The 144179-nt window shown below is 39.0% G+C and overlaps 1 protein-coding gene and 1 non-coding gene across 2 annotated transcripts; both read right to left on the minus strand.

Moving 5' to 3' along the window:
- Positions 1-41188: 41188 nt before the first annotated feature.
- On the minus strand, positions 41189-108032 carry RCL1 (RNA terminal phosphate cyclase like 1). The gene is made up of 9 exons (XM_001365181.4): positions 107658-108032; positions 90051-90122; positions 78628-78803; positions 75895-75969; positions 71082-71206; positions 59468-59593; positions 54867-55023; positions 50403-50506; positions 41189-42792 (listed from the first exon to the last, which is right to left on the minus strand). The coding sequence occupies exons 1-9, from the start codon at positions 107791-107793 to the stop codon at positions 42642-42644; spliced, it is 1122 nt and encodes a 373-aa protein (XP_001365218.1). The 5' UTR covers positions 107794-108032; the 3' UTR covers positions 41189-42641.
- On the minus strand, positions 49162-49240 carry MIR101-2 (microRNA mir-101-2). Its single transcript, NR_032158.1, has one exon. It is a non-coding gene; the product is annotated as a microRNA mir-101-2 (primary transcript).
- Positions 108033-144179: the final 36147 nt, after the last annotated feature.

Genomic DNA, 144179 nt, shown 5'->3' on the forward strand with positions numbered 1-144179 from the left:
AGCTTAACCTCAGAAAGAAACAAAGTTCAAAGTCTCTCCCCTTTTCTCCTGGTCAGCTCAGCTTTCTTATAGACCACCAACTCAAAGCTTCTCCCTGATCAGCTTCCACTGCTCAGAGCCAGAGACAAAATCCAAAAGCCAAGTTAGCCTCACAGAAGTCTCTCAGCCAGCTTCAAACCTCCAGGGGGAAGAGTGGCTTCCAGTCAGAGACACAGAGACCAAAAGCCAAGTTTCTCTTCCCAGTGTGGCCAGTCCAAGCCCCCAACTGCCCCTCCTGGGGACATTCTGTTGGAATCCGGGCTTTTGCATTCTTGCATCTTGATCCACAAGTCCTGCAAAAACTCTCTCTTTCAAGTCTCTATCATAATTCCCAGCACTTAGCACAATGCCCAACACATAGAATATGCTTAATAATTGTTTATTGATTGATTGCCTGGCTTCTATATCATACAGCCAATTCACATTGAGCTTGCATTTCATTAAAATTCCCCAATACATTTCAGAACTGCTGCCTATTCATGTCTTTCTTTGTGTTCTATTTGTGAAATTGATTTTTTGTACTCACAGGAAGGACTTTACATTTATCCCTATTAAATTTCATCTTCTTAGGTTCTACCCAATGTTCTAGTCTATCAAGATTCTTTTGGTCCTCACTCTATCACTGAGTGTGTTATCTATTTTCCCCATATATGTGTCATTTGCAAATTTAACGAGCATGTATGCATTTGACTAAGCCACTGATAAAAATGTAAAATAGCACATCACCTACCTATCCCTGGGGTCCTCCACTGGAGATCTGCCTATTGTCACTAACAACTATTTGAGTCTTGTGTGTGAATTAAATATTTAGGGGACCCCCAATCCTGGAAGACTCACCCAATAGGGTATCACAGTGTCGTATGTTTGAATTTACCAGCGCATCAGGCAAGATTTCCTGACCAGTCAGGAGTAAAGCAATTTGACATATGGGGACTGAACTGAAACCCTGGGCAATTAGAAAATCTCAGGGGAAGAGTTTAGACTAACCTTAAAAAGCCAGCACATGAAACAGAGGATCTCTCTTTCTCCACCATTTTTGAGCTTGTGGAAGAAGCTCTATCACTGACATGCAGTTTCTAGTGCTTATCTATGTAAGCCAGCAGGAGGCCTGCACAGCACTGGGTCAGCAGGGGACCATCCCAGTCTGGGAATCTGGGATCTAAGACTTGCAACACTTCTGTAATCTTTGGGTAGTTGGGCTGGAAATACCTTCTTTCTCTCTTTTTCTCATTACTAATAAATATTTGTAAATTTGGTATAAAGTCTCTGAGATTAACTTTTATTTATTATACTTGCCATTCAAAACTTTCTGAATCCATCAGATTGAATGATCATCTAATTCACATCTATCTTTTCTACAAGAATAGGATAAGATACTTAATCAAAAGCTTTGCTAAAACACTAGTACACTATACCTACAGAATTCTCCTCATCCATTCGTTTAGTAATCTTGTCCCAAGGAAATGAAATTAGTCTAGCCAGACCTGATCTTGAGAAAGCCATGTAATCATCACTTTTTGTAATCATCACTTACTTTTTAAAATATATTTGCCAATCACATCTGTAGCAAACTGATATAGAATTTTCCTGAGAATTAAAATCAAGTTCATGATCTATAATTTGCACACTGCTCTCTTCCCTTTTTTTGGGGGGGGGGTTGTTAAAAATGGAAACATTTGATCAATTAGGGAATAGCTGAATAAATTGTGGTATATGTTGTAATAGAATGCTATTATACTATAAGAAATTATAAGCAAGATGATTTCAGAAAGAGCGGAAAGACCTACACGAACTGATGCAGAGAGAAATATGCAGAAACAAGAGAACATTGTACACAGTAACAGCAACATTATACAATGATCAATTTGGTTACTCTCTACCATGCAATAATCTGGGACAATCCTGAAATATTTATGATGGGGAATGCTATCCACCTCCATAAAAAGAACTGTTGGAGTTGGATGGATGTGGGCCAAAGCCTTCTATCTTTCACATCAGTCATTTTAATTTTTATTATATATATTATGCGTATAATATATATTTATATCACACAAATAATATTTTATAAAATATGATTTTATTTGGGGGTTTGGGTATTTTATGAGTGTGCTCTTACAACAAAGACCAATATGGAAATGTGTTTTGTACAATAATAAAAAGAAAAGAAAATTGGATATATCCTCTTTTCCAATCTTGTAATACTTTTCACCTTTCCCAAGAGCTTTCAAATAATCTAATATTATTTGGGGAGGGAAGGAAATGAGCATTTATCAGGAACCAAGGAGGCAGTTTATGTATAGTCAGGTGACTTGAATTCATTAAGGGAAACAGGTTCTCTCTCACTACCTCCATTCATCCAGAGTATCTACTCCCTTTTAGTCATTGTATTTTTTCAGTTTCAGGGTAAAAGTCCTTTTCCTTTGCAGAATAAATAAAAACAAAATAAGATTTGAGCAGTTCTAGTTCTTTCTGTTGTTAGCTATCATCATCCAAGCAAATTTGCTTCTTTGGTACTCCTTTTTCTCCTAATATAAATTTAAAAGCCCTTTTGGTCAGTTTTATCTTTTTTCACCAACCTCAGTACAGTCATAGCTTGAGCATTCCTAAAGCTATTTTTTTCAGCATCATGCAACACTCTCATATTCATTTTCCATTGCCTGTCATAGTTTCTATCTTTTGTACATTTTTAAAAACTGAAACTAGTTGATAAATTCTACAAATTGCATTTTCCTCCTCATTGTAATTTTTTTCATTTATGTCTTCAAAATTTCATTCTTAAGTAACTTCCAACCTATTCTTGTAGAAAAGATAGGTATGGATTAGATGACAATTCAATCTGATGGATTCAGAATTTTTTTAATGGCAAGATTCAATTTAGTACTCCTTGAAGTAGTTTAGTTCATTAATCAAATCAATCTTCCTCTTACTCCATTGAAATCTACTAGGTTTCTATATTTTGAAAGATTGTCTTGTAGTTTGCCACTCGTGCTAGCTATTTCTAGGTCAAGGGATAGAGGGAATAAATATGTATTAAGTACCTACTATGTGTAAGGAACTGTACTGTTATTTATATATCATACATATATAATAACTTATTTATATATCATATATATTTAATATGAACATATGTATCTTGATCCTTACAACAGTCCTGTGAGATAGGTGTTATTATTATCTCCCATTTCCAGATGAAGAACCTGAAGCAGGGCTCTGTTTTATTTTGTTATTTTTTATTTGTTATTTACCCAGGGTCACACAGCTGGTATCTATGGTTAGATTTGAACTCAGGTCTTCCTGACTCTAGGTCCAGGACTCTGTCCATTGTGCCCCCTAACTGCCTCAGACTAGCGTCTTGAGATTATGCCTTGTTGGAAATTAAACTTTATAGCCTGCAGGTGCATAATTTCTACTGTTTCCTTGCATAATTTTCATTTATTTCTCTGTCCTCCTTTAGGATAACTTCTGTAATTGCTAATGGAGATGACTTGAAATGATATTATAAACTTCTCCATATCCATAAAAAAATCTCCATGTTCCTTTGTCTCTTCCTTATCAACTTGTACTTATCTGAGTTTATTCACATGTCACCCATGGAAGGTCTTTTGATACAACTCTTAGATCTTGGTGGAGAGACATTATTATTCATTATCTGATTTATCTGATAAGGGAAAGAAGAGGAAGAGAGAAGGATAATTCCTAGGTGAGGAACACTAGTGATATCTGAGATGGGAGTAGGGAAGTCAGAAAGAGAAACTTTTTTTTTTTAATTAAACCCTCACCTTCCATCTTGGAGTTAATGCTCCAAGGCAGAAGAGTGGTAAGGGCTAGGCAATGGGGGTCAAGTGACTTGTCCAGGGTCACACAGCTGGGAAGTGTCTGAGGCTAGATTTGAACCTAGAACCTCCCATCTCTAGGCCTGGCTCTCAATCCACTGAGCCACCCAGCTGCCCCCGAGAAACATTTTTAAGGGGAAAAAACTGGTCTTCTCTAAGTACTTTCTGCAAGGGACTTTGATGAGTTCCAGTCACCAAGTCCAGATAAACTATATCCTAGAAACCTAAAAGAATGAGGAGATGTGATTATTGATCTCTGAAAGACTATGGAAATAGGAAGAGAGATGAGAGGCCCACAGAAGGCAAATATTCTGATCTTCAAAATAAATTAGCAATAGTCTATAACTCTTTTACTGTATATTGCATGTTATGCTCAGCTCTGAATGCTACCTTTGAAAGGTTTTGGTTAAATGGAAGAGTGTTCAGAAGGGATTAACCAAGAAAATGACAGCTATCTATATGGTAAATAGCAAGTCAGCCCTGAAGTTGGGAGGACTTGGGTTCAAATTTGACCTTAGATACTTCCTACCTGTGTGACCCTGGGCAAGTCATTTAACCCCAATTGCCTAGCCCTTGGTGCTCTTCTATCACAGAACTGATATTAAGTCAAATCTGGCCACAGACAATTCCTAGCTGATTGACCCTAGGCAAGCCACTTAACCCAAATTGACTAGCCCTTACTTAATATTGATTCTAATAAAGAAGAGAAGGGGGAAAGAAATGAGAGATTGAGAGAGAGAAAGGGAGAAAAGGATAAAGGGAGGGAGTGAAGAAGGGAGGGAGAGGGAGGAAGGGAGGCAGGAAAGAAGAAATTAAGAAACAAAAAGAAAGAAAACTAATCCATTGCTTTTCAGGGATACCTATTGAGTCCTTATGGGGAAATGTAGCCAGACATACTATGGGAACCTAACTTGCTAGTGTATGTGGCTTGGGATAAGGATCCCCCCCCCCAAAGCTGGTAATTGCTACATATGTAAGGGCTTTGTAAACTTGAAATCATTACATAAAGATTAGTTATTATTATCATCCCCATCTTAATAAAGTTTACGGATGTTGGGCAACTTGCATAGAGTCATATGACTAGTAACTAACAGAATCAAGTCTTAAACTAAAAAATGACTATAAGGTCAGTGTTCTTCCCATCATACTTTATGATGAAATAGTAAAAGCCTCTGATCATCTTACATTCTAGTCTAGTGTATAGCAGGAAGACTGCTGGGAACTGAGCAAGAATGCTGAGTCCAGGAGTCCTTGAACTTCCCTGTGGTTTCCAGTCAAAAGAAAAATCTCTCAGAAGAGCCAAGATGTAACTTTATTCTTAGGGGAAATCCAGAAGGTTGAACATCTGGATGAGAAGCAGACTTTATTGGTGAAAGAAATTCTCAGAGAATCTAAAAATGGAAGATCTTCTGAAAGTTGGGGGGGAAAAAGCATTCTCCCTAAATTTCCATTCTCAGGATCAACATGGAAAGATAAATCAAGATTCTCTTCAGTAGAAAGGCACAGTTTTGGCTCTAGACAAATGAAATAAAACAAAAATATTGAAGGTGTTTTTGAAAGAAATTTAAATAAATTTCTTAGGGGTTGAGTGGGAGTACAATGTTCCCAGCTCCCTGAGGACTGTTTTAAATTTATTTTTCTAGCAACTAACTCAGTGCCTTCTACGTTTTTTAATTGTTTGGTCCAGACTTCTGATTTTATTAGAAGGTAATTCCCATGTGGCAATCCCTTCAGCTGAAACAGATGATAACTCATGTGTAACTTATAGTCATGTAGAATATTTCTTGAGACACTGAGAAGTTGTTACTTGACCATATTCGCACAGGATTGCCAGAGGCAAGACTTCAACAAATATCTTCTGCCCCATTGGGCCACGTCTCTCAAAAATAGCAGTAGGCTACAAGCTGTGTGCTACTTATGTGGTGAGAGACATAACTCCTAATGACAGAGAGAAGGCTAAGTACAATAGTCTGACTCTATACCCAATACCCCATAATCTAGGTAAATTGGTTCTAGATAATCTTCAGGAGAGACAAATGGAGAAAGGAACTCTCAGGGTACAGTGGAGCGAGAAAGTCTTTAGAATAGCAAACATAAATGGGAAGCTTTCCCTATCACAGCCCTGGACTTGGAAATTCTAGAAACTGCTGAGAACAAATATGCTCTAAATGAGGTCCTTCCTTCTCTACATGGTTGAATGCTATTTCACTTCTAGCTAAAGCCCTCATTTGCTCTTATGTACTCTTTGGTATATTCTAATCTGTATAACTTCTGTGGTTTCTATTTGCATATTGCTTAAATGAATGGGCTTTATTCTTTTCATTATTTGTGATGATCTTTTGTATAATTAGTGTTTGGTACGAAGGAGCTAAGCTTAAGAATAATTGGGGATCATATCTCTTTCATCTTAAACCTCTTTTCACCTTAACATGGTGGATGTTTGAGAGTGCTGGAGTTATGTTCCAGGGACCCCTCGGGTAGGTGAAACTCTGCAGAGCAGCAGCGTTATATTTATTTTATTATTTACATATATTTTAAGGTTTTATAAACCCTTCCCACTCTTCTATAAACCTTTTCCACATTCTTATTAATCTTTTCTACACTCTTATAAACACTTCATATACTCTTAAATGCTTTCTACCTTCTTAAATCCACATAATTTTAACTACATACAAAATTCTATATGGGTACTCACCAGTGAAGTACTTTACCACAACTTGAGTGATGAAGTTCACAAATTATGTAGCTGTGAAGTAGTACTGATGGTGATGAAGATGATAACAGTGAGATAAATGTACTGCACAGCCAAGAAGAGCATTACAGCTCTTTTGAAGGCACCACTTTATCAGGTGGTGCAGTATCTTCACCTGGGCCATAACTTCTATTTCCACTAAAGATGTAGACATAACTGATCTCTTTGTCTGAGTGATGAACATCATTATGAGGAATTGCTGCTTTTTCTTCTGAGTGAGAAGGTTTTCATAAACTGACATGCTACTCTTGATTGCATTTATGAAGTACAACCAATGAATAAAGCATCTGGGGGTCCCATTCTTCAGCCACTCGATGAAGTTCTTTGGCCATTCTAACCCTGATTGTAAGACGATCCAGTGTTAGACCGACTTCCTCTTCTCCAACCTATAGTTCATTTTTTTCCTCATCTTCTTCTTCACTTGTTGACTTTGTCATCTCCATCAGGTCTTCATCTGTCAATGGTTGTGAGTAGACATTGATCAGGTCATTCACGTCATCAGGAGTCATATCACCGAAGCCATCTCCTCCCAGTAGTTTTGCCAGTTTTACGGCCATAGCTTATGCAGCGTGATGAACTTCATCAAGAGAGAATCCTTTGTAATCATGGACCACTTCTGGCCACAAATTTTTCCAACTGGCATTTATTGTTTCACTCTTCATCTCCTTTATGGCCTTCTGAATATTTAGAAGACATGATGCAAAATATAGTCACACCAGTATGCCTTTAATGAGAAGTATTTATCTGAGTCTATAATTTCAACCAGGTTTTGAAGAGTTTCATGAGTAGAGCACCTTAAAAGCATGAATAATGCCTTGATTGCTGAATGAGCGATGTGGTGTTTGGAGGCAAGAACTCTATCTGGATGCCATTATACAACAGATTGATGGCATGGCCTCCAGCACTGTCCATGATTAGAAGCACTTTGAACACAACATTTTTCTCTGCCAGATAAAGATTAACATCTGGGATAAAGCACTGGTGAAACCAATCAGCCATGATGAGTTTCATGATCTAGGCCTTGGGGTTGTACATCCAGGATATAGATAACACATTCTTATTTTTTTTCTTAGGGCCCTTGGGGTTTTTGACTTATAAATAAGTCTTGGCTTTATCATAAAGCCTTTAGCATTCCCACACATAATCAGAATTACTTGATCTTTTGGGGTCTTAAAACCAAGGGCTTTGGCTTTGTCCTTCATAATAAAAGTGCAAGACAACATCAGTTTCCAAAATAAGCCCATCTCATCCATGTTAAAATCTTGTTCAAGCTTATAACCCCCTTCCTCGATGATGGATTTGAACATGTAGTTCATCTACTCTTTGGCTCAGCCTTTCTCCACAGAGACAACTTCTCCATGCAGAGAAACATTTTTGAGTCCAAAACATCTCTGAAATTTGTCAAACCAGCCTTTGCTGGCACTGAATGGGGTTGGTTGGGTGGGAGAAGCATACACCAGTCTTGCTTCTGTGTCTTTATCCTCATCTTCATCCTCATCACCTTCGTGAACATTCATGCTTTCTGCAAAACTGTCATAAAGTTTCTTGGCTTTCACCTGGATAGTGTTGGTGTCCAGCAAGATGTTCTTCTTCCTGAAGTCATTTATCCACATGGTCAATGCAGACTCCATTCTCACAATGGCTTTAATGTGGGAAATGACCACCCTCTTTGGAGTCTGGTTAAAAATTATTGTTTCCATAGATATAATATTCTTCTTGTCTTCTTTTATGTAGTGAACAGTTGATTCATTTATCCCCTAATGGTGGCCTACAGCCATGTAGCTTTTGCCTTCCCTTAACATGTCAAGAAGTTCCACTTTTTCATCTTCCTCTGGCGCTTGGGTTCACTGCCAGAAGCCTTAGAAGGTGCAGAACGTTTGGGTGGCACAGGGCTTGAAATAAATTCAGACTTATGAAAACTTCACAAAAACGCAATACCACAGAGCAACACTAAGCACAGAGATCAGACATTGATGTGAAGTGGACATGGAGAGATGCTGAACATATGTTATGGGCACAGTGCGGGAGAGCAAACAGACCAATGCTACAGCCACTGAGCCAATCAATGCCCAGAATACAGAACACAGAACTGTGGTTGGTTGCCTTTCATTCCACCAGTCAATAGTGTGCCATGAACAATCTCACATTGGCAAACTTGCTCAAGCAATAGTGGTCTACTGCATTTCCATTGTGAACAGTATTTTATTCATCCTCAAAATCCCACTATGTGAAAACTCTGCAATACAAAATTAGATATATATTTTAAAAACCCATGATACAATGAAGCCACAATAAATGAACCACAATATAGTGAGGGATGACTGTAGTGTATATATATAATTCTAACCTAATAACTGAGTTGGAGTTAGGCAAGGGAAGGAGTGTCTAATAATAGCACTTTTTCTCATAGTCTTTCTTGAAGAAGAATGGACCAGATTTCAGAGATGCCACAAGCAAGACAGTCACATTATACACACACACACACACACACAGGCATGACTACATGTATACATACATGATGTCTACATGTGTATAAATTTTGGGTGGGTGGGTGTTAGATATCCCACACACGTATCTATCTTATCCTAACTCAAAAGACAGCCTTTTTTTTTTTTAGCATAGCTGTAATTTTGTTAACATAGGGAACTTTCAATGAGAGAATTCCCTCTCTACCAATGCAGATCAGTACCCGCTCTGCAATGTAGTCTTTTGATAGTTGCTTGAAGCGTTGATTGTTGAAATGATTTGGCCATGCTCAGTCAGGCTACACATGGCAAAATTGGAACTTAAATCTAGGTCTCTCTAATTTGGAGACATATCTTCTATATCTCATTGCCTCTTAAATAAAGTATGTTTAGCAAACATTTGAGTCAAGTTGAATCTATACTAATTTAAAATCTAATCACTTGAAATGCCAAGAACTTATTTTGTGAAACAACAGACTTGGGGTAGGTCTGGAATTGTTTTTCCAAACTCTCCCCATACTGTTACGAGAATCCCTCTATAGTCATTGCCTCTGTTCTAGAAAGAGTTCTTCCTAATGGGATTCATACAAAAAGAAACCTTCTTGACTCTATGTTGTTTAATCCAATGCCAATTTGCATTGACAAAGTCTCTTCTCCCTCCCCTTGATGGAACCATTTGCCATTTTTTGAACCTCTACTACTCATCTTAATCGCAATATTCATATTTACATAGCAATTAAGTTTTGCAAAGTGTTTTCTCATAACACTATGAGGTAAATAATATCAACATTATCTCTCTGTTATAGTGAAAGAAACTGAGATTCACCAAGTTTAAGTGACTTGCTAGTAGGATTCAATCAGAACTAAAACCTAGATTTTCTGACTTGAAGTTCATTGTCTATTTCACTCCTCTCCACTGTTATTCTCATAGTATAGCCAAGCCAATAACTTCAGGATTTTAGAAGTGAGCTATCTGGCCTAATTCATACCTATCCCCAATGCTATTTACTTTATACCAGTGGGGGAAGTGCCCAAAAACAACCCTAAAAAAGCATTGTGATTTTTCTTGAGTTGAATGTTGAGTACTAACCTTTGAAATTTCTCACATATTTTTAAAATTAAGATAACAAATTAGCACAAGCCAGTTGGTGCCTACAACTCCTACTCATCCATCCCTGAAGCTTCTTTGTGTTTACTGAATACATTATATCTCTAATTCAAGAATAAACATATTAGAAAGGAAACCCCCAAACTATCCATTCAAAAATTCCGTTGCAATTATCTAAATAAAAATCATGCTACCAAGTTGCTTTTTCCTCTTTTTTAAAAAACAAGTAAGTTTTTATGTATGTCTTTTGTTTGTTTTTTACATCATCAAAATTTCCCTGAGTATTTCTTCTTCCCTTCCCAAAGAGCCATCCTACAAAAACAAATATTTTTAAAGACAAAAAGGAAAAAGAAGAGACAATAATCAGTAAGACTGATTAATTTATTTAAAAAATTGGAAATACATACTACATATATAGGTATAGTTTACTTTTTAAATAATAACCATTACCTAGGTGCAGAATTTTGTCTAATTCCAAGCAATTTACTACTACATTGAAACAACTCTACTACTACATACTACTGTCTCATTGAAACTCCTCTATGAAAGGTCATTAAAATCAAGAACATAAATTATTGGAGTTGGAACTTATTAGATAATGACCAATGATAAAGATGGAAAGTTGTTAAGCAGAAATTAAAGTCAATCCAGTATCTTAGATTAGATGCCACAAGATGCCTCCAAGGAATACGTGACTTGATCCCAACTTTTAGGAAAGAACTCATTATCTGACAAAAACTACTGGGAAAACTAAAAAACAATATGATAGAAACTAGATAGAGATCAACTTCTTTTGCTGTTAGGAGTGGTCAGGATTAGAATCATGGAAAATTAAATCTGAGAGCCTAGAAATTGTCTAATCCAACCCTCTCATTTTAGAAATAAGGAAACTGAGGCCAACAAAGACTTGTACAAAATATTTGTTATTTTTCTTTCATAAACAAAGGACATAAAGGTGGCTTTAGGATAGCATCATATGAGTATTAGCATAACAATAATAAAAGTAATAAAAATCCATCATCATGAGAAACTAGGAATTCTAATAGTACCATACTGGTACAAGCATTTTGGGGAGTAATTTGGCAGTTTGCAGTGAGACACAAAACCGATCATACCTTTCAACCTAGTGATCCTGTTGATAGGACCTTATTACCACCATCATCACCCCACCCTTCCCCCCAAAATCCTACATATACAAAAAGGGAAAAAATGTTTTTGTGCAAAAGTATTTTATAGTTATCTTTTTATTTATTTTTATTTTTAGCATTCATTTAAAAATCTGATTTTCAAATTCTCTCCCTCCCTCCTGAGAAAGCAAACAATATATCAATTACAAATGTGAAATCTTGCAAAACATTTCCACATTAGCCATATAATAAAAAGAAAGCAAGAAAAATAAGATGAAAGAAGTTATGCTTTAATTTGCACCCAGAGTTCATTGATTGTCTTTCTGGTGGTGGACAGTGCTATTCATCACGAGTGCTTTGGAACTGACTTGGATCATTGCAGTGGTCAGAGAAATTAAGTCTTTCACAGTTGATTGTCATTACAATATTACTGTTACTGTGTACAGTGTTTTCCTGGTTCTTGCTCACTACACTTGTGCAAAAATATTCTGAACTACTATTTGTAATAGAAAAAATGTAAACAATGTATTATAAGTTCAAAAATTAATTAAGTTCTAGTAGGGCATATTTGAATATATAGATAGATAAATGTTTATATTCATTCTCCCAGAGCCAAACCTGAAATATCTGCCCCATGAGAGTTCTGGGGTATCCTGAACTGTTTTTGAAATTTTTTTCTCTACTGCCATTGGCTTGAATCCCATACTTGTTGTGTTCCCCACATTTTGTAGTGCCAAATAACTAGCCTTTAGTTGTTTTTAATCACTTACCATCAATTAACTCTTACAAAAGGATATTTATTTTAAAGTTATAGCAAGAACAAAGGTACAAATATTTCCCTCATACCACTAAAACTGCTGGGACACATTCTTAGCTTAATTATTACATAAATTTGTCCCAAGAAGTTAACATCTAGATATAGCATGACTACCAAATGAACCATTGTATAAGCTATCCTAGGGTGGGTCCTAAAGACCACTTCCAAATATTATTTCTTATTTCTCTGGGCTTTGATACTTCATTGACTTTTAAATTCAGGTTTTGGTTTTCAAAATGCCAGCCTGCCCCAATGGCCTTTGGAAACTTACAAGACTGGGATAATCCAACAACTTTACCTATAACGGAAAAGAGCAAACCAGGCTCATTTCTTAGATCCACATGGCTTCAACAGGGAGAAGGTACCAAGACCTATCCCCCTACTTTCCCTGGACCCTATCCACAAAAAGATTCAAACTACCAGAGCCAGTAGAAAACAACATGGAGTACATCAATATTGAAGCGGATCTTTTGGAAGATAGTCCCAAGTCTAGCTAGAAAGCCAGTAGAAAATGGCTTCTCCTAGGTACATGATTAGCAAACCAGAACCAGTTATAGAATGTCTACCTATGTTCCACCATCTCTCCGCTGAACGTCTATTACATGTCATCATGACTTTCCTGGAATAAGACTTCCCAGAGTTTCCACATGGAGAGATACCATTGGAGAAATTCTATGTACATACCAGACTCCATTTCATATCATTGTGCCCTAATTTTTTTTTTCATCCTAGTATGGAAATTTTCTCCACCAATACAATTGGTTAGTAATTTGAAGTCTTAGAGAGTTGTCTAGGGCACCAAAAGGTCAAGTGATTTGTCCATAGTCATAAAGCCAGTATTTGTCAGAGTAGGACTTAGACCCAAATTTTCCTAACTTCTCAATCTACTTATTCCATATCTGCCTCTGTGTGGTATCCTAATGTAACAGAGTATTGTGGTACTATTAAAAATACTGCAAATATAAAAAATATGGGAAATATGTAAATATATGATTCATAGTAAAAATAAGCAGAACTAGAGTTATACAAATACAACTATATAAAAATATGTAATAAGTACAAAAGGAAGGAGACCTGACCTTACTCTAATTTGGTAGAGTAAGATAGATTGCTATACTCTCCTGAGTCTGTATGTTATTCCCTCTTTGAGCCAATTCTAATGAGACTCAGGAGAGTATAGCAATCTATCTTACCCTTCAGGAAAGTAGGAGGGGAAGAGAATAAGAGAAGGTGGGAGTGGGGCTGATAAAAGGGAATGCAGACGGGGGGAGATGAGGATGGACAGAAGGAAAGGAAAGAGGGAGTAGGATAAATAGGGGGAATAGGATGAAGGAAAATACACAGTAATCATAACTGTGAGAAAAAAATTTCAGCAAGTTTCTCTGATAAAGGCCTCGTTTCTCAAATATGTAAAGAACTGAATCAAATGTATAAGAATATAAGTCATTCCTCAGTTGATAAATGGTCAAAGGAGATGAACAGACTGTTCTCAGAGGGAATAAACAAAGCTATCTATAGTCATAAAAAAAAAAAAAACCTCTAAAGCACTATCGATTAGAGAAAGGCAAATTAACACAACTATCAGATTGGTTAATGTGATAGAAAAGGAAAACAACAAATGGAGGGAATGTGGGAAAATTGAAATGTTAATGTGCTATTGGAGATGTTATGATTTGATTCAATCACTCTGGAATGTAATTTGGAACTATGTCTCATCCATACCCTTTGATCCAGTAATATCACTACTGGTAAGTGGTAAATGGTTAAAAAAAAGGGGGGGGGACAACCTATATATTTATAGCAACTCTTTTTGTGGTGGCCAAGAACTGAAAATTGAGGGGATGCCCATCAATTGGGGAATGGCTGAACAAATTGTGGAATATGTTTATGATGGAATACTACTGTGCTGTATAAAACTATGAGCAAGATGCTCTCAGAAAAACCTGGAAATGCTTACATGAACTGATTCAAAGTGAAGTAAACAGGACCAGGAGAACATTGTACACAAAGCAATATTGTATGATGAACAATTATAAATGAGTTAACTATTCTCAGCAATTCAATGATCCAAGATAATTCTAAAGATAAAGATATCATAAGATAAAAAATAGTATATACCACTGGAGAAAAAATTGATGGAGTCTGAATATAGATCAAAGTATAATTTTTAAAAATTTTATTTTTCTTGGGTTTTTGTTTTTATTTTTAGTCTATGTTTTCTTTCATAAGACTAATATGGAAATATGTTTTGCATGACTACACATATATAATCTAAATCAAATTGCTTGCTGTCTCAGGGGTAATGAAGAGAAGGGAGAGAGAATTATTTATATATGTAATTGGGAAAAAATAAAAAAAATTAAATAGATGAAATCATGGGAGTGAGAGGAAAAAGTACAGAGCCAAGAAGACCAAAGGTAGAACCACAGCAAATACCCATTTCAAAGGCTAGAAAGAAAGTTATTTAAGCCGTCTAAGGCACACAATTTGTAAAATGAGCAGGGGGAACTAGCTGGTTTTGAATTTCCTTCTAGCTCTAAATTTTATAATTTTGATGCCTGTAAATAAAAATATTTGGCTGCCTTTACAATGGTCTACTTTGTTTTGTTTATTTAATGTCACTGATCAAAAATAAAAAGGTAGAATGTCTTTACTTCTAGTAATGATCTTCCTTGTTTGGGCATTTTCTTCTCAGTGGTATTGAAGGAAATCAGGTTTTAAGGTTCCTTAGAAAGTATGTAACCTAATGCCTTCATTTTGCAAATGGAGAAACTGAAGCCCAGAAAAGCCAAGTGATTTGTCCAACATCACACAGTTAGTAAGCAATAAGAAAAGAATTGCAAGATCCAGGACAATCCTGAGGTACTCATGAGAAAGAATGCTATCCACATCTGGAGAAAGAACTGTGGGAGTAGAAATACAAAGGAAAACATAATTTCTCACTTGTTTATATGGGTATATAATTTGGGGTTTTGGTTTTAAAAGATTACTCTATTATGAAAAGGTTTTGAGTGTTAACACATGTATAACCCAGTGGAATTGCTTGTCAGCTCTGGGAGGGGAGAGGGAAGAGGGGAGGAGACAGCATGAATCATGTAACCATGGAAAAAATGTTTAGTTAAATTAAAAAACATTTTTAAATGGAATTGCAATCCAGCTCCTCTGACCCCAAACTCAACATTCAATCTACAGTATCACATTGCCTTCCTGTGAGTTTAAAGCTTCAACCCAGAAGTCCTGACCCTGTCTCTTAGTTTGGGAAATCTCCATTTTTTAAAATACCCATTTATACTCCCTTATATCACTTTCAAAGATTAAGTTAACTCTCAAACCATAGAATTTCAGTGATGATCCATTCAGACTCCAACCTGACCAGGAGCATCTATTTTTAATCCAACTGTGAATTTCTATTATCCATGACTTTATAAAAACTTTTCTTAATTCTATTTGTTGGGTGGAATGAATTCCATAAGTTCATTACTCATTTATTATAAGTTAACTTTTCTCTAGCTATAAGGAATGCCTTACATATTCTACTATGCTAGCCTGGGCAAACATGCACATGTTATCAAAAAGCACAGATGGTATTTTGAACAAGTTTGCAGACTTCGTGAAACTCATGTGAATACTCTGGACAAAGAAATAAGAATCTAAAAAGTTCTCAGCTGTATGAAATGATAGGTTGAGTTTGGTGAAAAAAAATAAAACTGAATAGGGAAAAATGCAAAATCCTACCTGAGAGCTTGAAAAATAAATTGCTACCCAAGTTCAGGATAGTAGAGATGTGACTATATGGTCGAGATGTGATGTAGTTCAAGTGAAAAAGAGCCTGGAGGGTTTAGTGGACTGCTAACTATGAATCTACAGTGTGAAAAAGCAGCTAAAAAAAAGTAATGTAATTGGAGGCAGCTGTTGTCAAATCATAGTGGTTAGATCTTGGGAAGCAACAGTATGCAATGAAAAAGTTGATTGAACTTGGACTCAGCAGATGTGTGTTCTAATCTTGGCTTAAACATACACTAGCTGGGAAAACCTGGGACAATTCGTATCACTGAGCATCAATTTCCTTCTCTGAAAAATGGGAGCTAGCCTATTTGAATTACTTACCTTGCTGGGAGGTTATGAGGAAAGTACAGAGCATTGGACATAGAGATGAGTCTCAATCTTGTATCACAAATTTAATATCTATGCAATCCTGTGCAAGTTATTTATTCTCTCCAAACCTCATTTTCTTCAACTCTAAAATGGAGAAAATAATAGCACCTACCTCTCCAGATTATTGTAAGCCTGAAATGAAGTAGTATAGGTGTTCTCCTGGTGGGGCATAGTTCCTCACATTTTTTGTGATTGTTTGACTAAAGTATTTCCTTTAAAATCTTTTACAAATGTAAATTTAAAAATTTAAATTTTTTTTAAAAAATTAAATGTTTAAAAATTTAAATAAAAAAAATTTTTAACAACCCCTATATCAAATTGCTTAATCTCTCAAATAGAGGGTAAGAGAGAGAGGAGAAGGTAGGGATAAAATCTGAAACTCAAAATTTGTAAAAATTAATATTAAAAATGATTTAAAAGTATTTTATATGCTTACATCTATAAAATTTATATCAGATTGCTACCATTTCAAGGAGGGAGGGAGAGAGGGAGAGAATTTGGAACTGAAAAAAATTCTAAATGAATGTTAAAAATTTTTTTTACATATAATTGGGAAAAAATAAAACATTATTAAAGTATCCCCCTGCAAAAAAGGCAATGTGGAGGCAGCTAGACTGCTCAATGGATTGAGAGCCAGGCCTAGAGACAGGGATTCCTGGGTTCAAATCTAGCCCTTTTAATACTTTTAAATTGTTATTGGCCATTATTATAAAATAACTTTTTTTACTAACACCTAGGATTAGGTGTTAGTCCTTTCCCTCACCTCATCTATCCATTTGACCTTAATTTGGGAGAACTCTTGACAAGTCAAAGTCCTTGAGGAAGCCTGAGCAAAATCAGAACTCAGCTGGAAAGGAGAAAAAGCAAAGGGGAGATCATGCTAACAGAACTAACCCAACAAATCGTGCCCCTTCTCAGGACCTCAATTTCTTCATAGCATAAGAAGAACCCAAGAACTTTCTTTTTAACTCAAAAAAGGGACATTTCTTACAAATTGAATGAGGGGACTAGCCCAGATGATCTCTAAGGTCCTGTCAGGTTCTCATAAACTACAAATCTATGAATCATATTCCCTAAGCCTGGTGACAAGGACACTTGTCTGTGGATAAGGCAATCTGGATTCTATTCTTGGTTCTGCTTCTGCCCAGTTGGGTGACTCAGTATTTCCATCTCCAAATAACAGTACCTGAGTTTCTAACTCCCATCCCAGAAGGAGGTAGAAGAACAAACTGAGGGAAGAGATGTCCAAATAGATGTCTCCTAGGATAAGGTATTAATCACCACCAAAAACACTCAGCCAGCCACTTGCTGAGACCTTTCTTTGCCAAATGTGCATTAAATACACTTGTATTCACAGAACCATTTTGAAAGGTGATTCTAGCACCCAGAATTTGCCTGCTCCAGAAGTAAAGCAAGCTCTCTACTCCTCCGCCTTGCCTTGAGTGCTAGAATCCTCTGGGGGAACTGAGTACTCCTGGGAGGTGATCCCGATCCTGACAATGAGGCTCTGTGGACAAAATACAATTATTGAAAACTTGTCTAGGAAATCCATCAGCTCTTTCCCTTAGGGTCAATAGATGCCTAGTTATGGAACAAACTGGCTAGTGTCGTAGAATTTAAAGTCCAGGATTCTCAAGATCGTTCAGCTGGAAGGTGAATTTGAATCCCACAATGGAACTCCTAAAGGGATATACACAGTCCTCACTTTACATAAATGGACTCTTCTACAGATTTCTACACAATTTTTACATAAGGTGAATTTGCTTCTATCACCCATTTTACTTAGCCTAATAATGAAAGGCAAACACAAAGTAAAACCCTTATACAAGTTCTGAAATGTACTAAAAACCAGATGTATTAAAGACCACTCCATGATAATAAACAGAATTATGAAATAAAAGGGAAAGTTAATGATAAAGTATGTGCAGGCCTAAATGATAAAAATTAACATAGCTGTAGAATCTGTTGCTTTTTCCCCACCCATGCTTTAGCCTGTATCAATGGCGGTTGGCCATGCAACATTTTTCTATGAGCTATTAAGGGATGTTTGGACAATGACCCTTGGAATAGAAAGCAATATTATCCTCAATTGTATTTGAACTTTTAAAAATCTTGAAGTATTTGAATCCATCTTTTTCATACAAGGAAAATTCTTTCAAATAATGAAATATGCCTGCCAACTGTTTCACTGTGAACCTTTTTGCTTTAACCTTGGGTTTTGAGGCTTCCCTTTCTTCTTTTACAATTTTTGCAGCTTGCAGCTCAATCAGATCCTCATTGTACAGTTCTCCAAGAGAATCAATCAATTCCTCCAAATTGTTCTTATTCACGTCTAGCTACAATTCTTGTGCTAACTTTACAAACTTGTTACTCATTTCTTCTGATCTTTCATCTTTGTCAAACGCACAAAAATTTGAATGAACTGTGGGCACACTTTTATTTAAAGTCCCTTTATACATGTTTCTTTTATATCTTCCCGCACCTTAGCAATATTTGGGATTGCATAGTAAATATTATAGGACTTCCCCAAATCTCTCAATGTCAAATCCTTACCTATATCCAAAGTGGCAATTGCCTGGACAAATGTAGAGCATAAATAACCTGCTTTGAAATTTGCAATCATCCTTTTTCTATAGATTGTAATAATGAAGTAATATTAGGGGGAATGTAGACCAGTTTTATATTTTCATTAAAATCATCTAGATGGGGAGAATAACTTGATTATCTAAAATAAATAGAGTCTTTAAAGGAAAGCCATCAGTATTACAAAATTTCTTCAGGTATGAAGCAGTGCATATATCATTGTTCAATCTTTTTTTTTTTTTTGAGCAAAGAGATGGCTATACCTATTTATATTGCCTAGAGATCCAATTTGAGGAGCTTTCTAGTTTTCTAGTTTAAGGAACTATTTGTCACTGTAATAGCATAACATTGTCTCAGCACCATTTTAAGACTGATTGTGAATTAAAATTAATCACTTTTTCATGATTTCAAAATTAGAAGAATAGTCATTTTGCTCATTCGGAGAGCAATGATAACCAGAAGGGAAGCAATTATCAGAGAATTGTTTTTTTATGATGCAAATGATTAATAAAGGGACCAAGAATATAAAGGCAGAGAATTCAGAGCTATGACTCCCCCCAACTCCAAAGGTCATACTTATTTGTACATCTATCTGCTAGGATTCTATAAGATAATGCTCATTTCCCTAACAGATACTCTATGAATTTTTGAAAGTGAAAGGCAGACTGATGTATTGATTATTTCTGCATCTAGCTTATATCAGGTATCTGTGATATATTGATCATTATTGCTGCCTTATCATTAAATAAATGTTTTACGTTCAAGAAAAAAAAATCATTTTTCAAAGATGATAAGAGTTATCCATGCCTTAGGGTTTGTGAAATAATGCCCAAAGTAGCATTGCCTTGCTGATTCCTCCCAATGCTCTGGGGTTTTCTGAGTGGTGCACAATAACAGGTTTTCATTTGCAAGAACCAGATGCATTCCATTCAAGCAGAAGAGTAATTATTTTTCAAAGCTTTATGCCAGGGCCTCTTTTTTTCCTCCACCAAGGTGTAGATTCAAGTTGGCATTCTTTAATAAAACAGAACTGTTTCATTTACATTAAAGATTTGCTCCAGAAAGTAGGGACATTTATCTATTATTTTTGCAGAAACTCTATGAACTGCTTTGCTGCTTCAATATCTACACTAATAGACACTTGCACATTTTGAAATTCCACGTGAGTTCTAAATCATGCAAACCAACTACAGCTTGTTGTAAATACCTGTGTTCTTTCAGGATACTTTACCTTCAAATCTTCAAAGGGACTTCAAGTCTTGCCTCAAATTGTCATCAAGCTTAAGGGAATGCTCTTCTGAGCCTGGTCTTCTCCCCATAGAATTTATAATAGTTTCTCCATCTCTAGAAAAGTACCTTCTCTTTGTTTGACAGAGAAATCAACTTCATGAGAGCACAGCCTTTTGTGTACTCCTTTCTTTAGGCAGCATCCTTCACTTTGGGGTTCACAGTCAATATCACAAGACTAAATTCACTTGCTAGCAATGACAATTTTTTTCTCTTTTGTATTTTCTAATTATTTTCATTCCCAAGTCTGTTAGCTTATACTTGTGAGATGGTTTACTTCTGCCCTTAAGACCATGTTTTCCAACAACCATGTGAAAATAAGGGTCCCAAGGGAAGCTAGGAAGCACAGTGGATAGAGTGCCAGCCTTGGAGTTGATCAGACCTGGGTTCAAATCTGCTCTCAGACACTTCTTAGCTGTGAAACCCTGGGCAAATCACTTAACTCCAATTGCCTAGACTTTGGGCTCTTCTGTCTTAGAACTGAAATTTGGTATCTATTCTAAGATAGAAAGTAATGATTTAAAAAAAATGGAAAATATAAGGATCATTATCAAGCAAAGGGAGAGTCACAGTATTCTTCTCTATCTATAGACCAGGGAGAAATGAGTTAGAGATGCTTTTCATCTTCTTAACACCATTTATGCTGCCTGCATTGCATAGTATCTTATCATTCAGCATCTACTTTGTGTAAGGAATTTTAAAATTATTTTTGGAATGTGGATTTTTTTCAGAATTCTTTAAGTAAAGTTGAATTTGCCTAATGCTAATTTTTGCAAAGTAAGAATTGGCTGAACACAGTCTTCATGATGCAGACTGAGAATAAAGAATAGGGACTGAAAGAACTGAAAGAGAAAAAAAGCAACAGCAGCCATGGAGAGACAGAGTCCTTAGCTTTCCTCAGGCCTGGCTTAATTCTTTCTAGTTAAACTGGAGAGAACTGATGGCACAGGTGAAAGTTGAAACCTGTAGAAAAAAATTGAAAGAAGAAAGAAAAAGGAAGTCTGAGTTATGACAAAGAAGAAAAGGATTAAGGGGATCTCATAGCTCCCATAGGTCTGTTGGGCTGCAGCTTAGAGTTGTACCTTCAAGGATTGTAAGAATTTTTTCTTTCCCCAACCTCCTCTCCCAGGGCTACCTAGTAATAAAAATGCTTGCATCTTTTACCCAAATATTCCATGTATCCTGATTTTTGCCTCAAATATAAAGAGACCAATGATAAATACAATTTTAAATTAGGGCAGAAAGTCAATCTCTCTGAAAATTAGTCATTTCTTAATTGGAGTTCTGAGCTATTGTGACTATATTAATAACTTTTCCCCAAAATAAACTCAATAAAGAAGAGAAAAGGACCACCCAGACTTGAGGATTATAATATCCCTTGACTAAAAATCAGGCTAATTGTTGTAAGAAGGTATAACTGATTAAATTTTCAGAAAGACAGGTAATAGGGAGGAAACTGTGGGAACCAAAGGGGAGGGGGGAGAATCACATCCTAAACTATTCTCCAGATAGGACATAGGAAGGGCCTGAGAAAGATTAATTTCTGTCTCTACCAAGGATGGAGGAGGAAGCAGAAAGGACTGAGTACCAGCCAGCCAATTCTATCCTCTATAGCAACATCAACCTTGTTAGGCTTACAATAAAATTCCCTCCCCTCTTCTCTTGTTTGCTGTTCTTTTTCATGTTTCTTAAAATAGCTCAGCTCAGTGGTAGAGCTAGAAAAGCTGTATCCCCCAGGCAAGGATTTCAGAAATGATTTCCTTATTCTTTGTTAATTAAAAAAGAAAACAATCTCTAGCTTCTTGTACTACTCCAACAGTACAGCAGCTGGAAGAATTAGCCTCCCTTATTCTGACTCAGTTTTTTCCCCCCCATTACATTTGCATTTTCCCCCAGACAGACCAGAAGCCCCTGGATAGCTATTTCTGAACAAATGGACAATTTCACCAATTTATTTTGGGGGGGGGAGATAGTTGATTTGGGGGATGTATGCAAATGCTTTGCTTTTTAGAGGTCTAGATGTTTCTGAGAATTCTCCAGATAAAGCTCTAGTTCATGGGATCACAGATTTGGAGCTGCAAGGGATTACTGTAAAGATTATATCCTCTTCTTTTGCCTCATTTAGCCAATGAGGAAACTGAGGTCCATCAAGATTAACTGACTGGCCCTAGGGAACACTGGGAGAAAGATGCAGAAATGGATATGAAGCCCAACCCTGTGTTCTTTCTACTACATTGTCTCTCTGTACCTGGTCAGAAGGATGACATATGATGAGGAAATTCTTGCCTTTGATTAAGAAACTCTCATGTAGATTAGAACTCCACAAGTAATTAAATTCCTAATGGATTAATTCATTGATTTTTAGCTAATCCTTTCCCAAATTTAGAGGATTTAGCTGAAGTGGATGATTTATATAAATGTAGTGTTTTGTGGAGTCTTGGGATCTCTGATTAAGGTCTATTAGCCTTACAGATCCAATGGATAGTCAGTCTTGTGCTCATCAGGGCTTCTGAGTTTAATTTTTAGAAGTCCCTCAGCCTCCAGTCCCCTAAGTCTCTGGAGGAGATTGCTTGAAGTGTCTAGGCACCCTGAAGATACCATCCCAGCTGGCTGACATCTATGTCTTTCACACAGGGCAACTGCCCTTAGAATCTCTTCTCTCCTCTTACAGTTTCTTATTAAGAGAAGCCTTTCCTCTTTGCTCCAAGGAAACTGTAACCCTGGCAACTGAGATGAAAATTCTGATAGGGTAGCCCAGAGTAGGGAAGCCAGGAGGCTGACTTCAGAGCCTCATTCTCCATAGGTGGGTAATCAGAGAGTGTCTGGCCAAAATGGAGATAGTGGCAATCTGGCTGCTAGCAATGGGCGCCCAGGAGTTGAACCACAGGAGCCATGTGCTGGCCCATCGCTGGTCAGAATTAGGAACAGCTGGGCTGTGGATTACAGAAATTGCCTTCTTTTCCCAGCTGCTCTCTCTCCTTCCAGATCCCCACAAGGAATGATCTGGGGCCCAGGGAGGGGAAAGATGGAACAGGCAGAACAGCATAGGAAACTCCAAACTTCTGACTCACTCAGTGGCTCCAGCCTCAGGAGAAGCCCAGAGGAGAGGGGAGCCTCAGCAGAGAGAAGCTCCTAACCAAAGACATCGCCATCAGAGTGGAGGAAAGTGACTTAGCATGTTGACAGAATTAAATATCCACACCTGCAGTTCAAATGGAAACAAGATAATGATCTTCCCAAGAATTGTTGTCAGGGGACCTTAGAAATCGCAAGACTTAGAACTGAAAGGGACCTCAGAGATCATCATTTTCCAGATGAGGAAACACCTCTGGAGAAGTGATTTTGCCCATGACTACAGCTAGAACATGGCCAGCCTGTTATTTAGTCCCAAGGCTTCTGATTCCAAGTTGATTCCGTCCCCTTTTCTCTAGCCCTGCCCCCATCCCCAAAGCTAAAAGTGGAACCAAAACACCCATCTCAAATTCCCTCCAAACAATAAGTGTCCTTCAACTCCTCCCAGTCAGCCTTTACACTTTGGTGCCCTGAGAATCTTTCTCTTTCTCTTCTTTCATCCTCTAAAGTAAATAAAACCCAGCCTCTGGGAGAGGTTAGTCAATATAGATGTCGCAGAAAAAGAGAGAAAAGCTTCACAGAAACAGTAGGTATTCTTCTGAAGCTTAACCACTGGCCTGAAGACAAAAGAGGCTGTCTGGCCTCCTGCTAGAGGTACATACAAATAGTCACCTTGCTCAGGCATGCCCATAGCTGAGTCAGTCCCAACGTGATTGTTGTTTTTTAGCTCCTCTTTAACCCTAGGATTTTTCTTTAGGGAAAAATGAAGTCTTCCCAGCATTCCCTTATTCTAAGGGTTCTTCACATTGTTTTATGCCATGCCTCTTTGAGGTCTGGTGAAGCCTATGGGCTTGCTCTCAGAACAATGTTCTTTAAATCATTGAAAGAAATGCTAAATTTTATTTCGAGGTTAGTGAAAATTTTTTTTTCCTCTTGAAGTTAAAGACCTCCCTGAAATTTCTCCATGGACTCCTTGGAGATGCATTGATTTCAGGGCACCATGACCTTGGCATCCCACCTCCCAACTCAATCAGTATTTCATATTTTGTTTTTGGAAGCAAAGCAGTTTCATAAGGATCTGATGGAAAACATCTGTTCAGCTGAGACTCAGACCTTGAAAAGGAAGAAAAAATTTAAATTTCCATTTGAGGAGCTGGAATAGTATGAACAACCCAGATGATGCCAGTGCAGGTTGATTGCAGGAATTGAGGATATTTAACCTAGGGAAAAGGAGCCTGGGTTTGGGGTGGGTGGGAGGATATAATTTCTGTCATCAAGTGTGTATTTAAAGGGCTTTCATATGGGAAAGGGTTAGGTTTGTTCTTCTTGGACTAAGAAGACAGAAGAAGCAAGAACAATGAATGAGTCCAACTAGCAGAGAAACAGATTCAAACTTGATATTAGGAAAAGTCTCCCCCCCCAAATTAGAATTGACCCAGAAGTAGAATCATTTATATGTGAACCCTAGGACTGTGGGATGTAGAATTGAATGCATAGTTATGGTGGAGCTAATTCATACTAGCTCAGTAGAGCCAATTGTTAAATTTTTCTGTGTGGGTAGTTAAACTTTGGAAATTGGCAAAGGCTACAAATCAAAGCTTGTTTTTATTGTTCTGACAATTGTCTAGACTTTGGAAACTGATTAAGAAAATGTTAATAATGCAGATTAAACTTTAAAGTGTGTAGTGAACTTTGAGGTTCAACCTCACACCCTGTAAACTGGCAAAAATGTCAACAATCAATGTTGGAGAGGTTGTGGAAAGATAGGCATACTAATATATTGTTGGTGGAGCTATACAATGTTATAACCATTTTGGAAAGCAACTTAAAATTATGTAAATAAAATTATTAAAATATCCATACCCTTTGAACCAGAGACTCCATTACTAGGCTTAAATCCCAAGGAAGCTCAATAAGAAGACAGTCCCTATATATTCCAAAATGTTTTTAGCAACACTTTTTGTGAAAACCAAGAAATTAGAAACTAAATAGGGAATGGCTAAACAAGCAGTAGTACATGAATGTAATGGCAAATAATGCTGTAAGAAATGATTCCTGTGATAAACACAGAGAAGCATGGAAAGATCTATATGAACTGATGAAGCATGAAATAAACAGAGCCAAGAAAATAATATACGTGATGAAAATAGAAATGGAAAGAACAATGACACATCCAAAAAATCAAAAGTAAATGTAACAAAATTGTAAAGCTCCAAAGCTCAAATGAAAAGATGTAAGAAGAGCCTCCTAAATCATCCTTTCATGGAAGTGGGAGATACACAAGTGTTTTACATGACACATATTTTCAGACTTTCTCAATGTTTTGATCAATTTTGCTCAATTGCTCAATTTTTTTTTCTCCAAAAAATCATTCTATTCATTATATAGAATGACTCTTAGGGAGAGAGAAAGGGATACGTGGAGTAATATAGTGATATAAGATACAGAAAATATCAATAAAATTTTTTAAAGTATATTGTAAGTACATTTATTTTTCCTGAAAGACAGTTATTAAACATTTACTACTACACATCTAACTTAAATGGGATCTTAAGGAACAAGTGGCCCAATTCTGTCATTTTATGGATGTGTTGAGCTTTAAATCATTGGAGGGCATCAAGTGAAAGCTAGATGGCTAAGATTGTAGGAGACTCTTGGCAAGGCAAGGGTTAGACCTTTGAGTAACAACCCAACTCTGAGATTTTGTGAGATGTGGCTTTTGAAAACACATTACCACAGAAGTGAAGAAGAGGCAGTATAATCAAATGAAAAGTGAACAGGCTCTAGAGTCAAAGGACCTGGGGTCCAAATTCTACCTCTGATACTTACTGTCAAGGTGGTTTGGAGCAAGTCAAACATTTTCCTAAGCCTCCATTTCCTCATTCCTAAAATGAAGAAACTGTCCTCTGAGGTCCTTTTATTAGATCCTCTGATCTATTAGCAGCGTTCTTAACCAGGCAGGGGTCCACAGATTCCCAAGAGATTCATGGATGGTTTCAGAAAGGGGAATAGTCCTGTGGTCCAGGGAATTTCATGGTTTTGAAAGGAAAAGTCTGAGATTTTGCCCTGATTAACAAAGCAAAACTCAGGAAAAGAAAAAAAAGTTTACTAAAATTATCTTAAGGCAAAAAACCACATCGATGGCTGATCACTCAAAATCAGCACAGATTTCAAAATAAACACCACTTTTATTGATGATTTTTGAAACATGATTAAGACAATTCTGATAGACCTACATCAGCAAAGGGGATGGGCCATTGAGTCTCAGCTCCTCCCCAGTTGGGGCATCATAAGGAAATGAGATTAGAGATAAAGAGGATGGGCTGCTCCATGTTTAACTGGTGAGTGATGAACTGCTACATGCTGGATAGCAGGAAATACAAAAGCACATGCAGCAAAGTTTCCTCCAACAGACTGAATAAATTACTCAGAAAATGAGGCAGCTTGGAGACAATGGAGGTTCATACATAAGGTAAGAAAATTCACTCTACCAGGCAATATCAGTGAAGGTCTACTCTGCAACTTATGATCCAACATTTGCCTAGGACATTTGGAGGCCCAGGATCACAAAACCAATATAATTTGGGAGGGAAAAGGGGGAACACGAACGCAGGCTTTTCCTACTTTGATTACAGTTCTCTATCCACTTTGTCGTGTTGCCTCTCAGAATTATGGGAGGACCAAATAAATGGTGGGGCTATCCCTACAGCTTACTACAGGAAGGCAGCTACAGACAGGTGAAAGTGACTCAGATCACAGTAAATGACTCAGGCAACAAGGCTGTGAACCCAATTGCAGTTTACTACCATTGTAAAGAAGGTTGTCTATCTTCCTTATGCTAGATTTGGGGCTGTTCTCTTCCTGGAAGCTATTGATCATTTACTTATCTTTGTTGTTATTGTTCATTGGACTCTTAGTCACTCCATTTGGAATTTTCTTAGCAAAGACACAGCCATTCCTTCTCCAGTTCATTTTACAGATGAGGCAACTAAGGCAAAATGGGTTAAGTGACTTGCCCAGGGTCACAACTAGTAAGTGTTCAAGATCAGATTCAAACTCACAAAGATTAGCTAAAAGAAGGGGGGAGAGGAAGGGAAAAGAAAAAAGAAAGGGAGGGGCAAGGCAAAAATTCTTAATTATTAACCATCTCTGCTTAATCCATTTGACCTTGGGTTGAGGGTAACTTACAGGGCTCAAACTTGTTAGTGAGTCAGGGAGATGTCTGACCCAAGTATGTGAAAAGTTCCCCAGGCAGATGGGGTGGAAGAGAACAATTTGTTCCAGTGGCCCTGAAGGTGGCTGAAGCAGGTGCTATGGAATACTTAGAGCTCAGTCAGACATTGAAGACATCAAGGTCATCCACTGCATTTTGGGCCACTGAAAGTCATCTTGACTTGTCTTGCTACTGGACTTCAATGACTCTGGAAGAGAGAGTGAAGCTGAAGACTTTGTACAACTCTGTCTCACTTAAATCCAATTTACTTGTAAGTTGTCATCACCCTGTGATGTTATTGATCCTCTTCCAAAATGAGGGATGAACAACTATACTTATATACACCAAATTAGTGGGTATTTTCTGGCACATTACTCCCAGGAATATCCTTTGGCTGGTTAGTCCAAACATTCCTACAATGACCTCCTAACATACATATATGCAATTCAACTGTCTGAAAGCCATGATAAAAAAAAAAAAGAGCCTGGACACAATTTTGCAAGAAATTATCAGGGAGAACTGCCCTGATGTTCTCAAACAAGAGATGAATGTTGAAATTGAAAGAATCCACCAATCACCACCTGAAAGAGATTCCCAAATTTAACACTTTCTTGAACTATTATAGCCAAATTCCAGAACTCCAAGGCCAAAGGGAAAATACTACAAGAAATCAGAAAAAAAATTCAAATATCATGGTGCCACAGTCAAGATTACACAGGACTTAGCAGCTTCTACATTAAAAGACTAAAAAGTGTGAAATATGATATTCTACAAGGCAAAGGATCTCGAACTACAACCAAGAATCACCTACCCAGTGAAATTCAGCATAATATTCCAGGGGAACAAATACATATTTAGTAAAATAAAGGACTTCCAGACATTTCTGATGGCATGACCAGAGCTAAAAAGAAAATTTGATGATCAAATTTGACACTCAAAAGAGCATAAAAAGGTAAAAAGAAAAGAAAAAATCAAGGAACTCAATGGAATTAAACTGATTACATTCCTACATAGCAAAGTGTTAACTAGGACACTTAAGATATCTATAATACTCAGATAGAGGTTGCATACCTAAAATATATAGTGAAGTTTGTCAAATTTATAAAAATAAGAGCTATCCCCCAAATTGATAAATGGGCAAAAGATATAAATAGACATTTTCAGGTGAAGATATCAAAGTCATAGATAGGTATATGCAGAAATGCTCTAAATCACTATTGATTAGAGAAATGCAAACCAAAACAATCCTGAGATATTACCTCACACCCACAAAACCAGCTAAAATGACAAAAGCACAAAGTGGCAAATGTTGGAAAGGATGTGAAAAAGTGGGGACACTAATATAATGCACTTTTGATGGAACTGTGAACTGATCCAATCATTTTGGAGAGCACATTGGAATCACACCCAGAGAATTATAAAACTGTGTATACTCTAAGACATCTGTTTCTCAAGGAGATCAGAGAAAAAGAACCCCCATGTTCTAAAATATTTATAGCAGCTCTCTTTGTGGTGGCAAAGAATTAGAAACTGTGGGATGCCCATCAATTGGGGAATGGCTGACCAAACCGTGGTATATGATTGTGATAGAATATTATTGCACCATAAGAAATGATGAGCAAATTATTTTTTTAAAAACATGGAAAGAACTACATTAGATAACGAACAGTGAAATGAGTAGAACCAGGAGAACATTATATCCATCCACAGAACTAATACTAGATGAACAAACTGAGAATGTTATCTCCAGGAAATACCCAGAAAGGTAAAACATGAAAGACTTAATCTATATGAATATGTTGACCTTCATGGCAATATCCCATGTGATACTAGAAGGATGGGGAAAGCTTGGGAATGTAAATATAGGTTCATCTTCAGCCAGATGATAACTAAGATCTTCCCCATGTGGGCCAACATTGGGCATCAACTGTCCATTTGGGACTCATAGACTAATTGTTAAAGACCTCTTCCTCAACTTTTCATTGCTTCTTTCTTCCTATTCACCAAGAGTCTAACTCCTCTACAGGCAATATGGTGACCATTATGTATCATATTTGTAGATTTCTACTTATTCTCTGGGGGACTATTGTAATCTTGCAGTTTATCTTGCCTTTCAACTACTTGGTACAAGGTGGTTTCCCACTGGATACTATCTTGTGTTTCCTTTGGAAATTAGAATTTTGAATCAGGACATTTTCCCCAAATTGGAGTTTTTGTGAGTGAACTCTAGCATCACTTAAAAAAAAAACAACCCTTGTCTTTTGTCTTAGTATCAGTTCTAAGACAGAAGGGTGGCTAGGCAATGGGGTTAAGTGATTTGCCCAGGGTTACACAACTAGGAAGTATCTGAGGCCAGATTTTAACCCAGGTCCTCCTGAATCTAGCTTTGGTCCTCTATCTACTGTGCTATCTAGTTTCCCCCTCTAGCATTACTTTTGATCATTTTCTCTTCCCAAATCATCCCTTTTTTCCAGGTTATTGTAACATAATGTGCTCCTGATTATTTTCCCTATCAGACCAATCTTTTTCAATCTTGTATGCTGGCCCATCATCTAAGAACATCCATTAATCCAGAGTGCCCAACAAGGCTCTGTCCTGGGTCCTCCTCCCTTTTCATTCTATATTACTTCACTTTGTGATCTTATCAGTTTCCATGAGTTCGATTATTATTCTATGTAGACAATTCCACGATCAATATATCCATCCCTAACCTCTCTCCTGAACTAATTTAGCCACTCATTTTTTTTTTATCATTATTGCTCAGTCATTTGTCATGTCTGACTCTTTGTGACCCTGTTTAAGGTTTTCTTGGCAAAAAAAAAAAAAGTGATGCTAGAGTTCACTGGCAAAAACTCTAATTAGGGGAAAATATCCTGATTCAAAATCCTAATGGCCAAAGGAAACACAAGATAGTTTCCAGGGGAAATGATATTTTCTTCTCCGACTCATTTTACAGAGAAGGAAACTGAAGCAAATAGTTAAGTGCTTTGCCCAGAGTCACATACCTAGTAAGGGTCTAAAGTCAGATTTGAATTCAAGAAAATGAATCTTCCTGACTTTAGACTTGGCAGCCCTATCCCTTGCACCACATAAGTGCCCCATTCTACACCTGACCATTTGTTTTTGAATATATTAAACTATCTCAGCAGTATTTCAAACTAACCATGTGCAAAATAGTACTCATCTTTCCTATCCATCTTGCTCCTCTCTCCCACATTTCCTTATTAGTGGTTTTAAAATTAAAATTATTTTTAATCAGCAAAAATCTACCCATCTACCCATCTACCCCTAGGTAATTAGTGCAGTGAATAGACTGCTGAGCCTAGAGTCAGGAGTTTCTGAGTTCAAATCCAGCCTCAGACACTTCCTTGCTGTATCATCTTGGGCTAGTTGTTTAGCCTGCCTCAATTTGCCCTATTATATCTACACGATCCCCTAAAAATGGGGATAATAAAAGCACCTACCTCATAGAATTATATAAGATAATATTTATAAGTATATAGCACATAGTAGGTACTTAATAAATTCTTCTTACCCCTATTACTTCTCTGTCATTGAAAAAGAAATTAAAATGAAACCTTGTTGCAAACTTGTATAATCCAACATAATAATTTCCCCCCATCATGCCCCCTCCTTGGTTATATATATTATTCTATATCCTAAATCCTTTAATGTATTAGAGCTGGATAAGTATGTTTTAACATGAGACTTTTGGAATTGTGGTTGGTCATTATATTTTCTCCAACGTTCATTATTTTAAAAGCCATTAGATAAATTGCTCTGCTTATTTCATACAAAATTTCTCAGGTTTCTGTGAAATCATTTCCTTCATCATTTCTTACAGCTCAGTAGCATTACATGACATTCATATACCACACCTTATTCATTCATTCTCCAATTGCTGGTACCCTCTGAGTTTCTAGTTGTTTGTTTTTTCATCACCAAAAAGAGCTGCTATAAATATTTTTGCACATCCTTAGAGTTTATTTTGCTTAGGATTAATCTTTCCCTTAATTAATCCTTCCTCTTCCTCTCCCTTCTCTCTTTCCCCATCTCATTTAGTGAAATATATTTCTGTACCCAATTGTGTGAGTCTATATTCTCCCTTCCTTTGACTAGTTCAGATGAGAATGAGGTATATTAACACTGCTCCCCCCACTTCCTCCTTATTTATATTCTGTTTGCACACTCCAGTTACACAAGATCATTTTCCTTTACCTTCCTTCTTTTCATCCCTTAGTGTATTCTTCTTCCCTTCTTTTCCATTCTTCTTCTTCTTTTTTAAGCCCTTATCTTTTTAGAATCAATACGAAGTATTGATTCCACGGCAGAAGAGTGGTGAGAGCTAGGCAACTGGGATTAAATGACTTGCCCAAAGTCATACAACTAGGAAGTGTCTGAGACCAGATTTGAACCCAGGACCCCTGTCTCTAGGTCTGGTTTTCTATCCACTTAGCCATTTAGCTGGCCATACTACCATCTTTCTTTTAAGATTATAAAGGCATAACAGAACCACTAACTAGGTAACAGGGTAACCAATTCCCAGGAGCAAGGAGGAACTAAGGTGCATATTTTTATTTTATTTTATTTTTCGAACATAAACTCCTTTATTTGGCATTTAAAGTACTTTATAACCTTATCTCTGGTACATATTTTTAGCACATGACATAAAGATAAGAGTATAAGGGGACTCTTCTCAAGATGTCTGCAATACAATTACTCACTAGTCTTAGGGCCAGATGTCCCATAGTTGAGGCCAAGTGATAAACTCAATCAGAAATAATGAGTGTGGGACCAGACATAGTTTACATAAAAGACTAAGGACTTTTGGCTAGCTCATCTCAGAGAGTTCATGGGAACTAGTATGGAATGAGCCAGTGGCAGGTAGAATTCAGCCAGGATGTAATTTTCAAGGACAGTTAGTTTCTTCTGGTTACTTTGAGTTCCGAAGACAATTAGTTTCTATAAATCACTTTGAGTCAAGATAATTGACACAGTTTTTTGGCCTATTCTCCTATAATTAATTTCTTTTCTAATTCTTTCCTCTAGCACTCTAATTTCTTTCTTTTTTGAAAATTCATCTCTTCTAGGAATTCTAGGTAAACATGTCCAGGCTATGTTTTTCTTTAGGGCTTTGCTTGTAGATAGTTTGGGGGTCTTTCTCTTCTTCTAGGTTTGTGTTTTGGATATCCCTGAGGAGCTTTTATGGTCATTTAAAATTTTTTGCTCATTCTTCCAGCTTACTTCTTAACTTCATTTTTTTTTAAGAGCCTAAGTTCTATACACTTTTTCCTTTTTCTACATACTTCTGAAGGGAAGGCCTGGGCTGGTCTCAATGCTACTTTCATGGGGCTTTAATGTTGTATTATTTGAGGATCTGAGAGATAATTTGTGCTGGGGACCTTCAAGATTTCAATACTTTTAGAATGGTCTGAACCAGAGCAAAGTTTGATTGCTCCCTCACTGCCTTCCCAGTCTTTGATCCACAAATTCCTGATTTGTGTTTGGGTCTAAGGAACATTTGTTCCCTACCCCCCTAGAATTCCAGAGGCAACTAGATGGTGCAGAGGATAGAGTGCTGGACCTAGAGTCAAGAGGACTTGAGGTCAAATCTGACCTGAAACACTAACTAGCCAGGCAATCCTAGGCAAGTCGCTTAATTTTATTTGCCTCAGTTCTTCATCTATAAAAGTAAAAACAAAAGATGAGGATAAGGATAAAGAAAAGACAAAACAGTCCTGTATCTTTGCCAAGAGTACTCAAAATAGGGTCACAGAGTCAGATATTACTGATTGACTCAACAATAACAACAACAAAAATAGAGTTCTAGTAGAACTCTGCTGGTTGCAGTCACTCTCATGCAGCTGGAAATGATAAACTACTCTTTCTGTTGCTTTATGCTGATTTAGACTGGAAAAATTATTCATTATCCCCAATGGGGATTTGGTTTGGTACATTTTCTCCATGTTTGAAGGGTTCTCTTGTGGTGGGGTATGGGGGGAAGATGGAAGAGTTTGGTATACTTTTTCCTACTACTGCACCATGTTGGCTCTGCCTTACTTCCCTATTATTGAGGATATTTTTGTTCCTCAGTCATTCAGTCTTACAAAATTGGTACAATCCTATATTCTTCACTCTTATTTAACTTCCATATCCAATGTATTGCCAAATCTTCTTGTTTTTTCTACCTTCACAACATTTCTTACATCTGCTCTATGGACTTTATCCAAAGTCTCACATCTTACCTGGACTATTGCAATAGCCTTTTGTTTAGACTCTCTGCCTCCAGTCTCTCTTCACTCCAATCCATCCACCACTCAGCTGCGAAGGCAATTCTTCTAAAGCTTGGGCTGGTCATCCCACCCTCTGATCCAGTAGCTCCTGTGGTTCCCCTGTTATCTCCAGAATTAAAGAAAAACTCCTTGATTTGGAATTTAAAAGCTCTTCTTAACCTGGCCCTGGCACACCTTTCCAGGCTTCTGGTACTTTACTCCCCTCTACTTAATCAACACTAGCTCTAGTCAACAAGCTAGCTAATGGCCTCCTTGTTCTTCCTCATGCACAATGCTTCATCTCTCATCTCTTTGCATTGACCCTGGCTATCTCCTGCATCTACAATGTTGTTCCCTCACCTGGACCCCTTAGTTTTTCTTACTTCCTTCAAGACTCAGCCCAAGTTCTAAAGGAAGCTTTTACCAGTCCCACCAGAGAACCCGAATTCTGGAGTCTCAGACTTTCTCATCTATGTTGTATGTATATTGCACGTATTAGTTATTTACATGTTATCTCCTCTATTAGAATGCACGTCTCTCGAAGGACTGGTTTTTGGCTTTCTTTGTATTCCTAACACTTATCATGGTGTCTGGTACAAAACAAACACTGGGACCAGTAGACAGTTCAGTGAGTTGAGCACTGGGCCTGGAGTCAGGAAGACCTGAGTTCAAATCTAGTAACCGAAGACATTATTACAAAAAAAATATACATTTTATTTACATATCTATATTAATAATGCCCTCCCCTATAATCCCACCTGTAAATCTTTTCCTTAAAGTCAATAACCATTCTCGAGTAAGAAAATATATATGGAAGCTAAATGAAAAATACAGTTAGAAGTTATTAGTTATATGATCCCTGGGCAAGTCAGTTAACCTTTTTATCTCCACTCTTTTATTGGTAAAATAGGAATAATAATATCACTTAATTTTTTAGAAAATTATTTTTATTTATTTCATTAAATATTTTCCAATTACCATTTTCATTTCAATTTCATTCCGATTTCCAATTCCAATCCCCAATTTAAAAAACTTAACAATCTTTTTTTTTTTAATTTTGAGTTCCAAATTCCCTTCCTTCTTCCTCTCCTTCCCCTTACTTGAGAAGGCAAACAATTTGATTTTGATTATATATGAGTAGCACCTAATTTCCAGAGTTGTTGTGAGAACCAAATGAGATGATGATAGAGTATTCAACATAGTGCCTAGCACATCGTTAGCACTATGTAAAAATGTTAGCTATTATTATTATTTTAAAAGTCTTGTTGGCTGACATGTATCATTTTTTTTTCTTCCTGAGCTATTCCAAGCTGAAAGCTACAGCTCTGATATTTAACTCTTTACCCATTCTCCATCTTCTGAAGCTCTGAACACAGATCGATGGGCAGCTGTGATAGAACCATTATTTTTTTGACCCAGAATCCCCTGATTTCCTAACTTTCTCGATTTCCTGCCCCTCATGCTATCTGATTGCCCTCAGCTTCCATGTGGAAGTTTCCTAAACTTGGAATATAAAAGGTCCTGGCCACGTGTAGCAAGTGCTTCTCAATCTTCATGGGTGCCCAAGACCAGGAGACTCGCCATATCCTGAAGATGTACTGACCAATTTAGTTTCCAGATGGGCTAACCCCACAGAATCCGAGGGCCATCACATCCTTGCCGTATGTCCTTGCTGGGTCTGTACAAAATAAACCTACTTTGTTCAATAACTCCCAAGTGCCTCATTTTGTTCCAACATGGAGCCTGAACTAAGAAGACACTAGAGAGAGCAGCGCCTACTGCAGAGGCCAGGACTCCTGCTCAAACATGAAGAGGTTCAGGGGAAAACCTTTTTCCTCGTGGCATACCAGACATTCTCCAGAAAGGCCACATGCTGATTCCATCAGCTCCTTGGCTCAGGCCTCAAGGTCGCTGGCATTTTCCATAGTAGGAAGATAAGCACCAAATTAAATAACCTGGAAGATTTTGCTCCAGGGAGAACAAGCAAGGTTAGATACAGGAAAAGGCAAGGTTGATCTTTTGATTCTGTCAATAATTGCTATGTGACCTTGGGCAAGTCTCTTAATCTTTTGGGGCTCAGTTTCTTCATCTACAAAGCTAGAGGGCTGAACCAGATGACCTCAAAGGTCTATTTCATCTCTAAATAAAACATGAATCTATGAACCATGCTCTCCTGCTCTGTTGGCAAAGGCCCTAAACCAGAAGTAGGGAAATCCAGGTTCTAGTTCTAGTTGTTTTTTTTTTATTAACTTAGCCTGACTTTAGAAATATCACTCTGTGACTCAGTCTTTTCATCAAAAAATAATTATCACTTAACCTTCAACTACCTCCAGAAATTGTTTTGAGGACAAAATGAGACAATAGACACAGAAGTGTTTTGGAAAATTTAAGAAGTGCTCTCCTAGTAAAAGTTATTATAAACACCAACAGCACTCAGCTTACAATTTAATCATATTGTGCCTTTTACGTGATTCCTTTTCAAATCCAATTTATAAGTACATTTATTCACAGTGCAATATTTCGTTTTGTCTAACAGCTAGACTCAGTGGTACAGCTACAAAGTTTCAATTGCCAAGTGAAGATTTCAAAAATGGCCTTCCTTCTACTTGAAAAATAATTAATAAAAAATTAATTGAAAAATTCTTAGAGCTAAAGAGGGTACCATATGGCAAGCTGGGATTGTCTATTTTGCTGTAGTGCTTAGTAATTCTCCATTGCCATTTGGATTTTTCCTCTTTAGATTATAGTCCCATGATTAAGTTGATCTTTAGCAAATGGAAGCCCTTTGCATGTTAGAATAAATCAATCTAGCCTTGTATACACTGTTCTGTAGGGTTGGCTGATTTCTAGGTTTTATGAAGAGGGTTCAGGACAGAGCTTTGGGGACACTCATGGTAAGACATGATATGGGTGAAGATCCATCTAATGAGACTGAGCAGGGGTGAGACAGGTTGGAGGAGAACTAGGAAAGCAAGTTCATGAAAACCTAGAGAAAGCCCAGAGTGTCCAGGAGGTGAGGGATCTATTCTGTCAAGGCCACAGAAGAGGCAGGAAAGATGATAACTAAGAAAAGGTCGTTAGATTTGGCAATTAAAGAGACTCTTGGTAGCTTTGGAGAGAAGTTTCAATTGAATGAGACTGCAGAGCATTTAGAAGAAAGTGAGAGAATAGGAAGTGAAGGTCTCTAGTAAAAAGGTCTTTCTCAAGGAGTTTAATCTCAAAGAGAAGAAAAATAACTAGTTGGGTTTGGTTGGATCAAATGAGAATTTTCTAAGGATGATAGCGACATATATGTTTGTAGGCAACAGGGAAGAAATCAGTAGATAAAGGAGAGGACAGGAGGGGAGAGAGAGGGAAAGGGAAATGGAGAGAGGGAGTGAGGGAGAAAGAAAGGAAGGAAGGTAGAGAGGGAAGAATGAAAGAATAGAAAAATGTGTGAGAAAGAAATGAGAGAAGGATCTAAGAATAAGAAAAAAAAGAACACAGGGTGGAGTGATTTTCAAGGATGAGAAAATTGCAGGAATGAAGAAAAAAGTCCAGAGCATCAGGAGCAGGAGCTCAAAGAGGAGTGAATTTCCAATAACTAATCAAATATTTTGCATTTTACTTTTTAAAAAGTTTTAATTGAAGCTTATGACTTTCAATAAACACAAGGAGGAAAGACATAAAGATCATATAATTAGAACTATTTACATTTTAAAAGAGAACATATACTTTAGCAAAAATAAGGTCACTATTTGCTCACTGATCCTTTTCTGCATGTATAAAGTTTTGTCAACCTGCATTTTAAAATGGCCTTCTAGAGACAGTTCTCCTATCTACAGAAGGTCTTAATTCATACTTATTGATCTGAAACCTCTTTTAACTCATTGATGATACCAATGAGAGTAAGGGGAAGCTGGCTTCTTTAGGTGGCTTCCATTGCCCCTAATTCTGATAAGTATTCAAGGAAACATCATTAAGGTCTTAGTATATGCTTTCCCACCACCCCATTCTTTGTGGAGAGAATACTGGATTTGGATCTGAATGGTCTGGGTTCAAGTCTGAAATGTGCCACTACTAAATTACCTTGTGAATTTTATTTAATCTTTCTGATCCCTGGTTTTAGCCAAATGCCCCATAAACCATTAAATGTTATATTAATAGGAGGTATTATTATTTAATTTATAATTATAATATATAATATATAATAACATAAAATTATAATAATAAATAATATATTTAATAATATATAAATTATCTATTAATAGGAGGTATTATTATTATTATTATTAGATATAAGAAGCCATGATCTCCCCCTATTGCCACCAGTGAGACACAAAAACCAGGCCATTTAGGAGGAAAAACAAAAGGAGTCAGCCTTTTGCACAGCTGCAGAATGCCATCATTGAGGGTGAGGGGTTAATCTTTGGGGAATTTCATTTCTTTTCTAGATACTCTTTGTACAGCGCCTTCGAATTCTGGCCAGTTTGCTATAACTGTTCCAGGTTTAAAATATCCTTTGGACACACTGGCTGAGTTAAAATGTTCACTTGGGGCTTGTACATCCCCCTGGCATGGCTGGTATGCTCAATGAGGACAAGCTGAGAACCAGCAGGATACTTAGGATCAAGCTAGAAAGCAGTTTCCCAGCATTGTTAGCAGAGAACTCAGAAGCCCCACTGCCTTAGGGGCAGCCAGGCTACAGGGAAGCTAGACCCTGTTTGGCTATAAAATTATTATGTCTCTCAGAGCCCCAAGAAAAAGATTTGGAAGTCATTTTCTAAAGGAGCAACGGAGGCTGATCCTCATGAAGCAGACCTCTACTCTGCGTCTGAAGCATAGATTAATAGACAAAATCTTTCTCTAAAGAGAAATGAACCCCATTTTGGCTTTAGTCAAGAATCCCCAAAGGACAGCACTGCTTACTGCATACAGAAAAATGGAATGGGCATCGCTCAAATCTCTTACATGGCATTTTCATGTTTCAGTGGGATGGAGCACAGTAGACTATTTGGAGAGGGTTGAGCTTGGGTAAGCCACTCAAGCTGATTCAGTTTTCTCATCTATAAAATGAGAGGATAATACTTGCATGTTGTAAAGTCCTTTTAAATTTTAAAGCATTATAAAAATGTGATTATTATCATTCATTTAGCACATAAATGCCTTGGAGCACAGCATTGTGAATGCTGGGTAGTCTCACTGATGAACCAGACCTTAGAAAGCATCCTGACTGAAAATGAAATGAGGGAATCACTGCTGGCAAGTGGCTGGTGCCATTAAAGACTAAAGATTAAGGAGGGTAATGATGTAGGACGTCCTGCTATTGGTGGAGGTAGAAGAAAGTAGTAGGCGTCTACTTCCATCACTTGTCCTTTGATACCCTGCTGTCTTCAGGCCAGGATGCATTTGCCAGAATGGTCCTTACTGAATCCAACCACCACCATAAAAAAGAAGAGGAGGAGGGAAAAAGATGAGAATGCACAGAAAATTCTCATTCCCCAAGTCGCCTAGGAGACAGTATTCATTTTTATCTTTTAGATCACAGATTTAAGAGCTGGATAGATAAAAATCTAGACCAGGGATCTTTAACCCTTTTTTGGCTTTCTTGTGAAGCTCTTCATGAAGTTGTTTACATATATAATTTTTGTTGTTCTTAAGTCATGTCTGACTCTCTATAAACCCATTTGGAGCTTTCTTGGCAAAGATACTGTTCTGGTTTGCTACTCTCTTTTCCAGTTCATTTTACCAATTTGGAAACTGGTTAACCAGGGATGAGGAATGACAAAGAAACACAAAGCAGGCAGGAGGGATACAGGCAAAACGGGTTCTTTGCCTCCTTAACAAAGCCCTGATAGGAGGGTGAGAAAGGGGGTGGGAAGGGGTCAGATCTAGGCAAATAGGGATCCATATTGAGAAATATGCAAAATGAAAGAAAAATAATCCTTTGTTTGCTTAAACAACTTAGCCCTAAAATTGTTGAGTATTGACTTTGGGTTGGTTTCTGTTGGGAAATAGGTGTGGAAACCCACATATATTTCAACTTACTCCATGAGGTTGACAGACTGAATGGATACTATTCTTTCCTGTTCTGATACCACTGGTTAGGATTTATAATTCAGAAATAGAACGCCTCTAAAGAAAAATCTCTTCTTCATAAACACGGATCATCTCTTTGAAAGATCTCCATTTATCTGGCCATTCTAGACATAGTTGCCCCCCCTCCCCCGAGTCATTTGGGGGCGCAAGATCACTGACCTTTCCAACTTTCCTTGTTTTCTCATCTGTTTCATGAAAGTTGGCCATAGATATTATACTGGAAGACTGCCTTAGGCCAAGGGGAGATGACTGGCTCATCTTTTGCCCTGTCTTCTGAAAACTACTATCAGAGAGGTGGCTCAATGATCTCTTAGGTCAAAATCCCCCCGAAAGCTCAGGAATGGGCAACAGGCAACTAGTATCATCAAGACACTCCTGGAGGGCTCCCCTGACCTTGTTTCCTTCCTTCCTCCCCTCCCCCCCTTTGTTCTTCATTTCCCAAAGTACAAGTCAAATTGTGAAGTGGATGAAATCTGCCCCTTTGTGCCCAAAGCCTACCATTTCTCTGATGTGTCTGCAGAGGATGATCTCCCACACTCACTGACATGAAGGTATCAGGGGCTACAAGAATTGAGCTAGTGACAGAGCTAAGACAACTCAAGTGTTTCCACTGTATCAATTCCCAGGCAAGGGGGGGTGACTCTAGATGGCTCACCTAGATCTTGTATTTGTATTTAGAGGAAAAATAAGTCAGAGTTCAGCTAGTGCTTAAGAGCCACTTTAGTTCTGGGATGATGGAAGCAGAGGGTCCATTCTCTACCCCTGGTTTTCAAAACCAGACCTTCCCGTGGATTTTCTCCCCTTTCCATCCTTCTTGGGAGAGGTATAACGTTTGAGTGAAATGTGGATTGCTGATGTTTGTACGTGTATCATACAGAGGTGATAGGGCAGAAGACTAAAAAAATTTTTCCTGATTATAGCAGTGGGGAACAGACAAACTTCTGTGTCTGGAAAATTCACAGGTATGTTACATGCTGGGGAAACATTGAGAAGTAGAATTCTATCATCAATATCCATTTTTATCTTCCTGTTGCCACTACTGCAACTGAGCCTTCTTTGTGTGCCCTGAGGAAAAGGGAGGGACAGTCCAAGAGCTGGAGAAGAATGTGAGCCATTCAGAATCAGGGGCTGAGGGCTTTCCCCAGACTGCCCAGGGTGGCTGCTGGAAAACCCAAAAAGTAAATAGGATCAGGGTGGGGGAGTGAGTAAGTGTGTATGATTAAGGGGGAAACCCTTCTTCCCAGAAAGGAAAGATATAATATTAAGAAGGGGAAAAAAGCTATAAAAACCTTTCATTTTAGAGTTCTCCTTTTCTTTTTGGCATCCCAAATATGAGTGACTGCGTTTAGATATTGCATTGTGACTGGTGTGAGATGTACCATAAGGATGATTTCTTTTGCTTCATTGTTTTATTCCAAGGGAGGATTTTGTAGAAAGTGGGAGATGAGTGGCAAGTGACAAAGGTGTTATGAAAACAAACAGAGAAAGCATCAATGAAGTATTTTTTAAAAATAAAGATCTGTACACTCTCCTCCTTAGCCAGGTAAGGTCTAGCCTAGGTTTCAGGGCAATGAATAGAAATAAGACCCTTGGGCAGTCTCTGTGACTGAGTATAAAGAGAATGATGGCTACCCTGGGAAAAGTGTTTCTAAACTTTATCATCAGATGCTACCTCTTTCTTTTCATCTTGTCTAGCAGGAAAACCAAGTTCTTGGTTGAAAGAACTATAAACCCGGGCCCCAAGGAATGTAAAGAAGTTCAAGGCACTGTTATCTATGTAACTATGGAGCTCCCACAAGATGTGATGTGGGCCTTCATTGCTCTCTTCCCCAATGCAGAGAAATTGGTTCACCAGATACAGAATCTCAGGGTAGGACCTCAGAAGTCAAAGGCGCAGAGTTCAAAAGCTAGAACTGACCTTCTGGCCATCTAGTTCAACCCCTTTATTTTGATGATGAAACTAAGGCCAAAGCTATTGTTAAAAGATTTGCCCAAGGTCATGCAGGGAGTAAATATTAAAGATGGGATCTGAACTCGGGTCCTCTGATTCCAAAGCATCAGTGCTCTGATCCGAACCATTCCTAAGTTGTAAACCCCTCTAAACCCCCTCCAGATCACCCCAAAACTTTCTAAATCCCAAATTTGGAATGGGCTGCCCAGGGAGGTGGGGAAGGGAGGAGGAAGACTCTTCATTTTGGATCTTTACACAGAGGCTAAAAGTCCTCTTGTTGGGTAGTTTGTAGAAGCGATTCTCATTCAGGTTTGTATGGTTTTGACTAAATGATTAGATTCCTTCCAATCGTGGGGTTCTCTGAAGCAAAGATCTTCCAGTCTCTGCCTCAAGACCAGCCTCAGCAGGGCAAGATGGAGTATAGCAATCTGGGATCAAGATGGTGGCAGATCACTAAGAAAGTCTATAGCGTAGGGTTCCAAGAGGGTCTTGTAAAAGGAGATGCTCATTCACCACCTTTGCCCCTGACAATAGTAACCAAGATGCCAGCCAGGCTAAAAGGCCCCAGACTGAAGCATTCATGGTGAAATGCAGTTGGGACTGGACAGCCTCTCAACCCACTTGGCTAACTTCAAATCCTCCTATTTTTCTGAGGGAATCTCTTACGTTGAACAAACTTGGCTGAAGAGCTAACACTCAGGAGGGGGAAATGGTGGACCACTACATTATTTAAATGTCTTTTTATTTTTAATGTCCTATAAAAAAAAAAAGGGGGGGGGAGTTCTTAATGTATGTGGCTATCCTAATCAAAATGAACAGTATGGTGGTTTTCAGGAGTTTTCGCTCTTCATCTGCTCTGGTCTGGTCTGACTTTAAAGTGAAAGTGATGTTATTTGATGGTCTTGCTGAGGTTTGAGAAGCCAACTCCCACACATGTCATCAGTACCTTCTCTCCTCCCTTGAGTTCTTCGCCACAGGGCTTAGTTTCAATTTTGAACATAATTTGGAAGAAACTCTTCAAATGACGCAAAAATTCTATTCTAAAAAAAGGGAAAAAAAAGGGAGCAAAATTAATTTTTAAAAAAGGTTCTCTCTCAACCCTTCCTTCCCCACCATCCATTTTTGATACTCCAAAAACAGACCTTCCCCATATCCTTTGCTCTTTTTGGTGGTTGTTACAAATTTCAAACCCATTCCCTGGTAGAAACATAACCCAAAAAGGTTACCAGCAAGAAGGCAGGGAGAGAGGAGTGGGGCTTGATAAGCTGCCATCCTTGGAAAACTGGCTCCATTGGAAGGGCTGACAGGCAAAAGGCAGGTGAACCAAAGCAAAGCTCAGTTAGGCAAAAGAAGGCATGAGAGGTTAAGTGAAAGGTTTCACTGAGCATATTTGGTACTAGAAAAGGAGATGGGAAAGTCTCACAAGAGTGAAGGCCAACATACAGACAGGCCAGGCTCCATACTGATATCAGCAAACATTGCAAGAACTAGAGGAAAGCATCCAGGGCAATGGGTTGATTTAAAAAAAAATTTTTTTAAATAAGTTCTTAATCAACAAATATTTATCAAGTGCTTCCTATACGCCAGGCATTGTGCTAAGCTCTAGGGATACAAAGAAAGGACAAAATTCCTGCCCTCAGGGAGAGCTCACACTCTAATGGAAGAGACAAATGGTAACAATATGTACAAACATGATATAAATAGGATAAATTAGAGGGAAGGTACTAATATCCAGAGTGGACTAGGAAAAGCTTCTTGTGGAAGATGGGATTTTGCTGGGATCTGAAAGAAATCAAGAAAATTGAGTGTTGGAGACAAGGAGGTAGAGTAGGCACAGCCATTGAAAACGTGGCTTACTGGGAGAGGGACTATCTTGTGAGAGGAACAGTAAGCATGTGAAATGCCTGAAAAGGCGGGAATGGGCCAATTATGAAAGGCTTTGAAAGCCAGACAGAGGATTTCAAGATCAAGTGGTCCTGAAGGTAATAGGGAGCTTACTGCATGGGGAAGGGAGGGAAGTTACACAGTCAGCCCTGTGCTTTAGGAAAGATCACTTTGATAGCCTAATAGTCTGAACAGAGCTGAGAGACCTGAAGCAGGGAGACCTACCAACAGGCCATTTGTAATAGTCCAGGCATGAGGTGCCAAAAGGGCATCAATGCCAGAGGGAAAGAGAGGCGCTTATCCAAGGAGTGATGCAAAGGTGGAACTGATAGTAATGATTGTGGACTGACCAATAACGGCATGGACAATTGAAACCCTGCTCTCCTCAGCCATCAATGTTTCAACCTCCTGAGTCCTTCTCACTATCCTAGCTCATGCCCTTTCAACTCACGAAAAATGTCCATTCCACCCCCAAACATATTTGTGGGCAAAGCCTCTAGCTAATAGGCTGCCTGTGTAGAAAGAGATAAACCCATCTCATCCCCTCATCTGTATTCTTAGGAGAAAACAAAATTGTTCTGTCTCCCTTCCCTCCCTTCCTCTCTTTTTCTTTCCCTCCCTCTCTCTTTCCCCTCCCCATCTGTCCCTCCTTCCCTTCATCTGTCCCCCTCCCTCCGTCTCTCTCTCTCTGTCCCTCTCTTCCTTTGTCTCTCCCTCTCTTTGTCTTTCCTTCCCTTTCTTCCTCTTTCCCTCCCTTTCTTTGACTCTCCTTCTCTTTCCTTCCTTCCCTTGTCTCTCCTTTCCTTTCCTTCCCTCCTTCTCCCTCCCTCCTTTCTTCTTTGTCTCTCCCTCTCTCCCTTCCTGTCTCTCCTTCCCTCTCTCTCACTCTTTCCCTCCCCCTCTCTCCTTCCTTTCCTCACCATCTCTCTCTCCCTCCTTCTCTCTGTCAGTCTGTCTGTCTTACCCTCTCTCTTCTCTCTTCCCTTACAGCTAAAGAAAGCAATTTCGGAGGGCTCAGCAGGAATACAAACAGCTTGTTGCCTGCACTCTCAGCTTCCCTGATCCTCACCCAATCAAACTATTTAAATCTGATTATACCGCTATGTGTGCTATTTCCAAATGGCCTTAAAAAAACACCCCCTCCTTTCCTTTAAGAGTCTGTGTGTGAGGCGGTAGAGGGAGGCACCAAAGATCTGCAGCCGCCTTCTTCGACTCTTGGCCAGGGAAAGGAGAAATACACGTTCCAGTGTCTACGCCTGGGTAGCCGTCGCTTTTGGAAAAGTCATGAAACCTCCACCAACAAGATGCAGAGCTGAAAGAAAGCCTGTCCCGCTCGGACGGGATGTTCTGCCAAACCCTGGGCTAGCCTTAGGTGGGACTGTTCTGAAACCTTCACTAGGGCACGTTTCACAGAACGCCTTTCTTTCACAGCTCCCCGAAGCCCGGAATCTCCCTTCTGCCTGCATGTGAAAGAGTTAAAAGACTGTTCATCGGAAAGGAAAGCAGAGAAAACATGTAGACGCTCTCCCTCACACACACGCCCAGCCCTCTCCTGTCTGCCTCCCCAAGAAAAAGAAAACCAAGAGATGACTAGAATCCACTCTGCTCCGAGGGGGTTGGGAGGCATAAAACGAGGCATTCTTTGCTGCTGTTTCCGTATCTCCTGGCCAGAAACAGAGCCGCGGGGAGGGGGGAAGCGGAGCCTCAGAGAAGATAGGGCCCCAGAGCAGACCTACAACTGAAACCAAATTCTGAGAACTTCCCCTTCTGCCTTCACACACCCCTCGACACAGACACATGCGAGAGATAGCGAGGCAGAAAAGGAAATCGTGCAGGTCCGTGCCCCTCTCCCGGCCCCTTCTCCCCACATATACTCGGACTTAAAAAAAAAAGGCAAAAAACAAAACAAAAAAAGTTCTTCGCTTCAGTCTTAGAATCGATATTGGTTCCAAGGCAGAAGAGCAGCAAAGGCTGGGCAATGGGGGTTAAGTGACTTGCTCTGGGTCTCCTTTTCCGGTATGTGTCAGAGACAGGCTTTGAACTCCGGGTTTCCTGGGAATCTGTATCAGAGGCTTCTGGCTCTCTCTTATCCACTGCACACCACATTGCCTCGCAGGGGGAAAAGGTCTTGGGAAAATAGAATAAAAGCCTCATTTAGGAAAAGAACCGGTCAGCCTGATAAAACGAGTCACAGACAGGGCACGGGGCAGTGAGGGGCTTCTTCTCCACCGTGTAAGAGGGCGGGATGTTTCCAGACTACATGGCAGGTCAACAGGCACTTGTCCTCTCCCTCGACATGCAAGGAGGCACCATTTAAAACTGGAAACTTTGCAATGAACGCTAGGGGGGAATGGGAGGAGGATGGACGAGAGGAGAGGAGGGAGGAGAAAGACCCAGGCGCTTCCACAGGACCGACATCTATTTTCACAGGAACGCCAGCCTCGACAGCCCCTCCTTTCTCTCACGAACATGTTCTGCCTTGAAAGAGTTGACTGACTTATGAAATAGATGTGCCAAAAAGAGTGAGATCTTCCAGAAAACAAGAGTTGAGTAAATAAAACTACCCATTGCACTTCGCACCAAATCCCAAACTCAATGCTGTATGGAACCCATCACCATTGCCGCTATCATGTCTCGACCTATCTTGCTTGTATGTGGCCCTGAGTCACCTGTAGGGTAGTAGAAAGTGCATTAAATTTGGAGTCAGAAATTTGGAGTCTGAATCCTGGCTCTCCCACTTACTAGTGGTACCTCGGTTTCCCCATCTGTAAAGTGGGGGATAATACCACTGGCTACCTCTGGGGTAATATCATTACCTCCTTCACAGAGCTGCCATGAGGATCCAAATGGAATAATGTATGTAGAGGGATGGAAACCACAAAGCACAATCTCAATTATGTTTAAAAGGAGAAAGTTAGCCTAGAGAACCTCAAAAATTCTTTCTGGCTCTAAATTCAGAATCCTCGAGTTTGAATAAAAAAATCTCCCCTCTAATATACCCAATGAGTAGCTTATGGCTGGTTTCTTTAAGCAATCCCTTCTATTTTTTAGATAGCTAGGGCCTTCCTTCTACCTGAAGACCTTTTGTGTGTTCCCTGTTAGAAGAGAAGCTCCTTGAGGGCAAGGACTGAGTTTTTGCCTTTTTTTTTGTCTTTCTAGAGCTTGGCACAGTATCTTGGCTACATCATAATAGGCTTGCTGACTTTGTTAATAAGTTTTCTCTTCCCTTCAAAAGCTCTTAGTCCTTGACATTGGGGCCAGGAAAAATATCCCCAATTCCTTCCACTGGAGGCCTTTTGCCATTTTGATTGCCATCCTCTATATTCATTCCTGAGTTCCTTCAACAATATTAGGTGTTTATGATGTGCCAGGCACTGTGTGAGGGGCTGGGGTTTCAAAAGGCAAAAAGGCATTTCTTGCCCTCAGGGAGTCTAAGGTGGGAGACAACAGAAAAACAATTATGCACAATCAAGAAAGATATAATATAAATTGAGATCTCAGAGGGAAGGCTCTAGCCTAAATAGGGTAAAAGGAAAATGCTTTTTCTGCAGAAGGTTAGACTTTAACCAAGATTTAGCTGGTGAAAATGCAGAGCTGGGATGGAGGGAGGGGGATTTGGAAGGAAAAAGAAGTGAGGGGGAAGATAAAAAGAATTTTGGTGAATTGAAAAAAATTTTAATTAAAACAAAACTGTGTGCTTTGCTTTAATTGCCCAAGAGTGGAGAAAGAGGAGAGACTGTACTTTGAAAAAGAGGGAATTTATTGGGGGGGGGGGGCGGGGCGGGGAGAAACTACCAGAAGAAGACCAAGTAGGCCAGTGTCACTGGATTGCAGAGGATATGTGGGAAAGAGTAAAGTGTAAGGAGACCAGAAAGGACTCTGAAAGTCAAACAGAGGATTTTATATTTGATCCTGGAGATAATAGGGAGCCACTGGTATTTACAAAGGAAGGAATGTAATGTGGTCAGATCTGGACACTCTCCAACCTATCAATGACCTTCCAAAATATGGTGCCAGGGTCAGAGATAAGATGGTGACTTAGTAGCAGCAAAAGCTGAAACCATTCCATGAATTCACTCAAACCAATATATGGCACCCAGAAGTGAACACAGTTATTTCTATTCCTATACTTCTCTAGGAGGCACTGTGGTATAGTGGGATAAATGGTAGAACTGTGGTCAGAAGACCTTGTTCAAAATCCTGGATCTGTTACCAACAACCTGCATGACCATGGTAAACCCACTTAATCCCTTTAGGCCTCAATTTCATCATCTATAAATTGAACTATATGATAAGATCTTTTCCAGCTCTATGACCCAAGAGCCTGTGATCAACTATTCAATGGGGGCTCCTGTAGTCCTAAAGACCGGTTCCTATTACAAAAGCTTTATCAGAAGAAAATCAGACTTTTAAAAGAGTTTAGAAACTCTCTCAAGTCCTTCATTAACCTAACAGATAAGAGAACTATACTCCAGAGAAATAGGTTTGAAGGCACCTAGCAAGGTACTGGTTAGTAGAGCAAAGCCTCCAACCCAGGTCTCCCGAGCCCCATTCAGTATTACGTCCTATGAATTTGGAAAGGCAACTGTGTATTCCAACACTTTAATCACCCCCCACCAATATAGTTTGCTACTATTTTCTGCAATGCATTATATAGCACTGTCAATATCAAGACCCTGGATGGGAATGATGGCTTGGCTACCTGGTTACCTGTATGATCTTGAGCAAATCACTTGATTTTTCATCAATTTTCTAATTAGGAAAATGGAGGTAGGGTGGGGTCCTATAACTCTACCATCTCATCTAGCCCTTTCATTTTACTTACTACTTAAATCTAATAAGAGGCACAGGCAGGTCAGAAATCTAGGAGTCCCAACTTCCAGGTCTCAGACCTTTTCCATCATATGTTCTCTCTATAGTCAGATTACTATATATCCAGTCTATTTGGCTCAAGCTAAGAGCTAGGACATAATTCTGTACCCTCATTCCATTCTTAAAAATAACTGGAATTTCTAAAGCACTTTAAGGTCTATAAAATGCTTTACAAATATCTCATTTTATTCTCATAACAGCCCTGAGAGTTGAGGTAGATGCTGCTATTATCCTCATTTTATTATTATCTTCCTCATTTTACAGATGAGCAAACAAAGGCAGAGAGAAGTCAGATACCTTGTTCAGGGTGACACAGCTAATAAGTGCCTGAGGACAAATTTGAACTCATCTTCCTGATCCCCTGCCCAGTGCGCCACCTAGCTACCCATCAAACCAGTAACAGACCCCCAAATGTAGACAGCATATTCCAAGTCCCTTTCCCACCTCCCCTTTTCAATTCACCACTTCAAGAGTCCATTCCTAAACAAAGTCAGTAAGTTATAGGTTGCTACATCTGCGGGCACGGGGTCCAACGATCCATTTTCTCCAGGAGGCAGCTCTTCTGCTGGTTCCTTCTCACTTGTTCTTTCTCTTCTTTCCTCTTCTCTCTTCTCTCTCTCTCCTCCCCTCACCTCCCCCCTTCATGTGATGGCACCACCATTCTTCAGTTATCACAGTACTGTACCTTTCACATATACAGCATCGGTACCATGATAACCGAAAAAGGACAGTTCAGTCTTCTTTTTTACCTCCTCCTCCTCCTTCGCTGGCCAGAAATGTGCCCACAAAGGGTGACCGGTGGGGGGAAGATTTACCGACGCAGATTATTTTTGTCAGGCTGGCAGACAAACAATTTTCAGGAACTCTCATGTCTCCATTAGTTTAAAAAAAAGAAGAAAAAGAAAAAGCTTCTTGGGCTGTATTTTTTGCTCAGCTGTTTCAAGACCCAAATGCATACAAATCAGCCATCCAGACACACCTACTATTTAGTTCTCTTCTGGATCCATGGCTAAGACAGTTAGAACTTGAAGAGGCTTCAGAGATCATCTGGTCTAATAACCCTTTGCTTGATGGAGGAGGAAACCAAGGCCCCAAGGGAAGACAAGTAAGAGAGCCAGAATTTAGAGCCTCTGATTCTTGGGTTCTTTCTACTATGCATTTCTCTACCTAGTTAATAATTTCTTTGCACAGCAACCTCTTCTTCCAACTACTTACTACAAGGCTAGGAGCTAGAAGGCTCCATCTCTTCCAAGATATGGAAACCGAGGACTAGAAAGGAGAGGGGGAATGGTTTGTCCAGGTAAGATTCAGGGTCAGAGTCTGCACCCTAATCTCCTTGCTCCAAACTCCCATGTTCTTTTTGATAAATGGTGCTCCGTTTGGCAGCATAATTATAGTTGTCTACTTTATATATACTTTCTACTTCTGGCTTACTTTCTACTTTTCTACTTCTAGCTTATTTTCAACCCACTTTGATAAAAAATAAAGCACTTGATACTTGTCCCTTCTGGTTGCTACAACTGGGTCATCAAAAAGGAAGGGGAAAAAAACCAAACCACAATAAAAACCAAAGATCTATAAGAGACATCAAGTGTTTAACCCCAAAAGGAATAAATAAAATCAAAAGCCAGAGATTAAAGGATCCATACCCAATATGGAAGGCTGCTTTAATTGGTCCCAAATGAAGATTACAGCTGGGAAAAAAAAGGAAGTGAGCTTCCCATAGGTAAAAATAAACACGAGTGAAGAGTTCCCACATTTGGTTCACTTAAGTCTAGAGGTACAAGCAGTTCTGTACGTAGTGATAGGCTACGTTCAGTACAGTAACTTTGTCATTTGGTACAATTAGAAAAATAAACCAGCTCAGCTAGCAGGGCTTAAGAAAACAACTTACGTGTAGGGAGACAGCGGTCCTAGCAGGACTTTGGAAACATCCTGCTGTCCAAGGGTCATGAGGAGCAGAACTAAGCTTTGGTTGGTGGAATCCACACAACCTCCCTGTCAACACAAACATTTTAATTATTAATCTTTGTACAAACCAGAAAATGGAAGCCCCTCCACCCCCAAAGGGAGAGATAAAGAAGGAAAAAGAGAAACATTTACCAGGAACAGGGGAGCCCATACAATGCCAGATTGCATTGGTCAAATGCTAATAAAATATAGTGCCGATTTTGTATGGGGAAAGCTTATGTAATCTAGCTTTAAGGGTACACCCACTATCGAGACCTTTGCAATAACTGGGGACAGGCAAATGGACAATTTAAGTTTACAAAGTAAAAAAGGAGGCCATCATAGTGATTAAAACAGCAGGACATCATTTTACTGAGTACAGAAATAAGCCAAAGACATAATTCAGTACTAGGAAATCTGTAGTTAATTAGTAAAGGTTAAACGACTGCCAAATGATTGCCTCCTTTTATTTGGTCCCTAGCAGAACAAAGTTAGCCCTTTCTGGTAATAGGATGTGACTGTCTATACTTATTCAAACACAGCCATAGAAAATTTGCTGTGATATTTGTATGATTCTTTCCTTCTTCATCTTTCCTTTGCAACTTGGTCTGAACTTGTGATTTCACCTGTGAAGGGGTCCTAGTGTGAAATCTCCCTCCCAAAGTTCTCATTTGTGCAAAAATACTTACAGCAACCATTTAGAAATAGAACTGTGATCTACTTTTTATTGATGTCTTTTCATTGTATGTATTTGTTCTAAACATGCCCTTTTCCCTTATACAAACTATCCCTTGTAACAAAAATGAGAAAAGAAAGTGTATACAATGTACAATACATCAATTGTGTGTATCCAGAGTCCTTAACTTCTACCAGGAAGGAAAAGAAAGGTGTATTTCCTTAGTTCCTCTGGAACCCAAGTCTCGTCATTAGAATTGCAAAGCGTTAGGTTTTATTGTTATGTTTTCCATTTAGATTGCCATAATTACTGCATACAGTTTTCTTAGTCCTGCTTTAGTCTTCCCATGCTTCTCTGAATTCTTCATGTTTTTCATTTCTTATGTTATAGTAATATTGTACATGATTTCGTTATATTCATGTACCAGTTTGTTTAGTCATTTACTAATCAATAGACATCTCTACTCTGTTTCTAATCCTTTACTATCTATTAGGAACTTTAAAGCCTCAAATAATTGGAAGCAAAGTGGACTTTCATCAACTGGGGAATGAATGGATGAAAAAATTTATAGGCAAAATATAAAGGAATATGATTGTGATGAAAGGAATGAGAAAGGTGGACTAGGGAATCCTGGGGAGGCTGCAGAGGAAAATAAACAGAACCAAGAGAAAAAAAATGCATAGGATGTCTACAATAGCAATGCTATTCCACGAAGGGATCCACTGTGACTTCAGAGAACTGAGGCAGAAGATGTGGAGGCATGTATGCTTCTTGCTTCCTGGCAGAGAGGTGGGTGGGCTATAGGAGTAGAATGAAATGTGTATTTGTAGACAATCTCCATTGTCTCAATTTGTTAAAAGATGGAAAGTGTTAGGTGGTGCAGTGGATAGATAATTGGAGTTAGGAAGAACGGAGGTGAAATCTGGCTTTCGACACTTACTAGCTGTGTTACCCTGGACAAGTTGTATAATCCTGTTTGCCTCAGTTTCCTCATCTGTCAAATAATCTGGAGAAGGAAATGACAAACCTTCTAGTATCTTTGCCAAGAATGGGTCACAAATAACACATGTATAACCATTGGAATTGCTTGTCAGCTCCGGGAGGGGGGGTAGGAAGAGGGGAAGGAAAATAAATCATGTAGCCATGCAAAAATATTTTAAGATAAACTAATTAATTTAAAAAAATAATGGTCACAAAGATTTGTATACAATTGAAACAACAACAACCTGTTAGAAGAAAGGATTCTATTTGGAGAGGGAGAGATCACCAGAAACAGATATATAAATGGAGAATTGATGTAAAATCTGAGAAAAAAATGGAACTTGGAAAGAAAGAAAATTTCTCCATGAATGTAGATCAGCAAATTGTCAGTACTTTAAAATCTTAAGAGAAAGATGAAGTGGATTGTCCAGAGTTACACAGCTAGTATGTACTGAGGCAAGACTGGAATCTATATCTTCGTGTAATTATGCCACTCATATAATAATAGCATCTACCTCAAAGTGAGTTAATCTTTTTCAAATCTCAGAGTACTACATAAATATGAGTAATCTATCTGAAAGTTGTCCAGGGTTTTCCTGTCCTACTTAAGTTGCACCCCACTGTGACTTTAAGCACTAGGATTGTTAAGATCTATTCTCTTTCACTTTTTCCCCCATTGATGAATATCATTCTCATTTAAAAAAAATAATTTTTTTTCAAATGTGCATTCTTTTCCTCCCCCAATCTCTCCCTTCTATTAAGAAAACAAGAGGGGTAGCTGGGTGGCTCAGTGAATGGAGAGCCAGGCCTAGAGATGGGAGGTCCTAGGTTCAAATCTGACCTCAGACACTTCCTAGCTGTGTGACCCTGGGCAAATCACTTGACCCCCATTGCCTAGCCCTTACCACTCTTCTGCCTCGGAGCCAATACACAAGTATTAACTCCAAGACAGAAGGTAAGGGCCCAAAATAAATAAATAAATGAATGAATGAATGAATGAATGAATAAATAAATGAATAAATAACTGAATAAGAAAACAAGAAAACAAAACTCCTGTTACAAGGATAATTGAGCAAAACAAATTCCCTGCTCGCTTCCCCCCATGTCTCAATTTTTACTCTGATTCCATCACTTCTCCATCTGGAGGTAGGGAGCATGTTCGATCTTGAGACCTCTGAAATTGTGGTTGGTCATTGTGTTGTTCAGAATTCCTATGTCTTTAAATATTCTTTGTCTTTAGAGTGTTGTTCGTAACATGTAAATTATTCTTCTGGTTCTGATCATTTACTCTGCATCAATTATAAAATTCTGAGGTTTTTTGAAACCACTCCATTATCATTTCTTTTAGCAAAATGGTCTCTTACCACATAAATAAAACTAGTCCAGTCATTCCCTAGTGAATGGCCACATTCTACTTTGCCAAAGAAAGAATTGCTATAAATATTTTTTGCATAGAAGGGATTTTTCCCCCCTCTTTCTTTGATCTCTTTAAAATATAGACCTAGTAGTGGTATCTTTAAACCACGGGGCATGCACAATTTACCAGCTTTTTGTGCATAGTTTCAAACTGCTTTCCAGAATAGCTAGACCAGTTCTTAGTTCCACCAACAGTATAGTAATGTATCTATTTTTCTCAAAGCAACTGTCATTATCCCTTTTTTGTGTCAGTTTTGCCAATCTGATGGGAGTCAATAGAATCTGTTTTAGATTTGGTTTAATGTGCATTATCAGATTATTAGTGATTTAGCTCATCTTTTCATATGGCAATTGATACGACAGCTTGGTTCTCTTCATATTCTTTGACCGTTTATTAATTGGGGCATGGCTCTTATTCTTATAAATCTGAGTCAATTCTCTATATATTTGAGGAATGAGACCTTTATCAGAGAAACGTGCTACAAAAATTTCCCCTCACTTCCTTATTAGTTCCCTTCTAATCTTAGTTATATTGGATTTGTTTGGACAAAACTTTTTAATTTTATGTAACCAAAATGATCCATTTTGCCTTCTGTAATCCTCTTTATCTCTTGTGAGTTATTCATGAGCTTTTCTCCTATCCACAGACATCACTGATAATTTCTTCTTTGTTCCTCTCATTCATTTGAGTTCACTTTGATTATTTAGCAAAAATTTGTGATTGCTGGTCTATACCCAAGTTTCTACCATACTACTTTCAAGCTTTTTGTTGAATAATCAAGTTTTTATAAGAGTTTTTGTTAAATAATGAGTTCTTGCCGCAATAGCTAGGATCTTTGAGTTTTTCAGATACTAGACTATTGTGGTCTGTATCTATTGTTGTTATTCAGTATTTTCACTCATGTCCAACTCTCTATGACCCCATTTGGAGTTTTCTTGGCATAGATGCTAGAGTAGTTTGCCATTTCCCTCTCCAGGTCATTTTATAGATGAGGAAAGTGAGGCAAACAGGGTTAAAGTGACGCTCTCAGAATCAGAGCACCACCAAGCTACCTTTGCTCCTGTACATCATGGAGTCAATCCATGGAGTTATCACTGATCATTCTTCATCAATCCTAAATTGCTTTCATGATTATGGCTTTGTTGTTTCATTTAAGATTAGCGCATGCCATTGTTATCCCTTCCTCCCTCAAGATCTCTGTTAACAGACAGTGACAAGTTAACCTTCTGGACTTGAGCTGTTTCGGAGGAGACAGAAAAGCAGAATGGGAATAAACGTAGCAAGATGTGTCAGCGCTGCCAACCCACTTCCCTCCTTACAGGCCAACAACTTACTCTATAAATCTCTTCAAGCAACAGCTTTGCACAGTTCCTGCCAAGGTCTTCTGGGAGCACCGCCGCTCCCTGACCCTGGGGGTTGGAAGCCAACTCTGCACTGAGGAAGGTACCATTGGTGGTCTCGGCCACGAGTGAGAGCCCAAAGCCCGGAGATCTGGAAACACACACACACACAGAGTGCAATTTTGAGTGAAGCTTAATCAAACAGTTACAGCTGCTCTAGAGCAAAAGGGTGAAGGACCACCAAGGTCAAACTGTGTTACTCAAATTACTTCTCCTCTCTGGGCCTCCGTTTCGTTATCTATAAAAGGAAAGGGAGGCACCAGAGGATCTCCAGAGTTCTTTCTGACTCTAAATGCCACAATCCTGTACGTTTTATATCTTTTCGACAGCACGCCCCATTGCAAAACTACCTGGTGTGACACCAAGTCTCATAATCAGTGCTGATGGTCTACAGGACCATTTTACATAGCTAGATGTGAGGGGTCAATAGACAGATGCCAGACCTGCTCATCCCACCAGAGAAGGCAAAAATAATTCTCTTTCTTCATTTCCCTCCATGAAAAATATCCTATGTTTCCCTCTGTTTACATGGGAGGAAACTGGTTAGCCCACAGTCATATAGCTTGTGAGCCTAGATTCTAACTGATTTACGGTGATACTGGGCTCATGGTACCATTCCATTCCATTCAGTTTGTACAACTCAGTTGTTGTAGTTCTTCTTCTTCTTTTTTTAATTTTTTAAAACCCTTACCTTCCATCTTGGAGTCAATACTGTGTATTGGTCCCAAGGCAAAAGAGTGGTAAGGGCTAGGCAATGGGGGTCAAGTGACTTGCCCAGGGTCAACTGGGAAGTGTCTGAGGCCAGATTTGAACCTAGGACCTTCCATCTCTAGGCCTGGCTCTCAATCCACTGAGCCACCCAGCTGCCCCTGTTGTAGTTCTGACCATTGTCCCTGCAGAAACTACCAGGGCAGAAATCTGTGTCTGAAGAAATGAATTCTACAGAGAAGAAACCTCAATTTGTTCATGATTGCCTTGGCTCCATTAGAGCAGGATATCTGAACAGAGTATTAAAAATGATTCCATTTGCCCAAAGCTTTTCATGAACAATTTTATTATCTAACAAGGTACTGGGGACATAGTAGGGGGCTCCACCAATATCTATTTTCAATGATGTAAATAAAGGTGCTCACTATTTTAAAGTAATCCTTAGAGATGACTTTTCTTCCTTATCTCTGTCAATACACATTTTTTTTTCCATCAATCCATATTTTCACAGTTAAAAAAAGATTTAGAATCCAGCACAATTTTGGGAGAAGAGGTGTTAAAGACCTTGTTAATTTACAGCAGAATAACCTATTAACAATCATGAACTGGTTCCCAAAAATAAATAAGGAGAAATGTTTTTTGGTGGTTTGTTTCATTAAGGGTGGGGAGCAGGAAATTCCCAGTATGGAAACCCCCTCTGGCAATATAAGTTGTCTGTAACTTATAGTCTTAGAGGAATGCTAAACCAGGGCTACTGAGGTCTTGCCTGGGATGACAAAGGCAAGTATGCCTCCAATTTTGTTGCTCAGTTGATTTTTCAGTTGTGTCCAACTCTTTGTGACTCCATTTGGGGTTTTCTTGGCAAGATACTGGAGTGGTTGCCATTTCCTTCTCCGGATCATTTTACAGATGAGGAACTGAGGCAAACAAGATTAAATGACTTCACCAGAGTCAGTGCTAGTACGTGTCTGGGGCCAAATTTGAACTCAGGTCCTCCTGACTTCAGGACTGGTACCATCTATCCACTGTGCCATTTAGCTGCCTAGAGGTGGAATTTAACCATGCACATCCTCCTGACTCCAATTCTGGTACTCACTACTCCATGTTGCCACTTCTAGATTCATAATCGATGTTTTAGAAGTGCATTTGTAAAACTGTAAGGAAAAAGGGGGGGGAGCTTGGGAGGGGGGGATTAGATCAATGATCATAACATAGACTTAGAAAACCCTTTAGAGATCATCCTGGCCAAGAATTCTTAACCTGGAACCTATGAACTTGTTCTTTAAAATATTTTGGTAACTATTTTAATATGTTTCTCTTAGAATTCTACATTTTTTTAAATTTTATGCATTAAAAGCATTATCCTGAGAAGGGGTCTCTACACCAGAATGCCAAAGGGGTCTAGGACATTAAAAAAAGGGCTGGGAATTCCTAAATTTTATCCTCAAAACTTCACTTTATAGAAAAATAACGTGGATGCAGGGTAGTTAAACGCTTTACATAAATATATGTAAGGAACAGCCAAAATTGAAATCCAGGACTAAGAGGACCAAATTCAGCACTCTTCTTTGCTCTAACACACTGATACTCAAGGCAATTTAAAAAAATACCCTTAAAACAAATATTAAACCATGTGGCTAAACAATTATTAAAGGGCATTCACAGAAAAGACGACCACCCAGGACTTAAACAGTCCATGAATCAAATATTTACCCAAGAGCCCACCTACCTACTAACACTAATAAGGATAGATGTGGCTCTGGAGCTATCATCCTGAGGGTTAAGATCATGGATTTAACACCCCAAAAGGGTTTTTCAAGGAGGCTTGGAGCTCAAACAAGGCGGGGCCACCTCCTTCTCAGGTCACCAAGCAAGCCCATTTCCTGTCTACCACAAGCACGTGCATTGCCCGTGAGAGGTCTGAGCCAAATACTTTCAAAAACAAAACTGCAGCTGGTTTGTGGTGGGCCTCCAGCATTTGGTGATGCCAAAGGCCAGACACAGAGGGGCCTTGTTCATTCATCACGAGGTTCCTCCTGCCATCCATCCCCTCTCTAATTCTTTTTCCCTCCCCTTTAAGAGGCAAATCCTTTAACTTCCTTGTTGAGCATCAGTTTCTTCCTCTGTAAAATAGGTAAGACACTGAGGTCCATTCCAGACTTAAAACCAAGATGAATGATCCTTTCTCCTCATATTTGGTGGAGTTTTGGGCAGCAATAACCTCTAGCTTGTCTTTATAAAGGATAGAAGGTATTAGAATGTAAGCAAAAATGCATCTTCTGGGTTGTCTACCTCCCACCTCTCACCAAAGCAATTTCTTTTGGGAAACAATTGGAGTACAGGCTAAGGTACCTCCCAGCTTGGACATTCTACGTTCCAAGGTCTTCTCCACCGTAGTTCTATGTTCTAAGATCCCTTGTTGCCCTGATAGTCTAAGGTTTCTTCCAATGGTAATATTCTAGGCTTTAAGGTGCTTTAGAGTCCTGTATTTCTATGTTCTATGCTGGAAGGTGCCTTCTAAAATTCCTCATCTCCTGCTCCAAAGAGTAGGCTGCCCCAGTTTGGGTGCCTTGTAATACTACAGGGAAGCATAGTGCACAGACCACCAGGCATGGCATTGGGGGGGATTGAGGTTCAAATCTGGCCACAGACTCTTCCTAGCTGGTGATCCTGGGCACCTTAAACCCACTTGCCTAGCCCTTGCCCTCTCTCTTAGAGTTGTTACTAAGGGTTTAAAAAAACAAACAAAAAAGATTGTGGACAAGGATCACAGCTCCTTCCTACTGAAGGCTCCCACTTCCCCCAGTACAGTGCCATGTATACAACAGCCAATAATTATTGTTGGATTATGGGTCCCCTTGTTGAGTAATGGATACATCTGGATTTGGAGGGAAGTGTTTACGATAAAATCCTAGCTCTGCCATCTGTGCGACCTTAGACAAATCAAGTTTCTCTTCTCTTGAACCCTGCTTTCTCCTGTGCAAAATGATGATCTCTAAAGTCTCTTCAAGTCTGAATTCTATCTTCTGATTAGCCAGCAAATATATTATTAATAATATCATTACATTTAGTAGTAGTATCAATAATCATATCACATTTCTGTTATATGTAAGGTTTGCCTCTTACAGAGGGGGAAACCAAGGCATAGATCTGAAGTGACTATTCCTAGTTGGTAAACTGTGTCAACAGGATTTTGATTCGAGTTCTTAGGACTTAACAGCCAATAATCTTTCTGGAGGAGAGATAATTTATCTACCCTGATGGACAATTGATTCCAGTGGGACTCAATATTGTCTCTTTGTGGTAAGAATAGTCTTGGACTTGGAGCCACAATATCTGGGTCAGAGTTCCAGTTCTGAAGCTTAATAATGGTATGGATCAGACCCTCTATGTCCTCTACTTGATTTCAAATTTCTTGAAGTCAGGAACTTCTTTTCTTTCTTTCTCTTTTCTTTCCTTCCTTCTTTCTCACTTTGCCAGCTCTTTGCCATATAATATATATATATACCATATACCGAGACGAGAGCATCTGTCAAGACTTTTCAAACCGATCTGAATTTTGTATAGGTTTTAAGCCTAAAGAATTTACAAGGCAATCTCCTAGCACAACTGAACAGATCGAGGCTATCTTCCTGCTGATCCTGCTAGGAACATCTTAGAAGCTGCTTCTGAGACCAACCTCCACAGTTCATAAGAAAGAGACAAACCCTTCGCACCTGTCCCCAAATTTAGCCATTTAAAATTTCTGATGCAAGGGAAACAAAAGAAAATAATAAAAACTGTTTTCAGATCTTCCCCCACCTTCAAATGGCACCACAGATACTTACTTTCCAGAGTTGACCCCTTTCATATGGTCTGTGTAAATATAGATATCAGGAATGAATTTGTTAAGTATATTCCTACAGGACTCCACGATGCGGTTGGCGATCTGGGGTGATACCCGTACAGAGTAACTGTTACCTGAAGTTAAGGAATTGGTTTGTGTGGTCCCAGAAGACAAAAGGAGAGAAAAAGAGGGGAAAGATGCAGGAAAAAGCTTTGGATATATTCAGAACACCAGGGTTCAAATTCTGTTTCATTTTCTGGGTTCAAATACTGACATATTAGCTGCATTACCCTGGGTAAATTGCTTCCTTAATCTCCTGGTTGGTAAATCTTGGAACTGGTGCAAAGGAAGAAAATGTCTGATCTGGAACCAGAAGACCTTCTGGTATTCAGATTTCCTTCTCCATAAAATTAGCTAGATAACTCTAAGGTCCCTCCAATTCTGTATCCTATGATCAGTTGAGTAGTGGAACTGTACCTGGCAGTTGTGATGTCTAGTCTCATCTTCTCAGCCCAATGTGTCTCAAGGAAATTCTTTAAGGATCTCTAATGAATTACAACCTCTCCTCACTTACCTAATTTATTTCAGGTTGTCTTCTTACTAAAACAATAAATAAAAAGCCAATACCTTATCAAACTACCCAGGCCTTTAAGATCTTCTATTCTCTGTCCAGCAGCCATCTCCACAACCAAAAATAACCTGTACTTTATGTACATAAAGCCAAGCACCAAACAGTATTCTGTGCCAGGCCAGTGGTTCTCTACAAAGATCTCCAAAAAAAAAAAAGTACATGAGGCTCATTCCTGATGATTCTGCGACTGACAATTCCAACTCACTTTACAGATGAGAAAGTGGAGCCTCAGGGAGCATTAAGTCACTTGCCCAAGATCACATAGTATGTAATAAAAATCAGAACAGAATTTGAACCTAGGAAAATTATATATTTTATTGTTCTCCCTTATTACTCAAGGGCTCTAAAATGGTTCAACAGATATTTTAATTTCTTTTTTAAAAATGTATCTTATTTTTAATGCTAACTTTTATATCACATTAATTTCTGATTATATCCCTCCCCCCTCACCAACCACCAATCTGAGAAGGAAAAAAAGCAGAAAAAAAAGATGCATGAGCAAAACTGGCTTATGCTTTGACTAGATCTGACAATTTATGCAATAATCCACATCCTTAATCCCACAGCTCAGTAAATAAAGGAATAAAAATAAAAATAAAGGAATAAATAAAAAATACATTTTCTTCAACTCTTGCAGAGCCAACCCTTGCCATTATAATTGCACAGTGCTCAGTTTCATTCAATAGTTATTTTCTAAAACCCTCAATACCCACATTTAATTTTCATTACAAAAATAAAGATCTCAAAGTTGAGCTGATGGAAAGAGTATTGGATCTGAATTTGGGAACCCTGGGTTCAAATATCAACAGAGCTATTTTCTGGCAGTATCATCTTGGGAGAGCGAGCTACTTCTGTGCCTCAATTCCCCATCTGTAAAGAGGGGATTGGATCACATGTTCTCCAAAGGCTCTCCCAATTCTAAAAAATTCCTAAGATTGCCCCGACCCCCAATAATGTCCAATTCCAAATTTCAATAGCCTTTTAACTGGTCTCCCTCTCTCTTATGCCTCTTCCCCCTCCAATCTGTCTTATACATGACCACAAGTTCAGGCACAGTAAATAGTACAGAAAAATTTAAATATTTCCGTTTTTAATCTAGTTCTGGTGGCATGAGATTATTGTGGGCTACCTACAACCCTCCCCATGTCTGCCACCTCTGGTGTCATGTAGAAGGTGCTGGGCTGGAGTTAGGAAGACATGAGTTCAGATCTAAATTTCCCTTAATAATAGGTGCTACTCGATTCTTTTTTGGTAGCAAAGAATTGGAAATTGAGACGATGCCTATCAATTGGAGAATGACTGAACAATTTGTGGTATGTGACTATGATAGAATACTATTGTACTCTTAGAAATGATACTCAAGGGGATTTCAGAAAAACCTGGAAAGACTTACATGAACTGATGAAGAATGAAGTGAGAAGAACCAGGAGAACATTGGATACAGTAACAGCAACACTGTGTGATGAACAGCTGTGAATGACTTAGCTATTCTCAGCAACATAATGATCCAAAACAACCCCAAAGGACTCACAATGAAAAATGCTATCCAACTCCAAAGAAGGAACTGATGGAGTCTGCAGATCAAAGCAGAGGATTTCTCACTTTTCTTTTTTTTTTATGTGTCCTCTTCCACAATATGACCAATATGGAAATGTTTTTTTAATACAATAGCACATGTATAACCAATATTAAATTACTTACCATCTCAGGGAAGAAAGAGAAAGGAGAAAATCCAGAACTTGAAATGTTATAAAACAAATACCAAAAATTGCCTTTACATCTAATTGTGGAAAAATAAAACACCATTGAAGTGAAGAAAAGAAGAGTAGGTGCTATTTTTATCTGCTCCCTCAGTATCCTCTATATCATTCTGTCTCTTTAGAATGCCTTCCCACTTCTTTCCCCCATCTCAAGGCTATCCATCCTTCAAAGTCCAGACCCAGATATACCTCCTTCAATAAGACTTTCCTAAATTCCTTTTGTATCCATTACCTATGATGTTTGATTTCTGTTCAATTCTATATTGTTTCTCAACTTTTCCCATGTATGGGGGGGGGGGGGAAGAGAGAGAAGAGAAAAAGAGAAAGAGGGAGAAAGAGACAGAGGGAGAGAGAGAGAGAGAGAGGGAAAAAGGAAGAGGGAGAGGAGAGAAAGAGAAGAAGGAGAAAAAGGAGAACAGGGAAGGGGGGAGAGAGAGAGAAGAGAGGGAAAGGGATAAAGGAAGATGGAGAGAGAGGTAGGTAGAGAGAGAAAGAATGACAGATAAAGAGGGAGAGGGGAAAAGAGAGGAAGAGGGAAGGGGGAGAGAGACACCGAGAAAGAGAGGAAGAGGGGGAAAGGAAGGAAAGGAAGGAAGGAAGGAAGGAAGGAAGGAAGGAAGGAAGGAAGGAAGGAAGGAAGGAAGGAAGGAAGGAAGGAAGGAAGGAAGAAGGGGAGGGGGAGAGAAATAAAGGGAGAAAAAAAAGGAGAGGGAGAGAGACAGACAGAAAAGACAGAGCATTTATTAAATGCTTGCTCTGGTACAAACAATAGTTCTTAACATTGGGAGTACAAATACAAGCAAGCCAGTTCCTGCCCTCAAATTGCTTCCATTCCAAGGGATGGGAAGACAATTTGTAAAGGGATACATGAAGAGGGGAGGAGAAGCAACATACTGTGTGGATGCTGAGAAGTACTGTGGGTATCTGACGACCAATTCAGATAAAGAGAAAGCTCACCTATCAGACCCAGGGACAGAGCCGAAGGCTGGGAGGAAGGGGAGATGAGGATGATGGCCAGAGTGTAAGCATCACAGTGAAGTGATTTCATCTTGGATCTTGGATTCATCTTGGAATCAGAGGCCATGGATAAGAAAAGATACCCTGCCCTGACACTTACAATTATATAAACTTTGGCAAGTCACTAGTTCTGAGTCTCAGTTTCTCTTACCTATAAAATGGGAGCAATGACACATTCCCCCTAAGAGTGTTGAAAGTAATTCATTTTGCAAACCTTAAATCATTACAGAAACATGAGCAACTGTTGGGGAAGGGGAGAGGGACAAGACATGATTTTAGTAATATAGGGAAATCTCAGTTGAAGAACCTTCTTCTACGTTATGTCCCATTATCTTTTCCTGTTTCTCTTGGAGACCCTGGCATAGAATCTTGTTAGTAAGTTCTTGATAAATATTTGTTAATTGACTCCAAAGGCCAAGATCCAAAATGAGGAAAGAATTAAGAGGAATTTTTCAAGCCCCACAGAGTGTGGTTAGATCACACCCTCAGCCATAAATAGCTCCAGACTAACAGTCCCAGGCTTCACTCACACCCTTTCCCCAAGGCAGGTATCTTACTTGTAAAAGCCTAATTGAAAAGAAGTTTAAGTTCAAGCTGTCCCCTCAATCCAGTCTCGTGATTCACTGGGGCCATTCACTCTCTTTAGAAAAAACCCAGAGCCAGAAACTCCTTTTCTCAAAATAATTGCCTCCTATTTACATGGTGCCTTTAGCTCTTCCCAAATATTATTCTGGTTTGTTTTCGTGACACTCTTGTGCAATAAAAACAGTACTTTTAGCCTCCTTCTCCAAAGAAGAAAACAGAGAAACAGGTTAAATGTTTTGTTAGAGGTCCTGAAGCTCTGATGTGTCCATCTCTTATAAAAGATAAACTTCCTTGTCTGTCCCACTACAGCAAAGCGTTTCAGGTGATTTTCATTCAAGCCCAGCATCTCCATGAAGCTCTTCCTTGTGCCCCCGCATTTATAACCCCCGTCTCCTCAGATATCACATTACTGAGGCCACTTTGTATAGTGGATATAGTCAAACAGGAAGACTCAAGTTCAATTCCTACCCCAGACACTGAACTATAGCTGTGTAACCCTGGACAGAGCACATAACCTGTTTGCCTCAGTTTCCCCAACCATAAAACAGAGATAATACTAACACGTACCTTTTAGGATTATTGTGTAGATAGAATGTTTAATAAACCTTGAAAGCACACAAGCATTATTGTTACAGTCCTTTGTTTTATAGCTCAAATATTCACAGCTGTACTCTTTGTGGTAGCAAACAACTGGAAACCACTGGTTCCCATTAATCAGAGAATGGCTGAACAAAATGTGGTAGAAGAATGTAATGGAAAATTACTGTACTATGATGAATATGAGGAATTCAAGGGAACATGGGAAGACTTGTATGAAGTGACAAAAAACAAAGAACATAGTGACTCCAATATTATAGATGGAAATACCAAAAAGCAGCTGAACTTAGAATAATTCCAATGGAAGATGTAACATAGCCTCCTCCTCTTGGAAGAGAGGTCACAGCATCCTAGAGGTACAGCCAGAAAGGATCTCCCAGGACACTAAGTCCAACCCCCTCCTTTTCTAGATGGCAGAACCCAAACTGGGTAAGGAACTTACTTTGGGAAACCCAGCTCTCAAGAGTTGGGAGATGGAATCTTAACTCAGTCCTTCTTGACTCTTAGTCTAGGCTCTATCCATTGTCCCCTTTGGTTGCTTTTTGGTTAATTATGCTTAACTGGTTTTGGGGGTTTTTTTGGTTCCAAGGGAGGGTTGGAGAAGGCAGTTAAAAAAGGCATCCTTTTTTTTTTTTAAATGGGAGAAGGAAAGGAGAGAGTAACCTACATCCTGACAACTGCAGGAATCCTTGGCAGCTTCTAAAAATTCCAAAAGTTAAGAGCCAAGAAGCTTCTATCATCTCCCACGATGGTGTCTGAGAGGAGATCTGAGCCAGGAAAGGGAAGCTCTTTATGGAAATCAGTCCTCTGGGAAGCCTAGGGTCAGTCAACAAGGAGAAACATGATCACACCACGAGATCTACCACTGCCCTTGTCAGCCTCCACCCCAGCTTGTTTATCTGACACGCACCGGACCAGAAAGACTTTGTCCCAGTGCTGCTGGTGCAATTCCATGGAACAAAACAAAGTGTCCCATTCTCTCCTCCATCAGGCAGCCAGGAGGGAGCAGCCCAGAATAAGAGGTCACTCAGCCTGCTCAGGCCCTGCCTCTAGCAGAAAACCAGCATCTGTCCTCTCCTGAGCCAGGATAGTTCTTTCTGGGGAAGCTCCTGGGAAGGGCAGAAGTTGAAAGAGGAGAAAATGCAGCATTGAAAAACAGATAAGAAGCAAAAGGTTCATTTCTACCCAAAACAATTCTCCAAACACAGACCTAAATTTAAACCTGCCTTGTAGGTAATTAGCCAAAAGCTGACCAGCTACACAGCCACCAGACCCCAATTCTGGCTCAAATAATAGAGTAAACCCCAGTAAAAAGGAACATTTTGGGGGAGAGAGTGGTTAAACTGAAAGTAGAATAAATATTCAGATGGTGGCTGGCTACAAATTGGCTTTCGTATTTTTAAGAATTTTAGACAGGTTGCAGGATACAAAATAAACCCACATAAATCATCAGCATTTCTATATATATTTCCAACACATCCAGGCAGCAGGCATTAGAAAGAGAAATTCCATTTAAAATTACCCAAACAATATAAAATGTTTAGGAATCTATTTACCAAGACAAACACAGGAATTATATGAACACAACTATAGAACACATTCCACACAATTAAAACTAAATGTAAATAATTGGAAAAACATTAATTGCTCATGGATAGGATGAACTAACATAATAAAAATGACAATCCTACCAAATTAGTTTACTTATTACACCAAACTACCAAAAATCTTTATCGAATTAGAAAAAATTATAACAAAGTTCATTTGAAAGAACAAAAGATCAAGAATAATCATGAAAAAAAAAATGTGAAGGAAGGTGGCCTAGCAGTACCAGATCTTAAACTGTACTATAAAGCAGTGGTCATCAAAACAATATGGTACTGGCTAAGAGACAGAAAGGGAGGGAATCAATGGAACAGACTTGGGGTAAAGGACATCAGCAAGCTAGCGTACAATAAACCAACGATCCTAGGTTTGGGGACAAAAACCCACTATTTGACAAAAACTGCTGGGAAAAATTGGAAAACAGTATGGGAGAGATTAAGTTTAGATCAATATCTCACCACCCTACACCAAGTTAAATTCTCAAGTTTCAATGGAGAATCTGAGTAGATGATCTCTAATTTTACAGAAGAGGAAACTGAGGCCATTCAAGGCAAAAACTCCTAGGTCATGACAAGTAGGAGAAGGGTTTGTTAGTCATCTACTTTGTGCCAGAAACTTTTTATCTTTAGGTGCTATTATAATCTCCACTTTATAATTGGGGCAATGAGGTTGTGACTTGCCCAGGGTCATGCAGCTAATAAGTATATGAGGCTGGATTTGAACTCAGGGATCTCTGCACTATGGCATTCCCACCTGCCTCTAATGAGGAATTAGTTACAAATCAGAGGTAACTTTGGGTCCTGGAATCAAGTGTAGCTGTCCAGGCATTGTATTGTGCTCGGTTTGGCAGGAGATGATAAATCACCTGTTACTGACTGATGAACTATTCCAGCCTTTCACAAATTAGGTATAAGACAGTGAACCTGTGTCTGAGAATCTCAGCAGCATTTTTTTAAATCCAGGATCAGAATATCTGAAATACTAGTGATTTTGATTATAGAAACCTATTAAAGAGAAGTAACCTTAATTTTAAAAAATCAAATTTAAAAATTAAAATTAAATAAATTAAAATGTAAAAATCCCCCCAAATTAAAAAAAAAACAACACCTTGGGATTTTGTAAGGGGCTGTTGAATTCAAGTTTTTGAGGTGTTTAGAAGTGACTTTAAAAACAGGAAAGTCATTCTAAATCATCTAATTAAATAAAATTTAAAAAATTTTTTAAAATAGGAAAATTGCCATCTGCCTGGGATTTTGTTGTTGTTCAAACCTTTACCATCTGTCTTAGTATCCATTCTAAGATAGAAGAGACATAAGGGTTAGGCAATGAGATTAAATGACTTGTCCAAGGTCATACAACTAGAAAGGGTCTGAGACTAGTTTTGAACCCAGGTCCTCCTGACTCCAGGCCTGGCACTCTATCTACTATACTACCAAGCTGTCCATCTTATTTCCACTATCTCCACCCCCACCCCAGGTTGGGTTAAATGTGGTGTTCCCAAGTACTTTAAGTACCTAGGTATTCTAGCTTTCAAAAGCCTATGTACTAAGAATCCTAAAAAAGGTGAGCAACAACAGATGAAATTTAAAGGCCTCAAAGTAATATAATAAGGGGAGTTCAATTTGGAAGGGAGCACAGAGAACATCAGGTCTAACTTCCCTCATTTTATTTTATTTTAAACGAATAATTTTTCCCCCAATTACATGCAAAAAGCCAATTTTTAACATTCATTTTTCTATAATTTTGAATTCCAAATTCCCTCCTTCCTTCCCCAAGAAGGTAAGCAATTTGATCCATAACAGCCCTCATTTTACAAAAGAGGAAACCAAGTCACAGATAGATACCGAAGAACACACAAGGTTCAGTAAAGCAGGAGAATCAGAATTCAAACAAAGGGCTTCGGATCCCACATCCTATGCTTGTTCCCTTGGCCTGTGCCCCTAAGGAACTCTCCAGCCACTCAATAAACCAGCTTTCTTTTTCATTCCAAACAAATGTTCCTGAATCACCCACTGTGTGCAGAGAGACCTGAGCAAGGCATCAGGAAGATGCAAAGTTTATAAAATCTAGAGTCCTGGTTCTCATGGAATTTACATTACAGTCAACTAGGTGGCCAGGAAACAAGCACAGATAATGAGAGTACACACTATGCCCTGAGAAGGGTGCAAGGCAAAAAGCTGCGTGAGTTCTGAGGGGAAGATTATTATCGGTCATTCAGTGGCACCTCGAGAAGAAGCCTTTAAAGGATGGCGCGAGATTTCAGACAGCCGAGGACTCCAGAAAACGTCCCTCTTCCTCTCCTGCACAGAGGTCCCTCATACCGTCACCAAGGGATCACAGGAAAGGCATCCAAGGTTCTCCCCCCTGATAATGGGCCACATAATCAGAAATCCCAGATAAACCATTTTTCGACCACTGCAATTCCTGTTTGGAGGCTGCCTGCTAGCATGACACCTGGTGGCAAGGAGTGACACGACGGGTCACTGGGAAGAGACTGAAGCCCCCTTTTAGTGGCCTGCTGCTTCAAGTGTGCTAGCTCATTAGGTACAAAACATATTTTGCTAAAAATCTCAGCAAGCCACACCCTAGGGTCAATGGGCCAGTATCTGGATGCCTAGGAATTAATGGGGGGAAGAAGGAGAGGCTTGGCAAAGGATTTTTGGCTACACTGGATTAAAAAAATCCCAATATAACAAAGCTCAAGGGATCGTCAAATGATTTTGCCAAGATGAGATTTTATAATAAGGAAGAGATGCTAGAAATGCTAGAAATCACAGTTCTTGAATTGTGCGTCAGCTATGGGGGGGAGGGGGAGAAAAGAAAATGATCTTTGTCTCCAGTGAATAATGTTTGGAAATGCTCAAATTAAAAAAAAAAGAAAAAAGAAATCACAGTTCTGGCCTTTTGGAGGACATTACAGAATAACTTTTTAGCCTTTTTGTACTAAAATAGGAGAAAATTTGACCCCAATGGGCAGAGAAAGAGAGATTATGAGTCTCTAACCTTGCCCACTTTTCTCCGTTCAGCAGTTATTTTCTTGAGGAGTTTATCTGGTGTTTAGGATGTTATTAGGGTTGGAGAGGGAAGAAAAAGGAATGAATTACTTCAGACAAGATGAAGAATTGTCAGGACATTGACAGGTGCTCAGCTTGTTTCTTTCTGCTCTGTCCCTTCATTCTATCAAAAAATGATCCCAATCAGGTATTTTTCTTAAGAACAAAATGGCTTATAGGAAGGAAGAATCAGATTAAGTATGGCACTAGAAAGTTTTATACAGAATTTATCAACAAAAGCTATAGAAAACCTGGCCACATACAACACATCTTTCTATAGAAAAAACCTAACCTGCCCATGTCTTTGGTTATTATTTTTAGGAATTTTAAAAATATATTATATATATATAATATATAATAATAATTATTATTATTTTTAGGAAAATGTGACTAAATGAACCAGTCACACATAGGGAGAGGCTATGGAAAATATCAGAGATCTTATTATAACCAGATATTTTCTCACAGTATTTACAAAGGATTAAACAAGGGAGTAGATAATTCTAAAACCCACAGCAGCGATACTCAGAACATGAATATAAGCTTCAGATGGCTCTTTGTTAAGAATATTATAACTGTTACCAGATTGAAAGGATACGTCATTCCTGAGATGTTTGATTTCATGAGCTGAACGGGTTCCAACATTAACATTTAGAGAACACCTAATCTAATCCCCTCATTTTAGACAGGAGGAAAACAAGCACCCCTTTCTAGAGTCTGAAGAATAACTTCCTTCAAGGTGGAATGGCTAATTAAGCAACCAAACTGGGACTTGAACCTGGGTCATCTCATTACAAATCCAGCGCTCGTTCTATATTATACCATACTGCTTCCCCTCCTCTATGGTCCTAAACCAGAGTTCTGCTATTTACAGAACCAAGGGGGGGAGGGGGGGAAAAGGGTTTTAGAAAGCATCTGGGTCATTTGCCCATGATACCGTGTGTCTACAGAGGACGGGAAGAGCTCAAGTAATTTTTTAAGTATCCTTCCAGCTCCTAAATTCCACCGTGCTAGCCTAACTGCATAGTTACTTTGTTTCAAGATTTGGTGGGAAAATCATTCTGAATAGAATCCCGATCTTTCACCCCCATGGATCTGGATCCAAGGTATCCAGAGACTTTGGACTGTAACAGAGTGGCAAAACATGACCAGAAGGCAGTATAGGAGGAAAAAAACACAGGTCTTCGAATTCAAATACTTGGATTTCTATCTGTAGCAAGGGAAGGTGGAAGTTGCAAGAATGATTGACAGGTCTTAAGACTCAGAATCTTTCATGAGCTGGTTGGGTCAGAGTTCCAAGGAGCAGTTTTCCAACTGGCTCAGTCTGGGGCTGAAAGTGAAGAAGGAAGGTGTGTAGCTGAGATTCCCTGAACAAACCACCTATCAAGCAACTGGCCTTGGAGGATCACCTGGCCGAGGGTGAGAGGAAAATCTCCAGTCTTCCTGGTGGACAGATTGAATGGGGAAAAGACCTCGACCTTGCTGGGACCATCTGAGGACACCACAGCTTGGATTCCTGATACCTGACCACTCATTGACCCCGTGTGTGTGAGATTCTGGGTTTACTGGGGGATGTATTCTTAATAGTCTTTAGTTAAGATAATTAGTGTAAGCTTAGATAATTAAATACAGTGGGTAAAAAGTCAGACTATCCTTCTCCTTATTCCTTCCCCAACATCTTTTCCTTCTCTATTAATAAACTTAAGTTATTTAAATGTGATTTTTCCCTTGCGTATAAACCCTTTCCCCTTTGATAAAATCCCCATAATATAACCCAGATCATAAGGATTTAAGGCACAAAGTCAAGATCCACAATCAAATTTTAGAGACAGGATACTGAGACTCAGAGGTCAAAGGACGAGTCCTGGTTCATATATAGTAAAAGCAAGATTAAAATTCAAACCAGAGCACTCCAACTCAAAATTTTTCCTACATCATTCTGTAATTGATTAAAAACAATGACAACAACAAAAAAACACTCTTACTTTCCATTTTGGACTCAACACTAAGTACTGGTTCCAAAGCAGAAGAGAGGTAAGGGCTAGGCAATGGGGAGGGGGCTGAGGGTGGGGGTGGTTAAGCGACTTACCCAGGATCCCACAGGTAAGAAATGGCTGAGGCCAGATTTGAACCCTGGATTCCCAGGTCTAGGCCTGGCTCTCTATCCACTGAGCCACTAGCTACCCCCTCCATAATTTTCCTTAATTATGTATTTAAATGAGTTTAAAACATTTTCCTCATCTCTTGACTAGGGATAACACTACCTACCTACCTTGCAGGTCTGTTGCAAAAAGAGTGATTTTTAGACCTTAATACCCAAGATAAATGTGAGGTGCCATTATCACTGTTACCAAATTAAAAGGATACGCCATTCCTCGGATACGTTTGATTTTGCCAGGGTCTGTGAGCTGAATGGGTTTCAACAGCTTCCTCACGGGGCAAGAGAAGAAGACTTCACCTCCCCCTCCTGGGGGCATTCCTCTTCGGACAATCTAAAATGCAATTGCAGTGGCGGAGAAGGGAAAAATAAGAAAACATTAATTTGAGGGGAAGACACCAAAAACATGAAGTGATTAAAGCAAGGGAGTAAATCATTCTAAAATCAACTGTGAAACTTTAGAACATGGATGTAAGCTGTAGGTGGCTTTGTTGGGAAGCTGCCACTTGATATGGCTTCTGGTTTCCAAATCTGAATTCCATATTATTCCCATTTCATCAGGGCACAGATTATTTAGCATTAATGGGCTTCAGAATCACAGAACTGGCAGCACCATTGTTCTACATCAAGAGGCAAGTCAATAAGCACAAATGCTTATTGTGTACCAGGTATTGTGCATTCTAACACGGGCAAGACAAAAAAGGTCTCCTTTCTTGCCCCCCTATGTGGAAGCACAATGGAAAAAGAAGAGTCAAGAGCAGAGACTGGAGAGAATTGACGAAGTGAAGATGGTGACCGTGGCCATTCCCTTTTCCTTTTAAAAAAAAAATCCTCTCCTTCTGTCTTAGAATCAATACTAAATACTGATTCCGAGGCAAAAGAGCAATAATGTCTAGGCAATGGGGATTCAGTGACTTGTCTAGGATCATCCAGGAATCGTCTGAGGCCATATTGGAACCCATAACCTCCTGTCTCTGAGCCTGCCTCTCCATCCACAAAAGCTACCTAGCTGTCCCAGATCATTCTCTTTAATTTTTTTATTTTGTCATTTTTTAAAATAAACCCTTACCTTCCATCTTGGAGTCGATACTGTGTATTGGCTCCAAAGCAGAAGAGGGATAAGGGCTAGGCAATGGGGGTTAAGTGACTTGCCCAGGGTCACATAGCTGGGAAGTGTCTGAGGCCAGGTTTGAACCCAGGACCTTCCATCTCTAGGCCTGGCTCACAATCCACTGAGCCACCCAGCTGCCCCCTCATTCCCTTTTAAAATAGAAGTTCTAAAAGGAATTGAAGGGGCCAAAGGGCCAGAGAGATCTCTTGGTTTTAGAAGGCCACAGAGGTGGAAGGATCTTCTGGGGTGAAAAGTTGCTTAATAATGGGGATGAAAGTACCTAGAATATTTTTCAGAGTGATACTTTCTGGAGTTGGTCAGCCCAGGGCTGACATAACCCAGGCCTCCACTTATATGCATACTGTGAAAAAATAATGGGGAGCTGAAGCCCAAGGCAAATAAAATGACAATAAGAAAGCACTAAGTATCTTTAATGAGCACACAACACTAAAGCTAGGTGAATTACATCTTGCCCCTTCTGGACCAGAACTGTGATTTTACTTCCAGGGCAATGTTTCCCTCTACCAAAGTTCCTGATTATTTTGTTCTGCAGTTTTTATTCGTCCAGGGTTGTCTGGGGTCCAGCCAGTCTTGCTGATTCTGAAGTCACCCAACCTCCATGCTGTCTCTTGACATGGGGGAGAAAAATGGGCAGAATTGATGGCTGGGCCACTGTATGTTCCTGGAAAAATCAGGGATAATATAATGGAAAGGGAGAAGCAAACATTGCCCTCATCTCTGGAAATGAGATGATTGGAATATGCAAACTGGAGACCAATAAAAAGGACTTCAATCCATGAGGCAAAATTCTAAAATAAATTATTGAAGAGATTTTTAGTAAATACCTAGAGACGGAAGCAGAGATCTTGGAAGAACTAGCATGGCTTCATCAAGAAAGTGAATCAACCTCTTGTCTTTTCTATCTTTAACAGGAGAATTCTCCATTAGGAGAAAGCTTTGCAACCAGAGGACCTCTTTTAGCAAAAACTGATAGCATTTCTCATATTTTTAAAAATGGAAATGATAGAAAAATAGGACTAAATGACATTTAACTAGTTCAAAGTGGTTTTGAGTCAATGAATGACATTAGTCATGATATTAATCATTAATAGTTCAATGTCTCAAGTGGAAAGAGCACCAGGCCTGGAATCTGGAGGACCTGGGTTCAAATCTAGTCTCAGACACTTCTGGCTGTTGTAACCCCAGGCAAATCACTGAACCCCAATTACGTAGTGCTTATTGCTCGTCTGCCTTGGAACCAATACTTAGTATTGATTCTAAGACAGAAGACAAGGATTAATTAAAAAAAAAAGTTAATGCAATCTTGGGCTGCATTAAGAAGTCCAAGCCTGTGCGGGTGACAGTCACAATGTACTCTGCCCTGGTCACACTCTCTCTGTGGTAATGTGTTCAGTTCTATCAATACCATTTTCCTAGAAGAGATGTGCCAATCAGTTGCCCAATGATTACACCTGTGCTCTCCTTACAATGTCCTATAATAACCCTCCCTGGCCAGCATTCCCCTCCATGTCCCCTTCTATTAGAATGGAAGCCACCTGAGGACAAGGAACATCTGGCATAGTAGAGCCGTCCGTAGTTAGTTAAATACTTAATAGATGCTTTCTGATTCATTCTGTGCTCCATATTTTAGGAAGGACACTGATAAACTGGAAAAAATCCAAAGGAAGATGACCAAGATATCCTTCTAGGTCCTTAAGATTGTGTTTAGTACTGGCTGAAAGAATTTTTACTCTTAAGAGAATGGGGGTAGTACAAGTAAGGGTGCCAGAATTGAACTTGTTCTGTGTGGTCAAACTAGAAACAAGTGGAAGTTAGAAAGAGGAAAATCTAGGCTTTTTATAAATATTAGAGCTATCCAAAAGTCAGGGCTACATTCAGGTGGTAAATGTCTGCAGAGATCATCAAGCCAAGGTTGGATGGCCATTAGTTAAGTGTTCTAGAATGGATTCCACTCAGATGTTTGAACAAGATGGCCTTTGAGGGCCCTTCCAACGCTGAGATTCTGTCAAAGTACTTCGTGAACCTCAGAATGGGACCGTGACAAACTGTCATGCATCCAGAGGGGCAGCCAAGAAAGGGGGCAGGCTAGAGTTTTTAGGTTTATTAAAGATCATTAGGAATAAAGAGGATACAAAATAAAAACCATGTGCCCATGGCTGGTTTAGCCATTTCAAAATCCCCACTCACCACCATCACCACTGGCTGCATGCCAAAAAAAGAGGAAGAGCCACATCTCCCACTGACTTTATCCTCTGTCTACAGGAAGTACGTAATGACAGGAAATCAGTGGGCTCTCAGGAAATGTAGTTCTTTTTTTTTTAGGGTAACAGATTTTCAATTATACAGTATGAGGTTCATTTAACTGGGGATGGCAACCCTTCCCATCCACTAAAGACTTTGCAGATACATGAAAGGAAGGAAGCTAAGTCAGCTACGTCTCCCTTTCTCTCTAGGCTGCTTTCCCAAATCTTTCCATAAAGGTCCTCTCATCTTTCCCAGCCATTTTTTCCCCACTCTTCTGCCTTAGAACTGATACATAGTATTGATTCCAAGATGGAAGGTGAAAGTTAATTTTAAAAAAGAAAGTAGACTCTTTGGAGTAAGTGTCTTTACTCCTTGTATCTGTATTTCCTTTGCTTAGCATAGCACTTAGCCTATGGGAAGTACTTTAAAAATGCTTCTTGACTTGACAAATACTAAAGAGAAATTAAACTAATCCTGCTTGACCACAAAGTCAGAACTAGGAGTAGTCAGGTTGTGGCTGTTCTTCCTGTTTCTGAAAAGGGCAAATGATGTCATGACTTGCTCACGAACTGGACTTAAGGGAGGCAGAATCACACAAAGTCGTTAGCCTAGCCTCCCTCTTTCTTCTAGTCATCAAAGTCCAGTGGCAAGACTTTAAAAGTCAGGATGCAGGAGTTGCTTGGCATCTTTGAGGTCTGACCAAGCTCTGCAGCACCTGCTTCAGTCACCTTCATAGTCACTGAGACAAACTCATCTGCCCATTCTGCTGGGGGAAGTCTTCACACATTTGGTGGAGACATTCCCCTAAATCCATCCACAGGACTAAGACCTGTCAGTGGCTCTCATTCTGGTTTAGCTAGTCTGCTGAGATGGTTTTACTGGGATGTGACCATTGCACATGCTATAGCTTCTTTGAGCCACAGGTGAGAATTGGGTGATGGTGGACACCACGAAAAGTGAAAAGCAGCCATGAAAAAGGGCCTGGCAAGCCCTCATGCCAGAGAGACTAGGCTTCTCTGAATATCCCCATATCCCCAAGGAGCAGTCAGGTAGAAGATGAACAGAATCAGAAGGATGCTAGTGATAAAGGAAAATTTTCCATCAATCAGATCTATCCAAAGGTAGATTGCACTGCCTCAGAAGATAACCCATCATTGGAGGTGTCACCTGGATGGCAAGATGAAATAGAAGGGATTCTGGGGGTAGTTAGGGGGCTCAGGGGAGAGAGAGCTAGGAGGTCCTAGGTTCAAATTCAAATTTGGACTCAAACACTTCATACCTATGAGGCCCTGGGCAAGTCACCTAATCTCCACTACCTATCCTTACCTCTCTTCTGCCTTGGAACCCATACCTAACATTGATTCCAAGATGGAAGGTAAAGCTTTAAAAAGAGAACCCCAATATTCTTCCCAATTCTGAAATTCTCTGAGCTATCATGATTAATATAGGGATCTTTCCCCTAAATTTTATTTTTAAGAAAACCTGATAGCTTACTTCATTGTGTCAAATAAATTTTTACTTAAATCAAGAATGAAAGGAAAGTTATAAGACATGGCTGATGGAAAATGGAGCAACACATTCAAGAAATACTCTTTTGAGCAGAAGAAAACAAATTTAAGAAGAACCTATAGCTCCCCATTTCTTACCTTAAGCTCAAATGATTCTCCATCAATTCCAAACTGTTTCAATAAAGGTAGGGCTGTTGCCTTCAGAACATCCACCTATAAAGTAATTTTTAAGAGATAAATTAAGATATGAAAAGAAGGAAGAGCAGCAAAATATATACACATATATATGCATATATAAAATAAGCAGTTATTAATTATTTACGATGTGCCAGATACTGTGTTGAGGGCTGGGGATAGATATAAAGACACAGAGACAGTCTCCCTCTGATAGTATGGCACAATCAGTGGAGATTCAGCCTCTACACCAAGAAGACTTCGAGTTCAAATCTTGCTTCTGATATATACTAATTTTGTAACCCTTTAAACTCCAGCTTGGTAGGACTCATCAGAGCTTGGTCCACTGACACAGCACATCAAGAGTCAGCAGAGTTGACTTAAGTTCCAAGTTCTTAGAAGAGAATGAGAATCATACCTTACATCGAGTATCTATGTCCTAATATGGCATCTAGATGGATAGAGTCCTGGGCATGGAATCAGGAAGACCTAAGATTACATCTATCTCAAACCCTGGCTTTGTAACTCTGGACTTGCCTTAATCCACTGAAGAAAGAAATAGCCACCTACCTCCTCCAGTTACCTTTGCCAAGAAGACCCTGTGGATAGTATTTCCTCAGGGTTTTGAAGAGTCAGAGAAGACAGTAATTTTTTTTAAATGCCTAAGCAATGAAGTTTGCTAAACAAATAACTCCACTTTCTATAGAGGTTTAAGATTTAAAAGGCTTATTTAAAGTGTCAGGTCCATATTTTGCAGCTAGAGAAATAGTACCACAGAAAAGGTAAGTAACTTGCCTTGCATCACCTAGCTAAATTGGTTAAATAAGCACAAGGATAAATAATGAGCAATTCACATCATGCACAGAGTTCTAGAGCAAAGCCCCCAATAGATGGTAGATAAGAATGTGAGGTACGCAGGATGGGCAGGCTTCCTGAAGGAGGTGATTTCTGAGGAGAGTTTTAAAGGACAGATGGCAGCTTAGTAGGTGAAAAGAGACCAATATTTTAGGAGTGGGGAACACGGCGAGCAAAGAACATGGAAGGGGAAGGGGTAGGGCTCCTTGGAGAGATAGAAAAGACCACAGCTTGGCTAGAAGTTAGCACATGAGGAGCTCTGTCTGGGAGAAGAGGCTGGCACCAGATTTAAGGATGAGGCCAGGGGAACCCTTGGACGAGAGAACTCCCTCTCCTCCTGTAGCTCAGAACTTTCTCTGAAATGCAGAGGTTCTGAGAGTTCCTGAGGCCTCTGAGTGGGTAAGAGATTTACTTGGAGTCACACAACCAATAGTATAACAAAGAGACCCCGATTCTGAAATGAGCTTTTTCCTCATCCCTTCCCCCAAACCAGAATAAGCTTCCTTTTCAGACTTCACATAGCATGATGTTTTCTATCTTTTTTTTTTAATGCACTTCACCATACAATGATGGGATTCATGAGAGTTGTGTACATCTGGGTCTTATTCCTTTTACTAGCCTGGAAGTTCCCTGAAGGGAAAGAGAGTGTCAAATTCAAAGGGGTGCCACTACACCTTCGGGCCACATACTGACTTGGAAAACCATGTATTCATATCACAACATCTCTTTGAGTGTATTTTTATTTATTTTGTTAAATATTCTCCAGTTATATTTAAATCTGGTTAGGGCCACCCAAAGACATTTTTGCCTTCTTCAGGCATCTCTAGACAGGCAAATACTTCAGAGTAGCTGGCGGCTGGTCCCTTCACCTCCTTCGCTCCGTTTCTATGAATGATGGGGAGCAAAGAACCATCAGGAAGGATGGAGCATTTTATAGTTAGAGAGGGACCTTACAAGTTATCTAGTCCAACCCCCTCATTTTACAGATAAGAAACCAGAGGCCAAGCAATAAGTGACCACATCAGGATTTGTCCCTCTCCCCCTTCCCATTTCCCAAGCCTGCTCTCTCCTCTACTTCCCAACTGTCTGCTTGCACTGGAAATCTCCAGCAACCATGACAGATTACTAATTTTAATGATTTTCATGTCCAGGTTCATCTCTTCCATGAACAAAACACCCTAAGTTAAAATAAAACAAAATACTCTTTAAAAACTACATTTCCTAGGAAATTAGGTTCTATGCGTCCTTTCCCCCTTCATTCTAGAGCTTTCCTTCTGCTAAACTGTTTTACTATTTATTTTGCATAAATATATACATCTATAAAAAAACACATGTACATACAAAAATAAATATTTACCTATAAAACATATTTATACATATATTCACACAGGTCATTAGGTCATACAGTAGACTAGGCTTAGAATCAGAAAGACTCATCTTCATGAGTTCAAACCTAGCTTCAGATACGGACTAGCTGCATGACCCTAGACAAATCACTTAATCCTACTTGCCTTAGTTTCCTCACCTGTAAAACGAGCTGGAGAAGGAAACGGCAAACCACTCTACTACGTTTGCCAAGAAAACCCCAAATGAGGTCACAGAGAGTCAGACATGATTGAACAACACCAGTAAAACATGCATAGGCACGTGCAAGCTTGATTCTGTATCTTATTTGCTGGCACACTGTCTCCCCTTTTAGATTGAAAGCCCCTTGAGGGCAGAGACTGTTCTGTATCCCTAGCACTTAAAACCCCTGGCTCAGAGCAGATTAATAAATGTTATTGATGGGGTAATTGACTAAAGGAGAAAATAACGGCCTATTATGATATTCTTGATACTTACCGATGGGTCGATCTGGTCATTGGTTATGCCCCGCAGAACTACTCTTAATGGGTGCTTCATAAAGGGGGCCAAGCAAAGGAGACTCTCCAGGTAATAGCCGATACTCCGATGGGTGCTGCAGTCATGCTCCACCGAGCCGCCATACAAGAGCCCGGGTTGATAATATAAGGTCGTTCCTTCAATCGGAGAGAGGGAGAAATGGTCGGGAAGTTCAAACATCCAGCTAGGGCCACAGAGGCAAGGAAGGGGAATAACAATTTTCATTCCTGGTGTGCTGGACAGTTTACAAAGAGCTTTCCTCAGGACAACCACAAAAGGTGGCAATAAATCCAGGGAGAAAGTCTGACTATAAATAAATAGTGAGGGACTTAAAGAATGCTATCCACCTCTAGAGAAAATTGTTGGGAGTAGAAATGCAGAAGAAAACGTATGATTTTATAATTTAAACTAATTCTTTTTTAATATTTTACATTTTTTTTTTACCATTTATTAGCAACAAGTCATTTGTCAAGCAGAACTTGACAATTTATTGCTTGTTTATTTGGGTCTATGTTTGGGAGTGTGGGTTTTATAAGATTACTTACTTACAAAAATAAATAGTATGGACATAGGTTTTACATGATAATGCATGTATAACCCAGACTGAATTGCTTGTCAGCTCTGGGAGAGGGGAGGGAAGAGGAGAGGGAGACAACATGAATCATGGAACCTTGGAAAACTTACATGTAAATTTGTTACTGGGATAAAATAAAGAAAAAATTATATTAAAAAATAATAATACATGTATAACTCAGACTGAATTGCTTTGTCAGCTCTGGAAGAGGGGAGGGAAGAAGGTACAGAGACAATATGGATCATATAACTGGAAAACTTATATAAAAATTTGTTATTAAAATATAAAAAAAATTTTAACTAAAAAAAAATTTTTTTAAACAAACATGGAGAGAGGAGACTTTGGAGTCAGAGGAGCTGGATTCAAATGGTGTGATTGCTACTTAGTCCCTGTATGGCATTGGGCAAATGACTAAACTTCTCTGGGCCTCTAGTTCCTTATCTGAAAGGAAAAAAAGATAGACTACATGACCTGTAAAGTCTCTAAATCAATGATTGTGACTAATAATACATATTGTTTTCCTTATTACAATAAAAGTTCCTTAATGGCAAAGACTGTCTTGTCTTTCTATTCATAGCCTCAATCTTCTGAACATAGTAAGAGTTTAATAAATGCTTTAAAAAGATTTTTAAAAAATTAAAAGCCTTACCTTCCATCTTAGAATCAATATTCTATATTAGTTCCAAGGTTAAAGTGCCTTGCCCAGAGTCACGCCGCCAAGAAGTGTCTGAGACCAGATTTGAACCCAGGATCTAGGGTTGGCACTCAACCCACTGAGTCACCTAGCTGTCCCCAATAAGTACTTTTTTAATTAAGTAACTCATTCGATAATAGTAACTCACATCTATATAGTAATGTATTTCCTCAGCTATGAAACCAGATTTTAAAAGTCTTTTTTCTCACAATAACCCTATGACTGATTATTATTAGTCCCATTTTACAGAGGAAAACACCAAGTCTCAAAGAGGTGAAGTGACTTCCCATTACTATAGCAGCATTAGGGTTCATTAGGAAAAACATTAGAGTCAAAAGATCTGGATTTGGGTCCTCCCCTTTCACATATTAGTTTTGTGACTGGGGGCAAGTCTATAAAAAAAGAGAATAATACTTTTAATGCTCCTACCTCAGAGTTATGGTGAGAATAGGACTTTGGAAACCCAATTTTACAGATGAGTAAACTGAGGCACACAGCAAGTGGCAGAACTAGGCTTGACTTCAAACTAGGGACTCTTTCCAGTCTACATCTCATTCCAAAAAAATGACTCACTACCGTCAAGCCCTGAAGACCATAATAAACTCCTGGCGAAATTTAATACTGACCCAATACTGAGTTTCTCTCCAAGCTACCTGAATGCTTGAAGTCATGCCAGGGTACAAGAGAGATACCAGATAAGCTTCCCTCTTCCCCACTTGGCACACACACTCTCAAACTTTGGTCATGGTAGCAGCCTTCTCAAACTACCACCAACTTAGCTGGCAACCTGGAAAGCCACAGAAAACAGGGAGTCAAAAGGTATGAGGGCAGAAGCCTCTTGTATCCTAAAGAGATAAAGAAAAGCGGGAGAGGAAAAGAACTGAGAAAAAATCATCTTTTCACTGTGATACTGGTCAGAGGAAGGGAGAATGGGGATAAGGCAGAGGAATATTATCAGAAGGGGCAGCCAGGTGGCGCAGTAGATAAGACTGTCAGGTCTGGAGTCTGGACGTTCATCTTCCTGAATTCAAATCTAACCTCAGAAACTTTCTAGCTGAGTAATTGAGTGAGTCGCTTTTATTTTATTTTCATTTGCCTCAGTGGATTGAGAGACCTGATGCCTGAAATGAGCTAGAGAAGGAAATGACAAACTTTTATTTATTCCTTTTATTTAACTATTTCATTTTATATTTATATATATCTTTATTTATATATTTGTCTTTTTATCTCCCTTTATTTATCAATTTTTATTTACCTATCTTTTATTTACTATTTATTTTTTCTTTTTGTCTATTTATTTACTTATATTTGTATTTATCTATTTTTTACTTATATATTTGCATTTACCCATTTGTATTTATTTTATTTCATCTATTTATTTCTTTTTTACTTATATATATTTTTTATCTCCTTTTATTTATTTTTACTTATATATTTGTATTTACTTATATTTTTACTTCATCTCCCTTTATTCCTTTTATCTATTTTTTATTTATATATTTTTATAAATATATTTATATTTAATAGTATATAGAATAATAGCAAATCTTTATACATATTATCTCTACCAAGCAAACCACAAACGGGGTCACAAAAGAATTGGACATGACCAACAACAACAACAAATTTTCAAGGGAGCTAAAGAACAGTGGATAACGGCATCATGCCTGGAGTTGAGAGGACTTGCATTAAAATTTGATCTCAGACACTTCCTAGCAGTAGTATCCTAGGCAAGTCACTTAATCCCAAATGCCCAGCTCTTGCCTTTCTTTCTTAGAGTTGGTATTAAGACAGAAAGTTAGGGTTAGGGGGGAAAAAAAGAGAATGAAATGGGGGGGGGGGTGATGCCTTAGAGGAAGCATTGGAGTCAAGATCTACTTTAAAATTCCATCTCTGAAAAAGAATACCTGACTCAGTTTCCTCATTTGTACAATGAGCATGGTCAGACTAGATGGTTGTCAAAGGCCCTTCCAGCTCTGATGCTATGATTCTACTATCTCTAAAGTCTCTTTCAATGCTAAATCTATCACCCTCAAGTTCCCTCAAGGAGTTTCCAGCCCAAGTAGGGAGGACAAGGCATACAGATATGAAAAGATCTATGGTGATAACTAAGAGTGTTTTAGGAGTGACCATGCAATTTGTTATAAGGGTTTTGTTGGTGGTTTTATTTATTTATTTTTTCTCTCTGGGGGTAAGGGGACACTGGGGAGGGAGAAAGGAGCTGGCAAATGGGATGCCAAAAAGAAAAAGAAAGAATAATGGGCCACTGAATCACTGTTTTTTAAAATGCACAGAAAAGAACAGAAGGCTAAAGGAAAGAAAACTAGAAAAGCAAAACAGGTCTGAAGTTCTATGGAAAATGTATTACATTCTGAAGAAGAAAAGCTAGCACTGTGTAATTTGCTATTATTCAGTTGTTTCAGACTCTTTATGATTCCATCTGGGGTTTTCTTGGCAAAGATACTGGAGTAGTTTGCCATTTCCTTCTCCAGCTCATTGGGCAGATGAAAAAATTGAGGCAAACAAGGTTAAGGGACTTTCCCAGGGTCATACAGCTAGCAAATGTCTGAAACCAGATTTGAACTCAGGAAGATAAGTCTTCCTGACTCCAGGCCAGGCACTCCAACCACTGTACAATCTGGCTGCCTCTGTATGTAACAGAGATTTGCTTATTTGATGTAATTCTTTATGCTCTTCTTTGTATATAGAAATGCTTGTTTTATTTCATTTATTTTGTCTGAATGGTTAAATTCAAATTTTATCCTGAATTGTTAAATTCAGAATAAATCATAATAATGAAAAAGGAGTTCATAAGTGGGCACAAAAACTTAGAAACCTACTTCCAAATGGCCCGAGTGCACGTCACAGAAAGGGGGGAGGGGAAGATTTGAGCTAAGTCTTGAAAAATGAGCACGGATTCAATTTCTGTCTCTTGAACTTCCAAGTTAGAAGGGCCTTCAGCACACATGCAGTCCTCATCAATAAAATGCATGATCTCCCTTCTCTGGAGCCCTTTGGACCCCCTGATTCTTTCAGCCTTGAGTGGGAGCAGACGTTCCTGGAAAGGAAACTAGAATCAATAAGGCTGGTTCAGAGGTCAAGAAACGGCTCAACATGATCAAAGCAGTTTGTGCAAGGCAGTGACAGGGAACCAGATCATGGAGTCCTGCAAAGTCAGGCTAAGAAATCCAGAAATTATCCCTTAAGCAAAGGAGGATATACACAAACCATCCAATAACATAATTGGTTGTGATTATGGATCAGATATTGGGAGGTGGCAGTGGGAGAGGAGGGAAGGAATGAGGATTCTAGGTGACCGAGAGAATGGTGATGGCACTCAGTTTGGGGAAGAGGGAAGGTGTTATGGTCTGTTTCAGAAATGCTGAGACTGAGGCAAGATGGGACATTCAAGTGGAATGTCAAGAACACAATTAAAGAGAAGTCACTAGAGTCTGAGACTTTTGGAGTACCAGTACAATGGAAACTGGGGCTGCTCAGTGGAGAGAGTGCCTGGCCAGGAAGCAGAGACTCATCTTCCTGTGTTTAAAACTGACCTCAGATACCTATTAGTAGGGGTGACCCTGGGCAAGCCATTTAACCCTGTTTGCCTCAGCTTCCTCAACTGTAAAATGAAATAGAGAAGGAAATGGAAAAGCACTCATGTCTTTGCCAAGAAAACCCCAAATTGGGGTCAGGAAGTCAAACACGACTGAAAACAACAATAAACAATTTAAGGTCTTGAAGGACAAAGATTTTTGTTGCTATTGTTGTCTTTGAATCCTGTAAAAATGGAGACTTGAACCCCAGACTCCAATCCCCAGAAGTTCTTGCTCTGGTTCCCAGAATGCTTTGTAATCTCACTGAGATCCTCACCTGGGCGAGATCAAAAATTTCTATTTAAACTGGTTGTAAAGCCTACTGGCTCTTCCTGTTTCCACTTGCAAGTAGACGAGTCTTTCATGATGTAGGTGAGGTTGAATGGGCCTCTCGGCCCACCTAGACACGTGCTTTCTTACTCTGTATTTTCTTTAATTCTTAATCCTTAATAAACCTCATAAAATATAATACTCCTTGATAGAGAAACTAATTTTTACCTGCCACAGTTTGGACCCTAAATTTTAATCTTAACAATCCCTAGCACCTAGCAGTGCACAGAGCAAGCTATTAATAAATGTTTGTTGAATTGAATTGAGAGGGAAGTCAGAATAGGAGCTTCAGTATAAAGAGGAGATAGAAAGTCTAAGAACTAAGCCTTGGGAAATACCAGGTAAAAGAATATGGAGAGGGGCAGCCACGTGTCTCAGTGGATAGAAAGCCAGGCCTGGAGACAGGAAGTCTTGGGTTCAAATGTGGCCTCAAATACTTTCTATGTAACCCTGGTTGAGTCGTCGAGTCACTTAACTCCAGTTGCCTAGCCCTTACCAGTCTTATGCCTTAGAATTAATTCATTATCTCTCTCTTTCTTTTTTGCTGTTTTGCATTTCTCTTTTACTAGAGATTTGAAATAGGTTTCAAAATTATTAAGGGTTTGCAATTCTTTTGAGAAATGATTGCTCATATCCTTCAACCATTTATCTACACCTGGAGAATGGCTCTTGGTCTTAACATATTTTCTGTTAATTTCTCTCCCCCCCCTTTTATTAAGAATATTTTTCATGGTTACATGATTCATGATTCTCCCTAATACTAGTGATTTCTACGACAGAAGCTAGGGGCTTAAAAAAAATACAGAGAAAAGAATGAGCTATGGAGTCAGAGGAGAAACAATCAAGGAGGCAGGAAAGGAACCCAGCACATACAATATCAGGAAAGCAACTAGACTTCTGGTGACAGGGACCCCTCCCTCCCTCCCCCCCACAAAATAAGTGATTGGATTTGGGCGTTGTTCTAATTTTTAGGAAGCTTAGTCTGAAATCAAGCCTATATACTGGTCTCTATAATCTGCTTCCAGGTAAAAAGGAACAAATTTAATCTCTCTTCTGTATGACTAAGTCAAACTTCAAGAAAGGTGTGGTCAACATACTAAATACTAAGGAGAAGAACCCCATGAGAATTGGGTCCTACATACTGTTTCATCAAAGACATGGGACCTCTATGACCCACAGGCCCCATTCTGACCCTCAGCTAAATTTTATTGTACCCTTTGGGAAGAAAAAAAATGGCTCCACCAGTGCCCATAGTTGGGGAAATCCAACATGGCACGGAAAACCTTTTAGGAGCGATTTCCAAAATCATCACCAGGTGGCGATGTTTAGTAGAAGAGCACAGGCCTCTTCACTACAAAAAAAAATTTTTTTTTTGAAAATTACAAAATGCAATGCTTTTCAGGTTAAGTTTTACTTGGCTGAAAATGAGGAAAAGAAAGGATTTCAATAATAGTTAGGCTTCCAAATTTTGGACAAAAATAATTATTTTGTACCTCTCTAGTAAAATATTTATTTTTAAATTATTCTTAATCTTCTAATAAAATATAGCAATAATTATGCTTTTAAGAAAAAAGACTTCTCCCTTCCTACAAAAGTATCCATTTTGGTGAAGTCAAGTTGTTGTTTGATAAACAAGAGAGTATTCAGAAGGGTCACAAGGATGAAGATGATTGGCTAGAGGTCACGACAGAGTTAAATTTAATTTAATCTGGGCACCTGGGTGGTCTAATGGATAGAGTATTAGATTTGGAGTCAGAAGACCTGAGTTTGAATATTACCACAAACATCTACTAGATATGTGGCCCTAGGCAAGTAACTTCTCAGCCTCAGTTTCCTTATCTGTAAAAAGAGGATAATAATGGCACTCATTTTACACAGCAGTTGTAAGGATCATAAAATTTTAAATGTGTATGTATATACATATATATACACACATGTGTGTATATATATGTATACATATATACATCTACACTGAGAGGGAGATAGTGCTTTATACAAAGTGCTTTGCAAACCTTAAAGCACTAGCTAATAAATGGGTGTACTGAGTATAGAAAGCAGCCTGGGGAGCAGAGGAAAGAGAAGGAAAGTGGTCAATTAAATCTGTCAAAGTAGTTGTAGTGATCTCAGTCTGCTTGGCCTCAGGGCTGAACTTGGAACAACAAATAGAAATTTCAGAGATGGAATTCAATGTAAGAAATAAATGTCCTAATAATAAAAAGTGGAATAATTAAATTTCCCAAAGTCAAATGATTGCCCTAAAGGACAGTGAGTTTCTCCAGAAGAGAGGATGGTCTCTTGTCAGGGATACTGTAGAAAGGACTGATAAGTGTGTGCTAGAACTCTGGGAAACATACTCCTTAGGGAGATTTTCAAAGATAAAAATGTTCCTTTTATCTACATGAACATAACCTTTCTGACACTCTGGTTTTCTGCTCCTAAGATGTGTTGGAACACTTGTGTCTTCTCTGGTGTGTGAGGGGCTCTTTGGAGTACCCAGAAAAAACCCTCTGGGTTGTTCCTATCACAAAAAAGACTGACCACTTCTTCCACTGGACAACTAGGTGGTGCAGCGGATAGAGTACCAGGCCTGGAATCAGGAAGATTCATCTACCTGAGTTCCAATCTGGCCTCAGCTACTTACTGTGTTGACCCTGGACAAATCACTTAATCCTGATAATAATAAACATTTTACATAGTGCTTCATAAATCATGTTTATATTCTTTATAATAGAATTGCTTTATAACTATTACCTCATTTTATCCACAAGCTTAAGAGGTAGGTCCTATTATTATCCCCCTTTTTCCAGAAGAGAAAACCACTCTAAAACCTTTCAGCTAATGTTGAGGGCCTTGGAGTCCACAATGATAGAAGGAGAACGTTAATAAAAGGTTATATTCTGTTTAAGAGCGATGTCCTTTCCTAAAGTGCACCGGTGCCCACCTCATGCCAAGAGCCTTAGAGGATGCCCTGGCAACTTTCTGGGGGGAGCCCATTGGAAGAAATACAGAGAGCCCCAGGCAAGAAAAGGATGAGAAGATATTCGAGGGAGAGAGGGAAGAAGGGAGAGGGAGAGGGAGAGGAAGAGAGGGGAAGAGGGGGAGAGGGGGAGAGGGGGAGAGAGAGAGAGAGAGAGAGAGAGAGAGAGAGAGAGAGAGAGAGAGAGAGAGAGAGAGAGAGCACATCAATGGGTAACACCGTAAAAGCACATATCCATGAAAGTATCTAATTCTCCTTCCCCAAAATCCTCCCTGCTCCTTGTCTCAGCACTGTGTGTGATGGGCTTTTATGGAGTCTGGGGCTCCCTATCTCCCCAGCTGGGAAGTACAAAGACACTCACAGGCCCAATCCCACAAATGATCAATGAGGGAGCTCCCACCTGGTCAGTTTCCAACGGGGCCTGCCTCCCCAAACATCCTAGCAGCCCCACACTCCTGGGGGCTCCCCGTATTGTTGACCAATGTGAATCCCTAATGAGCACGAGCCAATACAGCTCAGAACTCCCAAACTCAAGAGGTCCAGCAGCTTCAGTTTCCCCAGTAGGATGAATTAAAAGCCGAACTGGATGGGTCGCTGAAGGCTCTGCCAGTAGGCTTGGGGTATAGCATGCTCTATAAAGCCTTCTGGTATGGGCCTACGGATGGGCTCTGTGTATCATCCAAGATGGGTCTGGCTGAGTCCAGAGAGGCTCCTTGCCAGACTGCCCTCAGAGGGATGAGGTGTTTTGGACCACAGGAACTCTTAAACCCATCTACTTAGTCATAGAAGTTCATAACCAAATTATAGAGAGGGGAAGTTTTTGTTTTGTTTTATTTTTGCCATAGCAACTCACAGAAACTAAAATACAGCAGGATTTTTAAGAGGGAGAGGGGTGTACCAGATGAGGTGTTGCATTTGGACTTAGGAAGACATAGGTTCAAATCCTATCTCAAACACTTAACTGGCTGTGTGATTCAGGGCCAAGTCACTTAACCTCTGCTTGCCTCAGTCTCCTCATTGGTAAAATGAGGAGCTTTGACAGATTTAAGAACTCTGTTCAGTGCAGTGATAAAGAAAGGGTTCCAGAGGAACTGTGATGACTCATGCTAACCACCCACCTCCTGTCAGAGAGGAGATAGACTCAAGACTTGGAAAGATTCAAGACAGATTCTAGAAATGACTGATGTAGAAATTTGTTTTGCCTGGCTATGAATATTTGTAACAAAGTTTATGTTTTTCTTTTTTCAATTGAGAGGGAGAGAAAATAAAAGCTTAGTAATTGAAAAAAATTAAAAGGAAAATGAAAGTAAAGTTATATTTAAAAAAGGCTGGCCTTGATGGTCTCTCTGGTCACTTCCAGCTCTAAATTTATGATACCGTAATCTTACTCAGGAGCAGGAGAACCACACTAATAAAATCATGTAGCTTTTAAATATTGAAGGGAAAACGTTGGGGAGAGAGGGAAGGAAACCAGAATTTACTAAGCACCTACTATGTGCCAGGCACTGGGCTAAGTGATTGATTGATTGATTTCTTTCTTCCCTTCCTTCCATTCAGCTATCTAAATAGTTTTACACATATACATTGGGCTAAGTGATTTATAGATACACACATACACAGATAAACATATAAAGAGATAAAGATAGACAGATAGATACTGTGTTAAGTGATATATATATATGTGTGTGTGTGTGTGTGATATCTGCTCTGCTGCTACACCTTATGGACTATGGGGTGTTGGTATCTGACTCAAAACTTGCAGTAAACCTGTAAATGTGCTGTTTCCTGCATCAGAAGGGGGGACTCTTTGAGAGAAGGTTATTTCTTTTCTCTCTGTACCTACAACCTGCTTAACAAAGTGCTTTGTACATAGTGCTGAATAAATGCTTTTTTCATTCGTTTACTTGTTCATTCATTCCTAGACACACAGTTCAGGTGTGGCCTCTTCTATGAGGCCTTTCCAATTCTCCTAAGATATTCCCATCAGCATGTTTTCATTCTTGAAATCATGTTCTATTGCTTTGTAGATACTCTCTATTTATTTATCGGAGTACAAGTACAAGCCCCCCAGTAGAATGCAAGCTTCCTAAGGACAAGAACTGTTTCTTTTCTCCCCTATGATACTTCAATGTTGGCTGAACACGACTGGCAGGTGATACCCAGGTATACAGCCCAACTAGATCATAGGCATTTTTTGAAAAGATATTTTGTTTTCCCAATTATGTGTAATAACAATTTTCCACAAGTTTTCTGAACTTCTAAGATCCAAATTGTCTCCTTCCCTCCTCTCTCCCCCATAGTAAGCCATTTGATCTGGGTTATACATGCATTATCACGCAAAACACATTTCCATACTGGTCATTGTTATAAGAGAGAAATACTCATGTAGAATTTAAAAACCCAAATAAATTAAAGTGAAAAATAGCATGCTTTGTTCTGCACAGTTCTTTCTCAGGAGGTGGATAGCCTTCTTTGTCTTAAGTCCTTCAGAAGTGTCCTGGATCATCATATTGCTGAGAGTAGCAAAGTCTTTCACAGATGTAGGTTATATGAATTAATACTTCCACTCTTGGCAGAACATTCACGAAAAAAATTAATGGTCTGTTCTCAACCAAATCGGTGCTTCCTCATTATAAGCAAGAGACTTTGGAAGAAAAGATAAGTGTGAAGTTTCCTAACAACTGAATTACTAATGAAATCAATAGAGGGCATAGAAGCTACTTATCCTGGCTGAAAGGCAGAACAAAGACACGAGTTCAGGTAAACAGACAGTGTTTTCTTAAGAACAGGGAAGAAATCTGGCCTCAGACACGTCCCAGCTGTGTGACCCTGAGCAAGTCACTTGACCCTCATTGCCTAGCCCTTACCACTCTTCTGCCTTGGAACCAATACACAGTATTGATTCCAAGATGGAAGGTAAGAGTTTAAAAAAAAAAAAGAACAGCGAAAAGCCATAAAATTCTGTTTCCCTCATTTGTGCATCTAATGTACAGAAGGGAGGGACTTATTCTTGATACAGGATTTTTACACTTCCCTTTGCTTCCTCTGGGAAGGGTCCAGCCACTTAATTCAGCACCTTTGGGAAGGTCTTTGGGCAACTGGCCTTCAGACAAGAGTGTGTCCACCTTCCACAACAGCATATGACTCATGGAAAAGAGAGTGTTACCCAAGAACCACAGTAAAAGGATAGAGAACAAGAGGGGAGCAACTTACCCGTTTGATTAATTTCAATTCGAGAGCCATTGGTTATTTTATCTAGAAGTCGTACAAAACTGGCTTCAAAATCTGCAGGAGGAAAAGGCAAAAAAGAAATTTATTTGATGAACATTAAATTTAACACTGACATTAAAGGAATACTTCAAAGTTCACTTAAAAACTTACTATGTGCCAAGCACTGTGCTTAAGCGCTAAGATTAGAATGACAAGGTAGTACAACAGATAGAACACTGGACCTAGAGACTTGAGCTTAAATCCAGCCTCAGATATGTATTAGGTGTGTCACTTAATCTGTTTGCCTCAGTTTCTTCATCTGTAAGATAATAATAGCACCTACCTCCCAGGGTCAAATGAGATAATATTTGTAAAGTACTTAGCACAGTGCTTGACACATAAAGGGAACTATATATGTTCCTATAATTAGAAAACAGAATAAGCTTTTATTCCTTTCTCTTTGCTCAAGCATTAAAATAATAGAAGAGAAATATGTATGTATGTGCTGGTATAAAAAGTTAATAACAACAGTGACTGAGTAAGGTGCTCATCTCTACGATAGAAGGCATTGGACCAGATGACCTCTACAGCCCTTTTTAATGTGATGACTGACATATAGTTTCTAGGCTGATTATCATTTTTGGAAATTTAATTTCTAATTTCAACTTTGCAAGCTTGGGAGGAAATGATGCTTATTTTCACTAAACCTTATCCTGTCTCAAAAAGGAGCCATGCAGAATAACTTAGGTACCTAAAAGCACTTAGAAGATGGAAACCAGTAGCTAATATATAAATGCATGGTCTCATTAGAAACATTAGTAAGCAATTAGCTTACTTCAAAACCCTAAGAAGCCATGATTTCCTAAGTGAAAAAGCCTCTCTACTGACTCCCTTGCAAATGGTTACCACCTATGTGACCATCCCTCTGGGGAGAATCTAGGGATTCTCAGCCCCTAATTAGGTTGGTCCCTTAACTGAAGTCATAGACTCATACAGGGATGTAGAACTGGAAGGGATTTCCGGGGCCATCTAACCCAGCCTCCTCAAGCTCAGGAAAATGAAATACTTTGCCTAAAATCACAGAGATGACTGGAATTATGACAGAGTATTAACTTTTTTAAAAATGATTTTCTTAATTAAAAATCTATTTTCTCTTCCACCAACCCTCTCCTTACCTTGGAGGGGAAAAAAAGAAAGAAAACAAAAATCCTTGTACCAACTAAGTATAAGGCACTTATATGGGTCAGTAAATAAACCAATGATCCAGGAATCAGAAAGACCCAAGTTCAAATCTGGCCACAGATACTTATTAGATGTGAGAACCCAAGAAAATCACTTGACCTTTGTTTATATGTTTCCTCTGGAAATGTGGATAATACCAGGATCTATGTAGCAAGTTTGATGTAAGGATCAAATGAGATAATATTTATAAAGCATACTGTAGGTGTCATACAAATTGTTCTCCCCTTCATTCCCCTATCAAATATACTTAATCAAGCAAATTCCCTCCCTGGCATGTCCCAAAAGAGAAATAAATACAGATATCTATCTTTCCATCTATCCATCCATTCATCCATTCACTCACCCATTCATCCATCCATCCATCCATTTATATATCACTCAGCACTGTAAGATCACTCTCTTGGTTTGGCTTTTAAAGCCCTTCTCAACCTGGTCCCTTCCTAATTTTCCTGACTCCTTTTACTCTCCTCTACCTACATTATGATCTAGTGACAATGGCTGGTGCCTCTTGCTGTTCCTGACACCACCCTCAGCTGCCTTTTCACTAACCTGCCCTCTCTATGCTTGGAACAGAACATTCTCCCTCCTTGTCCTGACTTCCCTGGGTTCTTTAAAAGTCAACTCAAGCCCCACGTTCTACAAAAAGCCTTTCTGAGTCTCTCAACTCCCTCTGTCCAGCCTCTGAGATGACCTCCAATTTACCCTATTTCTTGTATATAGATAGCTGTTTGCATGCTAAACACCCCCCATTAAAATGTGTTGTGTGCTTCTTGAGGGCAGAGCCTGTTTTGGCCTTTCTTTGTACTCCCACAGCATAGCCACAGCACCTGGCCCACTTAAATAATTGCTGAACTGACCTGACTTTGTCAAGAGGAAAACAACTCTCATCAGGAGTTTATTTGCCCTGATCAGAAATCTTGAGACTTGCAAAGTTGTTAGTCTTTTTCTATAAATTGTTCTCCTGACTCTGCTCACACCCCGCTCATAGGAGTCTTCCCAGGTTTCTCTGAAACCATTCCTTTTCACCATTTCTTACAGACATAATATTCCATTCCATGCACACGCCATGCCCCAACTGATCATCTCAAGGGCTATTAATTTCCTTCCCCAAATCCCCCTTCAGGGTCACCGTGAGAGCATCAATGTTTCCTCAAAGATAATGCTGGAGCACAAGCTCAGGTAGGATCCTTTCTTGAACTGGAAAAGCTTGAGTAGGACATACATGGTGATGGATAGTGTGTCTTTTGTTAAGGAAGTTTAGGTAGATTGAGAGAAGCTCATCGTCACACCTTGCTGGATTACTTTTGGCTGCCCTTTTGTTTAATCTCTCTAGACCTCAGTTTCCTCATCAGTCAAATGGGAAGTCTAGATGACCTCTAAATCTCCTAAATCTAAAGCCCTTCAAGATCTAAAGCGATGTCTATGAACTCTCACAAACCACCTCTTGGAAAAGAACTGCAAACAGGGGTCATAGACTAGAGAATGGCTAAAACAACTCATGATACACGAATAAAGGATGAACACAGAAGCATGGGAAGACCTATATGAATTGATACAGTAAAGTGAACAAAACCAGGAAAACCACTCACTGACTATAATATAGACCGAAAGGATAAAAACAAAATAAGTCAAAGCCAAATATTATAGAATTATAATGACCAAAGCTGGCCTGGAAAAAGAGATATGAAACCTCCTCCCCACGCCCCAATTCTCTGGAGATGCGGAAAATGATGGGTGTGGAACACTGTAGACTGCCGGTCTTTCTCCAAATGTATTATTAGCTAGTTTTGCTAAACTTCCCCTCCCCCCTTAAAAATTCTTTATTACAAGGGATGATTTTCTGAGGAAAAGAGAGGAGGAACAGAAGAGAAAAATGAAGGTGATGACAAAAGGTTTCGATGGAATTTTTCTAAAAGGCCATCTATTACCACAAAGGGGTGTGATCTGAATGGGTAGAGGAGAGCTCCCAAAGTTCTAAACTCAGAGACCCCGATGGGTTAATTTCAGCAGCACCTTACTGTCTCACCTTGATGGAACATGTGGACAATGAAGAAATTGGGGGGGGGGGTGTTAAACAAAAAGATGGGTCAAATTCCAAGCTTCTCTTCAGTCTAAAATTTCCAGGAAAAAAAAAAGGGAGACCAAGACAGGGCTCACCCAAGAAATTCAGCCAGAGAACCAATCTCTCATTGTCTACAGTAGGAGCCTCTACCCTGCCACCCCCACCCCTCAATTGGTTTACTGCTCCTCCATGAAATAATCCATGCTGATGGGCTGTTTCTACTTTTATGGCACTCTCAGATTCTTAGTGCTGGAAAGGACAGGACCTTGGGCTTATCTCATCTAATTGTCTCATCTGACAAGGAGAAACCAAGGGCCAGAGAAATTAAGAGCTGAAATAGAACCCTATTGAATTCCTAGTCCAGCAATCTTTCTACCAAACCAAGATAAACTCAAACTTTCTCTTATTTAGCATACTGTACTATACAACCTGCCCCCCTCCCCAGGCCAAAGAAGAAATACTATTCCCAAAGAATAAGAAATAATATTCCCAAATAAGAAATCTGGAAGGGAGCAGCTAGGTGGCTCAATGGATTGAAAGACAGACCTAAAGAGAGGAGGTTCTAGGTTCAAATTTAGCCTCAGATACTTCCTAGCTGTGTGACCCTGAGCAAGTCACTTATATACAGTACTGACTCTAAGACAGAAGGTAAGGATTTTTTAAAAAGAAATAAATTTGGAAATTGGGTGGAAAATAGCTCATATTTGTTAAGCAACTGTTTGATATTTATTATTTGAATTAAAGCATATAATAAGTATATAAAGATTTATGTGAATTGATGGAAAATTTAGTGAGAACTAGAAAAATAATATACACAAAGACTAAAATGATATAAATACAACAACAATCAAAACTAAATGCTACAAAATTATAATGGCCAAACTTGGCCACAAAGAAGAGATATGAAAGCGTCTTTTCCCCAGTCCTTTGCAGAAGTTGGGGATAATGTGTACAGCAGTCTGCATGTATTTTTATTAGCTGCGATAGCTGCCCAAGAGGTAGGAGAGGGATACTGTGGGAAATAATGGGTAATGGAAAAACAAGAAAGATCAATAAAAATAAGAGCATGGGGGTGCTGGTAAAGTTTAACAACCATTTTAGGGGGTGTGGGATGGGAAGAAATACAGGTAGGACAAGTTTTAAATCTTAATTTGCATCATTAACATTTTCTCCATCATTTTCTTAACTCTAGGCAATAAACAAAACAAAGAAGCCCTGATTTGTAAGGTTTGCTGATTTCAGAGGTGTAAATGCTCACACTGAAAATTTAACTGGCTCTCCTGAGGGATGAGTTGCCTCTAGCACAACTCTGGTTAAGAGGGTTAAATTTAAATCAGATGAGAGGCAGAAAAGTGCCATGGGAAAACATAGTATAGCTGGGAATCTGAAAGCCTAAAGAGTTCAAATTCTGAGCAGTTACTTTACTAATTGTATATCCTTGGGTATGACATCCCAGGCTATGGCCTCAGTTTCTACATTTATAAACCATAGTGTCAACTAGATGGCCTCTAAGGTTCCTTCCAGCTCTAAATCTATGATCCTTTGTCTTTGGACTTGATTTCTGTCTGAATTAATTAATTTCCTATATCTTCTCTTCCTCTCCCTCTGTTTCTCCTTTCTCTGTCACCATGAGCTCCATTAGCAGGGAAGAGAATTCTTCCTCCACACATTTCAATCCAATAAATTTATTAAAGACCTAGTGTGCAGAGTAATGTGCTAAACAAGGAGAAAATATAAAGTTTAGATCAATAACTGTTCTTTGCCCTCAACTCCAGCTGGAAAGCGAGAAGCTACAAAGCCTAAAAGAATGACACTGGGAGAAGCAAATCTATCAAGCTCTTGGAGTAAATTCTGGTCACCCTGGCAAAGACCGTTAGCAAAAATCTGCTAAAACTCAGGATGGATTAAGAACATGTGGAACACCAGGGACAAGAATCACAAGAAGTCCCCTCCAAGGAAAGTCATTGTTCACGACCTGATTTATAATCTGCTTTGGGCTATATACTCCTAGAAGCCCTGGCAACAACAGTGCCATTGGCCCTTCTATTAACTGTCAGTGGATGAATGAAGTCTTCTGAATCCAATCCCCAAGGGTTTAGATCAGTAGAATTAACTTTATACAATTTTGTGGCTATTCAGTTGTTTTAATTGTGCCCAATTTTTCATGACCCCATTGGGAGTTTTCTTGGCAAAGACACTGCAGTGGTTTGCCATTTCCTTCTCCAGCTCATTTGACAGATGAGGAAACTGAGGCAAACAGACTTGCCCTGGGTCACATATCTAGAAAGTATCTGAAACTAGCAGGATTTATTTGAACCCAGGTCTTCCTGACTCCAAGCCTGGAACTCTTATCCACTGGACCACCTAGCAGATTATTCAATTAGTTGCAATTTAATGATGTGAGATAAAGTTGTGAACCAGGAACTGGAACTGGGATTTTAGTTGGAACTTAAAGGGAAGTCAGGAAGGTCAATAAGTAGAGGAGAAAAACCATTCCAGGCATGGAGAGAAGACCATGAGCTAAGGGACAAAGCATCTTATTTGTGTAATCGTCAGGAGGCCAGCATCACCGAATTGAAGAATTGTGAGTCAAGGAGTCAGGTGTAAGAAAACTGGAAAGGCAAGATGGAGCTACGTTATAAGGGATTTTGAATGCCTAATAGTATTTTTTATTTGCTCCTGAAGGCAACAAGAAGCCAAAAGAGTTTGTTAAAAAGACGGACAACACCTGTACTTTAGGAAACTTATGTTAGTGGCTGAATGGAAGATGCACTGGAGTGTGGAGAGCTAAGGCAGTAGATCTACCAACAGGCTACTTCTATGATACAGGCTACAGGCTAAGAGTAGTGGCAGAATTAGAGAAGAGAAGAGGGTGTATTCTAGACGTGACAAAGGTAAAATAGTCAGGTCTTGGCAACAGTTTGTATATAACGGGTGAGAGGCAGTGAGGAGTCTGGGATGACTCCTATGGTGTAAACCTGGGGGACTGGGCAGTTACAAGAAAGGTAGAAGTGGGGATGGATCATTAATTCAATTTTTGACATTTTAATGAAATTTAAGATGTGTATTGGACATTTACTTCAAGACGTCGGAAGCACAGTTAAGAGATGCAAGACTGGAAGTCAGCAGAGTTTGGGGCAGGATAGGTAAATTAGAGAATCATCAGCACAGAGATGGTAATTACATCCGTGGAAACTGGTAAGATTACCAAGTAAAGAGGGAGAAGAGAGCTCAGGACAGAACCTTGAGGGACACATAGAATATATAATCTGGAGGAGGATCCAGCAAAGTAGACAGAGAAGGAACAGTCAGAACAGAACAAGAATCAAGAGGGTGATGTCCCAAAAACCCTAAGAGGAGAATTTCAAATGAGAAAAGGCCGTTGGATTTGGCAACTAAAAGATCATTAGTAACTTTGGGGAGAGCAGTTTAGGGGAAATGATAAATTCAGAAGTTAAATTAAAAGGGTTTAAGAAGAGAGTGAGAGGAGTAGTTAGGTTGATCAGTGGATAAAGTGCCAGGTCTGGAGATGGAAGATCCTGGAATCAAATCTGGCTTCATGACACTTCCTAGCTATGTAATCCTGGGCAAGTCGCTTAACCCCAATTGCCCAGCCCCTGCCACTCTTCTGGCTTGGAACTGATATTCAGTATTGATTCTAAGATCAAAGGTAAATTTTTTTTTAAGAAAAAAAAAAAAGAACAGAATAAGACTAGAGAGAGTGGAGACTCCTATTGCAGGTTTTTTTTGTTTTTTTTAGTTTGGGTAAGAAGGACAGAAATGATATAGAAAGATAGCAGGGATGGAAGGATCAAGTGAGGATTTTTTTTTTCAGGAAAGGAGGGAATGGACCTATTTGTAGGTAGTAGAAATAAGCTGGGGGGAGGAGAGGGAGAGGGAGAAAGAAAGGGAGAGGAAAGGAGAGAGAGAGAGAGAGAGAGAGAGAGAGAGAGAGAGAGAGAGAGAGAGAGAGAGAGAGAGAGAGAGAGAGACTGAGATTGAAAAATAAGAATAGGGATGAGAGAGGGGACAATCTGTTGGAGGAAAGAGGCTAAAATGGGACCACTTTAACAATCCAACAAAGGGTTGGTCTTGATAAAAGTTATTTCATCATGTGAGAGAGGGGTGAAGGAGAAGAAAGTGGCAGAAGGCATCTGAGTGATAGAAGAGGAGAGAACAGGGAATTTATAGTGAACAGTCTCAATTTTGGGGGGAAAATTCAAGGCAAGTTCTCTGCTGAAAGAGTAAGGGAAGGGAGAGCCATGGGCAGTTGTAAGAGGGATGAAAATGTTTGAGAGAGCCAGTGTAGAGAGTGGGATAGAGTTGATAGGAGAGAGACAGTAGAATTGCCTAGCAGCAGTGAAGGCACAGCTGAGGTTGTGCAGCATAAATTTGCAATAGGTCCCAGCAGAACTGTTGCATGATTCTCTCCATCTTCATTCAGCAGCATTTGTGTAGAAGCTAAGGGGATGAATGGTGGGAAAGGCTGAGGTTTGACTGGGTATAATCAGCAATATGAGAAGGGGGCTAGAGATTCAAGAGAGGAGAACTAGTTAGACAGTACCCTTCTCAGAACCCTTCCAAGCAGTTCCAGACACATATGTTAACCCACTTTCATCTACAGAAAAACACTGGCTGGGAGGGAACAAAAAAGGAGCTGGGGTGTATTAAACAACATGATCCAACCCAGGCCTAAATTATTCTAGAAAAAGGCTCCTATTCCACTTATTCCCTCTCTTCTTCTACTTCTAGAGCAAAGCCAGTTATCATCCTTCAAAAGGGTTAGCAGGATGACCAATGAATGGTTCTGAAATCAATAGCCTCTTGCTGCCTTGCAAATAGACACTGGATGGAACATGTTAAAAGGAAGAAGAGCAGTGTTCAAAGTCCTTCCTGGAACAGTACTCAGGATGATAGGATAGAATTTAGTGCTCCACTCCCACTGCCAACATCCTCCTTCAGAGGCTCATCCCCTCCAGGCTCATCACCTGGCCTCTGCAAGAATTAATCTCTCTGCTTCCAATCCATCCCCTTTTTATCCTCCTAATTGATAGGAATAACCAGGTCACTCCTTTACTCAAATCACGTTCAGTGGCTCCTTAGCAGAGCATAAAAAACATCCTTAGCCTGGCATTTTAGAGTCTTCACAATCTGCTGCCAATCAACATCTCCAGGCTAATTGTACATCATTCCCCTCTGTGCACTTGCTCTCTCCATTAGCTGTCTCCTGATCTTGTCCTGCAACTATTCATTTGGGGAGGCTTTCTTCCATGTCTGCAAATGGAATATATTCCTTTCTCATCTCTATTTGTTGACATCCTTCTCTTCCTTTGAAACTTTGCTAAAGGATCCCTTAAGGCAGCTAGGAAGCTCAGTGGACAGTATTGGGCCTGAAATCAGAAAGACTCCTCTCTTCTTGGGTTCAAATCTGGCTTCAAACCCTTACTGTGTGACAGAGCAAATCACTCAACCCTGTTTGCCTTAGTTTCTTCATGTGTAAAATGAGCTGGAGAAGAAAATGGCAAACCACTCCAGCATCTTTGCCAAGAAAACCCTCAATGGGGTCATGAAGCTGAACAACTATAAAAAGGAATCACTTCCTCCATGAAACCTTTCCAAGTCTCCTCCAATGATAGTGTTTTCCCAATACGCCTCTTTCTGGAGTATTTTGTCAAAATCTCTCCTAGCTATCACTTTTTATTTGTTGAGGTCTATTATACCACAGGTATCTTAAAGGCTAAGACTCCTGTTTTTCATCTTTGCAGCCTCAGTGGCAAAGCACATTCCTTGTACACATAAATAAATAATAAACATTTGTAAACCTGAAAAACCTGTGGAATAAAGTAAACAAATATGTATTAAGTGCTTACTATGTGCCAGGCACAGAGCTAAGTCTCTGAAAAAACATTCTCTCATCTGATCTTCACAACTCTAGGAGGGAGATGCTATTACTATCATCCCAATTTTACAGCTGAGGAAACTGAAGCAGGTAGCAACTGAATGACTTGCCTGTGGTCATACTATTAGTTAAGTGTCCAGAGGTGGATTGGAACTCAACTCTCCAAATCCAAGCACTCAATCAATGGCACCTACCTAGCCACCTCTATGGAAATGTGAGTTATACATTACACACAATAACAGCAATGCTGTCCAATGATCAACCATGAAAACTTGGCTACTCTCAGTCATGCAATGATCTGGGGCAATCCTGAAAGACTTATGATGGGGAACGCTATCCTCCTCCAGAGAAAGAACTGTGGAAATCACATGGATACAGATTAAAGCATCATATCTTTCATATCCGTGTATTTATAGTTTTGTTCTGGGGTTTGGGGTATGTATAAATGCGCTCTTACAACAATGACCAATATGGAAGTATGTTTTTTGCATGATAAAAAAAAAGAAATGTGAGTTATTATTGCAACCAAGAGAATACTTCCCCAGACTATGAGTAAAACAACATGGTGCCCTCATTCTCTCTCCTAATAGATTCTTCTTCTTCTTCTTTTTCCCCTTTTTTTTTTAAACCCTTACTGTGTTTTTTTTAAACCCTTACTGTTCCAAGGCAGAAAAGTGTTAAGGGCTAGGCAATGGGGGTCAAGTGACTTGCCTGGCCAGGGTCACACAGCTGGGAAGGGTCAGAGGCCAAATTTGAACCCAGGACCTCCCGTCTCTAGGCTTGGCTCTCAATCCACTGAGCTACCCAGCTACCCCCTTCCCAACAGACTCTTCTAAAAAGGAAATACTTCAAAGTCTCCTTAGAGGGTCATTTTAAAATCCCAGCTTTGTCCATAAAGCTAGCCCAATCCATCTGCTGCTTACATGTTCCTTTTTCCCATTTCCTGCTTGAGAAAGAAAGACTTTTCCTTGTATTCCTAGCCCCTCCCCACAAAAAATGGAGGGCAGAAGAAAAAGCTGTAAGCCTAATGTTGCCATTGTTGTGAATTTTTCTCCCTTGAAAGAGAAGAGTAGATGGCTCTTTTGGAACACTATTTTACGGCTTCTAAGCAACAGCAGAATGAAAACAGGCCAATTAGGATTCTTGGCATTTGTCTTTAAGAAGACAAAAATAGTTTGGGCAGCCAATAATCATCATTTGGTGGAAAGCTGTTGGTTTTCACGGCCAATAGTAAGTAATGCAGGCCTGTGCCAATGGGGGAGGGGGAGCATCATCAACAGACAGAAGGGAATCAATGTTCATTATTGCTACAATTGTGTCTGATTTTTCCAGGTCCAATTATCTGGCAACACCCCAAAATAGTCTGACATAAGACAGGTGTGCCCTGGTTTTAAAAAAAGTTAAAAAAAAATACCACCAGACAAATACATAGACTAGAAATCTGGAAGTAACCACACACCTAATTTATAAAGGCAATATGGTAGCCTAGAAAGATATCTGAACTTGGGAGTCAAGTGGCCTGGGTCATTGGAGAAGATTCATAGATTTATTGGAACTGGGGAAGTACTTTGTATATATAGTAAGACTTTCTCTCTGTATCCTGAACAGTTTTGCTCATTTTTTTTCTCTTTTTTCCCCCTCTAAAAATGTTATTTGTTGGGGCCAGCCAGGTAGTTTAGTGGATTAGGAGTCAGGCCTAGAAACTAGAGGTTCTAGGTTCAAATCTGGCCTCAGACACTTCCCAGCTGTGTGACCCTGGACTAATTGCTTAACCCCCATTGCTTAGCCCTTTTGCCTTGGAACCAATACATAGTATTGATTCTAAGACAGAAGGTAAACATTTTTTTAAAACCTAATTTGTTGTAGTGGATGTTGGGGAAGGGGAGAGAGAAGATACTGGGGAAAATACTGGTGATGTAAAAAAAAAACAAAATAAAACCCAAGATATCAATAAAAAAAAATTTTTTTTAATTGGAAGGGGCATCAGAGTCCTAAATCTCTTACCTGACAAGAGGAGGACATGGGGGTGGGTGAGACTATCATCTGATGACCTGCCCAAGAGTCAATAAACATTTATTAACCCCTTGAATGTGCCAGGCACTGCAGGAGGCTTGAGCATCAGAGCTGGCCCTGGAACCCAAATCTTTTCCCCTTCTCCCTGCTTAGCATCCAATTCCATTTTCTTCCAGGTTCTCCTGCTTGATCCTGGCTTGGTACTCAGCTATTTCATCTTAACAGGCTCTAACATCATCAGCAAAATAGCAACAAAAATAACACTCAATTCCTCCCTACTGCCAGGGATGGTGTAAAGTAATAGCTCCCATTTCTGCAGTGCTCTTTAAGGTTTACAAAGTAGCCCCATCAGGTAAGGAACACAAAGATTATTCTTACCTCACAGACAGAAATGGATGGCATGCCCCACTCCAGTTCCTCCAAAATGAGACACGAATGAACAAAAGGCAGCCTGTACCCCAGCTCCCACATTTACTAGCTATGTGACCCTAAGCAAGTCACTCATCTCGCTAAGGATTAATTTCCTCATCTGTAAAAGGGGAAAATAATATTTGCAGTATATAACTCACAGGGTTAAGAGATACTCTACAATGTGGAGTACCAAGCATAGAGATGGAATGGGGGGATCCTGGGTTCAAATATGGTCTCAGACACTTCCCAGCTCTGTGACTGTGGGCAAGTCATTTAGCCCCAATTATCTAGCCCATATTACTCTTTTGCCTTGGAACTGATGATGACTCTAAGACAGAAAGAATGGGGTTTTTTTTAAAAATACAATGTAAATTTAAACAATTAGTGAGTTATTCTACTTACAGAAATCTCACTGATATAAGAAAACCTTTCTGCATCCAATTCTTGTCCATTACTTGCAATCTCATTGGTTGCTCAAAATATCAAATTGAGGATCTGAAGAACTAGCTAACAAGTTATGACTCTTTTGGAGAGTATGAAAGGGCATCTGTTTTAACTTCGATGGAATTGTTGCCGAGTCCATTTTATAGATGTCTAAGGAGAGCTAGATGGTGCAGCAGATAGAACATCAGACCTGAAATCAAGAAGACTAGCCTTCGTGAGTTCAAATCTGGCCTCAGACACTTAAGAGCAAATCATTTAACCCTAACTGCCTCAGTTTCCTCATCTGTCAAATGAGTTGGAGAAGGAAATGGCAAACCACTCTAGTATCCTTGCCAAGAAAACCCCAAATGGGGTCATGGCTGAAAAAAACTGACTGGACAACAAGTAGGAACCGGGAAGAAATGGATGATTCAAATGCACACAAAAAGTCACAGGTGGACCCCATTAAAAAATCTCAAGATCCGAAGTGCCCTCAGCATTCATCTCTACAGCTCCAGTAAGGGAAGCTTTCCAGGAACAGGAACTCACTACAATCATTCCAGAGGCAGCTCCCTCTGCCTTTGGACATTTCTACTGACTAGGAAAGACATCAAGATTTGCCTTGATGCAACGGCGACAGACAAACAAATCTAAGCCCTCTTCCAAGTAAAATTCCTGCAAACACCTGAAGAAAAAAATTCTTTCAAATACTTGAAGATAGCTATCTACCAACCCCTTCCCAAGCCTTCTCTTCTTCAGGTTAACTTTTCCTTTCTTTTCTTTTTTCCTTTCCCTTCTTTTTAGTAGTTTTCCAACTTTAAGTTAATTCCCCTATTCTTCCCCTTCAGCCAAGTAGCGAGAGAAAATGTTTAGAAACATTTCATTCCAGACTTAACTACATAATGTTAAGTTTGGAGATAAGAAAGAACTCCCAGTCAGAGTTTGGATTTGAACCTAGGTCCTTAGATTCTGGGAGTTGGCACTTGCTCCACCACCATACTCACTCCTTCTTAAAATATTTTTTAAAAATCCTTACTTTTTGTCTTAGTAACAACTCCAAGAGAGAAGGGCAAGGGCCAGGCAAACGGGGATAATTGACTTGCTCTGAGTCACACAGCGAGTAAATGTCTGAGGATAGATTTGAACCTAGGACCTCCCAATTCTAGCCCTGGCACTCTAGCCACTATGCCACTTTTGCTACCCTTCTTCCTTTAAGCATTTTAGGGGTTGTTATATGGAAGAAGGATTTGAATCCTACTGTTTATTCCTTAGGAGAAAGAAGGAGCAAAGACCTAGCTCACAGTTCATCATCCTGCCTCTCTGATATCTAAGGTCACTATGTGACCTTAACTTCCCAGGCCTCAGTTTCCATATCTGTAAAACAAAGGAGCTGAAACAATATCATAAAAAGAAACTGCTGTGAAACATTTCTGATCAATCATGAGTTCAGAATACCAATGATGGGAAAACATTCCCAACCTCATGACAGAGACGACGGACTCAATATGCAGAAGGAAACACATTTTTAGACATGGGCAACATAAGGATCCGTTTTACTTGATTATATATATTTGTTACAAAGGTTTTTGTTTTTCTCTCTTCTTTTCCTCAGTGGGGGGATTTGGGGATAAAGTTGAAAGGAGAAAAACAATGCTTGTTAATTGGAAAAATAAAATTAAAATTATTTTTAAAAAACAGGAGGGGAATGAATGTTGGTCTAGATGACTTCAAGGTCCCTTCCAACTCTAAATCTCATTTTATGATTCTACAAGAAAGAGTAATCTGACAACTAGAACTGTCCAACAATACAATGAATTGTCTCATGGGGCAGCCAACCCTCCATCACTGAGAATATTCAAGCAGAGACCAATTGACAACCAGGAATATTGTGAACTCTTAAACTGGCTGGGAGGCGAAACTAGACTTTCAAAGTCTCTCCCCACTATAAGGACTCAATTGATTTATTTCAAAGAATTCAACAAATATTTGAGTTGACTCCGTTTGACCTCTTTTTGTAGGCTAATGGAGAAAATATAAGGTTTCAATTAAGCCAGGCTGAGACAATTAGGTCACACAGTAGATAAAGTGCCAGATCTGGAGTCTAAAGAACTGGGTTCAAATTTGACCTAGAGTCACTTCCTAGCTGCACGACTCTGAGTAAGTTACTTAACCCCAATTGCCTAGCACTTGTCGCTCTTCTGTCTTAGAATTCATACTAAGACAGAAGGTAAGGGGGAGTGGGGGGAGTTAAACCAGGCTCCTTCCCTCATGGGGTTCACAGTTACATGGGGAGTAAGAGTCAAAGATTAACTATGATTCAAAGGTTAGAATCATAACTGACAGAGAGGGACCAGGGAAGCTTCACAACATTTAGATTGAACTTCAAATGTTTCAACACAGGGTGGAGGATGAGGCAGGGATACAGGAGCCTGGGTAAAGACAGGAAGATAGAACAAGAAATTTGTCAAGGCAAAACAAAGAGTTGTTACTCATTATGTTTCTGACACGAGATAGAGCTGGAAAAGTAGAAAGATGTGATGCTGTAGAGGGCTGTAGAGGCCAGGCACGGGAGGTGGAACTTTGGTAAATAATGGGATGCCCTACAAGATTTCTGAACAAGAATGCAATGCTTGTGTCTATACTACTGCAATACTTTTCTCAGTAAGAGCTGGAAAGGGGTCAGTAATGACACTTCCTGCCTCATCTATACCTTAAATCAACAAAGGTACTTCCAGATTGAACATTCAAATTATTCAGCAGCAGTTTGCTGGACGCCATCCCATCTCAGCTCCCTTGGGGGGCAAACAGACCTAGGAGTCTTGGGATCTGAAAGTCAGTACGTTGATCTGAATTATGAATCTTGTGTTTTTCTTCAGCATTTACTACAGCATAGAAATAGGGCAAAGTAAATAAGAAATTATTATTGCATTCATCAATGCTTGCTTAAAAGAACTCCCTGGTGTGAGCTACCAGATAGCCCTGAAAGAGTTAGAAACCTTGGAGAAGAGGTGAAAAGAGGCGGGGAATGGAGCTGCTGTTGTTTATAGCAGGAAACATTTTTTTAAACCTTTATCTTCTATCTTAGACTCAATTTTAAGTACTGGTTCTAAGACAGAAGAATGGAAAGGGCTAGGCAATGGAGGTTAAGTGACTTGCCCAGTGTCACACAGTTAGGAATTGTCTGAGGCCAGATCTGAACCTACAACCTCCTGTCTCTAGGCCTGGCTCTCTATCCACTGAGTTGCCCCAGGAAGAATATTCTTAAAAGGAGCAGACAGAGGGATCTGGTGGTTCCAAAGACCAGTCATTCTAGTTGGCCTGGATGCTAACCTGTAGCATAGGACAGAGCTGCCAAGCCTTACCCATTGGCTCTCATCCCTGAAAACAGACAAATGCTAAAAGGTGGCTCTCTTGGGGTATTATAATTCTGGCAGGAATCCTATCTTCAGGCTAAAACAATACAGCAATTTCCAGGCAACACACTATCACAGGCTTCTTACCACATCCTACCAGCTGGTAAGCATACATAGTATAGGAAAAATAATAATGATGACAGCTCCCTTTTATAGAGCCCTTTTAAGGTTTGCAAAAGTCTTGTACATGCCACCTCCTCACATCCCGATCCACACAATAATCCTGCGAATATACATTATTATCTTCCCCTCTTTACAGTTGAGAAAACTGAAGTTCTGAGTAGTTTAGCAAATGAACAAGGTCACATTTCTAGTACTTGTGGAGAGATTTGAATGTTAGTCTTCCCTAGCAATAATCTATTCATTCTCTCTCCCTCTTTCCTTCTCTTTTCTGTCTGTCTGTTTCTGGATGTGAAATCTGAAAGGGTACACTTGAATCTCAGCTTATTTATTACCCATGCCCCCTTGGCCTCTTCACATTTCTTGGGGGTTTGGGCTCAAATTTATAGCTTTATGATGCAAACCCAAATGTTTCTCCTTCAAAACTCTCAGCAAGACCAGGGTCTTCTCATGGTTTCTTGACTTCTGGCTTACTTCTTGCCTTGCATGGTTTTCTCATTAGGGGAAAATGGCAACAACACAATTAAATACAAAATTGGGGTTGTCAGTAGAATAAGTTGAGATGGAGGATTAAATGCAGTGGCCACATAACAACACAGAAGATCAAAGTCAAATTAAACATCACCACAGCCTGAGAACCTTGCATCCTTCATTTGCAGAGAGAATTTCTATTCGAAGATCCTAGGAAAATTTGAGATGACAATGAACAGAACCACTAGGAGACTTTGTTGCATGTTCAGGAGAGATAGGCTGCATTTAATGCAATGTGGTTTTAAATGGGGTTTATTTTTAAACTATCTGTATGGAACACTGCTAGAAAGCTTTTCTTTTAGAACAGGTAATTACGGCAGGCTAGCACCTGGATAATCAAGTCCAAAACAGTACCATTGTAGAAGAGGAAATGGAAACCTAAAAAGTCGAAGTCACTGACCAAGGGTCACAAAGGTAGAATTCAAACCCAGTACCCTGACTCCTTTCTTTCCAGAACCATCCTTCTCAAGGCTCATGGAAGTAGAGCTTTTTTCTAGTAGAATCAAATCCACAATTCCCATTCTAAGTGTATCATTAAGTCAGACTATAAACAAACTCAGGGGAAAAAACAGATAAACAAATAAACCCAGACAGCTTGCCCAGCATGGTGTGATGGATTGAAAACTGGATTTAGAAGCAAAGGGGTGGGGGGAAATCAGTGGAGGGAAGGATGCTGAGCTTCAGGATTCTGTCCTGGCTCAGCTACTTCCTCCCTGTGTGACCTGGGACCCTATGGTTACTTCTCTGCCCAGGGCCTCAGTTTTCTCATCTATAAAAATAAAGACCTCCACGGTCCTTTTGAGCTGTAAAACCGAGGCTCTTTAAAGGTTCCTCCAGCTCTGAGATCCTAAGAAAACGTACGATGTCTTGAAGGTACAAAGGAGAGACAGGCAGGGAAGGGAAAGCAATCGTTCGCATTTCTCTCCACATCTCACTCACTGCTTCCTTCATTTCTCTGGATTCTTTATCGCATTTCAACAAAACAAACCATTTTCCTTTCTGGAAGGCGCTTTGGCCAGACAGAAAGACAGCGTCGGAGATACCCAGGGATTTGTCGGAATATGTAAGGCTCGAAAAACGTGCAGTTGTTTACTAACCCAGCACCCTAGAGACCCTGGGAAATCAGCAACGTGGGGTTGGGCTACTCTCTTTCTGCCTTCCCCAAACGTCAACACGAGCGTAAAAATGGGTATGTGCGTGTCTGTGTGTATGAGTGTGTTACGCATTTTCTTGCTCAACACCACGCACTCCTCCGAGATGACTAATAGAGAGACGGCTTCGCAGCGCCTCCTCCCTACCCCACCCCCAGGGTCCAAGATCGTCCCCCACTCCCCGCCACCCCCTCCTCTCCGCCTAGGTTTGGGGGCCGCCCGGCTTTGCCCAGCCCCTGCACCCCCGGGACGCGCGTAGCCTCAACCATGCCCATTCCCTTGGAGAGTTCTAAGCCCGGCGGCGGCGCCGCGCAACCCCCTTACAGCCCCCCACTCCCCAGTGACCTCGGAGGCCGGGGTTCTCATCTTTGGCCCGGATCTTGCGGATCTTCACGGGGCGCCCGCTGAGGGTGGACAAAACGAGGCGCTGGCGGAAGAAGTTGCAGCCCCCGTAGCTGAGCGAGTGCGCTTGGGTCGCCATGTGCGCGCGCCCCTGCCCCGGATCCAGCTGCCGGCACAGCTGGGGGAGCCGCGGCCACCGCCACTGACAACGCCCGACGCGCACCGCGGGCTCCCGGCGCTGGCGCGGTGGAGGGCTGGCCGAGGGGGGAGGAAATTTGGCGGCGGCGGAGGCTGGGGAGGCTCCGAGATCTCAACTCCCGCAGCCCCCAGCGCGTCCACGTGGTTTGGAACAGGAAGATGGAGAGACGAGACAGCAGGGTCAGAGGGGAGAAGAGGGAGGAGTTTCCCCAGCTTTCCTCTTTCTTCTCCGCCTCCGCTCCCGCCCTCTGCTCCGCCCTCCAGCTTCACTGTTTCTCCTACTCCAGGCTGGCGAGAGCCGCCGACACCTCCTGAGAGGCAGCAGAGCGGGCATCGGCCCGACAGGCCGGAGGAAAAGCCTGGAGCCGGAGCCGGAGCCGAGGAGCGTTCTCCTCCCTGCTTTTCGGGACCTAGTGACTCCCGCGAAAACCACAGGATCCTAGAATCCAGAACTGGAGACCTTCGATACTATCTAATCTGGCCATTTTAGCGTGAAACGAGGCCCAGGATTACTGATTTTGGAAAAATGGGAGATAAGACGTAAAACATTAGGGGAAACTTTTGAGCTTGCTCATTAGTTGCAGTTTTCCATTGCTCAGGCTGACCAAATGATTGGTCAATAGTTAAGGCAGATTCAGGGAGAAATGGAAAGAATATTGATCCGAGGTCGCAGGACCTGGATTCTCCGACCCTCACCTGGGATAGGAAGCAAAGAGACTCCTTTAGCCTCTTCGGGTCTGTTCCTATAGAAAATGAGAAGGAAGGGAGGTCTAGTGATCTCTAAGACTCCCTTTGGTTCCAAATACACTACTGGACTTGAACGCAGTCAAGAAAACCTGGGATCCAATTTTATCTCTGATGATCATCGTGTGACCACCATTAAATTACAATCAAATTCATCTGAGCCTCACTCAGCTGTAAACAAGGATAGGATGATACTATTGTATCGTTTGTTTTTCAACGCGCCTAGCTCTTCTCCCGTTTGGATTTTCTTAGCAAAGATACTGAAATGGCTTGTCATTTCCCTCTCTGGTTTATTTACAGGTGAGGAAACTGAGGCAAAATTAAGTGACTTGCCCAGGATCACTCAGCTAGTTAGTATCTGAGGCCAGGTTTGAACCCAGGAAGAAGAGTCTTCCTGACCCTGGACCGGGGACTTAGCTGCCCTAATAATAATACCTACCTTACTTGCAAAGGTGCTATGAGGCTCAAGACAGATGATATCTATAAAGTGCTTTCCAGGCTTTAAAGTTCAGTATAAATGTCAGCAGTTATTAGTATGAAATATACATAAACAATCCATTCTGACTGCCTCTGAGGCAAGTTTAGTAAGACTTGTACAAAATCCAGGATTATCCATTCATTCATGGTAAAGCCTTACTTTCTATAGGAAGCCTTTCCCCGCCTTCCCTCTGTTGATTATTCCCGGTTTATCTGGTCTATATAGCTTGTTTGTACATAGTTGCTTGAGTGTTGTCTCACTCATTAGACTATAAGCCCTTTGAAGGAAGAGATTTTCTTTTACCTTTTAGTTTATCTCTAGCTCTTAGTGCCATAGCTGGCACATAATGAGCCTTTAATAAATGTTTACTGACTTGACTTTCATTCTTTCAACAGAGAGGCAGCATGGTTTGGTGAATTTGGACAAGGCCTAGATTTAATATCTGTTCAAGCAATTTAACACATGTAATCTTGGCAGATCAGTTAACTTCTTTGGGGTTTAGTTTCCTCATTTGTAAAATGGAAGTATTAGACCCTTAAGATCCATTCAGCTGTAGCTCTAAATACTCACTGTGAGGGCTTACATGTTCAGCCATTGGCATTTTCCTTGACTTTGCAGCCATTGATCATTCTTCCTGGATACTGCCTTCTCTATGGTTTTTTGAACCCCACCCGGTCCTGGTTCTCATCCTTCTTTGTCTCCTTTGATAGATTCTTTTCTAGATCACTCCCTTTAAGGGGCAGTTCCCCCCAGGATCCTATCCTGAGTCCTTTCCTCTTCTCTAACTACTTCACTTGGTGATCTTATCAGTCCCCATGGACTTAATTATCATCCATATGGTGATGATTCTCAAAACTACCTATCCTGCCCCATATTGTCTGATGATCTCAAATCATGAATGTCCAGTGGTCTTTTAGATATTTATACTTATAGATATATTTATCCTAAACTCAATATGTCCAAAACTGGACTTAATTCTCCTTCCCCCAAATGATTTCCGTCTCCTACTTTCCCTTTTACTGTCCAAATCAATACCATCTTCCACTCCTCAATCTCTCTCACCCTCCATAGCCAAGCTGTTGCCAAGGCCTGTTTATTTCACTTTTATATCTCTTGAATATACCCCCTTCTCTTCTCTGGCACTACTACCACTCTGGAACAAGCTCTGATCACCTCCCAGGCACCTGGATTGTTGCTGTTGCCTACTGGAGGTTCTACCTGTCTCAAGTCTCTCCCCATGCCAATCTACCCTCCATTCAGCCACAAAAGGGAATTTACTAAAGCCCAGGTGGGATTGTCACATACACACCCCCCCTTCTCCCTTCAATAAATTCCAGGGGCTCCCTATTGCTTCCAGAATTGAATATATAATCCTCTGTTTGACATTTAAAGCCCTTTATAACCTAGCTGCACCCCACCTTTTCAGTCTTCTTAGACCTCATTCTTTGGCATGTATACCTCAATCCAGTGACTCTGACCACCTGGCTGTCCTATCAACAAGACACTTCATTGTTCTGACTTCAGAATTATTTTCTGGTTGTCTTGCCTTGTCATGCCTTGAGTAATCTTCTTTCGATGCTCTGACTACTGACCTTCCTGATTTCATTCAAGTCTTTTTTTTCCTTTTTTTTTCATTTGTCTTAACTAAAATCATATCTTCTACTGAAAACCTTCCCCATCCCTGATTAATTCCAATGCTTTCCCTCTATTAATTATTTCCCATTTATCCTACATATAGTTTGCTTTGTATATATTTGTTTTCAGGTTTTCTTTCTCTTTAATTTGTAAACTTCTTAAGAGCAGAGACTCTTACCTCTTTTTTGTATCCCCATTGCTTAACATAGTGCTTGGCACATGGTAGGTGCTTAATTAAAGTTTATTTATGATTGACTGATTAATAGAAACTTTGCTTGGAGCTGTGGGAGTTGCTTACAGTACAGACTCCTCTATGGGCCTCAGTTTCCCTATCTATAAAATGAAGGAATTGAACTAGATGACCTCAAAGGCCCCTTACAGCTCCAACCCTACAAAATACACTCAATCATCACATGGAAAAATGTACAGTCTCACTAGCAATTTAAACTAATGCAAATTGAAACAACTTTCAAGTATCATAAGCCTATTTAACTAGCAAAAAAATAAATATATAGGGTGTCCCAAAAGTCTTACCAATTTAAAACTATTCAATCTATGAAAACCTTAATTAAATTTAACAACTTCTAATTAATGTAATAATTATTAATTAACTAAATAACTAATTAACTTTAATTTAAAATTATTAATTAACTTTAATAAATAGATTTAATTAAATCTTTAAGCCTTTGGGGAACCCTATATATGACAAATTGGAGCAGTGACACTGTGAGTACAAGACAGACCTTTGAGTCAAGATTCCTGGATAAATGACCTGCTTTGGACACATACTAGCTCCCCTTCGTAAATCACTTAACCACTCTGGGCCCAAGAGGAAGTCAGTCTCTTACACTAGAAGACACTGATGATTTTTGAAACTGAATAGGAGTTTGTATTCAGAGTACTGTATACTGATCCAGATATACATAAAATATTATTATAAATATGTTGAAATGGAAAAACAAATTATACATACGATAAAAGTTTTCATCAGGCCAGCTAATGGAGAAACTAGATCTATTTTTAATTTTGGTGTTACTGTCGGTTCAGTCTTGGATTTCTTAGACTTTGAATCATGATTGCTTCCCATAGTTCTTCCCTGAGTTCTCTTGAAGCTTAAATGGTTTCGCCCTGACCCTTTCTGTATATAACATAAGGTATAGAATCATTCCTTTGACTTGGCCGTTCTGTTGGGGATGTATGGCAGGGAGTATGTGTACATTCTAGTGGCTTTGTATACTCTGCCTTCTTCCAATATTTGGCCCCTTTTGAGTTCCCACATGCCTCCACAGCAGTGATTTCTAGGGAAGTTTGACAGCAATAAAGTCACAGACATGTTGTTAAAACGTTTCTTAATAATCTACCTTCAGCAGAGTGAAAGGAGCAGAACCAGGAGAACCTTATACACAGACTGATACACTGTGGTACAATTGAATATAATAGACTTCTCTACTAGCAGAAATGCAATGATCCAGGACAATTCTGAGGGACTTTATGAGAAAAAACGCTATCCCTATTCAGGGGAAGATCTGTGAGAATAGAAACAGAAGAAAAACAACTGCTTGATGACATGGGTCGAGGAGGTATGGTTGGGGATGTAGACTCTAAAGGATCACCCTAATGTAAATATTAATAATATGGAAATGGGTCTTGATCAATGATACATGTAAAATCCAAATTAAAAAAAAAATCTACCTTCAGATATTAGAGTTTGTTTCACTTTTGATTAATACCTCCCTGAAGCCACCCTCTTTTAAAGTCTTTCTAACCCAGTTGCCAGTTAAGAATATTTTTATATTTTTAAATAAAATTTTCATTTTTTAATATATGTTTTTAAAGTTGCAAGAAATGGTGAACAGGTTAATTAAATTTATATTTATAATTTATAATTAATTAATTAAATACAGTTAATTAAAAAACAACTTGGAAGAACTTACATGAAGTAATGAAGAGTGAGTGAAATGAGTAGCATGAAGAGAACATTGTGTACAATTATAGAATTAATATTTGAAAAATGATTTGTGAATATCCACCTCCAGAAAATGAACTGAAAAATGGAAACATGAAAGACATAGTCTACATATACATATTTTTTGGTTGGCAATGTCTTCTATGGTGCAGTAGGAAAAGGAGGAGCTGAGATCTCTGAGAATAAATGCTTTTAAATAAATATATTTAATTTTTTAAAAAATTAAATAAAAATACTTTAAAAACAAATTTCTTTGGAAAATGAGGGGATGCCCTCCACTTGGGGAATGGCTGAACAAATTGTGGTATATGTTGGTGATGGAATACTATTGTGCTCAAAGGAATAATAAAATGGAGGAATTCCATGGGAACTGGAATGACCTCCAGGAATTGATGCAGAGTGAGAGGAGCAGAACTAAGAGAAAATTGTACACAGAGACTGATACACTGTGGTAGAATCTAATGTAATGAGCTTCTCCATTAGTGACAGTGCAGTGATCCAGAACAGCTAGTGCAAATATGAACAACATAGAAATAGGTTTTGATCAAGGACACATGTAAAACTCAGTGGAATTTCACGTTGGCCATGGGGTGGGATGGGAGGAGGGGAGGGAAAAAATATGATTCTTGTAAGAAGGAAAAATGTTTTAAATTGACTAATTAAATAAAACTTTCAAAAAAAAAACCCAACAAATTTCTTAAGTCAAGAGTCCTATGGCTAGAATTGTTCCTTGGGCCATAGTTGGCCAAGCCCTGTCTGAGGACTTTGAGGACCCTTCAACTCAGATCTATATGCTTACCTAACTACCTCACAGATTGCTTCAGAGATGGAATGGTCTAATTCAGCAAATGCCTTCCAGATATATGGTGATATAAAGCTTTTTGTAAACCTATAAATACTCAGGAAACAAAGAACTATATAAATGTGTGTTTATTATCACTAGACTCTCAGAAAGGAAATAGGGTGATATAGTAAAAAGGGCACAGAACCTGGAGTGCGGAGAGATTGGAGATTTATCTTGCCTCCAATAGCAACATTTAGCCACAGCAGTTGTGTGACCATAGACAAGTCATTTTATATACATAGTAGATAAAGCATTTATTAAATACTATTGCATGCTAAGTTGTTCAGTCATTTCAGTCATTCAGTCGTGTCCTCTTTGTGACCCTATTTGGGTTTTTTTGGGCAAAGATACTGGAGTAGTTTGTCATTTTCTCCTCCAGCTCATTTTACAGATGAGGAAATGGAGGCAGAGTTAAGTGGCTTGTCCAAGGTCACATAACTAGTGTTAAGGATATGAATTTTATATTTACTCCACCCTGCTTAGTCTAACAAAACAGGAATGTCTACACCACTACTTAAGGATTAAGTATTGAGAAGGATGGCCTATGACAGACATGTGCTAGCAAATGACAAATCAGAAACAACTGACAGACCCCTGGGCTGTCTAAGTCAAGCTTAAGGCTACCATTGGTACATGTGAGAAGCAGGAAAGTGATATTAAAAATGGTCTATATATTTGGCTTCACTTCCTCTCTCCAGCCTCTTTGTGTGGAGAGGTGGCTGGCAGCAGTGTGCTAGGTGTCTTGGCATCTTGGCATGGTGGCAGCTATTGTCCAGGTTTGGCCATGAGTGTCCTTGTGAGATTTAAAATGGTTGAGGTCTTAAACTGTAGTGATTAAAATAGTGGAAGATATAAATTGTGATAGATATAAGAGAGGGTGAGTAAATATGACCCCAGAAATATGTTTCACTACAGTGTCTTGGGTTTTAAAATCAAATATAAGGTGGTCGCCAGGGAAATATTCCCAATTATTCAAATACCCAATTATATAGATATATATAGAGATTTTAATTAACAATACAATGAGTAATCAAAGAAAGAGAGAGAGAGTAAGAAAAGGAATAAGTATGAAGGGCCTCAAGCCAATATGGCCTAGACCTGAGTCTTAAAAGAGAAATCAGTCAGTTTTTTAACACTCACCACAAGGTCTGACTAAACAAGGATACTAGTGACACCAGGCCAGCGTCCCTCCTCAAAGAGTCTTCCAGCCAGAGATTGTTTCAAAGGGCCTCTCTCAAAAGCCTCCAGAGCTCCTACCCCAGAGGGACAGAGTCCCTCAGAGGAGCTCCTCAAGGAACTCTCCTTCAGAATGAGAGTCAGAAATCGAGATCCTTTGCTCTTCTCTGAGCTCTTATTTTTAAGGGCAAAATCTCCTCTGTCACCTCCCCTAAGTCCTTACACCTACCAATCACTGTAGATGTTTCTAAAGGACCACCCATTTTGAATTCACAGCTGAGTAGTTTTAATCTCTTTAGTAAGTCAGGAAAAAAATGCTGCTCTGTCGACAAATTTCATTAGAAAAAACCTCTGAATAAGTTATCTCCCTTTTAGGTTTAAGTAGTTTACAAGTTGCCCCACCTTTATAGGTACTTAGTATCCCATTGTATCAATTCTAAAACAGTCATGACTCAAAGAACTTCCTGTCCCTTCCATAAGCATGGATCAAAGTACTTTCATTGTTTAGCAAGCCGTTTTCTGTCCTAAAGCAGTCTTAAGTAGGGTGGAGCAGGGACACTCCCATAGCTAGGAGCCCCCACACTCAAGTAGAGTTCTCACCATCTGCTAGGGAATTTTTTTAAGTAGAAGATTCCCCAATGGGGGAAACCCCTAACATTCATAAGTCTGAGAAATTTTGAGGTTTACAATCCCCCCTGATGATCATGGGAGACTAGTCTCCCCATTGATCATTTAACATAATCAATTTTGTAATTCGAAATGCACTTCTAACTATAGATATACATGATGTTCAACTTTCTAAAAGAAATTAGAATAGTGAGAGAGGAAATAGAAAAGAAAAGAAAGCAAAACCAATGTTTTGCTAGGCGCATTGACAGAAAGCCAAATTAGGGGCAGTCCCTTTTGGCATAAATGTGTACATTTACAATAAATGTTCAATCAAAGTTCAGTTCAATCAATCATATACAAAGTTCATTCTTGATCTTCTTGATAAAGTGTAGGTTTTTGGCATCTTTCTGCAACAGTTCATTCTCTGGGTATAAAAGTTTCAAGCTTCTTTCTTGAAGATCTTTTCTCGAACAAAATAAAATCTTGAATTTGTTATAAAAGTACAATCTTAAACAAAAAATCAAAATTCTTGGATTTTTATAAAAATACAATCTCAAACAAAAAATTCAAAAATTCTTAGATTTTAAATTAAAATACAATCCCCCCTGAAGTAGGCATTAAAAACATCAAGTTTTAGTTCAGAATGCAATGTTCAGTTATGGGGGTATATGAGTCAATTATCAAAAGAAGAGAAAAATAATCAGAAACATAAGAAAAATTCAAAATAGGCCTTGTATAGGTCCAGTTTAAAGTAATTTCTATCCCACAAGTATGTAGGACAGAATGCAGTAATATTTCACTTAGTCATTTGTAGCCAAGACTACAGGAAGTTGCCATAATATAAGAAGAGAAGAATTAGAATTCTATTTTGATGGGGAAATGTCATTCCCTTGTCTGATCTTTTTTGTCATTCTCAGAGATATAGGGAGCCAGCATGATAGTCAAATTTTGTACTTGTATGAGTACTTCGTAAAGAGTGTAGATACAAGGAAGTCCTACGACTTAACATATGTCAAGCATCACAACCTCGAGTCTCACATTAGTATTTCCTGTGTGCTCTTTTTGGCACTATTCAGGTTAAGTCTGTGCTCCTTGTTTTTTATCCCTATTTCTGGAATCAGATACAAACATTAATCACAGTCCTATAATATTTTATCAATAAATGGCAGGTTACCATAGTTTAAAGCTTTTGCATTGACATTATAGCAAGAATATATATTAACTTCTATTACTGCAGGAAAAAATATTAATATTAATTATGTGTACCTTCAGTACAAAAATGAGAAAAAATCAAATATTCTAACCAAAATAAAGAAAAGAAATAATAAAAATAAGGAAAAGATCAGTAATTCAATGTGTTCTTGAAAAAACAGCATCCATTTGTCTATGGATTATTATCTCCAATTCATATGATAGGATAGAGTCAATCAGTCTCAGCAGAAGATGCTTTCTTCACATGTGAGCAGTGAATCCAAGAGTCTCTTTCTCCAATCTTTATAGATGTTGGAGCAGTTAATAATATTTGGAATGGTCCTTCCCATGAAGGTTGAGTTGCTCCAATTCGCGTGAAATTCTTAATATAAACTTTATCTCCTGGGTTCAAGTCATGCAGAGAAAAGTCTAATGGTCCAGTTTGTACTGCAGCTCCAGATTCATGAAGTTCACGTAGTTTGTGCTGTAACTCCTGTATATAGGAAGCAATAGTAATATCTCCCCCTAATAGTGAGGTATATGCCAGGGAGAAAGGCTTAGCCTGTATAGGCGGATATCCAAAAAGCATCTCAAATGGTGAAATATGTAAGTCTCCTCTATGCCTGCTTCTAAGATAAAATAGGGCCAGAGGGAGAATTTCAGGCCATTTTAAATGGGTCTCAGTGCATATTTTCCAATCATAGCCTTAAGTTCTTTGTTCATTCTTTCCTACTATTTGGAGAGGAGAAAAAACTGAAAAAGGTTAATTAATATCAACAAAATCAATACAATCTAAGAAGAACCATCTTCATTATATTGGGAAGTTCCTTGGGCACCCTCCTGAAGGGCACCTCTCTGAGGTTCATTAGCACCTCGAGCATGTTTGGGACGAGCGCCATTTCTTATATATTGTTGTTGATTGAGTATTATCATTTTCTTCATTTGGAACATTGTCATTATTTTCCCAATTCCTATTTCTATAATTCTGGTTTCTAAATTTCTTATTTCTATGTTCATTATAGTTATTTCAAAAGTCATTATTATAATTTCTAGAGTTTCTAGAATTCTGGTTTCTATGACCATTATCATCATTATAGTTGTTCTGGTTTCTATGATCATTATCATTATTTCTATAGTTATTTCTAAAGCTATTATTAAACTGCATATTCCTTCCAATCATCTTAAGAAAGGTTCTACATTCCATCATTTTGTGGCCCTTCTTCTCACAGAAGTGGCAAGTTATTGATTTATTTGTGAATTCCCGCAAAGGGGCTATAGTCTCTCCCTTATTTTTCAATTGTCTCCTTAACATTTCAATTTCTTTCTTTAAATCTTCCACTGATTTATCGTCTTCCTCAGGTCTTTTTACATGATCTTTATAAACATAGGTTGCTACTCTCCTTATTTCATCGAGGTCCATAGAGTCCCAATTAGGACAGCTAGTTCTAAAGTAGTCTTTTACCACTGAACAACAATTCTTAGCAAATTGCCTACGTATTTGTCTAATGTCTCTTTCTCTGGATAAATCAAGGTCCATATATGTATTCCCTATGTCAATAAGTCTGTCCATAAACTGGGAGGGTGTTTCATCAATATGTTGTTGGGTTTTTTCAAATTTTGACCATTTTTCAGGTCTATCAGAGAAAGCTCTCATGGCTGTCAATAATGCTTCTCTGGCCTAGTTTAGTTTTGTGTACTCTAGTTCAACATTGGGGTTCCAATGTGGATCTTCAGTTGCCCAATAATTTCCTTTTTTACCTTGTTTTTGATTAGCCAGAGAGACGATATTATTTTTCGCTCTCTTTGTTAATAATGCTTCTAATATATTCTCAACATCCAACCAAGTGGGGTCAAAAGTTGTGAATATGTTCTCTAATTTTTTTATAATTTATATTGGTTCGTCCTCAAATGATGGCATATCTTCCTTCAATTTTTCTTAAATCCTCAGGGGTAAAAGGTGTATGATGTCTTACAGATATCAAGTTTCCATTTTTATTAAAAGTGGGTACTTCCCTTAAAGGAAATAAGCTATCTGAATTATTTGGTACTCCTGTTTCTAGGCTTCTTGCTCCATTTTCAATTGGGTAAGTCTGAGAAATAGAAGAGTTGGGCACATTAAAAGGAAGGGTTTATTGTTGTCCCATAGTGCCAGAAAATTCAGAGGTAGGGTGTGAATTTAGGTTGGAATGTGAACTTAAAGTGGATTGTGTAGGATGAGAAGGATGAGCCAAGGAAGAAGTGTGAAAAGATACAGAGGTGTTTGGATTGGAGGAATTAGTAAGGTGTGAAGTAGAGGGATTAAGATCAGAAGTATGGGTAGAGTGTGAACTTAGAGTTAATTGTGTTGGGTCAGAAGTGTGGGTGGGGTGTGAACTTAGAGTTGATTGTATTGGGTCAGAAGCATGAGCAGTGGGAGGAGTGGGTAGGTTTTCTGAGGCTGAGGGGGTAGAGGGAGGGGTGGGTTCGTTAGAAGCAGGGTGGGACAGAGATTCTGATAATGTTCTTAACTCTCTGTTAATGCTTCTTATAAAAGTTACGATCTCTCCCTGACTTTCTCCTGTCAAGTATTTAGTTCTTCAATTTGTTGAATATTTGAGGGAGCAATTGGTTGGTTTGACTGAGAAGTGAGTTCTTCAAGGAAATACAATATTAAAATTACAGTAATCAAAAACTCAAGGGAAAGTAGTATGTCAATTAGATTTTGCCATAAGTTCCATGGGATGAGCCCTTTCAGAGAGACAAGGAATTCTGTATTTATAAGATTGGTCATGGGGCTGATGAGCCAGCTGTTAAGTAAGCTGCAGATCAATGCTTGTACTAAGAAAAGAACAAAGTATTTACTGAAATGCCAGTTGTTAACTAAGTTCTGAACTGTCTGTGACTCCATATTTCTAAAGTAAACATGTGGGGAGAAGGACAAGGCCAGAACTTTCCCCAGGTTTGTCTTAATCTTAATTTAGGCAGTTGTTCCCTAAAGGAAAGGATTTAGAAAAAGTTCTCCTAGCCAGGACTTTAGGGCCCTGTTGCTAAGATCTAAGACAGTTTAAATTTAAGGAGAATCAAAAAGGTTTTTTACTCACCCATTCTTGTAGCTGTAATTTTGAAGCCAAGTTAAAACAGAAAACAAAACTGACTGATAGGCAAGTAATAAAGCAAAGAGATAAAGGAAAGAGATTTCACAGAAGTTTTTTGAGGGTTTTTTCACCAACTTCATGATCAGCCATAAACTGTTATAATTAAAATGGTTGATAGATATAAATTATGCTAGATATAAGACTGGGTGAGTAAATTTGACTGCAGAAATATGTTTCACTACAGTGTCTTGGTTTTAAATCAAATATAAGGTGGTCGCCAGGGAAATATTCCCAATTATTCAAATACCCAAGTCAACTGGGTTTTATAGAGATTTTAATTAATACAAATGTGGAATTAAAGAAAAGAGAGAAAAAGAGAAAAAGGAAATAAGTATGAAGGGCATTAAGTCAACATGGCCTAGACCTGAATCTTAAGAGAGAGAGATCAGTCAGTCAGTCTTTTGTCACTCACCACAAGGTCTGTCTAAGCAAGGATTCTAGTGACACCAAGCCAGCTCCATCTCAGCTGACTTCATCAAAGAGAGTTCCACCCAGAGTCCTCCTCAAAGAGCCTTCCAGCCAGAGACTGTTTCAAAGGGCCTCTCTCTAGAGCCTCCAGAGGGACAGAGTCCCCTCAGAGGAGCTCCAGCAAAACCTCCTTAGAGATTGTCCTCCAAGAGCTTCCCTTCTCCAGAGCCTCTCTCAAGAGATTCTTCCCAAGCGATCCTCATCTGAGATCCCTTTTCAAGCGAATCTCTTTCTTATATAGGAGGTTTTCTCCTATGTCACCTCCCCTAAGTTCTTCCATCTACACATTTTCCAAAGGACAACCCATTCTAAAAACACTGCTGGGTCGACTAATCCCTTTAGGAGAAAACCTCTGAGTAAGTCTGAACCAGAGAAAACACAGCTGAGTCGACTAATCCCCTCAAGAGAAAACCTCTAAATAAGTTTTCACCTCTTTGCTCCTGTCAAGTTTACAAATTGCCCGACCTTTATAGGTACCTAGCATCCCATTGTATCAATTCTAAAAACAGGCATGGCTCAAAGAACTCCCTGCCTCATCATAAGCATGGGTCCAAGTACTTTCATTGTTTAGCAAGGAGTTTTCTCCCCTAAAGCAGTCTTAAGTATGGGTGGAGTAGAGGTCCTCTCATTTCTGATCCTGGTGAATTCTCACAGTCAAAATGGGGAATGTTCCTAGTAGGGAATTGTTACAATTGAGAATTCCCTGATGGGGAAATTTTTAACATTCACAAGTCTGAGAAATTTCAAGATTTACACATCTCTTACCTTGGATCTTTAGCCACTGATATACTTATCTTCCCCCAAGTGCTTGATTTCTGTTTGTTTCACAGACATTAGTCTTATGCTTCCAACTAAAGTTGGGAATAGAGACTGCTGAGCTTTAGTGCCTAGCGTGGTGCTGGATACACAGTAGGGAATACCCAAAAAAGTGCTTGGTTTATACTATCATATCAACCTTTTATTTAGTAACTTGAAACTGAACCCATAATGTGAGAGAATTCAAATTTTTTTTATAACCTTGTATTGTATTGATCTCATTGCTGTATGTGTAGTTTTTCCCAGCTTGGAAAAGAGGTTAACCCATGGTGAGGTCCAGGGGAGAACTCCAGGGACACCAAAGGTTGTGAATCTTAAAACTGCTCAGACTGTACCTTAGAAGATTTGGTTAAGTTATTCCCCATTTTAAACAATGGAGGTACTTGGTCAGGAATGTATTGAGAAGTTGAAAATTACTCCACCCTGCTCAGACAGTGCCTTAGGGGAAGATAAAGCTGCAAATTCCTGACTGAACAATGAAAATCCCCCAACTTATACTTATAGAGAAGGAAAAACCCTAAGCTAGGTGGTCTATTTTTAGATCTAATACAAAAGGGTGCTAAGTACCTATAATGGTTAAATTAATCACTAAAAGGTCAAGCAACTTACAAAGAGCAAGCTTAGCAAAAGAGGTGAAATACTCAGAAGATATAATATACCCAGAGAAGGTGAGAACTAAAGACCGATGAGAACTAAGAATGGGCATTCCTGGGGAAAAGCATCTACTATGATTGGTAGATGTGAAAATTTAGGGGAGGTGACACAAGAGAAAATTTTCTTTAAAAGGAGAATTCAATTCAGTTTGAGTTTAGTTCAGTTTGGAAGCTGAATTGTGTAAGGATTAAAATTTAGGGGAGAGGGGGAGACTGAGGCAGGTAGAAATTAGTTTCTCTCTGCAAGGAATATATATTTTTTAGAGGTTTATTAAAGGTTAAAGATTAAGAATATACAAGTATGAAACATGTGCCTAGGCCAGAGGCCTAGACAAAATAACCTCACATCATGGAAGAGACCTCTCTGCTCCAAAAACGGAAGTCCAAAAAAAAAAAGCCCGAGCCCTTCAAAAGCCTTTGCTTAAATATCTTCTCGATCTCGGCCCAGGTGAGATTACAAGGCATTCTGGGGAAGTGGAGCAAAGGCTCATGGGGATTGTAGTCCTGTATTCGAGTCTATTTTTTACAATTGGAGGAGGTCAGGAGTTCAGAGGAAGGTCTCTGAACTCAGTTCAGGAGTTGAGGATTTTCAGTGAAGGAGTGGAGTTTGCTTGGGTCCATCTTGTGGTGAGTGATAAAGACTGACTCGATCTCCCTTAGGCTCAGGCCTATGCCATTTGGCCTAGGCCCTTTCTACTATTTTCTTTTTCTTCCTCTCTCTCCCTTCCCTTAATTCCTTCATTTGTATTAATTAAAATCTCCATAAAAACCCAGCTGACTTGGGTATTTTCATATTTGGGAATTTTCCCATGGCAACCACTTAATTTTAGATTTTAAATCAAGACACTAAAAATTATCTTTACAGTTTGGCCGAAACCTTCACAGTTTTGGCAATTCACAGTCTTGAAAACCATATTTTCATGGTTACAAGGTCCCTATGTTGGGCAAAAAGATGAAAGTAGCTGGTCATGCTCTCATGGATTCCTGAGGACATTGGGCAGATCTTGTCCCATGAATGAGGACTGAATATAACCAGCTGGCCTCCAGGCAGCCCTGCTTTAGGAATCAGACAACCTTCTTTTATTGATCATTTTTGGCCAACTGTGAAAGACTTGCCTCATCAGAGCTGTACCTCATCCCTATTCCTGATCATTATCAGACATATGCTCCTTAGGTTGTTTATTAACCCGATACATTAATTTTGTATGAGAGAATTGTAAAATCAGTCATGAAAGTTGGGGTATTTTTTGGCTGTGTATAAATTGGTAACAACCCAAGACTAAACAGAAAAGCCAATGGCTAACTTGCCTATAGTCTCCATTTTTTTTTTTCAGTCCAGGCACTGATGAATTTATTTCCTTAGATGTTGGGTATTTTTTTTTAGGCTTTCTAAGTCAATCATTGGCTTATTCTCACTATGGCAACCCTTAGTTTATCCTTTTGAAATACAGCAAGAGGATAGCTAGGTAGTACAGTGGATAAAGTACCAAGTGCCGGGTTGAGAGGACCCAAGTTCAAATGTAGCCTCAACACTTCCAAGCTGTGACTCTAGGCAAGTCACCCACAGTAGCCTAGCCCGAGCCCCTCCTCTGTCTTACACTTGATATTAAGACAGAAGGTGATGGTTTTAAATAAACAAATGAGAGTACCCTGGTCTTAGAAGACCTGGATTCAAATTCTACTTCTAATATATAAGACCCAGCTTCTCATGGTCCCAAGAGTCTATAAAACAGGGATTCTTGAAGTTTTGTAGCATGTGTCTATCTGGCAATCTAAAGTTTATAGCCCCCCTTCTCACAATGGTTTTTTAAATATAGTTAACAATGAAAATGAATTATATGGAAATAGTTATCAAAGATCTTTTTTCTAAGGTGAGTTATAGAGGAGTTTCTAATCTGTATAGCTGGGAGTTTGTACTCAAGCATCATCAGAGCTATGTTAAGAATAATGATAAAATAGGGACAGCTGGGTAGCTCAGTGGATGGAGAGCCAGGCCTAAAGATGGGGAAGTCCTAGGTTCAAATCTGGCCTCAGATACTTCCCAGCTGGGTGACCCTGGGCAAGTCACTTAACCCCCATTGCCTAGCCCTTACCACTCTTCTGACTTGGAGCCAATTCAGAGTATTGATTCCAAGATAGAAAGTAAGGGTTTAAAAAAAAGAATAATGATGAAATGAAGCAAGGTCATATAATGATTTATGATAAGTACTGGGGCCCCTTCTGTCCTGATCCATGATATGATATGGCACATAGGATGTCCACTGAGGCACTGGTTGACTCTGCCAAGATTGTAAACTTACCCAAATGGTGCCTGTTGGAACTTGTGCTATGTTACATTCAGGAGGACCATGTTGAGCTACAACTTTTTATAAATCTACCCAATCTGATAGAAGCAAAATTCTGGTACCTCTAACTATACCAGTTATGAGTAAGCAAGATAAAGTGCTCTGGGTTACATCTATGGATTTCTCAGTCACTTCTGCTGTCTGTCTATAAGTCTCACTCTCCTCCCTTTAGAGAAAGGTGTTTAATCTGGTCAAATTGCCTCAGTGGGGATTCTCTTCAAAATATTGTGTACTTGTTCATTTCAGAACCAAACTAAATTAAGTAGGTATATTATCCTTCAGGCTTGATATCACTACTTTCATAGCTGGCTTGCAAATGAGAAGGGGGTTATCAAATATTTGCCAAAACAATTATTTGAATCCTCAGCATTTGGTTTATAGTCAAGTTAATCGACTAAAGGTCATCTTTCTAAATCTTACTTCCCAGAACAGAGGGCCATTCCCATTCATTAGCTTAGAAATAGATCGTGGAGAACAGCGGCAAGGAAGAGTGGGTAAAGACTTAGATTCAAATCCTGCCTCCACTTCTTAGTATCTATTTGATTAAAGCAAGGCACTTAATTTCTCAGTACTCCTATTCAACTCTCGGACCAACTCAATAGTTGTTCTTGGAGAGATAGCTTCTTCACTGGGGAATTCTTTATCAATGAATTCATAGATCAGCTTAAAAAATAGTATTATAGATTTCAAACTATAAATGACCTTAAACTTTCTAGTCTAACCTCTTCTATGATGCTCCTAGTTTTTTCAGATGTATCTTCTAAAGATCATCTTTTTTAATCAAGACTAACCCATGAGTTCATCCTTCCCTTTTCAAAGAAGACTAATGAGATCACAATGTTGGGGTTCTGGAACAATGTGGTTTGGCTAGGACTGATCAAGCCAGTATAAGTTGAGGAGGTCTCTACCACAGGTAGTCTGTTTGAACATTTGGGTTGGAGATGGCTCTGTATTTGCACAGCTCATCTTTCCTTTCTGGTTACGTGATTCTGCTTTGCTCATGGAGAGCAAACTTTCTTGATGCAAGCACAACAGGCTGGATGGTCCTGTACCTATGTCTCCCATGTCTCTCAATACCAAAATATTTCAGAGAGTCCCAGAAGAGTGTTCTTGTACTGCTGCTTCTGACCTCCAGGTGAACACTTGCCTTGAGATTTACCTATAAAATGGTCTTTTAGGTAAGCACACAATTGGCATTCAGACTGTACAGCCAACCTACTGGAACTGTGCTTTCCACAGTAAAATTTGAATGCCTGGCAATTCAGTTCTGGAGATGACCTCAGTGTTGGATACTTTATCTTTCCAGGTAATCTTCAGGATCTTCCCAAGATAATTCAACGTAAATGGTTGTTTTCTGGCTGAAAGACTGAGACTCTCCAGGTTTGATTAGACACACAACAGTGAAGTGCTGGGTATACTCTTCTCTCCCACGTTTTCTTCTGGAGTATCTCAAAACTGAGCTTCCTCTGCTAATTCATGCCTCAACCTCATCATCCACATGGATATCTCTGGAATGTATACCAAAAAGGAAAATGAACTTATCCACAGTGTTCAAAATTTCTCTACTAACTGTGACTAATGTTTTCATATCTGGATGGCATAGTACTGACTGGTGGAGAGATCTGTTTTCTTGGTATTGACCTATTGGGTCAAAATTATCACAAGCAGGAGAGAATCCATATTCTTTGTATTTCAGTCTCTAATATTGCATTGAATGCACAATCATCTGCAAACAAGTTGTGTACCAACTCTCCTATTTTGGTCTTGGCTTGTACCTTTTTACATTAAATTGTTTACCATAAGTATGTAGCTGAATTTAATGGCATTTTCATTCCTATTGAAAGTATCCAACAATATCTTGGAAAACATCATGCTAAAAGGCATGAGAGCAAGCAAGAACACAGCCCTGCTTTATTTGTCAGTTATGAAGACCTTTAGAAGATTACAGTGAAATATGCTTGCCCAGAGATATTCATCAGTATTGTATATCAGTTCAATGATGGCATGTAGCCCACATGTAAGATATAAATGAAGATATGCATGCTGAATAACCATAAAATACACATAGATGTTAGAAAATAACTATCTAGAAATATCATCTAGCCTCAGATCTTCTTTATATGAAAGACTGATCTGTGTTGAGATTCTCTGCAATCTGTAAGATACCCTCTGAGATACCCTAGATCTGTGATGGCAAACCTATGGTATGTATACCAGAAATGGCACACATAGACCTATCTGTGGGCATGCATGCCAAGGACCCAGTGTACCTGTCCCTGCAGCACAGAGTTAGCTGGACTGCTCCCCACCCCTTCTCCCCAGTAAGAATTAGTAAACAGGTCTCTTCAAGACAGCATCCCTTACAGGACAAGTTTGCCCCACCCTATTCATTGATGTCTTTACTATCAACCAGTGTCTGTCTTTATTATTACAAAGTATTTTTGGAATTTAGGGATGTCTTTTGAGTTTGTACTTTAAAAATGTTCAAAACTATAATCTAGTGATTTAGGAATAAGTTTTATGAACCTAAGGCTATGTTAATAGCTTCTTCAGCTATTCCCCAGTTTCTTTCATAAGCAAACTTGGGTTTTAATTTGCATTCTTAATCCCCTGACCCAACCTGTCCAAATTGTATTCAAATGCCTGAGGGGGGAAAAGTGACCTAGAAACTCTGGAAGGTAGCCTTTCCCAATCAGCCCTGCATCCAGATTAAAACTTGACTTCAACCCTTGACCATTTGCTAAAAAGGTTAATTTGGAGGAAACCCCCTTCAGGAAGTCTGGAATGTGGTAGGGTGAATGTGTCAGGATGATGTCACTTTAACCTAAGAGTTATGTTTCCTATTAATAAGGGCTTTTTTTTGTAAGTGGGCCTTCTTGCCTTTTTTTTCTTACCCACATTTTTCTTTCTTTCTCAGTAAAGCATTGCACTTGAAATGGCTTTCCAGTTGCTTAAATAGTGGCTAAAGAGAGTATACTTTAAAATTTGCTAGGTCCCCTCATTTTCCACTTTGGAGAGGAGCTAGGTCTGAGGAGATCACATAACTAGAAGGGAGCAGAATAGAGTGCTTGTGCAACTTGCCTCTCCCTCTCCCCAAGCCTGACTACATCACCCACCTCCTTGCCCAGAAGTCCAATGGGAGTGCTTCCTCCCTCTCCTGGGTGAAGGGGGGTGGGGGAGATCAGGGTGCACCTGGCACTCAGTGGGGGGAGAGGCACAGAATGTAGTCTCTGGGGCAGGGCATGGACACAGCACTTGGTCTGAGGGGTGAGCTGGGGGTGGGGCCTGGTACTCAATCTCTAAAAGGTTATGTCTGCCCTAGATATCATCCCCATTTTACCAATTAAGAAACCGAGATCTTAGAGAAATTAAATTATATATCCCACATAACAAGTATAGTTCAAAAGTAGGATTTGAACCCTTCTCCTATTTCCAACCTTCCTTGTCCTCAGTTTCCTCATTTGTAAAACAAGGGGATTCAAACACATGGATTCAGAGGCAAGAGTGTGCTGGTAAATGTTCAACAACTGACTGGGAGGTGGGGAGGAGTGAAGAACACATAACACATGTTTAATCTGCATTATTAGCATTTTGTCCATAATTGAGTCTAGATAGTCAACAAACCAATAAATGAAGCCCTAATTTGCAATATTAGCCCATTTCTGAATTATTAAATGCTCCCACTGAAAATTTAACAAGCAGCTCTGATACAAGCTAAACCCAGTGCGCTACTGATCCCATCTGAGTTCTCCAATGGTGAACTTTCAGAATATGATTATGCAAATACCTGAAATAGAAAAGGATGATCTGTTGTGAACAATTCTGATAAAAGAAATTTGACATCTTTGAAGTCTGGATCAAAGATCCTGAACACCGGTTTAAGCTCCTTGTGGGACTTAAAAAGATTGTCCACAAATTTTGGGAAACAGCATTTTATGGACTCTAGTTCATGTGTGGAGAATTGTCTGTGGGCTCTTGAATGAATCACACCAGCATTAGTGGTTAGCTTGGTGACTTCCTTCAATGGACAGATTTTCTCAGGGGTACTAGAAGCCTGGTTTTCATTTTCATTGCCATTTTGATTTTCCTGAGTTGCATTCTCAATTTGCCCATAACTAGATCTAAACCTTTCCCCTTGATCAGTTGTCCAAATACAGCCTTAATCATCTTGCCTAAGTTGGTATCAACAGCCATAACCTTCTCTGCCTTCAGGGGAACCATGAATCTGAATACTTTCTTCACTTGGGTTAAAGTCTTGTAATGATTAAAATAGTGGAAGCCATAAAGTGTTACAGATAAAAGAGTGGTTGGTATAAACTGTGACCACAAAAAATATGGTTTTAAGACAGTGTCTTGTTTTAAATCAAATATAAAGTGGTTGCCAGGGGAAAATTCCCAAATATTAAATATACCCAAGTCAGCTGGGTTTTATAGAGATTTTAATTAATACAAATGAGGAATTAATGAAAGGGAGAGAGAGAAAAAAAGGAAATAATGAGAAAAGGGCTAGACCAGCCTAGGCCAGCATGAGCCAGCCTAGGCTGAAAACCCTAAGAGAGAGATCAGTCAGTCTTTTACCAACTCACCACAAGATTTGTCCAAGCAAGATTCTAGTGTTCACAGAGACACCAGTTCAGCTTTGGCCAGCTCAATCTCCAGAGAGAGTTCTCTGAGAGGGAGTCCCAAGAGAGAGTCCTTCAAGGCAGCTTTGGCCAGTTGCCTCCTCCAATTCAGCTTTTCCCAGCTGAATCTCCAGAGACCTCTTTTTGACCTCCTTTTAAAGGGAATTTTCTCCTATGTCACCTCCCCTAAGTTCTCACATCTACCAATCACAGTAGACGTTTTCCAAAGGACTGACCATTTTTAATTCACACCTGAGTAGACTAAACTTTTGAATAATTCACACCTGAGTGGACTAAAATCTCTTAGTAAGTTCTCACCTCTTTGCTCCTTGTAAGTTTACAAGTTGCCTGACCTTTATAGGTACTTAGCACCCTTTTGTATTAAATCTAAAAATAGGCACAGCTGAAGTTCTCGGTCTCACTATAAGTATGGGTTAAGTACTTTTCATTGTTCAGCAAGGAGTTTACAACTTTATCTTCCCCTAAAGTATGCTTAAGTAGGGGTGGAGTAGAGTCCCCACATTCCTGGTCAAATACCATCATTATTTAAATGAGGAATTTTTAAGGTTCACAGTCTGCAACACAGCCATAAAGAGTACATATATTTGTGCCAGGACTTGCCAGAGAACTAGTTCATATTGAAATGGCATTTGTAAAACATTCAGTGTAACATTACTAACATAATCCACAGTTTCCATTACCATTTGGGTTATCCTGCTATATAGAATATGATATACCCAAAAGCTGCCAAGACCACCACACCAAAAACCACTTGTTTGAACTTGTCTACTGATCCCTACTGATGGCTGATGGATCAATCTATTTCCTAACCTCCTCCTCCCTTTCACTCCTTCCCTTCTCCAACCCTCTCTTCCCTGCCTCCCTCACCTCCCAGTTTCTTCTTGAAGCCTTTGGCTTCTTCCCTCCCCTCTGAGTGGACTATAAAGATACTCTAGTTTCTTTCTCAGGTAAGGGGTTTATTGGGATAACAGGATGGGAAACTGAGCTAAGAGGGATGAGGGTGTCCCCAATCTATAATAAGGAGAAACTGAGGGATTGGGAAGTCAGTTCAGTCACAAACTGTGACAGAGAGACAGTTAGAGATGGAGGACAAGTGTTTAAAATCTTCTTTCTTCTTCACAAAGTCAGCAAGGTCTCTCAGCTTAACCCCATAAGCCCCCCTCAATGGCCCTTCAGTTTGTGACAGAAGTTGATAAGATCAGTTCAGCTGCTTCCCCCCAACAGTCAGCCACCAAGAAAAGTCTCTCCTTTAGCCTGGCGTTCCTCCAACTCTTGATCAGTCAAATCTCAGAGAGAGCAGAGGTTTCCCCCTTGGTCAGAGAGCCCCAAAACCAAGTCAGCCCCACAAGGGTCCTCAACCAGCCTCAACTGCCAACTCCTGGGAACATTCTGTTTGGAACCTTCTTCTTGATTGACAGCCAGATCCCCAGCCTTGGTTCTTGCATCTTGGCTTGTCCTGCAAAACCTCTCTCTCTTCAAGTCTCTACCACATACCCCAACTGGAATGTATGAGGCAGATATTCCTTATCTTACTATCTCTTTTCTTTGCCCTCTCAATGACATGGTTGCAGAATATTTAATAAGAGTAGATCAAAGTGTAGTAGTAGTTTATGTAATATTTAGTAATTGCAAGCAGAAATAAGAGGCAGCAAACTGTTGCCAAGAGGTGCTCATTTTCTTTGTTATCTTGGCTTTTCATCTTCTGTCATGAACTTGGGTCTGAGAACTGAGTCCTCATGACCTTATAGATTCAGTTGTAGAAAGAAACTTCATTGATGGATGCATTGTTGCAAATCAGATGGGTTATCCTCAAATTCTTCCTTTTAGTGAGAATAAAAACATAGCTAGCATTTATTTAGCACTTTGTGCTGCAAATATTTTATTTTATCCTTATAATCCTGAGAGGTAGATGCTATTATCAATATGCTATTATTGTACAGATGAGGAAAATGATGTTGAGAGGTTAAATGATTGATCAAAGTCACACACATAGCAAGTGTATAAGGTGGAATTTTTAACTCAAGTTTGATGCTAGACCCAACTCTTTAGGCAGTATGCCACCTACCTGACAGAAGAAACCTTCCCCCTTTTTCATAAAAGCAGTGTCCCCATTAAGCTCTCCTTATTTTCCTACTGCCTGTGAGAAAATACTTGTCCTTTATTCTTTTCTCAGAACTTTTAGTCTTTGAGTAAACACAAAAGCTAATTTTATATTATTGAAAAAGCGAATTTCATATTCTTGGATAGAATACTGGCACATCTATTCTTGGTACCCTGGTATTGGGAATGAACGTAGTTCTTAATTATAACCCTTTTGGATAGGAGTGCTTTCCTGCTATTACCTACCTTGTATGACAACAAATGCTGAATGAGACTTAAAATTCATGTCTCTTAGAAATGAGAAAGAAAAATACTTGACATGGGAAGGGAATAAAATGTGAGATTAAAGGAATTATAATGAAATACTTTGAAGCCATGATTTCATCAGTGCAGGTATTCTTTCTACCCATATAGAATACCATGAGATCATAGAGTTAGATAGGAGCTTAGAACTTATTGAGTTCATTTAGAAATAAAGAAAATAAAATGGATAAAGTAATTTACCCAGGATCAAAATCATCCCTAAAAAATATAGCAGATGCACTATCTTTTTATGACTACTTTGAGGAAATCAATTCTGGACAGGGTATCCCTGTCCAAAAAGCCAAAAATATGATGAGATCACTGAAATGCAATGCAGCTTGTTTTCTCCTGCCCAGTTCTTAACCCATTGTTGATTTTCACTGTCATAAAAAATGCATGCTGATTGACCATCCCAAAGAGCAGACCACTGTCAATGCAAAGATGATATTTTTCATTTATTTATCTTCTCTTGATTAAGATTCTTTTCATCTATTTATATTTTTCAAGGAAAATTGCTGCTTCAAATTGTTAACCTTTTATCTGTCGGATGTCACTTTTTAATAGCATTAATCTTGGTCTTATATAACAAAATGATTTAACAATGTGTAAGTGGGGAAGTCATTTTGAAATGAATCAGTATCAGTCTCATAAAATACAGTCAATTTTGGTTTGTATGGTACAATTCCATGCTCACCATATCCAATAACTTCTCTTCCTAAAAGTCTCACTAGAGTATTTTCAAGAGTCTGGAGAAACTTTAAATAAAGCTGCATATTTTCCAGTACATCTCACCATCTTCCTATGTACCCACAAATGGGCTGAAGTAAGAGTGTGAAGCTTTGCTTGAAATTGGAGGATCTTATCACGTTATAAGTCTCTCTGTTTCTCCATAACAGATAATGCTACATGAGCTATGACTATATTCATGGTGAGAATGACCTGGTATAATACAAAGATAAATTATGTACCCAAAGATAAACTCCCACTCATTTATTTTCTTCTAAAAGGAGATCCTATAAGCCATTCTTTTCCATAGCTTCAATTTCCCTATTGGCTTGGGATTTCCATTATAGTGGATGTTTCATTTCTTAGGTAAAACTTGGTAAAGTGGGGCACAAAAATACTGAAGAAAATAACATCTTAAAAAAAACAGAATAAGCCAATTGGTAAAAGAAGGACAAAGTCCACTGAAAGAAAAACTCTTTAAAAAGCAGAATTGGCCATATGGGAAAAAAACATACAAACTTTTACTGAAGAGGAAAACTTCTTAAAGGCAGAATTGGCCATATCGAAAAAGAGGTGCAAAAATTCATGGTGGAAAAAACTTCTGAAAGTAAAATCACCAAATGGAAAAGAAGGTATGGAATAAAATAATTTCTTAAAAGTTAGAATTGACCAAATGGAAGGTATTGACTTCATGAAACACCAAGAAACAAACAAAATAAAAAGAACAAAGAAAAATAAGAAAATGAGAAATATCTCATTGGAAAAAAAAAAAACTCACCTCAAAAATAGATGTGGAAGAGGGAATCCAAGAATGATTGGACCACCTGAAAGTTACAATCAAAAAAAGGAGCTTAGATATCATCTTTCAAGAAATTATCAAGGAAAATTGCCCTGATATTCTTGAACCAAAGAGTAAAATAGAAATTAAAAGAATCCACTAATCACCTCCTGAAAGAGTTCCCCAAAGGAATATTGTAGCCAAATTCCAGAACTCTCAGATCAGGAAAAAACGTTGCAACCAGACAAAAAGAAATAATTCAAATACTGTGGTGCCACAGTCAGGATAATATAAGATTTATCAGCTTCTACATTAAAAGATCAAGTGACCTGGAATCTGATATTCCAGAGGGCAAAGGAGCTAAGACCACAACCAAGAATCACACACACAACAAAACTGAGTACAATCACTGGGGAAAGGGGAGAACATATTCAATTAAATAAAGGGCTTTCAAGCATTTCTAATAAAGGAGACCAAAGTTGAATGAAAAATTTGACTTTCAAATACAAGACTTGAGAATCATAAAACAGTAAACAGGAAAAAGAAATAAAAAGAAATTCAATTAGGTTAAACTGTTTATACCCCTACATGGGAAAATTATACTTGTCACTCCTAAGAACTTTATCATTATTAGAGCAATTAGAAGGTATATACATAGTCAGAGAGCAAGGGTGTGAGTTGAATATGATGGGATGATATATAAAAAATTAAAATGAAGGGGTGAGAAAGAGGAATTAAATGGAAGAAGGGGAGAAAGGAGAAATAGGAAGGGATAAATTATCTCATATAAAAGAGGAATGAAAGAGCTTTTATAGTGGAGGGGAAGATAGAGAAGGCAGAAAGGGAGTACTCTCATTAGAATTGACTCAAAGAGGGAATATCCATACTCATGAAATCTACATTACCTTACAGGAAAGTAAGAGAGGAAGGGAATAAGAGAAGGTGGGGATGGGACTGATAGAAGAAAGGGCAAATTGGGTGAGGCAGTGGTCAGAAGCAAAATACTTTTGAGGATGGACAGAATGAAAGGAGAGAGTAGGATAAATGGGACATCGGGAAATAAACTGGAGGGTAATACATGGTAATCATAATGTTGCAAAAAATTTTTACAATAATCTCTTTAATAAAGGCCTCATTTCTCAATTACATAGAGAAATGAGTCTAATGTATAAGAATACCAGTCATTCTCCAAATTATAAGTGGTAAAAGGTTTGAATTGGCAATTCTCAGACAAAATAAAGCTATCCATGGTCATGTGAAAAAATGCTCTAAATCACTATTAACTTAAAAAATGCAAATTAAAATAACTCTGAGGTACCATCCCCCAATATCAGACTTACTATTATGATGGAAAAGGAAAATGGCAAAAATTGGAGGGGAACTGGGAAAATTGAGACACTAATTCAACCATTCTGGAGAGCAATTTGGATCTATGTTCAAAGGGCTTAACACAAGATGCCCTTCAACCCAGCAATATCATTACTAGGTCTGTAGCCCATAGAGATTAAAAAAAAAAAAGGAAAAGGACCTTATACAAAAAAATTTAAAGCAACTCCTTTTTGGTGGCAAATAATTGGAAAGTGAGGGGATACCTATCTTGGGGAATGGCTGAGTAAGTTATAGTATATGATCATAATATAAAACTACTGTGATATAAGAAATAATGAGTAGAAATATTTCAGAAAAACATGAAAGAACTTGTAGCAACTCATGAATAAAGTAAGCAGAACCAAGAAAATATTGTACGTAGTAATAGCAATATCATATGATGAATATCTGTGAATGATAGCTATTGTCAACAATGTGGTGGTTCAAAACAATCCCAAAGTCTGATTAAAAAGTGCCATATGAAGAGAAATTAATAAAATTGAAAGTCAAAGAACTATTGATTTAATAAATAAGACTAGAAGCTGGAACTTTGAAAAAAAACAAATAAAATAGACAAAGTACTAGTCAGTCTAATTTTAAAAAGGAAAGAAAAAAAACCAAATTGACAGTATCCAAGATGAAAAGGGAGACCTCAACTCTAATGAAGAGGAAATTAAAGCAATCATTAAAAATTATTATGCCCAAATTTATGGCAACAAATATGGCAATCTAGGTGATATGGATGAACATTTACAAAAATATAAATTGCCTAGACTAACAGAGGAAGAAATAGATTACCTAAACAACCCCATATCAGAAAAAGAAATTGAACAAGCCATCAAAGAACTCCCTATGAAAATATCCCCAGGTCCAGATGGATTCACAAATGAATTCTATCAAACATTCAAAGAACAATGAATCCCAATATTATACAAACTATTTGACAGAATAAGCAAAGAAGGGGTTCTACCAAATTCATTTTATGACACAAATATGGTACTGATCCCCAAACCAGACAGTACAAAAACAAAGACAGAAAACTATAGACCAATCTTCCTAATGAATATAGATGTAGATGCAAAAATCTTAAATAGAATACTAGCAAAAAGACTCCAGCAAGTGATCACGAGGGTTATTCACTATGACCAGGTAAGATTCATACCAGGAATGCAAGGATGGTTCAATATTAGGAAAACCATCCACATAATTGACCATATTAATAAGAAAACTGACAAAAATTACATGATTATCTCAATAGGTGCAGAAAAAACCTTTGATAAAATATATACACCCATTCCTATCGAAAACACAAGAAATAGGAATAGAAGTGCCTTTCCTAAAAATAATAAACAGTATATATCTAAAACTATCAGCAAACATCATCTGCAAGGGGAATAAGCTAGAAGTCTTCCCAATAAGATCAGGAGTGAAACGAGGATGTCCATTATCACCATTATTATTTAACAATGTACTAGAAACACTAGCAGTAGCAATTAGAGAAGAAAAAGAAATTGAAGTTATTAAAATTGGCAATGAGGAGACCAAGCTATCACTCTTTGCAGATGATATGAGAATCCTAGAGAATCAACCAAAAAGCTAGTTGAAATAATCAACAACTTTAGCAGTTGCAGGATACAAAATAATCCTGCATAAGTCATCAGCATTTCTATATATCTCCAACCCATCTCAGCAGCAAGAATTAGAAAGAGAAATTCCATTTTAAATCACCCTAGACAATATAAAATACTTAGGAATCTATCTGCCAAGACAAACACAGAAACTATATGAACACAACTACAAAACACTCTCCACACAATTAAAACTAGATCCAAACAATTGGAGAAACAGTGACTGCTCATGGGTAGGACGAGCTAACATAATAAAAAATGATAATCCTGCCCAAATTAATTTACTTATTTAGTGTCATATCCATCGAACTTCCAAAAAACTTTTTTTTACTGAATTAGAAAAAACAATAACAAAGTTCATTTGGAAGAATGAAAGAACGAAAGATCAAGGATATCCAGGGAAATCATGGAAAAAAATACAAAGTAAGGAGGATTTGAAGTCCCAGATCTCAAACTATACCATAAAGCAGTGGTCATCAAGACAATTTGGTACTGGCTAAGAGACAGAAAGGAGGATCAGTGGAATACACTAGGGGTAAATAACCTCAGCAAGACAGTCTATGATAAACCCAAAGATCCCAGTTTTGGGGACCAAAACCCACTATTTGATAAAAACTGCTGGGAAAATTGGAAGACAGTATGGGAGAGATTAGGTTTAGATCAACACCTCACACCCTACACCAAGATAAATTCAGAATGGGTGAATGACCTGAATATAAAAAAGGAAACTAAGCAAATTGGGCGAACACAGAATAATATACATGTCAGATCTATGGGAAAGGAAAGACTTTAAAACCAAGCAAGAGCTAGAAAAAAAAATCACAAAATGTAAAATCAATAATTCTTATTACATCAAATTAAAAAGGTTTTGTACAAACAAAACTAATGCATCCAAAATTAGAAGGAAAGCAACAAATTGGGAAACAATCTTCATTATAAGAACCTCTGAAAAAGGTCTAATTACTCAAATTTATAAAGAGCTAAACAAATTGTACAAAAAATAAAGCCATTCTCCAATTGATAAATGGGTAAGGGACATGAATAGGCAATTTTCAGTCAAAGAAATGAAAACTATTAATAAGCACATGAAAAAGTGCTCTAAATCTCTTATAATCAGAGAAATGCAAATCAAAACAACTCTGAGGTATCACCTCACACATAGCATACTGGCTAACATGACAGCAAAGGAAAAACATGAATGTTGGAGGGGATGTGGCAAAGTTGGGACATTAATGCATTGCTGGTGGAGTTGTGAATTGATCCAACCATTCTGGAGGGCAATTTGGAACTATGGCCAAAGGGGGTAAAAGACCATCTGCCCTTTGATCCAGCCATAACACTGCTGGGTTTGTACTCCAAAGAGATAATAAGGAAAAAGACTTGTACAAAAATATTCATAGCTGCACTCTTTGTGGTGGCAAAAAATTGGAAAACGAGGGGATGCCCTTCAATTGGGGAATTGCTGAATAAATTGTGGTATATGTTGGTGATGGAATGCTGTTGTGCTCAAAGGAATAATAAAGTGTTTTACAGATTGTACATGTAGAATCTATATCAGATTGCTTGCCATCTTGGTGAACCCAATTCCTCATGGCCCAAGAGAAAAGCCAGAAAAGCAGATGGGTTTTCTTCACAATATTGCACAGAAAATTAAATGGCAACTTGTAATATTAGAGTTGCTTAGGACAGTGTGAAGAGTGAGTCAAACTCTTTATCTATTAGTGACTTTTACGTTAATCAATAAAAAACTTAAGTACCCCTACTTAGTACCTTGCCAGTCACTAAATATGAGAGTTCACAAGTCACTTGCTAGAGTGGGTGACAGCTCCAGAGGCCACTACACCTCCCCTAGTCAGTGCTAGGCAAATTAAAAGACTGATTGGTTCCTGTAAAGTGGGGAAGGGACAGGAAGTGACCTGGGAAAAGGACTATAAAAAGTCCTGAACTTCTCGTCCAAGAGACTTCTCCTTGAGGCTTCTCCTTTGGAGTTCTTTGGAGGACAGCTTGGGGGCTTCCGGGTTTTTGGATTTTGACTTCAACTTGGAGCTTTGGGCTTTTTGACTGGAGTTTTCTACTTCAGGACGTCAACTTCTGGCTTTGAAGCTTCTTGGAGTTGGGAACTTTCTTGTTGAGTTCACTGCTCCTTGGTGAGCTTAGCTCACAAGGGTTTTTCTGCACTGGTACCTTGCCTGGATCCTGCCTGACTTGCTTGCTGGTGAGTGACTAGGATTCCCACATGGCAATTGGAATTCTTTTGGGGAGTAAGCTTCATTTCATCAGATTGCATTTAGAGTAGTCTCCTTACTAGGCAGTCTCCTTACCTCTTTTCCTTCCACATTTCCCTCTTTTTACTAATATTCCAATTTTTAAAAAAATGTTAAAAACTGCTAATAGTTTTCCTGACTTAATGGATAATAATTATTGAACATTTTTTACAACTCTCTTATTTAGTCAAAATCCCAACTTAACCATTATAACAGGGAAGGGAGCTTTTGCCAACAGAGTCAGTAAGATATAGAGAGTAGGTGTCCCACAATATATGCAGGTTAGATTGACTTTTCTTAGCTAGAGAGGGTGACAGTAATCATTTACTTGCAGAGTCAGTGCTCCAAAAGGTAGAATCTGGAGGAATGATTACCAATGAAAGTCTGCTCTCCAAAACACATTAGGGTGAATGAATAGGAATTCACATCATGTGGCCCCAGTCCAAATCCAGTTTGGATTAGGTGCCAAGTCCCATCATTGGATCATGTCCATAGAATCAAGGACAAAATGACTGAATATTGCAAAATCAGTTGCAATACTCAAATGAACTCAAAAGGTTATGCTGATGATAATAGTTGACATTTATTTTATAGGGCTTACAGAGCACTTTACATGGATTATCTCTTTTGATCCTTACAAGAACTCTGTGAGGAAGGTAATACAGGGATTATCATTCCTATTTTTATAAGATCAGAAGATTTATAGTATACAAGGTCCCCTTAGAGTTCCAATACAAAAAAAAAAAACATTTATTAAGTCCCTACTATATTCCAGGCATTGTGCCAAGTGATGAGAAAATAATAAAAAGACAGTCTCTGCTCTCAAAGAGCTCATAATCTAATGGGGATGGAGAGGCAACACATTAAAGGAGGCTGGAAAGTGGAGGAGACCCTGGGGAAAGTGACCACAGCATATCTGGAATGGGGGTACCATGTTCTGTGGACTTGAATCCAGGCAGACAAGCAGATGCAGAGTGAAGTAAGCTAAAGTCCTACTCTTTATAAAGAAAGGCACTGGGAAGAGTTTGGTATTCTGCCCTCCATCCCTCCAATTAGAGAGGAAAGGAGGCTAAGGGAGGTGGAGTCAGTTAAGACTTGAGTTAACACCATGGTGATGAAATTAGAAGTGAGAAACCCATGTAGTCCAATTCCCTCATTTTGCAGAGGAGGAAACAGACCCAGAGAATTCATGTAATTTGGCCAAGATCACACAAGCTAGCAAGTGGAAGACTTTGTGGTTTGAATCCAGGTCTATTGACTCCAAGAGTTCCATGTTCTTTGCATGTACTATTGCTAATACCCTGTATTCTGTAATTGATTATCAGTGTTTCAATAATTGCTATGAATGTCATCCTTAATATTTTATATTAAGTTCTTCAAAAAATTACTGAGGCATCCAGGTAGTCTTCATACTTTCTATGATCATTCAACTGCTGTTTCTTCAAGATGGGTTGTAGAAAGAGGTAAAAGAGTCTCTAAGTGGGGGCATCTGGGTGGCTTAGTAGGTTCCGAGCCAGGCCTAGAGATGGGAGGTCCTGGGTTCAAATTTGGCCTCAGACACTTCCCAGCTGTGTGACCCTGGGCAAGTCACTTGACCCCCATTGCCTAGCCCATACCACTCTTCTGCCTTGGAGCCAATACACATTGGCTCCAAGACAGAAGGTAAGGGTTTAAAAAAAAAAAAAAGAGTCTCTACGTGTTAGCAGTATAATTAAAGAAGTCCCAGGAGCTGTTAAAGTACTTCAATATTTGGAGGGTAGATTATAATTGGAGGCTGAAATATTGGTATTTTGAATCAAGTCTGGTTGTTTCTGGAGGAGGGTCAGACCTAATAGAGCATTTCTTGCTCTGCCTCAAGGGTTCTTACTTGGGTTCCATAAAGAAAACAAACAAAATAAGTATTTGATAACTACATATACACTAAGCCCATACCTTCTGTTTTATAATAGATACTGAATATTCTTAGGAGGAAATTTTTGTCTCTAAATACTTACAATAAAATGGAGAAAGAGCAGACCTATGAATTGGGTATACAGCTAAAAAACCTAGAAATGGGATAAATTAAAAACATCTGATTAAATACCAAATTAAAAATCCTGAAAATCAAAGGAGAGATGAATAAAATTCAAAGTAAGAAAGCCATTGAACTAATAAATAGAGATGGTTTTATTTTAAAAACCTAATAAAATAGAAAAAACATTGATTAAGTTGATAAAAAAGAAAACACTAAATTACTAGTATTAAAAAAGAAAAGGGCAAAATGACAATCATAGAAGAAATTAAAGCAATTATTAGGAGTTATTTTGCCCAATTATATGCCAATAAATCTGATAATCTGAATGAAATAAATAAGTATTTAAAGAAATATAAAGTGCCCAGACTAACAGTAGAGGAAATGTAATACTTAATTCCAACTTGGAAAAAGAAATTGAACAAAACATCAATGAATTCTATAAGAGAAAAGTTCCAGGACCAGATGGATTCACAAGTGAATTATATCAGACATAAAAGCAATTAATTCTACTGCTATGTAAACTATTAGGAAAAATAGCTGAGGAAGGAACTGTACCATGACACAAATATGGTGATGATATCTAAACCAAGAAGGCGGGGGGGGGGGGGGGGAGAAGAGACAAAAACTATAAACCAATCTCCTTAATGAATATTGATACAAAAATCTTAAACAAAATACAAGCAAGGAGATTATAGCAATATATCACAAGGCTCATATGCTATGACCAGGTGGGTTTCATACCAAGAATAAAGTGATGGTTATTTGAATTTTAAAACTACTCCACCCTACTCAGACTGTACTTTAGAAGATTTGATTTAGCTATTTCCTGATTTGTAACAATGGAGATACTTGGTGTAACAGGATCAGGTCTTGGGAACTCTACATTGCTTCACCCTACTTAGTTTAACAAGGTCACAAATTTCTGCACCCATATTCAAGGATTAAGTATCTAAGAAGATGGCCTTCAACAGACATGTGCAGAAACAGCTGGGCTGTCCTAAGTCAAGCTAAGCTATCATTGGTACAGATGAGATGCAGGCAAGTGCCATAAAACCATCTATATAAGGCACATCACTTCCTTTCTTCACCCTCTTTTCCTGGAGAGGTGGCTCTAGATGACAGTGTGCTAAGTGTTCCAACATCTTGGTGTGGTGGCAGCTATTTGTCTGGGTTGTAACAGTTAAAAAAGTGTTTGCCATAACTGTTACAAATAAAAGAGTGGTTGGCATAAAATGTGACCACAGAAATATGGTTTCAAGACATTGTCTTGAGTTAAATCAAATATAAAGTGGTCACCAGGGAAAAATTCCTAAATATGAAATATACCCAAGTCATCTGGGTTTTTATGAAGATTTTAATTAATACAAATAAGAAATTAATGAAAGAGAGAGAGTAATAGGAAACAATGAGAAAATGGCTAGGCCAGCCCAGGCCAGCCTAGGCCAGCCTAGCCCCAAGCCCTAAGAGAGAGATCAGTCAGTCTTTAATCCACTCACCACAAGATTTGTCCCAAGCAAGATTCTAGTGTTCAGAGAGACCCACCAGTTCAGCTCCTAAGCTCCACTTCAGCTTCCAAGGCTGCATTAATCCTCAGAGGCCTTCTGATTCTCCTTTTAAAGAGAATTTTCTCCTATGTCACCTCCCCTAAGTTCTCACATCTACCAATCACAGTAGACGTTTTCCAAAGAACTGACCATTCTTAATTCAAACCTTCTTTAGTTCTCAACTTCTCTGGGTAGACTAAAACTTCTGAGTAAGTTCACACTTCTTTTCCCCTTGCAAGTTTGCAAGTTGCTTGATCTTTTAGTGATTAATTTGACCTTCATAGGTACTTAGCACCCTTTCGTATTAGATCTAAAAATAGACCCAGCTTAAGGTTTTTAATCTTTACTTTAAGTATGGGTTAAGTACTTTTCATTGTTCAGTAAAGAGTTTACAACTTTATCTTCCCCTAAAGTATGCTTAAGTATGGGTGGGGTAATGTTAGAGTTCTCACATTCCTGATCGAGTACCTTCATTGTTTAAAATGGAGAATGGTCTTAACCAAATCTTCTGAAGTAGGGTCTGAGAATTTTTAAGATTCACAGGGTTTTGGTGGTGAGTTTTCCCTTCAGCTGATTCAGGTTCAGGCATCTTGGCTGAGCCCTCTTGGAGTTCAGGCTGATTCCTTCCTCCTTTACTCTCTAAAACCTTACCTTCTTCTGATCCTCCTCCTGGCACAAGCCAGGTGGGAGAAATCCTATATCCTTTCCTTCTTCCTGCTTCTTAATTTCTTTCCACTATATTAATTAAATCACCATAAATTTCCAAAATACTTGGGTATTTTTTTTTATATTTGGGATATCCATGGCGACCAAATAATTAATATCGTTTAGGTCACAACACTAAAATTATCCTTTACAGTTAAATATTAGGAAAACTATCTGCATAATTTACCATGACAATAATAAAACCAAGAGAAACAATTAATTATTTCATCAGATACAAAAAAAAAAGCTTTTAACAAAATACAACATCCATTTCTATTAAAAACATTATAGAACATGGGAATAAATGGAACATTCCTCAAAATGATAAATGCATCTATCCAAAATCATTAGCAAACATTAGCAAAAATATTTGTAATGAAGATAAGCTACAAGCCTTCCCAATAAGATCAGAAGTAAAAGAATGATACCTATTATCACCACTACTATTCAGTACTATACTAGAAGTGCTAGCTATAGCAATAAGAGAAGAAAAAGAAATTTAAGGAATTAGAATAAGCAATGAGGAAAGAAAGCTATCGCTCTTTGCATATAATATGATGGTATGCCTAGAGAAACCTAGAAAATCAAAAAACTAATAAAAACAATTAAAAGTTGTAGAATAAAACCCCTCATGAATCATCAGAATTTCTCTCTATCATCAATAAAGGCTAGCAGCAAGAGTTAGAAGGCAAAATCCCATTTAAAGTAACTGTATATGATATAAAATAACCAGGGGTCTATCTTCCAAGAGAAACTTAGGAACTATATGATAACCACCACAAAACACTTTTCACACTAATAAAATTGGATCTAATCAACTAGAAAAAATGTTATTTGCTCATGAGTAGGCCAAGCCAATGTAATAAAAATGACAATTCTACTTAATTTATTTATTTAGTGCCATGCCAATCAAACTATTCAAAAATTATTTAGGAGCTAGAAAAAAGAATAACAAAATTCATCTGGAAGAACAAAACAATTAGAAGATCAGGGGAATTAATGAAAAAAAAATGAAAAAAGGTAGCTTTATCTGTCCCAGATCTCAAACTGTGAAGTGGTAACATCAATACCAATCTGGTATTGGCTAAGAAATAGAGTAGTGGACCATTGGAATAGATTAGGCAGTCAACACACAATGGTAACTATCCACAGTAACCCAATATTCAAAACACAATTATCCAAGCTTTTTGAAGAGGGACTCATTAATTAACAAAAACTGTTGGGAAAACTGGAAAATAGTAGGGCAGAATTTAGAAATAGTCCCACACTTCACACCATATACCAAGGTAAAGTAGAAATGGATATCTGATTTAGAAATAAAGGGTAATCCTATAAACAAATTAGGGAAACACAAAATAGTTTACCTGTCAGACCTATGGGTAAGGAAATAATTTAGGTCAAAACAAGATATAGAGAACAATTTGAGATATGTTAGATAACTTTGACTACATTAAGGTAAAAAGTTTTTTTAACAAACAAAATCCATGCCACCAAGATTAAAAGGCAAAGAGGAAACCTGGAAAAATCCTTATAGCAAGTGTCTCTGACAAAGGCTTCATTTCTCAACTATATAGAGAACTGAGTCAAGTTTATAAGAATATAATGCATTTCCCAGCTGACAAATGGTCAAAGGATAAGAACAAGCAATTCTCAGATGAAGAAATTAAAATTATCTTTAGTCATATGAAAAAATGCTCCAAATCACTATTAATTAGAGAAATGCAAATTAAAAGAACTCTAAGATACTACCTGATACCCACCAGATTGGATAACATAACAAAACAAAAAGAAAATGATAATTTTGGAGAGGATATTGAAAAATTGAGACACTATACTGTTGGGGGAGCTATGAACTGACACAACCATTCTGGAGAACAATCTGAAACTATGCCTCAAAACTGCATACCACTACTAGGTTTGTATCCCAAAGAGATTTAAAGTACAGGTAAAGAATCTACATATACAAAAAATATTTATAGCAGCTCTTTTTGTTGTGGCAAAGATCTGGCAACTTAAGGGATACCCATCAATTGGAGAATGGCCGAACAAGTTATGATATATGCTTGTAATGGAATACTATTGTGCCCTAAGAAATGACAAACAAGAACAAAAGAAAACAATAAAACCCTTGAAAAATATTTATGCAAAGTGATGCAAAGAAAAATGAGCAGACCCAGGAGAATGTTGCACAAAGT

This window comes from Monodelphis domestica, chromosome 7 (assembly GCF_027887165.1).
Source record: "Monodelphis domestica isolate mMonDom1 chromosome 7, mMonDom1.pri, whole genome shotgun sequence".
NCBI lineage: Eukaryota > Metazoa > Chordata > Mammalia > Didelphimorphia > Didelphidae > Monodelphis > Monodelphis domestica.

Excerpts from the sequence above, each read along its gene's own strand:
- RCL1 (XM_001365181.4), bottom strand. The coding sequence starts at position 107,793 with ATGGCGACCCAAGCGCACTCGCTCAGCTACGGGGGCTGCAACTTCTTC. Across the intron at positions 78,804-90,050 it reads AATTGAAATTAATCAAACGG|GAACGACCTTATATTATCAA; the intron begins GTAAGTTGCTCC and ends CTCCGATTGAAG. Across the intron at positions 71,207-75,894 it reads GAGAATCATTTGAGCTTAAG|ATTGTCCGAAGAGGAATGCC; the intron begins GTAAGAAATGGG and ends ATTGCATTTTAG.